Source organism: Cygnus atratus, chromosome 5 (genome assembly GCF_013377495.2).
Source record: "Cygnus atratus isolate AKBS03 ecotype Queensland, Australia chromosome 5, CAtr_DNAZoo_HiC_assembly, whole genome shotgun sequence".
In the NCBI taxonomy this organism is placed as follows: domain Eukaryota; kingdom Metazoa; phylum Chordata; class Aves; order Anseriformes; family Anatidae; genus Cygnus; species Cygnus atratus.
This window is the reverse complement of record NC_066366.1, coordinates 2740349-2884527: the sequence shown is the minus strand read 5'-3', so window position 1 is coordinate 2884527 and position 144179 is coordinate 2740349.

The window sequence follows — 144179 nt, the reverse complement described above, 5'->3', positions numbered from 1 at the left end:
TTCAAACTAATGGAAGTTTTGCCTACATATTTCTTCCCACACATGAAGGTCATCAAATGTTTGTGTGCCAAATGCTAGAACTGATGCCATCCTAATGAACTCTGAAAACATTTTCCTGTCAAAGCAAATAGAACAAGTTGACATCACTGATCCCGGCATCGACCAAAGAGGAAAAACAAACAAACCATCACTTCAAAAACCAGAGGGGTTTTTTTGTGCTCTGAGTTCAAGGATGTGAGTCCAGCGGTGCAATGACAAAGGGGAGCACGGTGCAGATGACAAAAGGGTTGCGCTCACGGCAGAGGCAGTTGGTCTTGAGCAAAAGAGATTGCCTCAGCATCGGGGGCAGAAGTGCCTGGGCACTGCCTCCTCTGGCCTTGGTACAGGAGATCCCTCACGCTGAGCAGTGCTGGATCATTACCTGGAACACATGCCACAGGCTAGGGCCTGAGCAGAGACTAAAACCTACCAGACCCTGACAGGAGTTGCAGACTGATTACACGCTTAAAATCAAGCCAGCAGGTCTCTACTGGGCTGCCGAGAAACTTTGTCTTTCCAGTTGGTGCTCCCCATTCCCATGGCCACCTCCTCCGTCTCCCAGGGGACCTCCCAAGCCACCCGCCCAAGGCAGCACAACCCATGGAGTGACAACCCTGCTGTGGCCAGACGCAAGCACGGGGGAAGTGTATCTTACAGCTACACTGCTAAATTGGGTTTCAGGAGATCCAGACTCATTTCTTCCTTCTGACACAGGATTCTCGCACGTCCCTTGGCAAATCTGAAATTGTTCCACCTGGGAAATAACTGTTCCTCCTCTTCTGCCTCTCCTGCTCGTTCAGATATTTGGGACAGGGTTCAGCTTGCTGTGCATGGTTTCTAGCAAAGAAGTGCCCAGTCACAGTCTTTCTAGGTAGCTCGGTGTTCAGTATACAACTAATCAGAGCTAATTTCACTACCCACACAGCAGAGGAAAAGACAGGTACTTTCTTCAGAGTACACAGGGGGTCCTGAAGCCTGGTGGAAGCAGGTAGGTGCTGAGTGCCAACGGATTTCCCAAACTCATGTCTCTCCCCAGCTGCCATGACCATTTTGTTAAGGAGATTTTTCACAGAAATTGCTACTGGACAGAGGTACCATTGAAAAGCACAGCACTAAAATTGGGAATAATGACAGAGGAACCAGAGCACAATTAAAATGATGAGGCATGCTTTGATGCTCCCTACATCAAATACATTTCCATTTTATTTACTGATTTAATTTCCAGTTCTCCCATGCTCGCCCTGTGCCATCACCCACGTTTTTTGAACTGGAAGGTATTACCTCAGCTCCCATTTCTCCAAAAGTCAGTTCTAATCTCAGTCACTCTCCAGCCCTGCAGTTTTCCTTCTCCTTGACAAGCCTGACCACTTAAATTTCTATCAGCTCAGACAACGTTTACCCACTCCCCTTTCTGTTCCTATCTCATTTCTTCCCCTTCCAGTTTTTGTGATGCCACAATACATCTATGCCAGCAGGCAGAGCATGCAGAAATAGCCATATAGATCCTGACTATGTTCAAGAAAGGGGAAAGGTTGAAGTGAATAACATCCCGCGTATGAATGATTCCCTTGCTCGCTATATTACAGTGAGCTGCGCTTTCATATCCTGTGATGGATGTGAGTTATGGGTCACTCCCTCAATTGTGAAAATAAATGTACGACACTCACCAATTGTTATACTGTGTATTACAAAATTCTATCACTTAAGATTTATGCACTGAGCAAACCAATCATACAGACAATACAGGTAAAGCACAACTGCTCTACTACCAATTTTTTCATTGACAGAGGCAGATGCAAAATCACCCGTAGCAATAAGGTGATGCTCCATTATCCAGAGGGGAACACTCTGTGGACAAAGACTTTATCATATCCATAGTTTGCCTTGGGTGCAGTGGACTTAGCATGTGTTAAGTGATGCATAAGTGATCTGCTGAACTGGCCTAATAGCACAAAACACTCCTGGCTCTATTTGCTTATAAATACATTTCAAGGCACTGACTGAAGTCTGTGATGCCCTAAATGGTCTGGGACCCAGTTACTTGAGAGATACCATCTCCCCTTATAAATCTTATGTGGTAATTCAGGCCCACCAGATTTTCTTGCTTTCATTTTCTAGGTGGATGGTGCCGTGTCTCCAACATAAGATGCACGAGCCTGGTGCCTGTCCTCATCAGCCTTTGTGCACAACAGTGCTTCAGAGGACTGTTTCAAGAAGAAGTACAAGCCTGGTCTCTTCCGTGTGACAAACATTAGCTAATCTCTTGAGCCATCTTTTACACCATGTTAGCAACAGAGGGCCTGGCCATGCCTGGCCATGTGCTCAGGAAAGCTGTTCAAGAAGCCTTTTTTCTCTTCCTATTACAACCACAGAACCAGTGCAAGGGCTGAAAAATCACACTCTGACATGCACCACCTGCCCAGGAGGTCTGAGCTCCTGGCATCCAGGTAAGATCACCAGGCTGGCAGCCCTTGCTGATCCCGGCTCCAGCAAGGTCCGCGTAAAACATGCACAGTGCCACCGGCACATCTTAGCTAATGAGAGCGGGTCCTGGCCAGTTGTACTTTATTTAAAAGTCTGTTTTCCATTTTAGGTTCATTTTAAGTGGCACAAGCTGCTGAAGCACTAGATGCCCTTATCTGCTTTCCTCAAGGGAAAGAGATACATAAAATACATAAGATTGCAGGTTTTTAAGATTAAATGTTATAAACACAGATTGAATTACATGCTTTTTATCCCTTTAAGGAACTCTTCTTGTTCACGGCATTCTGTTCCAGGTTTCCAAAATAATTTCTATTTACATTCCCATTTAGAAGCATTTAAAACACAGCAAAGAGAAGATGCATTTGTGGACATACCTGGGAACAGAAAGCTCTGGTCTGACTCCCAGCTACCTCCAAAACTCAGAAGGTAACAGGGAAAACACCCATCTTTTGGCTGACAAAAACCTTGGGAATCAAGCCACCCTTTCTTCGGTTACACGAGAAACAAAACAATTGGTGCTCCTGAGGAAGCCTGTTGGACATGAGAATAAAGCATGGCTCGCTGACAAACTGAAGCAAGAAAAGGGCTGTGCTGGATAGAGGAAGAGGGCAGCTGAGCCCTGCAGGGATGCCAGAGGGGTGCCCAGTGGTGGGGAGAAGTGCCCTCGGCATGGCCTTTAATCAAAGCCAAAAAACTGATGCTCAGGGAAAAGGGCAAGGAAACTGTTGCCTTAATCTCTCTGGCAGCACAGATGCCAGCAAAGACTGTCTGGTCACCTTCTTAGAGGGAGCCTGTCTTTTTGGTAAGGCTGCCCTGATGAAAAGGAAATGAGAGAGACAAATAGTCACCCGCACGCTAACAGCCTCAGTGAGTTGTTTTGCTGTTTGCTTTAGTTCACTTTTCTACACTGCCTTAAAAGGGTCAGCAACCTTCATCCCGAAGACCCTATTAGAGATGTAGCTTTGAGCAAAACATACAATTAACCCTTGGAACTCACTGTAGCAGGATATCATTGTGTATGAGAGAGATTTCCATTTTTTAAGAGGGATGGTATATAAACAGCTCTAAGAATGTACTCAAATATTATCACAGTATTTTTACTAGTGATAATTCATTGGTAACAGCCACTGTGTTTCGGGATATCAACAACAAACAAAACCAGGAACTAGTCACTGATTCTTCAGTCACCAAGTGGTAGCTGAATAAGATGGGCAAAACCAGTCAGATAAATCCAGCGTGCTTACAGTCTTCAGAAACAGCCGCTCCCAGAGCCAGGAATACAAGCTGCAGCAGGTGAATGGACCTCTGGCCTACTCCAGACATTGGCTTTTGTGTCCACCTCTGCTTCATGTCTGCTTACTTGCTAGATCCCACGTGATGGCCCTTCACAACCTTAGAAAGATTAACCAAAAGTACATAAAGCCCTGGCTGACCACAAAGGCTTAACAGAAAAGTTGGAAACAGTATACGTATAGAGAAGATTTCAAATGGAAAGTATCAGGAACCAACTGAAAACACTTTATTTCACTGCCCAGGAGACTCAAACGGCTTCTGCTAAGAACCGCCCAACTGACAAACCTGTGTGACAACGACATCCTTGCAGTGACTTCTGTCACATTCAGGAAAGACGTAAAGTCCCTGGGTCACAGGGACAGGGCAGCAGACAGGAGACACGAGACACCTGGAATGAGCTGACATTTGGAGTACTTTGAAGCCACAAGACTCACAACTCTCCTTCAAGACAGAGAAGGTGACATCCTTTGAAATGTGCTGGGCCACCTGGTTACAGCAGCAAGAGGGTGTGCTGAAGATCTGTGCAGACAGGATGCCACAAATTCTCCCATTCTGCCATCATTACCATCAAGAAGGAGCAAGAAAATGCATCTTTAGCCCTACTGGGTGAACTTATCAGACAGGCAGAAATTGGCATAATTGTACTTATTATGCTGTGTAACTAACTGACATCCCCAGGGCTCTGTCCTCAGCAGCATAACTCACCCTTGATCCTTCCTCATCCAGTTTGAAACAGGGAAGCCTTTGGATTTGATCTGAAGGACCTTCACGAGTTAAAAAATATACAGCTGTGGTTTCTGCTTTAACACCTCACTACACAAAACCAAAATGTCGTCACATGTAGTGGGGTGAAGGAAAAAAAACACAAACAAAAGCCCCTGCAGCCTTGTGAAACACAGAAAGGGAAACTATGCTGTGAGCTCTGACAGTAATAAAAACATAACTGAATTGATTCTAGAGAATTTATTGAACAAAATTTAGTTAGGGTCTTTTTGTTTGGTTTTGTTTTTAACGATTGCACACCACTTAATTTTTATGAGCTCGATGATGCCTTTAAGGCACATTCCAGCAGAGGGCTGAGGTGAAAAAGCCTCTCCAGGGAGGATGCAGCAGAAAAGAAAGCCTCTGGGACATGCTGGAGTGGCGCTAATCCGTTCTAGGCATGCGTTCGGCAGGAGCTACTTGCAGCTCTCAGGCTTCCCAGTAGAAAAGCCAATCTGCAGGCCCATGGCTAGGGATTTTCTACCTCCTTTGGCACACTGTGCCCAGGAGTGTGAGGGGGCTGATCCAAACCCTCCTTCAGGTTGCAGACCGCCGCAGACCTTTTCATGAACAAGTTATTTGAGTTGGGGGCTTTGTCTTGTCACCACCACTCCATCACCAAGACCTGGCCTTTCTCAGTAAGCACAGAGATCACACAGCTTGTGTATCCTAAGGCAGACAGGGCTGGCATGCTTGTTTTTAACAACTCTTAGAAGCCAGAGAATGTCACAACCCACAGCACCAACAATATTAAACTGAGGAAGGAGCTGCTCCTCTCACCTGCCCAACAGAGCAAGCCGTAACCGGGACCGAAGGTCCCCAAGCCCCTCTGCCCCTCTCCTGCCCCAGTGACAGAGACGAGAACGATGGCTAGCACAGGAATACTTGGGTAGGGGGTGACAGAGCAATGCTCCTCAGCCCCACAGCACTCAGCTCCTTACCCTGCTCCAGCTACTCTCCTTCCTGAAGCAGAGCTCTGCCTTTCCGGAGGCGATTCGCAACACCAAGCCCCAGGGCTACTGTATCCAAACCTCCCTCCAAGCAGGCACCACTCACAGCACTTCACTTTTCAAACGAGAAGGTTGTACGCTTCTCTAGCAGAAGAAGCTTTTAGTGCCAGGAGAAAACACTAGAAATGGAATAAACTATTGTCTATAATATTTGGGATCCTTGGAATAACTTAAAAGTAAATTCCATCAGGAGCTAAAACCATCCCGGTTCCTCAAGTGTGGCTTTCCTCCCAGCTGCTCGCCCCCATGCACAGAAGCTGTCACGCTGTGCGTTCGGACCATCTCTTCTTTCCTTTTGCCCCTCCTCTTCCCTCTCTTTTGGGTCTCAGTCAAGTACTGCATCACAGGGACGATTTGGAGAGGCAGAACGTGACCTCCGTGCAGGTCCATGGAAATTCAGATTGAGTTTAGGAACAAAAGACACTCCCCCACCTCCAAGAACCAGAAGGAAGACGAAATACCCACCGTTACTAGCACCTTGCACAAGTCCCACCACCCGGACCACCACCACAACCCCTGGAGCTGGCTGTCGCATGCCTCCTCTCCTGCCAACACAGAAGGAGCAGCGCCCGGCCGCCCTCGCCTCTTGTGCAGAGCTGGCCCCGAGGGTCCTGGGCGGTGGCATGGCGCTGCCACCCAGGAGGGCTCTTGCGAGGTGCGGGATAAAGGAACAGCGGGACCGATACTGTGTCTAATGCGGCACAAGGTTCCCTCAGCACGACGTGCCCCGGCTAATGAACGGCAGTGCCCCAAGTGCAAACAAGCTGGGAAAGGTTCTGTTTTCAAAGTGAGCGTATTGCACTTCAATGAAGATTTTTTCCCCCTAAAAAGTTTTAATATACACACTAAATTAAGCTTGAGAAAAGGGGACATTTCATCTTTAATCTATTTACTTCTGAATATTTAACATACAATTCTGGCACCAATCACCAGATTTAACTGGAAAATTACTCACTAATCTGTTTGCTTATTTGGAATAATTGGGTAGGCTGCCAGGGAAGAGGATTTCCTACCCTGTTTAATATCTCAGTTAGTAGTCCAATTTCAGCTTGGCGGCATAATTACTCTGACAGAGCTGTAGCCACAGGGCCTGTGAGTGGGGCTGCTTTTTAAACCGTAAATTATGGAGGATTAGCATTTATGAATTTTAAATCAGGGCTGTGGTAGGAGACACTAAAGCTGCTTAGAGCTTGCAAACCACTGCATTCAATCACCAGTCATTAACACATTCCTTCCCAGGACTTTCTGCAATCACGTTTAATAAAAAGGTATTTCTGATTTGCTTTAGAATATCACAGCTCTGTGTCTCCAGCCTAACACCAGGGATAAGGAGATCCACTTTCCAGGAAAAAAAGCATCACCATTTGAGCTGACCCTGATTTACCTCCTGAGTGAGATGTTACCGGGCTATCTCCTTTGCTTCATTCCTGCCGTTTCTCCTGCCAGATGGGGAACACGTGGTTTGATCCCTCCTATACTTAAACAATCACAGAAATTAGAAACTGCTGAAAATCAGAGCTGCAATGTGGCTGATCAGCAGAGATCTGAACTCTGCCATCCCCCTAGCTCAGGAGCTTTGACTTGTGAGCTCTCCACTGTTGTGTTTGCCTGTCAGGCTCACGATGAATCATTATGGGGTAAATCCTTCCTTTGAAGTAGGCATGTAACTTCTTTTAAGGCCAATGAGAGTTATGTACATGCACTGAGGGCAGAATATTTTATGCCCTGAAGAAGCAGCCTTAGAAAAAAAAAAAAAAAAAGAAAAAAAAACCTACCAAAAATCACACTGCTTTGAACTTTGGAGTTGCTCCACTCAGGAGTCTAAAGAGCTCTGAAGCCCTAAGACATGCATCCAAATGCAAATGCTGAGCCCTTCCTCCTCCTAAACATGTGCATCTCTCCCTCTGTGAGCCTACAATTCAGCAAGGTATTTAACTCAGTGCTTTGCGTGACTGTTTCAGACACCAAAGATACACATAAGAAACCCACAATTTGTATGCTGAGAGGGTTTTTGTATGTTATATTATACCTATATAAGTTAATAAAAATAGAGACCCTGTCTGCAAACCAGAACAAAGGAATGAATGAAACACAATAAGAAAAGCAGAAAAACGTGGCAAATTGGTCAGAGCAATACTTGATATAAAACCTTTCACTAAAACCTGAAGAGAACAGACGTTTCAAAAAGGAGCCTGCCTGACCTCCTCCCGCTGTATCCCCAGGTAATTCTCCCAGAAACCCAGAGGAGCTCTACGGCCTCAGGACCACCTGCAGGAAGGGACAGGAAGAAGTTCCCTGCCATTGCCTGCTGACAGGGATTTGTGGCCTCCCGAGTCACTCGGCGTTGACCTCTGACATCGGCAGGGTACCAGCCGATGATGCATCGCACTGCAGTCAACAGGGCTATTCACCAAACCAGCCCAATGACTTAAGATCCCCCGAGACCTCATTGAAAAGCACTGGAAATTAGGCACTTTGAAAAGACGTCACTTTTGAAAATACCTTTTAATCTCCTAAATTACTCATGCTTTTGAAAACTTTACTTATGCTAAGTACTCTGAGGGCCTCAGTCAGCAAAAGCTAAACCCAAAGACGCTAGGGAAGCACTCACACAGGAGCCCGCTCAGCTCTCCTCTCTCCTCTGTCCTCCTAGCAACAACACACAGCCCTTCTGAGAGCGCAGCTCTTGGCGACACCAGCCCCATGCCAAGAATTTGGCTGACAGTGGCAGGCCCCCCACCCCTAAGACTACTCAGACAGATGGATTTGCTTCCCTATTGCACCCAGACCGGCCTTTTTCTAGCTGACCTTCTTCCTCTAAGGGCTGAGTGGAGCCACCACCTCTCTGCCAAGCCACGAGGAAGCTGGCGGCACCTTCCTGCCACGGGAGGCACAGTCGGAGCGATCCTCCAACACTGCAAACTGCCCATGGCCCAGGCCCCACTGAACCATGAATGAGGTGGCAAGGCCTTGGTGTAGATGTGATGTCTGAGCCTGGGGCATATCAGGGAAGAAGAAGAAACACCGTCAGCCTCAGGAGCTTCAGCACGTCTCAGGACTCCCGTCGCCCCCTCGGGAACCGGAGCAGTGTCCAAGCCCTAAGTGCTGCTCTGTGCAGGTGAGATCAGAGCGCAGCCTGAGCCGCCTGCACCTTATCAGAAACACTTCTTCACACATGTCCATTCATATCAACTATCATGCTGTGGGAGGGGAACCAGGCATGAGACAAGGAACAGTGGGGGAACAAAAAGCCATTTCAGTAGCTTTACGTTGCTTGGAAAAGTACTGAACAGCAGGATATTCCTCAAAGGGCTGTTCAAGTTGGCTTTGGGAGTGTTACTGTGATCTACGCAAAGACAACATAAGGGCTACAACAGAGACCAGATTCAAAACCCTGACAGTCAAAGTCTGACAGGAAAAAAATAAACAATTTGGACTGAACTCCTACACAGCATCTCTAAGCAGCTTCAATTCCTTAGCATTTGGGCAAAGACCTAGGGCACATTCTTATTTCCCCTGTACTATATAATTGCCTCAAAATGTTGGCTGCAGCCAGAAGTTATATTTTAGTCCTCATAAATCAAAGGAAGAGGAATATCCTCTATATTCAGTGTTTATACTGCAATATTTCTAAATGCATCCAAATCCTTTCTCGTCCCACATGGTTTCTGTGGGGCTCTGAAAGTATCTCAAAACTTGCAAAAGAAGAGAACATTTTTCCCCCAAAGGCAAGAAGGAAGGAGGTTGCACCGTATATATAAGTGACTGATAAACCTTTGACTTAGAAATCTCTCCTTCAGTAGGCTTAATATGCTTCCTCTGCCTGAGAAATGTATAATGTATAAAGCAATCCTGCCTGCCTCCTCCTCAAAGCCACCTGAACAATCTCCTTTCATTGGCCATGGGGCTTTACATGCAGCTCCTCCATACAACCAGGTGGCTCAGCATATGGCCTTGCTTTTTTGCCACCGCAGGTAGAAGCCTTTTAGGTTTGTATAAATCTACAATTAAAAGGTTGGTTGCTGGCAAACAAGAGTCAACAGCATTTCCTCTGACACAGGAGAGATCCAGTATTGTTCTGGATTCCTTCCAAGTCTGTACAGAAATGGGATCTTTCTCCCCTTATGCCTTGATGGGGAAAATGGTCGATGAGATGCTGTGGACAAGAGCCCCTGAACTGGCTCATTTAAGAGCCTCACAGGTGGTTATACTGAGCAGTACATCAGTACTGCATCAGTACTGCATCAGTTACATCAGTAGCAAAACTGCAAAAATACTGCAGCATACATTGTTTAGCTGGGGAGAGAAGGCTGGAAGGTAAATAATATGGTGATGGCCACTAGCAACTAAATGTTCTTCAAGTGTTTCCTGAAGGAAAAAGAAAATTCTTTGCAGATGCTGCGTGAAGACTGGTAGCACGAGCTGCACTGAGTTCAATACTTGACAGACTGAAAACATGCATAACTTTACAGTTGTGCAAACTGTAACCTCTTGGCATTAGTGAGAAGGGAGCAGAGGTTTCAGCTTGCTGTTCTAAGGAAGGATGAATCCATTTAAGTCTTGTCTTCCCCATCCAGAGCCAAAGACCTCGATAGCCGTGGAAGGCAGGTTATATCCTTCTGCAGAAAACAGTTCCAAACAACCTTGTTCAGGGCACTGTAGTGCCACCAACTCTACAGGCCAAGTGCACCAGCCTGTCTAGTCCTGCTTCATGATACAATGAAATCAAGTGTTTCACATTTGCATATATCGTGGTTTTGGCCTTATGGCACATGGTGAAATGGCTGTCTCAAAATGATGCAGCATGCTGAACACTTTGACATAACCTTTCTCGTTCGTGTGTGAATTCCTCTTACTTCTGTGGAGCCAAGTACTTGATGAATGACAGCTGAGCCTATTTTCATTAGTGTTCAGGGGATGGTTAAAGAGTCAAGGCATGCAAGTCATTTCTCATGTACACCTTGATATACCTATATACTGTAGAGAGCATAATCCCATAAAGCCCAAGTTTGAAATAATTCTCTCGTTGGAAAACACAAGGGACACATCACTGAAAAATATATTGGCCAGGACTGTAGATCTGCAGAAATTCTGTGAGACAGGAGATCAATGGGCACGCCACCTAATCACACCCCAGGCAGCAAAAGCCTCAGCATTGTCCTGGAAGCAGTGGAGTCGCAGAAGTTTTGCTCTGGTTTGTCCCTCACTGTTACAGACAGAAAAAGGAAGGACAAAGGCCCTGTACGCCCTGGGAGGACACCCAAGATAAGTCAGAAGTGCACCATTCAGATACCTCACAGAGGGTCAAATCTCATATGTTCTTTATTTAAATGTTAAAATTCTTCAAGATACATTTGTCGTGCTATAAGAGGTCGAATGATTCCCTTTGCCTCCTGGTTTAAGTTGGGGAAAAACTAGTGAGGCAGGGAGGAGAAGGGGAACCAGCACAGTGAATCTCATATGGAGAATGATGCAGTATAAGGTTTGAGGTTCATTTCCCGTAAACGGCTTGGTGCACATAGGTAATAACGTGGTCTGTGTATGAAATTGGCAAGTTTTTACCATGTTCAGATGAAAAAACACTTCAGTTGCAAACGCAGTTTCCTCCTCATGTATCTCCTTGTACATAACGAAGACAGTCTCTCCCACAGGCGAGCTGAGAGAAACATCGAGTCTTTGTTCCTTTGCCAATATCTGCCAGATGGTACCAAGGCAGATATGCCTAGGCATCGGAATTACACTGCTGAGGGAAATGGCCCTAAGGAAAGCAGAGTATAGCAATAGGGTCTTTGGGACGCAGCCCACTCCAGCATCACCCCCTGAGTATCAGGAGCGATGGGATGGTCCCTGTGCTCTTCCTAAAGCTGCTGCCATTAGTGTGCACAACTGTGGTTTCTATCTGGTGTAGCTCCAAAAAGCCCCCTTAGCCTTCCAGGTTTCAAAATGCAGAAAGTTTGAAGAGTAAAACTCCAAGGCTGCAGATTAAAAATGATCTCAGATTAAAAATGATCTATTGTGCTGAATGGATCCCAAGTCAGATCCGCAGCCAGTGAGACTGACTGCAGTGCTGCTAGACTGATTTATGCTGCCTGAGGATCTGCTCCTCCACAGCTAGTGACATCTCAAGTTCCTTTTTAATAAGCAACAGGCCCTCTTATCATGGGAAATATGGAAGGAGAGATGTAAAAGCTTATAATGTGAAAATTGGTTATCATGTACTTTAAACTAGTTCCTGCTGTGCCCTTTGTTTTGGTATGAGTGTTTCATTTCATTACTCCGAGCTGTTTCACCATCTCTGGACTACGCTATGAAATACATTAATTATCTCATCAACTTTGGGGCAAAACCTTCAGTCCTTCTTAAAAACCATATTCACTAAAAACTGTCTTTGGGCTTTGTTAGGGATTCTGAGTGTGATGTGAGAGGACAGGACTAAAGCTACATTACAACACACTCCACTTAAAGTTTTGGTTCTCTTTGTGCTGCTTCAACATTAAAAAAAAACAAAACAAAACAAAACAAAACAGCTCAGTGTGGTTTTGCTTTTCTTTTTTTTTAATGTTTAAAATAAAAATTGTTCTCAGGTTCCCACCTCATATGTCAAAGTGTGAACCCATAAGAACTTTTCAAGGTTTAGTCATAAACTTCCAAAATAGAGGAGAACAGAATGGAAACGACAGGTAACTTTACTTATAGCCCTGCAAGAAGGTGCTATAGAAATATGGCAATGTCGGCATCCCGAATTAGCCTCTATATCAGATAAAAATGATCTACTACTTTTATTTCATAAATAAATCTTAATTAAGGTAGCATCTTCTCAAAGCATAATATAGAAGAAAGTAGGGAAAAAAAACCCTCCACGGTCTGTGTTTCCCACACTCCCACTTTGAATTTAGGATCGGGTTGGGGTCATTTTATAAAGAAAATAATGTTCCAGGCCCATCACAATTTGTGAAAGTCAGGTTAGAGTAAAAGCTAAATTCCCCACCGTCCTCACAAGATTTCTTGCCCTGTTCTTTTGTGAATACGCTAGAATGGGTGATGGATGGGAGGCTGCCCCTTTCTAGAGTTCTTGCTGTGTTTTGTGATAACTCATTATATTTCTTTCTTTACAAATAGCCCCATTAACGCTCCAGAATTGAACAGAATCATAAAGCTTGAAACATCCCACTCCCATTCCAGTAGAGCTAGAGGTATTGTTTCATGAATTACAGAGCTGCCAAAACCTGATTTATCCAAGCGAAGCCTTCAAAGCCAAGTCACAGATATTTATATATTTATTTAGGATTGTAAGAGAAAATACCTTTTACTGAGATAAGGATGATATAACCTAGCTACAGATTTATTTAAATTGAATTATATGTCTTTTATATTTCTTCAACAATATGGTTGATGGAAATGTTTTAGTCCACGTTGTTTTTGGTATTTTTTTTTCTTTTTTTTTTTTTTGACTGAAATAAAAATCTTATTAAACCATTTATAGAAAATTTACAAAACAGAAAAGAGTCAAGCTCTTTCAAAGTCTCGGTGGCCTCAATAAAACCTTATATATTCTGAGATTAGAAGCCACTCTTAGATGATTCTAAACAAGACTACTATAATCCTCTCTGTTATGGAGATATTTATTTTTGTTTGAAAAACTTCAAAGCAGGCCGTGACAGATAATCAAAATCAAAATTTGCATTCCAATGAGAGTTTCTTTTTGACAAAAAGAAAAAATAATTCTCACAGTTCTTCTGTAAAGGAGAACTGTGCTCAGTTACTTGAAGTTTTGGGGAGTTGAAGCGTGTGGTTTTTTTGCCTTTTTTGGTTTCTTTGTTCTAATATACATCCCATTCTTCAGTAAACTTTTGCCACTTTGAGGCAGAAATGCTGCACCAAAGCAAGAAACACATCATTAAACCTCAACCATTTCATTTTCCTTTAAAATCTTCGCCAGAATGAACCAAAGAGTCAGGGATCACTACCAACACACAGTCCTACAATGGCCTTCCTTGGTGGATACTACATGGAGACGTAATGGTTTCCTCGGGGAGCCAGGGTTAACTTCCAGTCTCAGCTAAAACTGCCAAGGAAGCATATGAGCCTATTCTTCTTCATGCGCCCAGTTCTATGAATATTTTTCCTGCTTGTGTTTGTGGCAGCAGTGGGGAGGCTCTGTCTGTGGGCCAGGACCTCAGCGTGGCAAACTCCTCGTCACAGAAAAGTACCTGATGCTCCAGAGACATTTGTGACCTCTCTTTAGGGGCTGCGGAAGACATCCTGTGCTTGCAGGCATGCATGCACACACACACACACATAGCATGTGCACACAGTGGGACTGGTGGGATGAATGAATGCCAAAACGGTGATACCGATCCCCTTCCCTATGCAAGGCCATTTCAGGAGTGCTGCTGAAGCACACGCACACATTACATATGGGATTGCTGAGATTTTGTCTACCTGTTAACAGCTTACAGAAGTGGAGAACGTGCAGACCCCTAATCACCGAGCTTCTTCAGTTACTTATTTAAACCACAAGTTAGGAAACTCTTTCTAAAGAACTTGGAAGTGGAACAAAGCTGCAGGAGGAAGGAAGAACAGCAGCACAGTAACCAGGGTGGTCTAGCAGCTCTACAGCTCTTTTGCCAAGAGCTCTGGAAAGGACCGGGCAGAAACGCCCTCAGGCTCCCACGTACTGTTGTGGTGGCTTCCTGTGACAGGAATCCACTTCGGCCCCTGAGAACAAGTGAGGTGCCAAGAAACTAGGTCCTCTCTGGCGGGACTCTTCAGCAGCAGAACGACTGCTCGCGTTTCTTTGGAACAGCCCAGAGAAGCAACCGCTGGGCACCAGCCCGCCAGCGCTGGGTGGCCGGGGAAGCCCGGTGCCAGGCATGGTGCTTGCTGGTGGGCGGCCTCGCAGAGCAGCCCCTGCTCTCCGCGCCCCTCCTGCACCGCGCAGCCCTCGCAGACTTGGGCAGTCTCGGGTAGGCAACGCCAGTCTGCACCTCCTTTGTTATGCAGATGAGATACTAAAACACTTCTTAGATCCTCTGAGGCAAAGGGGCTGACTACAAACTGCAAAATCCCATGCAGTGTGGCAGGCCATTCAGCTGCTCCAACCAATCCCTTTCCAGTTTGCTGGGATTATTTTTACATTTCCTTCCCAGGCAATACAGCGCGGCCCATGTTGCTTTTCCTGCAGTGTAGTACGATTGCTTTTTTAGCATGTCTTTTTTTTTTTAATTATTAATTGCTTTAATAGTGGTCATTCCACAACGAATACAAAGGAAACTTGAATAAAAAAATTGTGACTGCACATTGCACGGACTGCTTTGATATTCTGATCTCACCCCACTTAAGTACAGTTCTTGAATGTGAAGGACAGCGGTGTAAGTCAATCTCAGTTAAATGCTAGCTTTGCTCATTTAATGATGCAATGGGCACACTTGGCAGTGTTCACTAAAATCTTGTTTGATACCAATTAAGCCCTAAAAAAATCCATTAATAGTCTGAATGCTTCTCAAACTCACTCTGCAATTTATTTTGAAAAGACTCAAACTTAGATGAAACTGCAAAAATCTGCCAAAAATTCAGTGAAAAGGGGCTGATTTGGAACAAATGGTGGTTTTAATAACGATAAACCTCTGCATACCTTTAAAGTGTGCTCTAAATCTGTCTCTATCCTCTTTACACCTTCAACTTTATCCTGAATAAAGCATTAAGCACAATTTACTTCCTGGAAGTATCTCTTATAATTGAACCTTTCTTAAAGAGCTACTGAGCAAGAACAGTGAGATTTCAGAGCATGGATTCCCTTTCCTCAGGTACACCACCGCCATTTCAGACGTTCCATCTGGGGTCTATTCAGAAAGAGTATTTCCTCATCCCCCATGCTATCGTACTACCTCATTGATCAGCAAGCGCTCATTTCATGGCTTGCTGAAACATAATTTTTGAGGCCATTTACTCCTTTGGTAAGAAGGGCTGCTTGTTTTTGTCTTTTATGACAACAAGATTGCAATAACTAGACCCAAGCCTGCAGCCTGTCTTGGTTTATTTTAAGTTTTTTTGGGTTTTGTTTCCTAAACTTCCTCAGGTCCTAATTCCTGCTGAATAAGAGCACGCTTACATCTCACTTGCAAAAGTACACCACAAGAATGGCTTGAAAAAACAACCTACGCTAAAGCAGAGCCAGCATTTTTGCTGAGGGCTGACAGAGTACACCCTTGGGACAGCAGGACCCTGATGGCAAACATGACAGACATCAAGCAGAACAACAACCACTTTTGGGGAGCTGCCCTGACAAAGCTTCAAGTGGCACCAGGGTATCTATTATGACTGCTCCTCTATTTCTAAGCAAAATGATATCAAACACACAGAAAAGACAGCCAATAATGAGAAACTTGCAGCTGTTCTCAAAGAAAGAAAGACTTTTTTTATTGTACCCCAATCCAAAATACTTTAAACCAGTTTTATCAATAGCGATAAATCAGTATGATGATATGATGTCTCTTTAATCTTTTCTAAAACAAAATTTTTTGAACTTTTGAGCATGGCCTTCCCAAATGGGTTAGGTCTTCTAAGACAGCATCAAACCTTCTTTTCCTTGCTTCCCATGTCAGCCCGAATCCCAATAGTTATGAAGCATAAAAAAAAAGTTCAAAGTAAAATATAAATTACCATCCCCTTCAAACACAAGTAGAAGTCTTATTAAGTCTCTAGTGCTTGAATCACGTCCCATGTCTGTTCTTTAGACCTTTCTTCCTTTGTGAGGCATAAATGGACACATCTTATTGATTTTCTTTCAACCTGGATCACCTCGATCGCTGTGAATATGGCAGACAAATCCAACTCATTCTCCCGCAGGGAACGAGGAAGAATGCAGACGAGAAGCTGGGGAAAGTCTTCTCACAGTGGGATACCAGGAGTCATTACGCAAAAACCCAAGTCTAACTGCTTGTAATTCCAAGACCTTTTTCTTTTCAGCTCCTTCAAAAAAATTTTTTTTTTTCTTTTTTAACGCTGAGAGCTCTTTCTTAAAATTTTTATGAATACCATTTTGGCTACGGTATCAATTTCTAAGGGTGTTTTTGTTTAAAAAGAGAAGTATCAAATAGGCCAGCGATGGCTGCAAACCCTGATAAATACGTATAGTTAATGATGAATGAATGTAAACAGACACTGGCCAGAAAGAGAAAGTCAGAATCAGAGAAAGCATTGTTTGAAGCTTGACAAAAAAGCTAGTTAAAACTTTTTCCTTCTAACTTGGCTACACTTTGTATTTTTTTTCCTCATTTATAGACTTACTTTTCTAAGGACAATTGTATGAAATGAAAGGAAGTGTAAAAGTAGAAAGATTTTTGTGCCTTACACCAAACCACTTACTGTACATGAAAAAGGGATTTACTGAATCAATTTAGTTGTGTAGGGTTTTTTAAATCAAGTGAAAGATTTCAGTGAAGTGGAAAAAGGTGGCAAGAATGTGCAGCACCCCAAGCTTTGCTCCTAAAAGCAATAGAAAAGACACAATTGAAATGCAGTGGGACCTCTGTGGATGAATTAGATAGAATGTGTACAGACACTTTGCAGTGACAATCTGCTTCTGAAAGGGATATATTAAGTGCTAACTGCACCGAGGACGTAAATTGAAGACACGATATCCAAGGACTAATTTCAAAGCACTCCTTGTTAAATGAATTGCTGAAAGCGCAGGGTTTAAAAGACTTTGTTTTCTGTTAAAGGATTTGAACTACACCTACTATGAGCAGACTGCACCAGCAAACTAATGCTAACATAATAAACCCACCACTGTCTCATTACCATCCCCTCAGTTCATCACAACTGTAATGAGCTGGATTTCTCCAGTGGTTCTCAACACCCCATGCAAAGCATTCTGCCTGTGTTCAGTCTCTACCACACAAAATTAGCATCAATTTTACAGGGTAAAGGGAAAAGTCTAGATCACCAGTAGTTTAACCATATAAAACTCCAGAAAATGAGATCATCAGCAGCAGACTTTTAATGTTTTTTAATGAGACATTTAGATACCAGTAAATATATTTTCAGTTATTTAAAACTAGTTTTGAACAACGTAAAAACCGATCTCAGAAGACGCAGAAGGAATTTTAACTTTCTTGACATACAAGTTTTATATTGGCCTCTAGTTACCTCATTTCAGAAAGTAATTCTGATATCAATACGGATGGAGCTTGGGGGATATCTCGGTATAATTCTTCCCACAAATATCCATCCAAGTAAATGATGCTGTTAGTCAAAATTCACCCAGCAGGCTAACACCAAGCCCTGCATCACCTCTGTGCTCTCCATTTCTGTGAATACTCAATATATTCACTGATCAGAAGGTCCACAGGAATACTGAGGAAAAACAAAACACTGCAAACAGCACGCATAAATATTTCAATGGCAGATAGCATGTTGTCCATAGCATGGTACTTGAATACAGGAACCAGGGATCAGTATGAAGAACAGAAAAAGCACAGTTAGACAGGAGGCCACGTCTTCTGTATGTATGAAAACTATCAAATGAATGGCCTGTTCTGTAACTGAGAAACTTCCTCAAGAATCAAGACTATAGATGATTCTATAAGAAGAGTCAAAGGACCAGTGAGTGGGATCAAGCCCAGTAGCCACAGCACTAGCCAGAGATGCCCAGAGACACAGTCAGGCTTTCTTCCACCTCAGGCTTCTTGTATAACCTTGAGCACATCATTTATCTCTTCAGTACATCAAATCCTCTAGGTACAAATCAATATTGTAGGGCATTATTCAAATACTACAGTAGTGGGAATTACACAATAATCTAATATAGTAATTTCAAGATTGGCCGTTCAGAAGAATTTAGGCATATTTTCCCTGTTTTAATTTTTAATATAGACAGTAAAAGCAATGCATACAGCTCATAAGATCCAGCTACAGCACCTGGTAGAAGAATCCAGATGTTCCTTCTTCCAACAGCATCATTAAACATGAGGCTGATGTGAAATATTTATAATGAAGGTGAATCATAGCCCACAGAGGAAGAACCTAGGGCTGTACCTTCCGCTAGCATCAAGCACAAAAATGCAAATACACCGAACAAATAGTGCATTAACTTTCAAATCACACATTCTATGTTTCGCAGCGTAAGGCACTGTTTAGTCCTGATGCAGGTGACAGATGGTAGCAAGAGACCACCAGTTTGGAACAAAGCGTAAAGACCAAATTTCAGAGGAAACGCACCCAACGGCCCAGGATGTAAGAATCCAGGACTGCCAGTGACCTCACAGGTAAGGGAATCGCCTTCCTCCTTCCATAGCAAAGGGCATCGCAGAATCCCTTTCTCAGATCTACCTGTTCCATCTTAAAATTATTTTGGTCATTTGTGCCAATCACTCTCACTAAGGCTGTTCTGATGATTAAAGATCTCCTTATTTACAGACCATTATCTCCATGTTCAGTTCATACCTATTCATTCCTGAGCCAGCACTGACCCCTAATTTAAACTGCTCTTACCAAATCCCAGTGTCTGCCCTCAGCACTTTACAAAAAATACTGTCTTCCTCCAAGCTTTTGTTCTGCAGAGCTAAACAAGACAAGGTGTATGGTGTCCTTTTTACGGTTAGGCTCTGCATTTCTGTTGTCATCTTCACTGCCTCTCTGCATCTCTTCCATACCCAAGTAGTCCTTAAACACGGGCAACCACAACTGTACAGTTGCTGCATGCCTTACAAGGTGATTCAATACCTTCTTCATCTCTACCAGCAAGACTTCATCGTGTGCATCCAAGAGCCATTTCAGCCATTTCCACTGCCATATCATGTCGACAGTTCATAACCATTGACATCGTTGCCTCTAATTCTCAGCTCATATGCTTACAGCAGATATCTTATTATTAGTCCCAGGTTGGCAGCAGAGCAAGGCAGAGAATTTGCATGTGCTGACTGCCATTTCGGTTCTGCGTTTGGCTGACTCATTGCACTCCTGAAATCATTCAACAAGCTGAATTACCATCCCATCTACATACTCTCCAAGCCTTTCAACTTTTCTTAAAGAACAGTAATTCACACTTTCTGGTGCCCCAGTGAAATATAACTCTATCAGAAGCACCTTTATGAGAAAGTAATTAATACTGTTGCACATGATTCATAAACCCTCCATAAACAGAGACGAACGATTTCCACTTTCATAGGCAGATCTAAGTAGCACACCTGCCCAAGAGTAGAAATCCATACAAAACACCAACCCATTTTCCATGCTCTCATCATCCACGCTCAGAAACCAAAACTATTTAGAGGATGGACCACTGACTTGCACATTTCTGTAATCAAGTAGCATAAATCTCATTACCTAAGGAGAAGAAAATGTGTAAAGCCACCCGCATATTCACAAGCACATTCATGACAAAGAAACAAATGAACACCAATACCCAGTAGGTCCCCTAGAAGCTCTAAGAAATGTTTAAGACAATCTCTGTCCTCAAAAAAATACTTAGCAACTGTGACTAGACTTTAGAGCTGGGTCAAAATTTGCTGTCCTAAATTTTAAAAAGTGTCTACAGCCAGACGCGGAGTTAGTGTTAAATACATTCATCTGTTTTGTTGAATAAAGTGTAGCATTTAAATAAAATAAGAACTTCAGCTCCCCTTTCTGTATAAACTGTAATTTAAGAACTTAAAAAATGGAGACTGGATTGAAAATCTAGCAACTATTTAAAGCATACTATCAGACAGAGCTGTTGCCCAGAAAATTCCTTTAAACTACCCACTTTTTAAAAAAAATCTTGTACTTGATCAGCTGCAAAGTAAAAGAGCTGTTTAGCACAGAAGCTGGTATTGAAGAGTCCCAGGAGGCCAAGGAAATTGAAGAGACCTAGAATCCAGCCCTTCTGTTACAACAGAGGTGCATGGCGAGCAGAAATGTTAGCACTGCTCCCCTTTGGCTTTTCTATTGATACCTCCTTCTAGGCCTTTTGCATATATCTTTCCAGCAGCTATTTATTTGCTTGTAGTGGTACCTGCTCTGGTTCTTCTGCTTCCAGATCCAGTTCAAAAACACATTCTGGATCTCATGTCACTTTTTATCTCCATTAATACTGCTCCTTTTTCCTCTTATGCTTGACCTCAACCACGTTCACTGAAGCTGATGCAAAGACTCCAGTTGGCACCAGTTAGTACTGAAGCACACTCTGGAAATCTGGCCTTTGATAGGAAACAGTCACAGAACAGAGGAGATTGGAAGGCACCTCTGGAGACAGAGCAGTCTGCTCTGCTCAAAGCCGAGCCAACTACAGCACATTAGCCAGCGCTGTGTCCAGTCAGGTTTTAAGTATCTCCAAGGATGGAGACTCAACAAGCTCGCTGGGCAACCTGTGCTAGTGTGTTTGATCGCCCTCACAGTACAAAAGTTCCTACTTACGTGAAAATGGATTTTCCTGTATTTCTGTTTGTGCACTTTACTTCTTGTCCTGTCATTTTGCACCACTGCAAAGTCTTAATCATCCTCATGGCCCTTTGCTGAGCAAACCGCTAGGTCTGTTGGCTACTCATTGTTTCCTGCGCTTGAACTTAAAATTACTAAAAAAATCATCTGATTCATAATCAATCCTAACCTTGTATAAATGGGTCTAAAAGCAACACGAGGGAGCAGCAACAGGGCTTTTGCCTCTATTTACTTGTCCATTAAACTATCCGAGACTGGCTCAGACTGTGCTAATTTAGAAACTGAAAAATTATACAAGTCATCAACTGGCCCAACCATTAAAAAGTAACAACTATCAATACACACAGCCCGAGGATTTCAAGCACCAGCATTGTCTACAGTAACAAACTGATTATCTGTTTGGCTAACAGTGGTCCTGAAAGGGCTGATATGCAGTGAAACAAATTGCATTTTCAGAGAAGTAAGTGGTTCATTAAGCCAAATGCCAATTCCTTTCTTTCCTGGCTCTCATAAAAATTGTGTTAGGCATTATTAGTTATCACACACCTTTGCAATGCCCCACACACTGATGGACAGTGAAGATCTACAATCCATAATAGCAAATTGCTGTCACCTGCCTTCCAACCCTAAAAAAATCCCTTCTGGAAATCTGTTACTGTTCTTCAGGCATCTACTTAGTGCATCTCAGTGACATGAGACATGGGCAAGTTCTTATGCTCCAACTAAGAAAGTTGCTGCTCAGTTCAGAGAAGCAGAGTCAGAATCCACCTAACCTTACTTGAGAACCTGAATAAACCTATTAATGTAAGAACAGCTCATGCAGGACTTTTCAGCATAGACAGAGATACAGTGCCTCCCCCTCATGCACTCTTGTAAACTTCAAACTATAATCACTTAGCTAAACAGCTGTGAAGTAGATGCTTATGTAGAAGTTGGAGAAGAAAGACGGGTTCTAGTGAATAACTCTGTAACTGTGGCATGAACTGAGTACCGCCTTCAATGAAGTTGCACATGAGAAAGAGCCAATAAAAGCTGGCTGGAAAAATATTGATAAAAAATGGTCTGAATTTGCTAACTTATCACCACTGTACTATTTCACAAAATGGCATAATTTCAACAAACTTCTGGCTCCCACTTTCTCCCCAGCAGGAGGCCAGGACTTTGGGATGTGGAGCAAGACAGGGATGTGTGAAAACCTTGCAGGCGTCATTTGATATGGATGTTTCCAAGGGGTGCCATTGTTGCTTATATCCATCAGGCAGACAACTAAGGAGCCAGGAAAAGTACCATTTTCCCATCTTTCCATGAAGAATCTTGCAGAAGTAAGAGTATACAGAGTGGCTAGGTGCACTGTAAGCATGCTTAACACAATCAATACATCATTCCAAAGGCAGAATACAGATTATTTGGCTTCTGTATAGGTAAGCATGCAGTAAGGGAGGTGAAATAAGTATAGTTATCCCTTTTCTCTCTGTATATTTTAAAAACATTTAGTGATAACTGTAGCATCTTTACTCTTATTTTTGAGATTATCTTTCTTTTCTACCATTTCTCAACTTTTCTAGAGTCTCCACAAACAGATATTTTTCAAAATCTACTCTTTATCCCATTACCCAGCCTTGAAATTGCTACAGTACATGACTGTGTTGCTCGAATAATGGCAGCTTCTAATTACTTGCCCTTTATCCCAAAGCAAGGTGTGATACTTTGTCATAATGTTTGGTAAAGCCCAGGTATTTCCACATATAGAACACCACAATCCTCCCGATTTTATGATGAAACCAAGCCCTTTATCTGCATGGACTCTTTCCTGAAGGATTGTTATGAAACTACTGCATAACAGAAGTCCACTTCTACTTCTCTTCTATTCCAGTCAATATTTAATGAAATTCAGCAGCTTCCCAGCTCAGCTGGAACTTTATGAGCTACTTCAGATCTCTAAAGATATATGTATATACATATATGTAATTATATGCACCCTCCTGCCCATGGATGGTGCTATATTGAAGAGGGCAGTATTCATCAACTTCTGTCTTATTTTGGATGCCAAAGACTGAAAATACTCAGCTGAAGCTTGTGTGTGGATGATTCTTGGATCTTAACTCCCAGGAAACAGCAGATTGTATTACTGACCTCAGTATTAATTGTGTGTCCTGTACATTGATAGACTAGGAAAGGCAAATAAGATTTCCAACTCTTTATGTTTCTCTAGAGGGTGAAGGCAGACAGAATATAAAGGACATACAGTAGGCAGTTAATTTCAGTCTTAATGTCAATTTAATGTCACGTCTGTTCCTACCTATATCAAAACAAAATGATATTTTTAATACAATAATGGCAATGATAACTACCATAAAAAGTGTAACTACAACAGTATAAAATATTTTCAGGTATTCATTTTATAGCATTTATGGCTACCCATTTTTAATATGTCAATGAGATAAAATTCCCCCCCCCATCTATTTTGTTATTTCCCCAGTTCTAAAAATCTTTATTAATTAGGTTGTTTGGCTAAACAATACTCATTATATTCCTATTAGGAATAAAAGCCCTATATCTATAAGAAAAAATGAGTTGGAGTGATGTAGATCCTGGTGGATAAAGAAATGTCAAAACTGGTCATGCTTACGGAAAAAACAGAGGTCCTGCTCCCTGTCTTATACTCCAGTCTGCTTGGCCAAGGATAGCTATATCTCGATGGAATGGGCTATGTCAGGAAACATTATTTTTCTTTATCTTTCTACCATCTCTCTTATTATTGATCAATTCCATCTTGGATTTCAGAACTTCATCTGATTTCCACATTTAATTACTTCTAAAGTCATTTTGATGACTTAAATTTGTTAGTTCTCCAGAGTACAAACTATATCACCTGCTTGGAATTAATTATCAACTATCTTCCACTACCAAAAAAAAAAGGAAAAAGCAAGAAAAAGTCTACATTGTGTCTGTTTCATAAAAATAATTTTAACTTTTTTTTTCCTAGTTATAAGGAACCTCCAGTTCTAAAACCACTTAACTTCATATTATTTTCTCCTTGCAAGTAGGGATAGAAATCCCTAGACAAAAAAAAAAAAAGTGAATGTGTGAATGTGTAAAGTTTTAGACTGTGAAGTATTTTACAAACCTAAACAAAAGGTTAAAAATAATAATAATAATAAAAAGCTAACTTACAATAAATGATAAAACTGTTTTCTCTAGCATTTGAAAGAACGAACTGTATAAATTATTTGTGTGAAAACAGCAGCATTTCCGAATGTAAGGCATAGAGCCCTTTTAAAAAAAATCTAAAAATTAAACAAAAGAAGCCATTTTTTAAAAGAGATAGGGCTCAGTGGGATTTATTAATGCACATCTTTCAGAGATATTCTTACTTGCACAATGCAAGCAGTAGGTTAGCATGGACTTCCAAATTATATTTAATTGGACAATTATTCAAAGTGAAAAACCCAACACAGTAAACTAAGGAGGTCTTTAATAAACACCTTGTCTCTTCAAGAAAAAACAGGGAAGTCATTTCCTGACCCAAGAGGCACAATTTTGTCTTTGGTAAATTTATTCTAAAGTAATTGCCGACTCCAGGAGTAACAATTTTTTAAAGAGGAACATGGCGCTCTCAGGCAGAATAATAAATTGTTCTGTGCCCTGTATGACGGCCTAATCACATTACAAAGATGTACATGTAGTTGTCTGAGGCAAATAGAGGATGTACATCACCTGGTCTATGAACCCACTAAGACTCATTTAATGACATATAGTTTCTCCTCTCTCCAGATCAGGACTGAATTAGAGGGCAAAGACAAATGATAATTTATAGGCAGGCTTTATAGCTCTGCCTTCCTGTCCCCACTTCCCATTCCAAGATGACTTTCTACAGAAGGCCCCGACAGTCTCCTGAAGCTTTTCACTGCTCTGCCCTCTCCCAGCCAGTACTCCAACACAAGGAGCAGGCTCCGTGTTCATAGCGTTACCTTTGAAAAGCCGTAGTCTCCTCATGGAACCCAAACACCATGAAGCCCACTATGATCAATAGTGAATTAAAAGTACAAATCAGTACTTTAGATGTTAATGTTCCTTCACCTCAGCTGGAGGAGAGCTCTACCAGGACTACTACCCTGCCTTTCCTCTGACAAGACATTCCCTTCAGATACAATGTTGCTGCTACAAGACTTTGAGGCCTGGCCATATAAATGTGGAGGACAGACCACACCTCCACGAGTAGTTCGAATGCCTTCATTACTAGCACAGAAGTACCAGAAACCCCTGAAGAAATAGCTTCAGGAATAATCCCTGAACTCCACAAATGACAATAGTACTTTCTTGCATGCACAGTTTCACCAGGAAATTTCCAACTTCAAAGTCTTTTCTCCTTGTGAAGGTTATCCTAGACATTGGGGCAGGGATGCTAAATAAGTATGCTTCAGTGATTCCCCCCACCATTTCTGACTAAAAAGCTGGGACTCTACAGTGCAGATTACGATAAAAGATTTATTTGTGGGGAGTGGAAGATGGTGTCTTTAGTGAAGTTAATAAGTTGTTTTTCATTTTAGATGCTTTCATTACAAACACTGATAAATCTTAAGGCTAAGAGTGTATGTAAGAGTAATGAGGAGTTGAAGGGCTCCTCAGCTCTTCGGTGATTATCTCTCTCTTAGCGCATTACCATGGGACATCTGGCTTCCAAATTTGTGCCTCTCCTCCGCAGCTCTGAGGACCAGCCTACCAATTATACATTCGCATAGGTTGTAATAAATCAACAGCAGCCAAACTCTGACAAGGTGATGGCTGTTGACAGATAAAACCGATACGCATTGTCGTGCTGTTCTTCAAAAACAAACACATGCTTTTATCAGATTTTTTTTTCTTTTAATCAAAAAATTGCCTCTTTCAACATAGACTCACCTAATTTCACAGAGGACTTGTACTACACAAGGTTCCCCTATCTAAACCTGAGCTGCATGTAAAGCCAGGTTCTAAAACAGGCCACTCATTCACCCCCCACTGCAGTCAAGGAAAAAGCTGCTGTGCTGATCCCAGGCCAGCCCAGGCCCAAGGTTCCTTGACCTTTCACTCTGAGATGCACGTTTTGTACCCAATAAAGGACTGAGCCAAAAAATCCAAGGATACAGAAGACTTGGGTTTATTCATAAACCAGACTCAGGCTGGAAAATATATTTTCTTCAACAAAGGACAGGTACAGCAAGGACCTACCCAGCAAGCAGAGGTGTGTGGTGAGTGCAGCCCACTCCTCACCCCTGGGCTCTTGGAGGAGGCTGGCTGGCGGTGCTGGGTCCCTGAGAGCTGTGTGCCTGCTCTAAGCTAACGTCCCACACCAAAGGCAGATCAGCTCTAAAGGGGTGCTTATACAGGCAACGTGAGTGCTGTTCCCAAAGCGCCTCGCACTCTGCAGTGGTGACACTCAGATGTCAAAGAGCTCACCTACGCAAACCCCTCACGGCAGGTGGGAAGACTTCCACGGCCTTTTGTAAAACTGGTCACCCTCTTTGCAAAACCAGAATAAAGACCTTGTGCTGTCCCAGCCTGAAAATGTGATTTAATGACAAACTTCAATGCTTCCCTCCACAAAATGTGATTTAAGTGATAACCCTTTTGTGCCAGGGCTTTCCAACAGCTGTAAACTATGTGTGCTGTTACAAAGATTGGATCACCCCAGAAACATACGGGAAGCAAACGACTGTACTAATCCTGCTGGAATCTCTCAGCAGGTCCCATTCAAGGGAACAGGGTTTTATCCCAAAGCTTCTTAATTTATCCACTGTCTTATCCTCCCTTGAAGAGACCAGGACTATTTTCACACCAAATGCTGTGAAATACCTTGATCTCCAGAAAAGTCAAAGACCGAGAGATCATTTCTGGCAGTCCCCTTGTTAATGGGAACAATTCAGCACCATACGGCCCACCAAAAATACTTAATTCCATCAGAATTTCTTACACATCATGGAAAACGGCATCTATCAGATGTCTCTACAGGGCTTTGAAGCAAACACAGCCTTTTCTGGTGAGCTGACTGGACAGCAAGGTAGCATGTTACCCTCCAGCTCAGTTTTATTCTTTGACAATGTTATCTCTTAAAAAGAGCTCATCAGACATATGCTTTGAACCCTTTCTTATTGATTCCATCTCTTTCTTTTATCTTTCTAACTGTCTTTTCCACTCCATTCCCTCTAGTTAGCATCCTGCTTTGACCCTAGAACTGACAAGTCCCTCAGAAATAAAATAGGGCTATGCAAACTTACAGTTTAGGTATCTGTTCCCTTTCTGCTAAGGGAATATGATTCCCTTGACATACACGCTTCCCATTCTCATTCATAATTCTGAAAAAAAAAAAAAAAAGAAAAAAAAACGCATTAACTGGGGACAACCCAGACAGAAAATTAGTCTGCAATGTGACAAATGCCATTCACTGTTACTTATTCAATGTACAGAATAAGATACTGAAACTTCCAAGTGTGTTCTTGGCCACAACTTTTTACATCTTTTCCCATTTAAAGGTCAGTATGTGGAAATTATAGCCACTGCATGTTCTGGAGATGTTATGTAAACCAGTGTGTCCATCTTCTCAGTCTTCAGTCGTACTCTTTAAAAACCATACAGCCTAATAAAGGTGTGAGTTTTGTTTACAAAAGCTTCTTACAAATATGACTCCATAAGCAAATATGCTTGTAATTAATATGATTCTAGAAACTTATGCATTGTGGATTTTTAGCTATGAAACACATGCAGCAGAGCGAATAATATTAGAATAAGAATCTGAAATTTTCAAACAAGTCCAAGGAAATTATTCAGCCAACTCACATTGTAATTCAATGAGAATTAGGTAACTCATTCCCTTAGGTACTGTCAAATCTTAAAAAATGTAAACTGAAAAAGAGATTGAAGCCAAGTTCAACTAGATGGGGTACAAGAGGTCCCTGTGGGGAACTGCACTAAGGTAAGCACTCAGGGAACCTTCACTGACTTTGGTACAGAATTTAGTGCTCCTGATGTGAAAACTAGCGTAGAATGTCAGACAAAACTGAATGGTTCATTCAACTACTGCTGGTAAACTGGGGAACCTCAGAAGGGAGATAGCCTGAAAACTCTTAAATTGATATTAAAATTAAGTATCATTATTCAGTCAACAAAAAGAGACACTAGAAAATAAATTGCTGGGATATTATGGATTCCTTAAATTAAACTAAAACTGTTTGCAGCACTAGAATACAGAAAAGAATGACTTCTCCTGGGACACTAGGCTTAGGTTCCAGTAGCAGCAGCAAAGCCACGAAGTCATGAAACTACTTCCGTAACTTTCAGAACGGGTTCGCCATTGTAGTGGGTTTATGTGGCAAGGTTTTGGTAGCAGGGGGCCATAGGGGTGGCTTCTGTGAGAAGAATCTAGAAGCTGCCCCATGTTAGGTAAAGGCCCCACTGCTGACCAGAGCGGAGCCAATAAGCAATGTTGTTTGTGCCTCTGTGAGAGCATATTTAAGACAGGAAAAAAAACAAACAAAAAAAAAACACTGCACCACACAGCAGCTCAGAGTGAGAGGAGTGAGGAACAGCCTTGCAGGCACCAAGGTCAGTGAAGAAGAAGGGGGAAAGGTGCTCCAGGCGCTGGAGCAGAAGTCCCTGCGGCCTGTGGTGAGGACCATGGTGAAGCAGGCTGCCCCCCTGCAGCCCATGGAGTACCACAGTGGAGCAGGGTTCCACGCTGCAGCCCATGGAGAAGACCACGGTGGAGCAGGTGGACCTGCACTGATGGAGGCTGCGGCCTGTGGAGGACCCCTGCCGGAGCAGATTCCAGGCCAGACCTGTAGCCTGTGGAGAGGAGCCCACGCAGGAGCAGGTGACCTGGCAGGAGCTGCTGCCCGTGGGGGATCCAGGTTGGAGCAGTTCGCTCCTGAGGGATGGACCCCGTGGTACAGATCCATATCTGGAGCAGTTCTTGAAGAGCTGCTGCCTGTGGCAGCCCACGCCGGATCAGTTCAGCAAGGACTGCATCCCGTGGGAGGGACCCCACAGCACAGGGGACGAGAGTGACAGAGAAGGAGCGGCAGAGAAGAAGCGCTACAGACTGACCATAACCCCTGTTCCCCTGTTCCTTTGTGCCGCTGGGGGGGGAGGAGGTGGAAGAGAGTGGATGGGGGGGAAGGCACTTTTGGTTTCTTTCCTTTGTTTCTCACTTCTCTAGTTTCTTAGTAATAAGCAATAAATCTTACTATCTCCCTATGCTGAGTCTGTTTTGCCCATCATGATAATTACTGCATGATCTCCCCGTCCTTATCTCAACCCTTGAGCCCTTTTCATCATATTTTCTCGCCATTCCTCTTTGAGGAGGGGAAGTGAGAGAGTGGTTGTGGTGGCGCTCGGACGCCCACCCGAGTAAAACCACCACAGCCATTTGCCATTATTACCTCATCTGGACAAATGTAATCTTTAGGCAAGATATTCAAGAAAGGTGCTCCTCTAATGGCTACATGTTTTTCTAATTTGGGCCCGCATTTATTCATAGCTACTGCCATTACTAGTTTTTCTTCCTGCTTCCTTGATTTTAGTCACCAAAATCTTTATAGATTTTATTTTACTACGCTAAGCAAGCTGGATTCCATTATTACTTCCACCAAGAAAGGTTTTCCATTTCCCTGATCATGAGCAGGTTCCTCACTGCATCTCTACCTTCTGTTTTAAACAGAAATGCCCAGAACTACACACCTGGGACATGTACAATGACACACTTTCTTATCGTTACTGACAATGACCAGCCATGAATTGTTCACCTGGCTCAGTGGAATGGCATTAGAGGCTTATGTCTACACATGGACATTATTAATAACCAGGCACTCTTTTTAAGAGTGGGGTGTGAACCCCACGTTTCCAACTATTTTCCATCTGTGAGAAAAACATTCCTCATTGACCACTACTTTTCCAGTGCTCCTAGCAGGTTGTGATGCTCCTTATTTCCATTCCTAGACCATTCTTCATGAAACACTGAGATGTTTCACTGAGTGTGAAACTTTTCAGGATGTAAGACCCTGTACAAGTACAAAACAGTCACTCTTAATGTCTTAGAAATAATTAATATCAAAAGAAAGAATCATGCTGTATTAAACACTCCACATCTCAGTCTGAAAAATACTGCAAATGCTCTAGAAATGTTATCTTCTACTTGCAAATACAAAAATGTAAAGATATCCATGACAGTCCCTGTGAGCATATTACCGCTATCTTTACAAACTTTTTCTATAGTTTCTCTAAAACCAGTCCACAAAAATCCTACAAAATATATAATGCATATATCAGTATTTCCAGACATGGCTTAGAAGAAAGATCACCTCAAGGACTGTAACAGCTGTAAAAGGTAAATGTCAAGAATCCAAGTGTAAGGTAAAACTTTTACAACTACCGAAGGGAACCAGTGTCTCATCTACGGAATAATTTAAACACTATAGCTATGTCTGTGTGGTGCTTGGCAGAGCTCTAGCCCTGAGAGGGTACATTTGTTTGCAGCTAGCTTGGATATCCTTACAAAGTGGATACATGCAGTGCAGAAACCACACAGAAGCAGAAAGGCATCTTCTGAAAATACCTTCAATTCAGGAACATATATGTGCTGAAGGAGTTCTGGACCTGTGACTGAGAAAACTCTCTTCATCTGTTTGATTCTAGGTAAGTCACAAGGATTAGGACAAACCTGCAGGAGATCAGATTTTGAGCTTCTTAGTTGAATAAAATAAGTGAATGACCTAAACAGTGGCTACATTTTTGGGAAGCTCCACAAATTATCTTTAAAAAATGAAGAGATGAACATGCAGGAAAGGCAAAGTAGATGAGATCTGAGAAGAGAAAAAAAAAGTTTATGACAGCAGTTATGAGAAAACGTCAGTATTAGCAGGACTAGTAAAAGAACAAAGGACTGGGGAGGGACTGAAGAACTGGATGAAATGAGGTGGGAAGGTTAAAATTGGGAAGGGGAGCGGAGATGACAACCTCTAAGATCAAAGACAACTATGGATCTAGATTTTCATGTGCTCAGGAAACCAGACAGATTCACAAGGCTGAGGAGATCATATTACAGTTTTAGGACAGTGATGAACTGCCTGAGCTGGAATATAACAGTTCAGGAGGATTCCAAAGAAACTACGGTAACAGAATAGGATTGGTAAAATATATATATGTATATATGGAAAATATGGAATATGGATGAGTTTATGATTAGGGCTACTGGATCTGGCTCTTTCAATAACTTGATCAACTTCTTATTCCACCACGGATCCCTTGTATGACCTTCTTTAGCAAATTTATTTGACCTCACTTCATTGCATCCATTTCCTGTTCACAAAATGGAAGTAACATTTTCCTTTCTTTCTCCTCTTTTGAAGGCATAAGCTTTTCAGAGCAAGACTCTGGCCCTAATTATGTACGCGTACAGCTCCTAAAATAATGAGGTGCTCATCTTAGAAACAAGCAATGAACTAACTTACCAAAACCAAAGATACATTGTGATAAAAAAATATTTCCTTAGGGACAGTAGCTATTTAGATGGCATGCTGTATGACTGAGTCAGTGGCATAATGATGGTGGCAGACAGTAAGTAACAACACGTTCTCTCTCAAGAATAACCTGTTAAAAAGAGTCATGTACAAGAGGGGAAAGTCAATGCGATGAGTCATGACTTGTCTCGCCTACTACATTATCAAAGGTTATGCTACGCACAGCATGAAGGACGGTAGGAATTCCCTCGATATACAGTCAAAAGGAACAACTCCTGCTCCTGCTGCGAGCTCCGAGGTCTCCTCCATAGGTGTCACTCTAGTTGCTGATGGCCACAGATAATAACAAGTTAAGGTACAGGCTAACCAGGAAATGATACCACCTGCTACCCAATATAAATTACCAACCCCTCTGGGTATAATTACTCTTGTCAACATGTCACATGGCTATTATATTCACTCTTATGCAGAAACACAGTCCAGGAGCAGATTCTGCTGAAAGAATAGGCTTTGTGGCACTTCTATGTTTTCACCAGAAAAAAAACAATGAGTTTGTTCCTGAGATGGAAAAGAAATAGGGCAAAAATCCTGTAACACAGACCACAGAATCAGTCCCTCCGCTAGCAGTCTTAGCGACTGCACAGCTGGTTCCCCCTGGCTCCCCCAAAGCACGCACCTCTTCTCACTTCCAAAGACCAGGGCTTCCAAACTGTGATTCCCCAGGAGACACTAACACGCGTTATTACTCGATGCAATACCATCGCATCAAAACTCAGCAGACTTCTGCTCAGCCTGCAGCTGAAGTGACTTTCGCAGCACTTTTAGACACCTGTTTGTGAAACAAGCAGCTGTATCAGAGAGAGCTGAAGCATGAAAGTTCAGTGTTACTGCTGAAACAGCTCAGGTGTCTCTGAACTACCCCATGTTGTCTCCAGCCTAATGCTACACTTCTCGAGCAAGATTGCCTGCTATGCTGTCAGCAGTTCAGTCACTGCTGTTCTGTTTAAGTGCTTTAGAATGGAGTCTGACCCTTAAGGCACTCAGAAGGCCTCAAACAGTGAAGAAACTGAGCAAGACTTTTCCCATACTTAACTGTCTGTGGCTGAGCACACTGACCACCTGGTTACAACGGCCTCCTGGGTGCACTGACAGGGAAACTGCCCGGTTTTCTCCAAGTCCGGACTAGGTCTCTGCTTGAGTCTAGTAACTGTATGCTGGGGTATGAAGAACCTGATTTCTCCAGCTGCTCTCCAGCAGAGGTGGCATCAGAACCATTAGGCCATTCACCCCATAGTCAGCAACAAGGACAACCTGTGATGCAAATTCACTTATAAACAATTGAGATAATTTACCTTGATTTAAGTTTTAATTCACATTTGTCCTGTGCAGAACCACATATAAGGCCTAGAAACCATACTTCAACCAGAAAAAGGCTATTTACTGAATGATATGAACAGCACAATATGCCAGTGCCTGCCAAGGGTCTCTCTCGAAGATTGCTTATGATTATAAAGGTAAATTATTTGCTTGTGTAAAATAATAATTAGAAAAAGTAAAGGTCATTCATCCAGATATAAACCTGGCTGCAAAAAATCATCAGCATACAGAGTTAGCAGGCATATTCACTGCTTTATAAACAGCAGTCTGGGATAACATTATATAGTTTGCAATCTGTATTTGTTCTATGTGAATCATAGCTTTGCATAATTTTATCACATTCCTGCCAGGCAAAAGCAAACATTAAAAGAAATATTAGAAGCCAGCCAGTTAAATATCCTAGAAGAAGAAAAAATCCTGCAAGTATCTCCATTTTAATGACTGATGAACATTATTTTATTGGTGTGATTGGGTAGCTTTTATGTATATTTTTCACAGTATCACTTTAAAATAATTTCTAATATGTGATTAGTTTATTTTGATTGGTCTGACATTGTTACATTGCACTAAAGCATTGATACAATAGCTTGGACTTTTTATATATCACATGATTGATTAGGTGCAGATAAAGTATTACTTCAAGAGACCTGACCTTCAGTGAATCATCTGAGATGAAGAGAATTTAAATGCTGTATCACTTACACTCAGCACCAGAAAATGTTACAGAAAAAAAGTAAAAAAAAAATAAAAAAACACTTACTGAAAATTTCTGCTATGATTAAGAACATTTTCCAGTAACATTCTTCCTCTCTATTTCCCCTGCTGGAAACATTCCTCATCCCCAAACCCTGCTGCAAGAGCAAGCATGTGCTACAAAAGCCATCCAGCGCTTCCCCAGAGGCGCAGAGAAGCACCTTCTGCACCCTTCCATTTCACCTACAGCCCACGAGAGCTCTTTCCAGGAACGTGGGGCTCCCCGGGCTGGCTGTGAGGGTTCAGCCCATACCGCACCTCGTGCTGTGGCTTCCAAGTGAAGCCCTCCCACTGCACCAGAGGCACCGCTGGCCCCTCTCACCCCTGCCTGGCCCGCGCCCCCCGAAGCCCCGCTGCCCCCCGAGGCTCTGCACCTCTGCTCCCCACACGCCCTGCTGGCTGCAGCTCAGGGCAAGCTTCGTGGTCGAAGGAAAACCCCTGCCACAGCTGAGCACTGCCCGCCCCTTCCTCCTCGGTGTGCAGTCTGTAACTTCATCTCCCCTGCTCCATCACCCAGGGGACAGCGGGAGAGAAGGAAGGAGCGACTGGTAGTCATGGCTTAGCCAACTCCGCAGGTTTCTTTTGCCACTAGTTCTCTCCCACATACTGAAAAATCCCAAACTCCCACTCAAGCCTCTATCTAAAGGCTCTGCAATATCCATGAGAGAGAAACCGGGCACAGAGATGGGAGCAGGAAGCTTAGACATATTTCCTCACACCCACTGCTTTGCTCTAAATATACCGGAATTTAAGCCTGTCCCCAGTAAAAAAAAGGATTTGTCCTAGGAAACGGCTACCCGACTCTCCCCCAACTTAATCCTTGTTAGGCTTTCCTTCAAAAAGAAAAAAGTAAGAGGAAAGAAAGCACTGCATAGAGCTAACCATTTGGCAAAATTAGTTTGCTACTTTCAAGAATTTTTCTGTGAACCATTTACCTGAAAGCGTGTCAGAGCAGGCATCAAAGGCGGCCGTGGCATTGGCGGAGCACACGCTGCGCACCCTGTCACTTACTGTGATTGAAAGGACAGTGTGTTTTCAAACAGCTCTACTTGTGTGAAGTGTCATCAGATCTGACTGCTTAATCCCGATTAAAGAGAAAAAAAAAAGGGGGAAAAAAAGGGTTGTTCCACTCAGAGGTGAGACTACACTGATGACATTGTCCAAGAGTAATTTGATGGAGCCAGTGGCTAATCACAGCAGCCACCAGTGACTAGATTAGTGACAGGGTGCATCTCGGAGTCATCGCCATAGTGAACATACAGCTCAGGCAAGGAGCAAAACGAAGGAGAGGTGGTTTAGAAGTTGCATCTAGCAACAAGCAAGACGTGCCAGGAGGATTTGTGTTCTGCGGATTGTTTTCCCTTTCCCACAGGATGCTACAAAAATTCACGATTCAGCGCTATCAGAGGAGCCTGAACCAAAAAGGAAATGGTATTTTACACAGCATCTTTAAAAAATGCTCTTGTCCTTCACGAGAACCCTGCTAAATCCCAGTAAAAATAAAATAAAATAAAATAAAAATAATCAAACTCAAAAGAAAAAATCAGGAAACCATGGAAGCTGTTGCTTAAGATATTTAAATTGATGTAAGAAAAAATACAATATATACCGCAAGGAATACTTTAGGGTTGGCAGGGGGGTTGAACTAAAATATTAGACAAGCTATTTTTCTGTTTATGATTTAACCTAAGGCTATTACTACTTCTACCAATTAGGGCCGAAGTACTGATCACTGCACAAAGTCACTTAAAAGTAACATCAGACTCTCGGTAGCGCCACGAAAACAGCGTTCTGCCTATGTGTGATAAGAAGGCATTTAAATTTACTCATTTACACAAGTTCATCTGTTTAGGACCTAACCAGCAAACGTATGGCATCTTGATAATTCATCACGTTAAGGAGAGTGTGACTCCAGCAGACTTTGTTCTATTCCACTGCATGTTATCTCCCTGTGCATTCCCAGGGCTATGCTATAAAAGATTGCAAGGTGACAGAATATGTTCATACAGCCTCTAAGTGCTACTTTGCAGGATGCATTGTAGTCTGTTACCCTGAGGCACTAAAGTGTTTAATGATGTTGCTGTATGTCGTTGGTTAGTATTCTCTAAGTGGATCTTATAGGAAAGTATTCTAAATTATAAATTGAGAAGCTAAGTTAATATTAGTGAAGAGACAATGCTAAAAGAGGCTGCTTTTGCAGGTCTCTACACAGGTGGGCACAGCCTCAAAGTTTACCAGAACCCCTCTGACCAGCAGTCAGGTCTGTAAACCTTAAAATGATCTGGCCCTGCTGCTGTCCAGCCCAGACAGGCAAGACTGGAAGAGTATCATGTCTCCTGACGTTTGCCTTCTGCTCTTACCTGTAGCCAAATACAAATGGACAAAAGAAAGCTTAGCTTTTTTTTTTTTGTATATATATACAATTTGCTTTCCAGGGCTGTCATATAAGTGAGATATCAGACATCATAACTATTCAGTTAACCAGCATTTTTATTAAGTATCTATTAATTTCTATTTGCCACGTTCTCTAATGGCCACAGTAATTTCCTTGCTTCCAGCTATTATTTGTCTCGTACTTCTCTGCATATGCACGCCTGTGTGTTAGAGAGACAGAGGAGGGGAAATAGAGGGAGGGAAAGAAGGAAAGGGAAGGAGGGAAGAAAAAGGTGGCTGGAAAGTGGGGGGTCACAATAAAAGTGGAAACGGAGCTGCAGAATTATAGGCACAGTTCACAGTGACACCTAGAGTCAATCCTGCCTAATACTTTCCCACTGCAAGTCCTTGTTACCACTCTGTCTCTGTCACCCCCATCTCTCTCAAAAAGCTTTGTTTATAGCTTTAACTGATGTTTCTGTGCTTAGGCTCTACCTCTGACTTAATGTAAAATGAAAAATTAAAAATAATTAAAAAAAACACAAACCCAAAGACATTCTGTTCAGCAAAAACATTACAGCTGTTTTCAATAAGGCTAGAAAAATCTGGAGAGATTGCCAGCACAAACCACTTAAAACAAAATGGAACATTTTGGAGATCTGGAGAAGAAACATGGGAATTCAGCACTGAGATAACCCTGAAGCAGACAAAGAATTTTTTACTTTCCCCATAAAAAGTCCTCTTACTTTAGCTGTATGCAGTCTTTTCCATGTACCATCCGCATGTATGTACATCACACATACGAGCCCTCAAGAGGCCAGCTGTTGAAGCTGATGGCCTCCCTACATGTGGGCACCTGGAGCCGTGCATGGCAGGCAGCAGGGCTCCTCGGCGTGCCCAGAGCACATCCCATGTCCTCACCTCTGCTCTCCTTCCTCCTGGCACTGGTGATCCGATCAGAGGTGCACGTGAAGTAGGCTATGGAGCTAATCTATCTTGATTCTGCTATTTCCCATTTTAAAGTTCAGCTTTCAAACTAACAATTCCTTAAATATTTGTGTGCAAATATACATGATGCAAAATCCTTGCGTGGCAGCATGAAGCCCAGAAATAAACCTGCTGGGAATATTCTTGATCATGACTGAGAAAAAAATGGAAGCAGTGATGTTCAAGACATTATTCAGAGCTATAAGAGTACAATCAAATATAAACATAAGTGACAGCAAGTAATTCGATCAACTGTTCTGACCACTGAGATGTTATTCAGGCCTTAGTGTCTAAAGAAAGGCAGTATCTTTTGTCCCTTTGACTTTGAGTATGTCTGATTAAATGAAAGAAATTCATCTAATTAAGATATCCAGAGGACCATATTCAGCTTTTTGTGATTTATTGCAGAATTTTAAAAGTTAACTTTGTTTTACTGTGACTTTTATATATTAAAATTCAGGACCATCAGCACAGACTTTATCCATGCATATTTCAAACTCTGGAAGAGATCAGGTTTGAATTAGTGCTGATGTGTGGACATTGTTCATCATTAACACGCTGTATATGTGCCCAGAAGAAAGGTCAAGGGATCCTGAAATATAAAAAAAACCTCCCAATCGACACCTGCTACAGAATAACGATGTTGTGCCAAGCCAAGTCTAGATACCTGCTTGTGAAACGGGTGACTGGGAGAAAGAGGAGGTGGATGAGGGGGCAACTTTATATAATGCACTTGCCAACATTTGGTTGGTCGTTTTTTTTGAAAGTTGTACCAAGTAGGATGGATATAACTTGAAAAGGACAACATGTTGGGTGCGATGTTGAAAAAGAAATAGGTAATGGAATATCCAGAATCTGCCAGGGTATAAAATGTCATTTTGCATGGATAGTGTGAACATTTCATTTCATAACTTGAACTCCACAATAAAGGAGAAATGAATACAAATGTTAGTAGAAAATATGATTTTTTTTTTTTCAAATCTACATGTTTTCCCTATAAATAAGTGATATTTAAACAAACCCAACCTTTGAGTTGAATGAAATCTCAGGGAAAAATCACATGGTAAGCTTACTTTCCTAAGAATCTCTTACAATGTGTGGTAAGCTTACTTTCCTAAGAATCTCTTACAATGTGTCTAGTCTCGGCCTCCAAATCTGCAAGTTAAGCCTTCTAGACTTGCTTATCTTTAATTATATGCTGTTATTCCATCAAGTGGCATTTAAAGTCTCACTAGATAGTTGCTGTTAGGAGGAGAAGCTCACGCTAACAGACACTGTTCAGTGCAAACTTGCTTTTTTAAACAAAATTTATAAAAGGTCTCTCCCTGAATCGCAGACGTAAGAACAGGCCATTTCCAGCTCAGCACTTCCAGAGCTCCAAAAGAGCTCTGTACCTCTGCTTCCTCCAGACCATACATACGGTTGCCCTCCTCTCCTCCATAGGCACATTCTTCTTCCTTCCTTCCTATGTCTAAGGCACAGACACATACAGCTGCCAACACCTCGTGCCTCATCTGCTGCATTTGATGTCTGCTTCCGAGAATGCAGTCAGAGTGCCATAGGTGGGCACTTACCCTGAGGTGGCTACCTCCTGTGGCATGTACTCCAAAAAAACTGTTACTGCTTTTCATAGCAGCAATGGTTAGCAGTCTTAAGCATTTATATTTTCTAGAATAAGCAACCCTTTCTGATCATCTAGGTGAATCCCCTCCCTTTTTTCCAAAAAGAGAAGCAACTGAATGCAAGTGCTTTTAAAAGCTGGCATCTACATCTGAACAGTGTTACCAACACCAGCCCAAATCACTATCCAGTTCTGTGATGGAAACACACAGTTTAAAAATCCCTGCACCTTACCTGCCCAGCCAAGCTGAAAGGTATTGAGCTATCAATCTCTGATCAGATGAACAGTGACAACGTCCTTATTACTTGCATATGACATTGAGGTCCCCAAAGAATGCCACTATCAGTTGTGACAGCCCCAGACAATAAGAGTTTATTTGGAGGAAAAAAATAAATCTAAAAATGAATAGTTTGTGTGGCCCCATAAAAATTTCATTTATATAGCCATTACACAGCATCTCTTTTTGTAAGCCGAACACAGTGCATGTCAACAGGAATACTGCACGAACTAGAAGGCAGACAAACACCATCCTTCAGAACAGGACATCTGGTGGAGCAGCAGTATGCAGCCAACCACTGCAAAGTTGCACACTTCTCATTTCTCCTGCCAATTCACTGCTTACAAACTGCACACAGTAACCCTAACACAGTGGCCCCAGGCAGCACAGCCTCCATTGCAATGTCACCACTGGCCAAAGCCTCCTGCTGCCTTCCCTCTCGGTACACAGGATCATCAGAGGCAGTGGGAAGGTGGGGCAGAGCTCCACGCCCTCCCTGGACCTCTACGTGACTTCACAATGCCATCCGCTTGCTTTAGAGCTTGCTGTGGCCTCCCACTGCCCAAATTAGAGAGCATGGAAAAAGAAGAGAGTGAGACGGTGGTAATTTGGAGCCTCTGTCCTCAGCCACGCCAACTGTACTGTATTTAGGGACGCGTGAACAGAACATAGCTAAAGAACGCTTCTGTTTTAGATCTGACTTCAAGCAAACTTTCCAAAGTAATCAAGTAATGCATCTCATAGCATCAACAAACTTTAATTTTCTGTTCAGATTCATACCAATTCTATTTTCAATCTTCTTTCAACTGCTTCCTTACCTTCCACCTCCAAGTACTTCCCTCAATGATCACATCCAAAAACATCAAAGGAAGCACCTAGGGACCTGTACCCTCTGAGTTGTCTGTAATAAGGGACATAACGGGTCTTTCTGGACTGCACCCAGAAAAGATGATGTTGAGGGCCATGGAGATCTAAGAGTATAAAAAACGTGTATGTTTACTGCGTTGCATGCCATCACAAAGCCCTACTGGACACTCCGAGACCATTCACAGGTACTAAATGAGGACCTAAATACTTGAGTTTATCTTACAGACTATAACAACGTACCATCAGCAGATTATTTTCACTTCTTCTATTATACCTCTAGCAGACAAAGAGAGTTGGGCTCTCAGGCTGTCTCTCTTTCATATAAACTTCATGTTCGTAAGTTTTAAACACTTGCAGTTAATGTTTCTAGCTTGGGAAGCTCATTGAAACAGCTTTCCCATTTTTGTGCAACAGTGAAATGTCAGGAAAGGTAGAGCATCAAAAGTTATCCCCCAGTCTCTAACCCTGTTATAAGGGGGTACAGTTCAACTGGACACCCTTTGATTTTTGACCAATTAAATCATAAACCTGCAGGAATTCAAAAATTCAAAACTGGCAGATGTGAGATCTTGGGAGAGCATGCTGTTCAGGTGAACACTCTGAGCACAGGTTTACTTCTTTCCCTTTGAAGTAGGCTGTCATCCATTTGGATAGAAAATGAAGTGTGAAATACAGAAGCTTTACAACATGTAATGACTGCAACAGTTTAGTTAAAGCTGATTTTCAGAAGGCAAGAGCTGAGTTTCAAATTAAATTCCTTATCAGCGGCCACCATGACAGAGCGCATATTTAGGAAATTATTTACTCCAACATGACATAATTAATTGTAATATGTTCTTTAGCCTCTGCGTGGCATTCTAGGCAGTGGACAAATAACACAAAGTTGGAACTCAAACCGTGTGGAAGCCTATCAATTCAAGTATGTTGCTCTGGGCATTCACTTAACAGGTTTCTGATGAGAGAAAAAACAGACTCGATCCAACATTCAGAATTTTCTAAATTTTGGTAACAAATTCATTTATTGTTCTTTGACTGGTTTAAAGAATGACTGAAAGGGTTTTGTTTTGTTTGTTTGTCTTTAAGTCTGTTTCCTCTCAAAATAAAGCAATGATATTGTAACATCCATGGCATTTTGACATTCTTGCTAAAGCTCCATGGTCTTGCTAAAGACATAATGAATTTTGTGCATGTTTATGTATGTGTATACTTCACTATTGCCCTCTAGAACCTGCCCAGAGAGACTGAGAATTTACATGAATTTCTGGGAAAAGGAAAAAGTCCTTCAGCTCCGCTTGCAGATATTGCAAGTCTACCACACACCACAACAGGAAGGGTAACTACCAGTGAAACTCGAGTCTCCCCAGCACAGCTGTAGTGTTTGGGTTCATCCACAATTGCAATTAACCTTCAGAATGATGAGATATAATGTGAAGCTTTTCAGCAATGAACACTCAACCCAAGTAAAGGCTGAGAACCTCCTCGCACCACTTGGGCAGCCTCCCTGCAGAAACCTGCCACATTGCTTTACAGTTCCCAGGGGATCCCACAGGCTTCGCTCACAGGAGAGAACTGTAAAAAAGCGTTCCCATTACACCCAGACAGATGTTGAAAGCTTTGTGGTGGAAAGGAAGAGTACTCAATTCAACAGAAACTGTGAGGTCTGGGTCACCCACATCAGAGTATTGCAAGGATGTGGAAGCTCAGTGTCTAAGAAGCAGTTATTTAGTACTGGTGAAGAAGATTCATTCTCTTTTGCCACCCATCTAAAAGATTAATCAGATCAATCATGGCACATTTCTTTACAGAATTCTATAACTAAAGTGCTATAGACATTAGCAACATTTCAATCTCCTGTCTCTGATCCTGAAAACATCATCTGCTAGGGGTTTTGGCAACATTTAAGGAAAATCAAGCTGCTTAAAAAAAAAAAAAAAACATTTCAGGAGATACCAGTGTCAATCTTTACATTTGCTCTCCCTACTTCTTTGCAAAAATTTACATAGAGTCAAAAATACAGAAAATTGGCATGGTTTGTGGCACTCTATAAACCTCATTCAAGACTCAAAAGCAAGCAGGGAGAGAAGGTTATTGAGCACTGCAGTGATAAACAGATCTCCTGCTTTCACTAAAGATATTTGAAGAAGCTACATGTCAAACCATTACTGCACTACCACGGAATATCCATATGGGATTAAAGTAGAGAAAAAAAAGCATGATTTTATTAAAAAGTGCAGAGAGCGGCCTCGCATTACTGTTAGCACTAGTGGTTCTGAAGAAAAGCTCTTTAAATTCAGATTATTTCTCATTTGCATTTGCCGTTACTGGGATTTTTCCTACAAGGTCCAGTTAAGAAAAATATTTATTTTCTGCAAGGCAAATTTATCAAAAATTCAAATAAACTCTTTGATGCATTTTCTGCATAAACTAATCATGAATAAACATAATCCTGTTGCTCTAAGAACAGATGCCATCCTGTAACTCCCTGCCCCCAACAGTTCTGCTCCCCAGTCATGAAGGAGAAGGAAATTGTTTGGCCAAGTTTACAGAATGAACCATAAATCATAGACATCTTTGCCAAAGCAAACTCATGTTTCTTTTATGAAACAATTGCTCCTAAAAGAATTTATATTCATCTTTATATATATATATATATATATATATATATGCATTTTTTATAAAATGCATAAGGAAAGGAGAACATACTGTTCTGTTTCTCCTTTAGAAATGCTTGATATTTTTCAGTTCTGGTTGAGAAAGCAAACATTTGCATTTTCACGTGGCTTTCTGAGACTGGTTGCATGGACAGAGATGCAGTGTTTTGAGGGATTTGAAGTACATTAAAATTGCTTTGGAATATTTGAGTCACCATTATTCAAAAAAGTACAATTTGAAACTAGAAAACCTTAGGGATTTTTGTTCAAGTCAGATGCTGGAAATATGAATGAAGAAAGACTCGTGCATCTTCATGTACAGAGTAAATTTCAAAGCTGGATGCTTTCTCAGGAGTTTTTTTTTTTTTTTTTTAAAAAGAAATCCTCCAAACTCTATGAAGAATACAAAGAGAGCCCAGTTGTTGCAGAAGTACACATGCAGCTGTGCTCTCTGACAGGTTAAGGGCACCTCCCTCTCTTCCCAGAGGGTATACCAGCTTTCAGAGAAAAATCTGACCTGAAAGGATCATCATGAGCCAGTGCTGCTCCAAGAAAGGCGCAGCAGGACAGGGGCAGCTCTGCTGAGCACGGGGACACTGCGGGGCGGAGAAGGCTCCACACTTGTCTGCATTGCTCCATCACATCTCCTGCTCACCCAGTAGGGCACGCTGCTCCCCGAGCTGCTTTCAGCAGCAGCGCTAGTGAAAACTTCGCACTGGCCTGAGGCTTTGGCTAGAGGAACAGGATACACGTCTGAAGTAGAGGCATATTTTCACTGCTATATGATCTGACACAGCCAGTCATCTCGATGCAGCTTTCTAGCCCTCTAGCCGAGCTCAGTGGTGCTCTGGCTCCACTGCTCACATCTAGAACATGTCATTCAAACTGTCTCAGTTCACAGGAGGCTGAGTGCTTAGATCTGTCCAGTGCGCTGGAGTGGGATCTGCCCTCAAGGATCAACAGGAATACTTTTCTAGGGTACATGGAGGGGTCCAAGCCTGTGATGCTGTTTTATTTCCTTTGAGGCCGGCCCCCTACTTTGACACAGCTCTTCTGCTTTTATTCTTAAAGAGCTTCTTGTCACCCAACTGATCCAATCTGGGCCTCTAGTTGCTGGGATGGACAAAGTGGGACGAGACCTTGCTGCTCCTCCATGTCCACCACTCTCGTGTCAATAAACATGGCCACCTGTGGCAGGGTGAGAGCTGATCTTCCCTTCCCACTCAACACTTTGTCCCCTGCCGTGCTGAAGATTAAGGTTTTTTCCCCAGCCACGATAACTTCAAAGTTCTTCACATCTCATCTCTTTTCTGAAACTTGCTTTGCTCCCCTCTTCTGCATTGTACCTCTGGTTCCCCTCTAACCAGTTCCTGTGTTTTCCTACCTCAACACGCTTGTGGCCCTCTCTCATCCTTTCTTGTCCTTTCATTTTATATAACTGACAAATCACAGTCCATAATAAGAGCCCCAGCATGCTAAGTTCTGTGCCAACACCTTGAAAAAGCCATCCCTGTTGCGAACAGTGCAACGCTTTTGCTTGGTTGTCCTTACCCTTTTTATCCTATGCAGCAACACATCCTTACAGCTACCTACCACCTCCCACTCATTAGGATTAAAATCTCTCCTACAGCAAGAACACATTTCAGTTCCATCAGGTATTAAAACCAAGTGCGTTGTTGCAGTCTGTGTCCTTTCTGCAAAGCAACAGAATTTATGACAATGACAACACAAGAGCCTAATGCCAAAGATCTGAGATCACTTCTATTTTGCTTTGCACTTCTTTAACGCACTCCAAATGAAAGGCGCTATTTATTACACATTTTCGCTTAATTGCTGTTTTCAGATGAGACAATGGCCACTGGAAATGATAACTTTTGGCAGGAAAAAGTCACATTATTTCCTGATAAGGCTGGATATAATGTGTGTCATTCAGAAGATGAGCAATTTCTTCCATTCAGAGTTTTTCATCTGCTTGTTTGTCATACAAAGTATATCCATTACCTGATTAAATAACTCATGGCCCCATAAATCGTTAAGCATGTGTACGGTACATTATTCAGTGATCTGCAAACTGTTACAATACACTAAAGCTTTTTGCAAAGTTAAAAAACACCACCACCACAAAAGCTTTGTTCGCCAAACACTGTGCCAGTGACCTCTCTCTCTAGTTTCCATGGCATGTTTGTTCAGTTAAATGCTCAAAACATTTTTAAATGCTATATTCAACCCCTGCAAAGTCAAACTGATGCATGACAATCCATCAGTCAGATAACAGAAGGCACATTCTGATTCCAGAATTATTGTTGTCTGATTCTAAATGACAAGAAATGAAACAAAAAGGGAACAGAGCTTGATTTTCCAAAGCAAAATTAAGCCCAAAGAATGATAAGAGAAAAATTCTTTAGACTGAGATCCTACAGAAATATGAAATTTAACAGGATGGGAATGTATGCAACAAGACAATTGCATTGTCATACATATAACCTTTGTTCAAATAATAGCATGTATAGCTATAGCTAAAAGCACATCTAACTGAAGACTCCCCAAAACTGAAATTAGGGAATTGTTTTCTGACTATTAATCAAGGATGTGTTTAAGCCATTAGGTCTAAATGCAACCTCTTTCCCCAGGGTCCAACTCAAATCTAAAGATTAAGTATGTAGTGATGAAATGTTTCAGTTATCTCCATTCACAGCACTTATTACTAATTAAAATGTATAATTTGGAAAAAAAAATCAAGTTGTTATACAGCCTGCTTTATATTAAGCCTTTGTTAGCACTGTTAGTCAGCATAAGTTAGTAGTAAAAAATGCAACCTAAAATAGCTACTGACCAGTTAAAAAGAAATCTTCCGATTTGCTTGAAATGAATGAAATAGAAGTATGAAACATCACTGCTGAAGCATTGTGCTAACTCAGATAGGTAAACAGGATGACAACACACCTCTCTCTCTCTTCCTTTCCCCTCCAATCTCCAGACTGGCATTTGGGTGCACTGTCTAGTGGAAAGGACAATGCCATCCAGGCAAGCATTCTGCAGGTCTCACCAGGCTCTTTGGAAGCTCTTGCCTCCCAGAGTCTCAGGTCTCCCAGTCTGATTCATGTCCCCTGGTGACAGTGAAAAATGAAAGACCACACTCACTCATGGCCTCAAAAGTAGCAAACAAGTCCAAGGAAAGCTCTGAAAAACCTTGACAGAGACTTTGAACCATATTCTGCCTTCAACAAAGAGCGAATCAGTGGTGAGTAAAGCAGTAAGAAGAGTCCTGGCTGCGGGCTGCTAGCCACCTGGGACACGTTGAACAAACTACATATCCTGGACATGACCAAGAATCTAACTCAGCAGGACTGGGCATGACCTCTGGGCACCCAATCCCAGTAGGAGTGGAGTCAACATGAAGAAGCGACACATTTGGGGAATCCAGAGGAACGCTTTACTTGGGATGTGAGGGTAAGGTAGCGCTCACAAAAAGCTGTTGGAAAATCAAAAGGACATAGGAGAAAATGTTCTTTAAAAATAGATATAAGCACGGGAAGCAATTGTGATTTCACCGTTTGCTTCTTGATGGGTGAACATTTCAAGATTAAAAGTAACTAAAGATATGCGATTTTGAACAATCGTGCTGCAATCCTCATGAGGACTTGACACCTATGCAAATGTTCTCCAGTTTAAGTTAGGTTGGAAAGAGTACAGTGCAAGAACCTGTCCTTTGATTTCTGAACTTTCTTTTGTGATTCAAGCTGGAAAAAGGAGTTGTGGGGGAAGCAAATTTGAGATGTGTTACTTTCCAAATCATTTCCCTATAAACGTTAGAAAAAAACGTTAGGTTCCACTCACCCTCAGTGATCAACCCAACAGCTCACTTGTCACTCCAGACTGCCAGCTCCCTGCCACCTAGACACATGCCTTCTTACTTGCCTTTTTCTCTAATCCAACGGCAAAGTTAAAGCAGCTCCTCTTCAGCACCATGGAATTTCACCATTTCACGTGTTTGTCTGACCTCTGCCTTACAGCACTTCCCACAGCATTTTCTCCCTGCCAACAGCAGCAATATTAAAGTTCCTCTACTTGTTTCTCCTCCTCCTTCCTCTTTCTCCTCCACACCTCTCTCCAGGATCTTGTTCTGCTGTAGGAGCTGTAAAGAATTATTCAGTTGTTATTGGGTCAACACACTGGGGAAGGAAGGGAAAACAGTCAAACTCACTGATTTGTCTAGTCAAAGACATAAGCTAAGGTGTTATTCTCAATTCTTTTCTTTAGTCAGAAGGCCTTATCCTGGCAAATACACGTGCAGAGCAACAGAACGAGTGCTGTTCATGCATGAACATCTTTTAATACACCTAAGCGGCACGACAGCAAGCAACAAAACACAAAAGAAACTCTTGCACTAACTTCACGGAAAACATAGCTTTTAGGAGAAAGCGCTGCCTGTGTGCATGGATAACGGTGCCCAGCAGTTGTGCAATAGAAGCAACTAGTAGTAGAACTGAGAAAGCCCGTCAGGATTTGGAAAAGGCACATACACAGTGCTCCTCCACGAGGGCCTGTTCTAATGGCTAGACCCCAACGTATTTGTGCACCATAGTGAATTTCCTATAGGCAATGATCTCCTGCCTGTTGAGACAGACATCAGCTCATTTCTGCAAAGGGCTACCCCAGCAGCTCTTTTTGCAATGGAATTAGCCAATTTTTTGTTGCAGTGAAATTAGCCAATTCCCAAGGCAGGCTGCCATTGCAGCTACTGTTCAGTATCTAATTGCTGCCATGCTTTTACCCATAGGAAAATCTGTTCTGTGCAAAGAACCTTTACACACTTCAACCACGAAAGCCGGCATCTAAATCCAGATCCAATTCTAAAAGGAAAATAAAGGAGAATCACATTGAAATGCCCAATTGTCACATTTGTTTCTAAGGCTAAACAAAACTTTTGTTTTCAAAAATCCCTATCTGTCTACTACTTCTGAGTTGTAGCAGTTATCCAATGCAATAAAGGAAACACATCATGATAAAAAGTCTGCAGGCTGCTCACCTGCTACACACAGACCTTATCCCTCTGTGTACTTTCAGGCTTACTACTTTTTCTAAAACGATATAACCTGAAAGGCTCTCCTTTTGAATTGAAATTAGGAAGCGATAGCCCCAAATCATCTATATCTACGTCATCAAGGATGATTATCAGAGCACCTGGATGCCCTTTACGTAACGTAACCCAAATCAAAATCACACAAAACAGTCCGTGTCCCTCCCAGCTATTGAGGCAGCTATAGAAGTACCCTGAAAAGGGTAGCCAGGATACCGATTGCCAAGTGAAATTCCTGCGCCTGCCGTTAGTGGAAGACTTGAACAAAGAGGTGCATTTAACACAGCTTCCTAAACTTTGCCAGATTCAGGCTCAGACAGATTTCTGGCAGGAGTGCGGCCCGAGCCAGGAGCCTGGTGCTGAGAATGACCTGCCCCCTCGTTCCCACGAGCTCCTCCCTTGGGACAGACACGGGAGAGGTGAAATCCAGCCATTAGCTGGGGAGCGGAGCGTGGGGCGAGAGCAACCCTCGCACCCGGGGCCAGCAACAGCCAGGCTCTTTGCACTGAACAACAAACCTCATGGAAAACCCCACAGGATTTAAAGAGCGACACCACAAATTGGGGTCTAGGATGCATTTGGCTCCCACAAACAGTCTTCCAAGGTCTGCGTAATTTAATAAAGAAGGGTGGCCTCTCAGTACAACTGTTTTATCCTGTCCCGTGGAGCTCTAACAGAGGCACAGTTCTGGTTTACATTTTTGGGAAGATTTTGAAACCTTATACAAAAGACATTACTGTTTTTTTCAGCGGCTTGGGGCTTTGCCAAGGAAATCAAGTTTCTGCCGGCAGAATGCTGCCCGTTCCTAGTGAGGGAAAGGTGGCGCTGGTCCTCAGCCGTGGGGCCCCGCTTTGGTGCCGAACCTGCATGATCACTGCTAGCTCACATCGAGGCTGTACAATCACAGCTTTGACTTACAAGTGCCAGACTTTGTGTAAATCAAAATGTGGGGAAAGCATGCTTTTAATCTCTTTATCAGTTCCTTAAAACCCTATTTTAATGCAATCCTTGCTCACAAACTGTATGACCTGTACAAGTAACCTCGTATACGTTAGTTACATTGAAAAATGACTAAGATCCAGTTTTATCCTGATTTCATACAACCAATCAAATTCGTGAAATTTCAGCCAAAGATTCAAATAAAATCATCACAAAATAAAAAAGAAACCCCAAAACAGATGGAAAAGACACAGTTGCTGCTTGATCCACAGGCAGCACATATCCTGTAACTCGGATGACACATTGCAAGTCCAAGTACATTGCACACAGCTCCTGTAGAGCTGTTTCAGCTTTGCGCACACTTGCAAAGAAATGGATGATGCAATCCTAAATTACCTCGCTGGAGTGTGTTAGTTATACTGATTTTCAACAACTTGTAGCCAATGAAACTCACACCTCCACTACAGCACAGAACCACATTCTGCTGGGCATTTTCCAGTGATGAATGTTTTAAAAGATCATTAAGAAAAAAAACAAACAATGGTATATTTTAATTTTTAATAAATATGCAAAAGGTTTAGATACAACACTTTCTAATTTCTGAATAAAATTGCAAAATGGAAATACTACACCCCAGGACTTCAACACCAATGGTTATAAGATACGTAATTTCTGAAAACATTATTTTGCAGCAAGTTTTCTTTCCTTTTTTATTTTTAATTTTATTTTGAAGAAAATAAAAGTCTAAATGGATTCAGTGAAAAAAAATCACAATAGTATTTTGCAAACTTCCTGAAGTAGAAACATCTCTTCTCCTGTAAGCAAATTCTGAAATGTCTGTAAAGGTATACAAGACATTCCTGATTGGCTTTTCAGCTCTATTTACAGAAGAACAAAAACCAGGAAAATTTGGGTAACATCTAATCCACAGGGCTGACATGAATGCTGCATGATGCAAGTAACATTTTACCAGACAGTACGTAAGGATACTCTAGCATGTCTTGGTCACCCTAATAAGTGACTGCAGTGCATTACAACTGTGGGATGGCTGCTTGTGGTGTGCTGCGCCTCCAAGCTGCCTGTTATCTACTGGGACTCTGCCGGGACCGCAAGGGTACCGCAAACCCCGACTCTCAGGTAGGACTTTACTGCCACAGCTGAGGCACAGCCAGGTGTCACACCCCCGCTGCCCTGATATTTAGGCACCTATGGATACACACACCATTGGGAAGGCAGAGTTTCAGAGATCAAGCAAACCTGGTGAATTTGGGCAGTTTGGTAACCATACAGAACTGTCACATTCATTTCAGTCCATAAACTTCTTACTAAGGATTGTCAATCTAAGAAATGAACATGGCTAAACGGGTTGGTTTTTCGTGCCCAATTTTTCACAAATATTTAAATTTGCAAAACTGCTAATGTTTTGGCTTATTTTTTTAAAGGAAGAAAGGAAGTAGTTATTAGCAGCAAAAGAAGCTGTGGGTAACAAAATAAGTTTACACTCCAATTTAGTGTGTGTTCTCTGACAATTCAGGCTACTACAGTCACATTTTCATGGACTAGTACTTTTAAAGGGGTTTAGATTACATGAAACGCATGATATATGTTAAAAAATATATATTTTAAATAATACCATAATGTTTAGGTTAGCTCAGTTCTAATATTTGAGGGGGTGAGCAAAACTTAAAGCATCTAACTAAAAAACAGATGCTCCATATTTCTGCAAAACTATATTATCTTTTCACATTAAAATTTATTCTTGTGGTTTCTTCCCAAGATTTTTAAATTCTGTAAGGTTTTCAATTTTTTTTACTGCCAAAAGCCCATGAAACTAGAGGTCAGAAATGACATTACTGAGTACAAACGTTTGTGGGATTAATCTTCAGGAAACAATTATTCACTTTCACAAAACTGGAAGACAGACATTTGTTAGAAAGAAAATAAGCTTTTACCAATGAAAAATTTCCAACTGGCATAGCAGAAAACATGACAAAAGATAAGCTAAACTAACTGCTTTGCTTTTTTGCAAAATCTAGATAAACACAATTCGACACAAATTTATCTTGTAGGATCTGTGATTCTCAATTGTAATGCAGCACAAGAAACATCCTGGTAATTGTCAACTTGAGAAGCTTCAGCACATTATATGTAAACATGCTGAGGTCACGTTTACGGCTAATGTAAACCAGCACAAATGTAAAACCACAGTATATCGAATTCAGTGCGTACATAAAACATGAAATAGATGTGCCAACGTACAGCATCTGAAATCTGTTCCTTGAACTTCATGTATATTCCATAAAACACAGATTATATCCAATTTTCTGTACAATGTCATACTTCGTACTTTACAAGCAATGCACAGCCAGCACTGGCAGGCTGAGATCTCGCTAGAGCCGCTGGACCCCACGCGGGCAGGAGCAAAGGCTGGCAGCACGGTGCCATGCCAGACCCAAGCTGGCTGCCCTTTGCGTGCGCTCGATCCCAGCCGAGTCTTAGCCAAACCGCGCTGCACTCCCCCAGCACTGCACTCGTATGCTGTTCTTAAAAACTTCTTCTGTGCTGTATAGGTCTTGGCTGCCGTAAATGCCATCTCACAAACATACACCCGACCTTCTCCCTTCACAAGGATTAACTGCAAGAACTATCCTGCCTAATTTTGCAGTGCAATCCTAGTTAAAACAGCAGTAACCGCTTCCATTCAGACATACGCCTTGATATGCCTGAAACCGCCTGCTTAGACCTCTATGCCATAATCAGATATATGAAGCCAATATTTTGAGAAGTAGTAGGAACCAGTCTGCTAGCAAAGGGGATAAATGAAGGGATATGCAGAACCTGTCAAACAGCACACGCTCCTCTAGAAGCATATAAAAGATTTCTTATTTACTTGAATAAGATGCAACAATTCTAGGGAGTTAAAACGAAAACTCAGAGCAACATTTTTAAAGAGACCCACGCCCAATTCTTCACTGTTTGCCTTTTCTCTTTTTCTGAGAATACCACTGAAACTCGAGATGAGACGTTTAACTTCAAGTCCTTTGCCTGAAACAAAACTAAGAAAGCCTCAATGGTCTCTCAGTTCCTCCTGCTGGCATTACGTTACCGTCCGCACACAGCTCCACACTCATTGTGGGAGGGATTGGGGCACCCCTAGAAACTCTGCCACCATGGGCAGCGTGCAGCAGCCAGCCAGTGGACAGGGGACCCTGCCCCGAGCCCCCTGAGGGACACGCTTCCTTCCCAGGGCTGTGCCAGCACAGGCATGTCTGCTGGACAAGCGGGACACGGACGCCAGGAGAGTTTGGTTTTGCTGCAGCACAGAATGGGATCAGACCTGAATTCCTGGAAGTTCTGGCAGGTTTGGAAAAGTTTCCCCCCAGAAGCCACACAAAAACCAACTAAATGTTGTCATTCACTACAAAAGAACAAAAGGGCAAGCTTGTATCACCATTTCTTTTGATTTTTAATATTCCACATCAAAAGAAAATATTTTGGCATATCTGTTTTACATATTTCCATTCCTGAAATAAAACATCTGCTTAACACATTAATCATATTCTACTGGGGACAAATTCTGCTTTCGCAGATACCCACACAATTCTGGTGAAGTTAGTGATGAGAAATGTTAGAAAAATTGGACACACTTCCCAGGATTCTCTTTCTGAGCTGCTTCTCTTGTGTTTTCCCAGCCTCTGCTGCTCTTTTTTTTTTTTTTTTGCTCTCTCTTATATAACTCTTTGTCCCAGTTTAAATTCCATCTGCTGCATTTATCGAGACGGCTGTTACCTGTGATACAAGGCACCACCTGCCTTAGCTTTCATTTAGTGGCCTTTATGAACTCCTTGCTGCTTGCCTTCTTCTCCAAGTTCATTTGGATTTGGGAAGTAGCACAGACATTTGGCCAGATTCGCAGTAAGCGAACCCACCATGCTTACAGTTCTGTGCCTGTGACTGCACGATGGTACTTTAACTTACCTGAGATAACAACTCTACTAAATGTGTTTCATTTTTTATCAAACTTGGGCTTTTTTAATATGAAATATAAAACATTGATATTCCTATTACATCCCACGAGGGAAAAGAAACACCATTTGCTATAATCAGGGGAAATGTTTTATTGCCTCAGACATGCATTTATCTCCCTCACAAACAGAAGTCATAAAAAGAACATACAACTGGTTAAATGTTACTTGATGTACCTTAGGTCCCAACTGGTTTGCTTTAGGTCCTGCAGTGTCTTGTGGAATTAAATCCAGGCATGAACACAGGTTAATGCTTTTTCTTTCCTTTTAGCAGAACCCTGTCAGCCTGGCCCACACCCCAAGAGCTTTCACTTCAGACTAACCTGCAAGCAGCACTGTGGGTCTCTCCTTTACTTCTCCTTCCCAACGCTCCACCAATTCACCACTGACTAATTAATTATAAACCTCTGTTCTTAAAGCTCTTATATAAATCGCTGTCCTTGTTGCCTTCCTGCCGATCTATTCAGTGATCACACTTACTTAAATCATATAAGAAAGCCTGGTCTGTCCCTTTCATCTGAAAGGCTGTTAAGGAGGCCCAAATTCTAAAGCTTTTTGTAACGAACTGTTCTTTCTTGAAGACAGTTTACCATCAAGCTTCCTTCCAGGTCTCATGAAGGGCTACGCTGCACAAACCTAGCTGGCAGTTGTCAGAAGAGAAGGCTAGTCCTTTCCTGAATGGAAAGAAGAATAGACTCGTCTTTTCGCTTTCTCCGTCGTACTATCAAGGCACAACTGGAGCTCCTACAGCAATAGGTATTTTCCTTTGCTCAGATTCATTGTTGGAAGCTCACTGGTATTCTAAGTTCCTAATTCTAAACCCACTTCTCTCTTTTTTAAAGCCTGCACGTTATTTGTGTCTAAAGGACCTTCTTTGTAAAGGCTACAATTTTCAGAAACTCGATTCTACTTTCTTCCAGGGCCTTCTGTCTTCCTCTCCTCCTCGTCTCCACAGCAATGATCTCTTAAAAATTCTCTCATGTGTGCTGCTATTCAAAAATAAAATCAGGTATTTGATCTTTTCTGTCAAGACTTCCATCTCGTTCTGTTTCCCTGTATTCTGCCGCACATTCCACCGCGTGTCACACGGTTAGCTGAACAGCCACTGTTTAACAGCATATATCGAACGTACCGGAACAAATAAACATATTCAACACAATGCTTCATTCTGAAATCTGACATGAAACATAATCAATTTGTGAACTAGAATACTTCCAAGCTTTTCAAATCTAACTTGAAATTCCATACTGAAAAAGATGGGCTGAAATCGTAATGACAAAGCTAAAATTTATGAACTTAAAACAAAAACAAAAAAAAAAAAAAACAACTTTTACAACAGCCATTGCTTATCAGTCAGGAAACATAGGTTTTCAAGACTCAGATTTTAAGTTGTCCTCTGTGCCAAAGACTGCTTTTAGAGACTTAAACATAGACATTGTCGCTTGTCCCTTTGAAGCAAAAGGTTTGCGTCCCCTTCAGCTAAAATACATGCTGTCCAGAGTTTTTCATGCTCAAGGTCCATGACTCAAACTCTACTGCAGCTCATCTAATATCCAGGCTTGAACAATATAAGCTCTAGCTCATGAAGAGCTGTTCCAGTAAGTGTGATTGATGGACAACGTAAGACAATTTTCATCTTGATCTCAGAATCCAAGAAAGCAAGTTTGCATGCAAGTTTTGCTTAGAATATATGATGCAATAAATTGATCTTGTCTTAGCTGACAGAATAAATGATTTGTGTATCACTGTTTTTTAAATGATCTTCCTCCCAATATGGGGTGCTTTTTTGTTGTTGTTTTGGGAGGATTTTTTTAAAGGAGAAATTTACCTGAAATTTTGGAGGGCAGTGAATAATAAATGTACCAGCCTCTGCTCAGACGCACCTGAGCATTCTGGATTTCCAACTGCAAACCCATTTAACAGATTTATGGATTCCCTAATGCACTTTTGTCATTGCTATAACTTCAGGCCTATGACATTTTGGATGCACGGGAATGCCAATTCTGCAAAAATTCACACAGCTTATTCACACAACAATAACAGTTGACATTTTCAGCGACATGTGATCCGGTTTAACTGTGACTTAAGGTTGAAAGTCAGCAAATCATTCCTTCATTCCTTTCTTCTTTTTGTCCCTCTTCCTTGATGTTAGGCTATCTTTGTTTTAATGATAGATCTGTATTTACAATTTAACTGAAAAGTATTAACTTTGGATATCTGGACCCAAGCACGTCCCTACTATTCACCAATCAGCTACCAAAAAGCTACTAGAGGCTTATGCACGAGTTTTGGATCAGATTTCTACATCTCCAGTTCCAAGGAGAATTCATGAAGGAAATCAGAATTAGACAAGTTCACCAGTCTAAAGAAACAGCTCAGAAAATAAATTATTTTTTTTTATATTTTTAAGCATCACTCATCTCTCTTCAACTATGTAAGACTTTGGCCTGTAAAAAGCATTTAAGTATGCCCTCTACAAAGTACTTTTTGCCATTCACACTCAGGTGTTTGTAAAATCTAACCTCTATTCATCTGTCACCATTTTGCAACAATTCCTGTTGCAGGGGAGCATTGAGAACATTTAAGTTGCCTACTGGAATTCTGACACCTCACGAGCATTTAACATGTCATTTGAAGAACACTAAAATGCATTTGCAGAAATGCACCGAGAGTTTAAGGCAGTGGGGAAGCAGAAAAGATACAAACAAGTTTTTTCCTACCTCTGCCTTTGAAAATTCTACTTCTGGGAAGTACACTTTAAAAGAATAGCTACAGCTTCTATCCCCTGCCCTCCCAATTAGGAGAACGAACAAGATTTCATGGCTCTATAGCATGCTTTCTGGGCTTGCTATGTACTACCCCCATTAGTTGTTTGCTGGGGGAAATAAAATTAGAAATGTTTTATTATGATTTCCAAATTACTGTGTAACAAATGCTTCAATAATCCTTACAATGCAAAAAAAAAAGTCTGTTTTGCCCAACAAGCAACTGACAGCTTTCTAATGCAGTTACATTAAAGTGCTTTCCTGAGTGTGCGAGGCACTTTTTAACTAGCTCCTTGGGGCATTGTTAGATATCATTGCTTACAGCCACTGAGAGAGCCACTGTGCTGTAATAGCGCTTCCCACTTTCTCCTGATCAGTCAAATACAAGAGGTGACTTTAAACACAAGAAAAAGCCTCCGCAGCCAAGGATACCAGACACGAAACTGTCTCTTTACATACAGTGGGGAGCCCAGAATGAAAACACAGCCTTCTGGAAAAAGATGGCTTTCAGAGCACTAGAAGGAAATAAAGAACAGCTTCTATGGGTGCCTCTTCTTAGGTTAGTCATTTGCATGTGTGCAGAGCCATTCTGAAAGGGGAAAATAGTAGTTTCTTATTTTCTGCATAAAACATACAGTAGTCTACTAAATGAGTAGACTGGAAGTAAATCTCAGTCATCTTCACTGAAGGAATGAACACATTTAATCTAAGCATGAAAAATTAGGAATTAGAGAGGAAAGAGAATGTATATTTTTGAAGTAAAGAGATTACTAAAATACTTTATTAGATACTTATTTAAGAAGCTAACTGTCAAAAATTCTACAGCCCTTCCAAGTCAGACTTTGTGGAGATCAGATTCAGAAGGTATTAAGTTACCATCTACAGTAAAAGGCACACAAACTGTTCTTGTTGAATAAATCCTTGATAGCTATCAAAAATTGCATCCAAAGTTCAGAAGCTTCTTTGCAAGAAATCATCAGCTCAGCACTGTCAGCTGTTATTGCCCAGTACACTGTGAGACTGCTAATAAAGCAAACATGAAATCTCAACCAGTGGGGCTATCTTCAGGTCAGATGAGACACTGCTTCCTAGACACAGCTAAGACATAAGACTAACCAAACCTAGCCAAAAGCATTCCAAAGCTATATGACTCCCAAAGCATTATTTCAGAAAAGGAGTGTAGGGGTTCACTCTCTCCTTATCCCTCTTTAGCAGATCCTGAAGTTTTCCATCCTGTCCTTGGGGATCTGCAGGCAAAGCCTGGGCAACCTCTCCACAAGTGCTCTTTAATACCCACGTCTGAAGGCCTCCTGCCAGTGATACAAGGGATGTTGTCAACACTAGTTCCATATGCAGGGTTTTGCTGTTGTTTTTTCTTTAATTCCTCAAAGTCAGAACAATTGACCTATACTGGGCAAAGTTACAAAGATAAATATGAACCCTTCCCCAGCATTCAGCCCTCATAAAAATACAGGACAAGAGAAGATATTCCAGATACCAGCTACAACAGCGCGTGGTAGCACAAAAGCAAAATATTAGTCAGTTTTGGAGAATGAGACTGATATGATTACGATGCAATTGAGTTTTCCGCAATGGAGATAGATGACCATTTACTTTCTTCATTTATCCACCCACATCTGCACTTTTACATTTCAAGAAGTTGAAACTCTTGCATCATCCCATTTATCTAAGGGATCAAAGGAAACAGACAACCCACATGGAAAAAAACATGGCCCTGGGATATATGTTGAGCAGTTTTTCAGTAAATCTTATTTATTTCCTCTGAGTCTTCAATATCTAAAGCTTTTATGTATTCATTATCAGCAACATGTCGAGTAGTGTGATAACTTGACAAGGTTCTATTGAAGCAGCTTAGTGGGACATACGGTACTTACGCTGCCTGATAAGAAAACATTCAGAAAGGTCACATCCTCTGTTGTATTCCCTATCTCTCTGGGCAGCAGCAGTTAAGGTTGTTTTTGAAAACCAAAGTTTCAAAGTAGTCCTGGTAAAAGTGAGTGAAATGCAGTTTGGTTGCATTAGCACACTATCAGTTACTATTGCTATTTATAACACTTCCTCAAAACTAAATATTAAAATAAAAATCCTTGCCAGAAAGTAAACCAAGGAAAAGAAAATGGGTGGCTGGTCAGCTCAGCGTAACTGTTAGCTCAGGGCTATAATCCCACTGAGTCCTGGAAGAGGAGATGGGTCCCCCATTGCCTGCTCACCGTGATCCCCCACACCAACTCACGTAGCAGGTCAGACACAGTTTAGAATAACACGGACCAAAACAGGCATCCCGACTGGGCTGACTCGCCTTATACAGATAGCAAGGAAAAACACTATTCTGAAAGTCTTGTGATGTTTGAGGCCCACAGAGCTTGTTCTGTGCCACTCACTTTGCAGGAGGCAGCCAGAAGTCAGGAAAGGGTATGTGGTTGGATTTCACTGAAATCAGGAGACTTTCTACTGCCTGAGCACGTAGCGACTGGGGCCAGCTCAGGGCAAAGACGACAAGCAGCAATGCTCAAGCCCTCCATGTGCCTCAGAACTGGCTGTTTACAAAAAGCTGCTCTGCTGCCATCCTTGTCGCACTTTCTCCTTCCTTACCTGCAGTTTCTATGACTGCAAGGCAAAGTTGGCCAAACCAAAGAAATTCTTGCTACTCGGGTAAATAGCCCAGCTACCTCTGTCACGATAACACCACCAGTTAAAAATAAGCTGCTCAGACCTACTGCTCTCCTTTGAGTGTATACTCTATATATGATGTATGATATTACCAGGAATGTACTCAGTTTGCTGCGTAGCTTAAAGCATATATGCTTAGTTACAAAATCTTTATATGTAGATCCACTATAAATACTAAAAAGAACTTTAAAAGACACTTTCTTTAGCTTGCAGTTTCCAGCAGTGAAAAGCTACCTATATTTTCCAACACGTCACACTGCTTATTTCATTGAACAACTTGAGCTGATTAGGTCATCTATATGGTTACCTCCCTCAGTCATGTATTTTACCTCATGCATGCAGAACTCCTTTAAGTGACTTTTACATGCAGAAAATTATAAATGTCATTATTGGATGTTATTAAATAAAACAATTCCTTTTGATGAACTAAAAACAATGGTCTGACCATCGATCTGGATGCCACCAGCAAAATAGTGAAGTCAGTAATAGGAGTGGAAAAAAAAATCAACATTATTAGACAAATTAGAGAACCACCATTTACATGAACACCTGCTCATACTTAAATATTTTGAAAGACAATCAGTTTAAATGCTGGTAGGTACCACAACTCAGTTTGTTACAGCTCAAATACACTTGTTTTTCCCCCCTTGCTCAGAATGCTGCTGGGATCAGAATCAGCAGATCAAGGAGCTGCTGTCAACTGCTCTGCCCAAGGGAGGATTTTTCTTGTGATGTGATGAGGGGCTGCACATGAAAAAGTGAGAGGAGTGGAGGGGTGAGTACTCATAATGACCATTTCTCTAATTCTGACTGAAAAATCAGCCATACCATTGATTCTTGGTATATTTTCGTTAAGTCTCACTTAAAGACAAAAGCCTAATAATTCCTCCAGTTGACAACTCTCATACATAAAACTAAAGTTGACTCTCTAATTCAGTCAGTGAATGGCAGCAGATTCAGGATGGAGGATGAAACGCTCACTGCCCTTAACTTGTGATGTCAAGCCCTCTGCGGCCACCACGTATGAGAAGTTAATCAGAGGTACCATCTCAGGTACCATGGCAGGCTTCTGCTGGCACTCAGAAGCTGCTAGACACCAAGGCGCAGCTCCACATGAGCCATAACCGAAGACAGAATGCCACTGTGCACAGCAGGGGTGCAGGAGCAGGTAGGAGAATTCTCCTGTATCTTAGTGGCAAATAATGATTTTATCAGATCAGAGTGCAAAGTCTAGCTCAAGGTGAAGCTGATATCATGCTTCTTTTGAAGATAAAAGGAAAGGAAACTGGCTTTGCCTTTGTACCCGTCTCTCTTTACAGCATCTCAACAGCATGCCTAGGACTTTAAGAATGGGCAGATTCTGACTTGGCCTGAAATCTTGTGCTAGGGCTCGCTTCAGGTTAAGACTTAAACTCTTTGGCTTTTCAGAAACTTCATCTGTGGTCTTATGCCTTTTTTTTTTTTTTGAATAGAAATTAGTAATAGGCAATTAAGATCCTTATAGCAAGGGTGTTACAAGTGTAGACATGGCTCTAATTCAATTATCAACGGCCTCTGCATGTTGCAGTATTCATATTGGGGAAAACAAAAAAACAGGTAAGCTACCCTTTCATTGATAACATATAATTTTATCATTTGCAGAATGTCTGTACACAACCAAAGACTTATTTTAACCTTTAGCATCTGAGCAGCTATTTCCACAGGACACATGCTTATTTATCCTGTATTCTCTCTCTTGCTTAGCAAGATACTGACTTGCTTGAAACCTTTCCTAGGGAAAAAAAAAAGGAGGGGTCAGAGAATAACGTCCTAACTTGTAGTACTAAGACGTTAATTTGAGATTGAAACTGTTAATAAACTATATCAAAGACAGTTTTAATCACACGAGAAAGTCTAATTAAATTAAAAGGTTTTCACAGGGAGTGTTTTTGACCTGTTTGTTCGAAGTTAAGACTAGCGATTGAAGTTTCACTGCAGGGATTCCAGGATGTGAAAGCTTTGGGATTCCCCTCTGGCCACCTTTGATCCTTACTAGATTCCCTGCCTTGTGCAAAAACATCATAGAGGGAGATCTCCAACCTCCTGGCCTTAACGCATCTTTAGTGCGAAGCTGCTCTGCTGCCCAGTTCACAAAAGCAGCCTAGAGCAGAAGGTGTGGTGCGCAGGAACAGGCAGCTGCAGCCACAGACAGAGGCTGCTAGCACCTTTGTGACTTCTGCATATGCTGGGAGATGCTAGCTGTCAGCTCATGCTCCTGCTGTGGTGCAGAAAACTCCCAGAGAGGAATTACGATTTACTGCACTTAGAGACAAAAAACGTATCAGCTTTTGCATCACGAGCTGCTCTCCTCCTCCAGAATTTCCCATTTAGAGCAATGATCCTTAACATTCCTTCCCAGTCGCAGATCCTCAGACTGACTGCTGACACTTGGTGTAGTTCCATCAGCAACCTCTCCCAGACCCCAACAAGCCAGAGAGTAACTAGTAAAGGCCACTCAGCAAGGGAGGGTCTCTCACATACCTGCCCTTCCCTGCCATCTAGATCCCTGCTACTCTTTCTGTGCATCTCAGCTCACCCACGCACCAGAATGAGACTTTTTTTTTTAAGCGTCTTTAGGCGATTATTTAACATTCAGAGATGTATTTGTTCACAGCTACAAGACAATTTTTTTAGAGACATTAAATTCTCCATTAGTTGACCTAGTGGACCATAGCTTCGAGGTGCTTTAAACTGGGAATGACATGGGAGGGAGCTGACGACCAAACTGATGACCAAATGAGGAAGAAGAGGACAGGGATGGCAAGCAAAGCATGTGGAGTGGTGTGGAGAGGAGGGACCTTGCAACCAACAAGACAGGGCTGATAGGGGCCTACGTCACATAAACAAGGAAGAAGAGGGCAGCATTATGGGGGAAGCGGTCACTTTCACTTGGAAATCAGCACAACGGGGTGGCTCTCTCAAGTGTCTGTTAACACTAACACAAGCAGCATGAGAAACAAAGGGAATAATTAGAGGTCTGTGTAGTTACAAGGCTGCAGTCTCCTTGGGATCAGGATAGCTCCCCTGATGGGAGCCCTGAGATGGACAGGTACAGGCTCCTTCAGAAGGACAGGCTGGAAGGGTGAGGAGGAGTTGTCCTTTATGCAAGAGAGCAACAGGAATGCATGGAGCTCTGTCCCAAATTTTACCTTGAGTTCCTGAGCAGAGTTCTCAGAAGGTGTAAATCAGCCTTGCTTCACTCATCCCAGTGTTTCCACTGAAACCTTTACATCAAGGGACAAACCCTAAAGCCCAGTCAGCCACCTTCTTCAGAGTTACGGCTCCTTCTCTGGAGCACAGCTGTCACAGTGTGTTTGTACAGCAGCTGGTGTACCCAGGCTATGACCTTGATTGACTAGGATCCCTACGATATTAGAAACAAGAACTGCTAGGTGGCTGCAGAAATAACATTATTCCATCTAAGCTTACGAATAATTTAGGGAATAATTTAGCCTGCTAGAAATTAGTTCAAATATGGAATTCTAAAACAGCAGAGTGGGGTCTCCCCATGACTACCATCATGTGCTGCAGTCACACATGCGCTGTAAACATGTTTTTACATAATATCTGTCTCCTGAGTTCCAGCCAGAGAAACAAAAGAGCCCCAAGACAGAGCTAGGTGGTGAGGAGAGCACCATCCAAGTCCCTGTGCAAAAAAGACAGAATTGTAAAGCAAACCTCACTCGTTCTTGGAGATAAGCTCCTACACATAGGTGCAAGCAGGGGCCCTTTAATGTGCATTTCTGTGTGTATTTGAGCTTTTATAGGGTGTACCTCAAGGAATACAAAACATGAAGTTTTCTGAACACGTGAATTAAGAACCCCAGGGAGCAGTAGCAATATCGATTCGACACAGTATGCTGTTCGGTACAGAAGAGTACAGGAGATAATCATCAAGGATAGCTGCTTTCAAACGCGCATGAAACCCCAGGGTAGGACCTTTCATCACCTATTAGCAAAGCTGGTAGTGCTCAAACAATTGACTCATTCATTTTAAAATGACTTTAAAATAATTATGACAAACATAGAAGGGGCTGAACACCTTCATCTTGACCAACTGCAATGCAGGCCCTGGAAGATGCTGTTTGATAGAATCAGGTCGATCCTCAGTTTATAAAAACAGAACAGCCAAAAAATTTTTTGTTTGTTTTGGAGTCAGTAAAGGCTGTTGCATTTTGAGTATGAAGGAAAGGTTTCTTTTTTGTCTGTTTCTAAAGCAAGAACTAAATTAGACACAAAGTCTTCAGACGAATTAAAATAAATGAGTCTAGCTCAACCTTATCAGACCTATGTTATAAATCAGTCTGCTCCTCCTTTTCAAAAGCTAAGGAAATGATTTCTGATGAATGGTCTTGAGTTTGATAGATTTCTGATAGCATGCAACTGTCAGGCCATTTTAAGTGTATGTTTTACACATATCTTTCCGGGGGAGGAAGAGTGAAACAAGTGTGTGATAGAAACCTGAAGAAAGAAAGGCTGATGATGGGCTAAATGGAGGAAATAAGGCAAATTATTTGAATTTTTATCTTTAAACCATCTTTCAACAGGACCACGCTAATGTTGCATTTTTACATTATTCAGAAATATACAGACATGAGGTGTTCACTTTAAAAACTGTTTGGGAACCTTATGCAGAAAACTTCATTTAAAAACTGTTCATAAGAAATTACAAGCATGTGAAAACAAAAGCTTGGCAGCGTAGCCCCAGAAAACCTCAACCCCAGCATCCATTTTCCAGAGAAGTCAAAATATCACACTTAATTCCACGCACTCCTGACACATTGCACAAAAATCTGGTTGTCTTTGAAAGAATAATCACCATTTACATGAAAGACTTTTTCAAAAAGTTCTCCTCGCTCTGCAGTACTTATTGCAGAATTCAGTATAAAGATAGGATTGGTAAATTCCTCCAGAAACCTTCCAAGAAAAGATGTGGAAAGCACACTGATGTAGTCATGTGAATCTTCGTGACCCACACTAACAGGAAATCACAGTTAATTTTCAAGCAGAATCCTGTAAGGATTCCATACGATTACTAAACAAGACCGAGTGCCCAGTCTACTTTTAAAAACTGAATTAGATAAGCCAAAAAGCAGTGAGAAAAATTCCTCCTAGGCTTCCATATCTCCTCACATATGGATCGATAGAGCATTCATGAGTCCAGCCCTGTGTGATAGCAAGGATCTGAGCAGTCTACATTATTACTGTTCTGTAGTTCATTTAATGCTGCAACTATAGCTCATTTAATGCTGTGCTGGCTTCTCTTGCATTTTCCTCATATAAAAGTTAAGTATCCACTAGAAAAATGAATCATCTAAACTCCAGGTAAAAGCTATCACAGTATGAAAGTAGAGATCATGCTGTGAAAATGATATCAAATGTTATATAAAAAGAGCTATCCTATTGAAAGTGTTTGTGGTTTGTAGTTTACCTCCTGTTAGCGGCTCTCTCTCTGTATTGATTTCAAATACCTGTTCAGAAAGCTAAACTCAGAATTTTTGTAAAGTATTTGAAGTGCAGCCCATTAGCATCTTTTTGTAAGCAGAAAAACAATATATATTAGACACATGTACGCACAAACTACATTAGAAGAATGTTAAGGTTGCAAAGCAAAGCTCTTGGAAGTTTTAAGATGCCATAATTAAGATCCAATCTTAATTCTGCCCCCACCCCCTGCATGTTCATTATGATATGCTGCTGGACTGCACCACCTCCTCCCCCAAGTAATCCCAATATCATTCATCCCAAACTAATATTCCAGACCTGGCCTGAGCAGTGAAGGAGATTGCCTGCCCACCCCATCTCCATTTGCTCTTTGCAGAGACCAGGAAATATGAGGTAAGCAAGGCAAGGGACTAAGCTGGGGGTGAACAGTCACAGGATTAACCCTAATCTGCAAGGGCAGAACTCAAGAGTCGGTCTTCAACATTGGTTCCCGTGAAAACTCAGGCAAGTCGTTTGCATTAACCTTCTCATAGCAGTCATTACTGGTAGCATCTTCACTTTGTGTCCTAAGAAAGAACACCCAAGAAAGAGCTCCAGATCTCAGAAGACTGCACTCACCAGCTGCAGCCTGGGGTCAGGCTGCAGCTCTGCACACACTGCATGACTTGCACCATGGAGAACTGGGAAAGCATCACGCTGCTGCTACCTCAGACTCAAACACCCTGCGTTCGCATTTCCCACACGTGGCAACAGAAGAGCCTTATCGCTCACCTCAGAGCAAGTGTGTTTTGAAAGTAAGTGTTACTGTTTGAAAAGCAGTTAGCAATGAAGAATGCACAAGGAAATTAGTAATTCAGTGCTCAGTCTCGAGCAGCATACAGTAAAGCAACCCTGGGACTACCTGAGTCACAGTGAGCATAAAAACTTAAAGCTGTGCTCATTCAGCAAATATCTTCCACTTAGTGCACAGAATGATGCAGGGGTCCACAGGAAAAAGCAGTGTGTGACCATGTCATGTAATTAGCGACAGTATCAAAACGTATACACACAAGGGGGCCCGATTAAGGCTTCATGGACAGCCTTTTCTATTATTTTAACTTTTGAGCACTTGGTTACACTGTAAGGTTCATGTTTTTGTACCCTTCAATCTGCAATTTGACAGATTGTTAAAAATACAAAATGGGAGAGAAAAAGAAAGCCAGGAAAGATGCACTATATGGAACATCACTGACACCAAAACACAGGGCACGTGGTAGGCACAAGAGCAGCCTGTGCACAAAGCAGGCTGAAGGGAGGCCTGAGGGGCACACGGGTCTCCCTGCTGGCAGACAAGGAGCACCAGGTACCACAGATTTGGGCTTTCCTTTTCAGGTCTGGGGAAGAATCAGCTTTGGTCCCCACCTGCCACTTGCCATCACAAATGCTTCTCTCAAGTTCTTCCCTACTCACAGTCCTTGTCCTACACCAATCTCTTTGCACGTGCAACCCTGACTCTTCCAGTTCTCCCAGTCCAGGTTCTCCACCTTTCTTCTTTCTGCTTCCTGCCCCAACCCATATCCACACTGACTCCTAGGTGCCAGTCCCAACCTAGTCCTCTTACAGCTCCTCAATTCTACAATTAAGTAGATTTTCCTCTCCTTCTCAGTCTGAGTGACAGTAAAGAGAACCCCAAGGCCCTCAGAGCACCTCCTTGCCGTCAGCCTTGCCATCTCGTGCTGCGCTCGGAGCACAGAGCTGAGCACCCAGCCCCAGCGCCCCCAGAAGCACGCTGCACCGCACTGGGTGGGCACGCGCCTCAGCTTCCTACACTTGATTCCACAATAGCCTGAAAATCTGTGATAAGTAATCCTCAGTGAGATTTGCTCAACCCCTGCAATGCTGTGCTCTGTGTGTGCTGTACAGACAATAATTTCAAGGAATTTAGCTACTACCAACTCTTCACTGATCGAGTGAAAAAAAAAGATTTTTTTCACTCTTCTCCCTAATGGATTTTCACTGGACTAGCAAAAGACAATGATCCCACATAGTTTTCAGACTGAGCCTAAAAACCAGTGTGATGGAGCTTATCAAACAGATACAAGAACACACAAGATGTATTTTGCCTTCTTTTCTTCCTGGAAAGAATAAAACTTTTTCCCCCTTCTAAATTTTCAAACAGGCAGAAGTAGATGATGCAGGCATCCAGAATAGAAAGTTCCAGCAAATATAATGCTGAAATTATTTAATGAAAATGATAAAAATCTAAGAAACTGCAGGTGAAGTTTTAAAACAGATCATTTAGAACCAACACTAAGCATTATACTATTGGCTTATGTTAATTCTATCTATAAAAAGGAGGAAAAAAAAACAGATACGGGCCTTTATAGACCTAAGTACGAAAAAACTAACACCTAAGCTAGGCACCAAGAACCCCTGCCTGGCCTGCCTCAGGCCAGGCCCGAGATTCTCCACCTCCTTTCAGTACAGAGGTCAGAGGTGAATACCGCAGCTTACAGAAGTCGAAGCACTTCTTCAGCTTGCACAGGAAGACATCTTTGGGTTTCTCAGCAGCAATGAACACAGGACCAGAGCAGTCAGTAGATCAGCAGTAAAGAGCAGAGCCCTGGCAGAAGCCCCCCCATGGCCTCCTGGCACAGAAAGGGCCGGCCCTGCACCGGGCTGCAGCTGGGCCCACGAGAAGCCAGGAGGCAGCAGGCCCAACATGGCTGTATGGTGCCAGGCAGGTGGAAGGAGATCTCCACAAAGAGGAACACGGATTCATGAGAGGCAACAGGCTGCTGCCAACAGTTAGAGAGCTGTGTGAGCAGAGAATCCACTTGCACAGCTGCTGGAGTATGCTATGGTGACAGGACACCATAATTAACAGTGTTGACTAATATAAGGATCTAAACCAGATGAACATTGACTAATATAAGGATCTAAACCAAATGAACAATTCTTTTTGTGAGGAAACAGACCTTATGCTTCCAAACAAGCAGCTAAAAACACTGATGTGGTCTTCACCCAATCAAAGAAACACGGAAGTGACAACTAAAGACTAGGAATTTTCTGTATGTCAAACACATTCCCATTCACTTCTACAATTTATTTCCAAGACTTGTGTGCACCTTTTCCCTGTGTATCCGCTCCTCCATCCCTCCTACCCAGCAAGGTCCTGTAGCTAGCCAAGGAAGCTATTCCCAAGGGCCAGCTGCCCACTGCTCTGGGAGGCTGTGACCCAGAAAGCAACCAACATGGTTACACAAACAGACCTTGAAGCTGTAACTCCCCCTTACCTTCCTGCCTTACACTACGGCAGAGCCAAGTGCTTAAATGCAAGGCAAAAGGTTATTCACTTCACTACAGTAACTTACAGAGCCTCCATGATGCCCAAATATTTTATACATCTGACAGCATTCTGAACCTTTTTGTTCATCTGTCTTCCAGGCCGGTAAGAGCAACATTGATACTGGATCTATGCATTACAGAGGGCAATAACACACCCTTCTCTGTCACTCTCAAAACATAAAGCACAGTCATCCAAGCCCAGTGTCAAGGCAAGAGATCCAGCATGGCTGGAACTCAGCCCTCGTAATAACAGGGTGAAACAACCTGGAAGCTGTCCCCAAATCCAGCTGTTGCGAGAGCAGGCTGTTCTTCTAACAGCAGCATGGAGCTTTCTTCACTTTGCTACCTGCACAGCCAGTGGACCGAAAGGGTTTACTTCAAAAATGGTGCTTGTTTCCGCTCATGATGCATTCAGCAGTTTCTTGCAACATCCGCTACACTGGCTACATCTCAGAGCTATCTTGAAAATTGCACTGATGCAAAAAAACATTATCTGTCACGTGCCATTTCTGAGGGTCAGCATGCTTCAGCAGATCTACGCTCATCTACTGATTCCATACTATAATACGATACCTGATGCCTTTCACTATGTGCCAAAGAGCTATTGAACTTGGAGCTACTCTCTCCATGACCATCCCTGAAGTCATGCTAAATGCATCTCTTACCAAAACCAGTGAGGTGTGCAGGTAGAGCACTCTAACAGGTAGCCTTCATCACTGCAACAGACCCTATCTCTTGCCTAGAATAGGCATGGAAAAGCTACGTATTTATTGTATTTACGGAGAAGTGGGGTATTACCAGAAACTGCATTTATCTAGTGGAGGGGATGGGAAAGAAGAAAAGCCTTAATTTCATGTATTTTGAGGACCTTTAGAAACATCTCATTCAGATTCATTGAAAAGAAGAAAGAGTAATAGGCAAAGAGACACGTAGGCCTGGTTCAAAGCACCAAGTCAATCAGCAATGCAAATACATTGCACAGCTACCACAACACTGGAGATTGTGATCATCACCTCTTCTCAGGAAGAAGTTAAAGGAATGTCTCCATCTACCACAGTCAGAAGGAAGAATATGTAAGAGCTGAGCCTATCTCAACGTTAAGGATGAAATTAAACTGGCCTATTTCATTAGAAACTCAGTTCTTTGTGTACAGTTCTAAACAGAAAATTTAGGGATGTGAATCTAGCTATTTATCATGGGATCTTTGATTAGTCATGCAGTAAGCTAGCTTAATGCTTTGTGATTTCCATACGCATTAGCCCATGACAAGGCATTCAAGTCATGACTCCACTTAGTCAAAGAACATCTGCAGCACATGTGAACAGACATAAATGCAAAACACACACTCTCTCCTCATTGCCATGTCAGGATATTTTAAAGAGGGGTAGGTGGGAACACAAGGAGAGTTCATGAAACACTTTGCTGAACATATTCCCCAGTTTTGAGATGGAACTTGGCTGCAGTGCACAAAGGAGTATGTTTTCCTGTAATTACACAGGGCTCCAATAATACCAGATCATTTATAAAAGACCTAACTGGAATTACTAGATAGTTCATTGAAACTATTGTCTCTTCAAAGCTATTGTAGCACAATCTTCCACTGATTAATTGCACAAAGCAAGACTTTTGACTTCTAAGATCTTTCCCGACCATTCCCCTACAGTATTGCCATCAGTTCCACAAGATGCTAGCAATTTAGCTCATGAAAGGTGGTGAAGTTAAAAGCTTCTTTCATCAAGACAGTTCTATTAAAATTAAGTCATGGGGTTTCCAAACATTTAGAAAAAATCTCAATAGAGCTTTGTAATCTTTTCAAATACTAGAAGGTCACTTATGTTTTCAAGGCCGTTTAGCAAGGTCAGGTTGTAATGAGCTGCAACTACTTTATTTGTTATTTGTGGCTCTGAGGGATTAATTGTCCCCACTCTGTCTCATCCACAATCTAAGGCCGAATTGTCAAAATGATCCATGGCTTTCGTCCCCAGGCCCATGGTTTCATTATTAAGGTGCGTTCTAATCGATAGTAGCATTTTTAACATTTTGCCCCTTACGTTTTATCAATCCTTATTATCTAATGACCAATACTGAACTGGCACAAGGTTTTTCAGAAACACACTGACAGATTACAACAGGCAGTCACATGCATTTGTAATTAGACTTCATTACCATTATAAGTGCTGAATGGGAGCAGAATAGAAACGCAGAAGGAATGCACCCAGTTCAGAGCTCATCCCATTTCTTAGAGGCCCTGCACAAGTCTAAGTCTTAATTTAAAAAAAAAAAGACAAACATTTCAGATCTTTTTCATGCTTGTATATTCAATTTACTCCACTCCAGTGGCCCAAGTGATATCAGAAGCTTTGAAGACTGACTATCTAGAAGCTACAAAGTTTTGTTTTGATAAAAAAACTCATTGCAAAACAAAGCACATGATTACATTCAGCATTCTTAGATTTGCTTATTTGAACTACTTTGATTCCATCTCACAGTTTAATCTGTTCTCATGTTGATGATGTAAATACAAACATGAATTTTCTTTTCCCCTGGAAACTGGAACTATGGCCGATAGTTCCCTTATCTAAAGTCACTACTGGTTTAGAAAGAAAGCTGAGGGGACAGATCCTCAGATGGTGTAAACTGGCTCAGTTCCACTGAAGTCAATGGAAATCTACTAATTTACATGTGTGAACATCTGGCCCAACAGTGGTCATTAACAGAATATTGCCCAAGAGGAACGTTTTCCAGGCTAGAGAAAAGCTGAAATTAGTTATTTTAAATTCCATAGCATTCATTTTCCCTCTTTTTCTGTGAGAAGGGAGTTCTGGGCTGCCTGATGAAATGGCTTGCTCTGGCCTGATTCAGAGAATCTTGCCACCTTTCCAGTCTGCCCTTGTCAAAGCAAGCAGTTTCTGTCTCCGGATGGCATGTTAAAACTGCCAGCTACACACAAACACATGCATGAAATGGAACAAAGTGAGACAAACTCAGTGCATACAATGATTTAGGACTACAGCTAAACACAGTAACATCCATGTATTTGTTCACACTATATAAAGAGAAGAAAAAACACCATCACAATATTAAGTCCAAACTGAATTTTCAAAACCAAGTCTGAACGAAGTCCTGATTTGTGAATTCTGTAAATATAAAGTTATTTCTGCCTCCAATTAGCTCAAAATTTTATTTATCAAGCCTTCAAATTTGGCATTTTTGTGAGAACCTGGTCTGCATACCTACGATCCTTATGATTTTTTTTTCAATCATATTTCCATTTTCCAAAGTACTTCTAGAGCTGGTTGGGAAGAAAACCTCCTGAACAAACTTAGTCTGTAGACACCTGAAATAGAGGAATGGCTGGCATGACTCTCTTGATCTCAGCTGAGACTTAGCGATGAATTCTAATATTGGTATCTTAAATGCAGTTGCTTCTTTGCTGATCACTGCAGGCAAGAAAGAAGTGTTATGAAGACTTGAATGATGTACTTTGACATCTCATTTCCTATCACAAATTAGCACTACTAAAAAAAAAAACTAAAAAACTTCCACCAGTATTTTTTCCACAATAGTGCATAAATAACTGGCTCAGACAGTCCATTTCCAAGGCCCAGAAATGTTTTCTTTAAAACAAGGGACTGACTGCAAAGGGAGACATTTCTGCTGTGCCAATTCTGACTTTAAGAAGATACTGCAATTTTATGAAGTTTTGTTCTTAAAATGTTGTTTACACTACTTGTGGCTATGGGCTCATTTTCTCAAGTCCGACCTGAAACATTCTGTACACAGCATAACAGTCACGATTATGACTATATTCTTAAACTTTTTGAAACATGCAGTGAGGTCCTACAGAAAGTTTTTGTTAAAGGACTGATAACTTGGGCTTCTCCTGACTTGTGCCTGCTGAAGAACCACCCCTCACGCACACACACCCCTCCAAATGAAGTGCCTAATATCTTACCTCCTCAGCTTTGTCAGATTGATCATTTTCCTGGAGAATGCATTAATCCTGTTAGCTTCTCACCATTATTCTCAAAGAAGTCCAAAAAGGCAGTAATAGTCTTAACGCTTGTGTAGTGTAAGCAAGCTTTTCCACTTTAGTCCACAGGCCATAGTGAAGGTAAAATGCTTTTCTCTAATCTTGAGAGACTTATCCCAGTTTTCACTGTCATTAAAGGTGATGTTTCTATTTCAAAGTCTCACCTGTCTACAGATTGCAAATAGTAACTGCCACAGAAACACAGGGAAACACAGGAAAGCTTGCCCCTCACAAGATTAATATATTTGGTTTTATTCAGTTTTGCTCATCTTTCTGATGAAGGATTTACCCCATTAAGAAGGTTGTGCATTATAAGAAATACATTTATTAACAGAAATCAGAGCCAGACTTTACCTTAGTTGTTTGCCTATGTGGTCAAAACCTGCCTTATAATAGCGATATTATCACATACATATATTAAAGTCAAGCCTTTAGCAGTTCTCAAAGCTCTTACACAGAGGAGGCTGCCTTCTGCTCTTGATCTCTTTGAGGCCACTCATTTTCAATGGAGAGAGATGATAGGAGTGAGGAACAGACTTCAGAGATTATTTTTGCAGACCTAACACAGGGTTAATTCAAAAGTAAATGCAGATGAAGCAGCCCACTGCATGGAGATGGTTCTGATAAACATTTTTACTACTGCACAACTTCCTCATTGAAGTCCAGGACCTCCTTCGTTGACGTGGTTGTACACACAAGACCAATTAGCAACATGCTCTTAACTCCAGGCAGTCAAAATTACCTCATTTCTGAATTGTTCAGAGAAGGATGCAGAGTATTATACAACATACCTGCTTAAATCTGAATTATAGAAAGGTTTATTGCCGTTGTTTAGAGATCCTAACACTATTGCTGAAGTAGGCACATGAATCCAATTCAGAGAATGAAGCCTGCCTTCCCTGTGCATTTTCCTACTGAAGTATAAACAGCCAAATTCATGGCTACATTCCTCCATAAAAGAGTATTTGGGGATGGTAGGTAATATTGGGCAATGTTTAAATAAGGAGGGACTTAATTTGAGGACATACAAGCAAGTCTGTGCAAACCTGAATTTTCCGGAGTTGGTAAAAGTTTGGTAAAAGCTCTCTCCATATGCTCGGTTGGATTTGTGTTTGGATTTTTTTTTTTTTAAAACGAAATCCCCTGCTATATACAAGATGCTTGGGCAATCTATGTTCTCTTTTAAATATTCCTCAAACTATGAATAAAAAAATGGATGGAGGAAGGAGACAAGCATGTTGAACCATTGAGCCACTTTGGCCCATCTGTGACTGTCAGAAGATTCAGAACAGTCTAACTGAAAACATCAGCTTGGGTATAAGTTCACTGAACCAGTATGACCTCAAGCACAAAGTTCTGATTATTATATGCATGGCAGGTTCTCTGAGCAACAGAAAATACACAAAAAGTCATAGATACTACTGGGACTTTTTCCTTCCTCCTACATCTGGGGATTTCTGGCAGTAGTAAAAAGCCCTCCTGCTCCTGTTATGTTCAAGTTGTTTTGTACTTGCGGTAGTTGAGCATGAAAACTATTCTGTGACCTAAAAGACTGAAAATATTATATCACACCATAGCTGAATAATCAGCTATTGGCTATTTCCTTTTTAAGGAAGAGTACTTCTGATCATTCTTGTTTACCTAATTTGCAGACTACACACAATCATAACATTTCTTTAAATCTTTTTGTAACATTACATCCTTCCTGGATTTACTCCATTAATACCCAGTGTTACATACGACAACAAAAAGGATTCATTTACATATCCCTCTTAAAAAAAAAAATGCAGTGTGTTTTCTAAAACATGGTAAGGATTTCAGTGATGTAACTAGCTAGGTGTTCACCTTCACAGATGTTCTCCAAGAGCAGCATTCTTTGCCAGCCTTTTAAAAAAAAAAACTTTTTCTCCCATTCCACTATGCTTACCAGGCTAACAAGGAAGCAACCATCTACTTTGCAATACAACAAATGGGGAGAGGAAATTTGGACAACACATACCAGACAGTTTTCAGCTTTTGCAGAAGTTACACAGCCACTTTAACACTGCGCAGAATAAAATATTAAGATTCCATGGGGAAAAAAAACAGATTAGTCTTCTTCCATTTAGAATAAAACCAATTACCACCAATAAAACTAAAAAGGAAAATGAAGACCTAAAATCAGCATTGGGAACATTCTGCTTGGGGACCCCCGGAACTTCTCAGTCAGACCTTCTCAATTCACTCCAGAAAGAGCCCCACAGAAGTACCCCTGAGGGAGGTGTTATTCAGCACTGGTACAGCTGACAGAGCCTGTCCTTATCAGGACATGTTGAGATTCATCTAACCTAGCTTTAGACATCAAAAGGTTAGGCGTTTAATTCTGAATTTGTCACTGTACGTTTTTCTACAGTCAACGGAGAGAAACAGGCATCTCCAGGGGGCAATTCATCTGACCTGCCTATTTCAGGCTAAGATGAATCACTCTCTGAAGGTGCTCATTTTTCCTCAATTGACTGAGGAGCGAATGTAGGGTGACTTCCCCACATTTAGACATCTACATTTATGATACTGTGGTGAAGACACCTGAATTCCACCCACCATTTTTGGAGCTCAAACCAATATATTTGGCAAACCAGCAGTGTTAAGTATCCACTCTGTAAAACTCAAATTTTCACACCAAACTACCAAGTTACATTTCTGTTGACTTTCACAGTCCTAGCACTTACAAGACTACTGCTTTTGTTTTAATTATTTGCAGATCCAAGCCAGTAGGTCCCCACAATAAAAAAATGAAACGACAAAAATGAGTGTAACTGTCTGTTGAAGTATTAATGTTTTTGTTTGTTCTCTCCTGTTCAGAGCTGACTTCCACAGGATAACTTCCTGAAACCACCAGTGAAGCGCTTTCAGTGCATACACTTCTATTATTATAAAGCATGACGAGCATATCTTTCATCAGTAACTGCATTTTGTCCCCCGACAGTCCCACTAACTTCTTCTCAGACATGTCTATTGATAAGGAATTTTAATTTTTAGTTTTAAGCCTTTGTAACTTCATAGCAACATACAAATTAATTACAGGATATGCTACCGAAAGAAGCAGTTCCATGCATATCCCTTTCATAACAGAAGTCTTCCAGCTACATATTTTTCCAGTGGGATAAGGTGATGTTAGACATTCAGGAAAGTCCTTTCAATTATTATTTTTGGACAGATGATCCATTAGAGCAACACCCACCATTAGCACTGTACTCACAGATATACTCTATACCTTAAGGCTAGATGAGCCCTCAGATAGAATCTAATCCATGATCCATCAGCATTTAACTTAAATGACAGTCCTATATGTTTTCCCTTTAATGACAAACTCTTACCATATGTCTTCTTTCACCGACGTACAATGTATTCCCATCTCTCTCTCGTCAAGTCTGAACGAACAATGTTATTTCTGTAATACATAAATACAGTGTTAAGTATTAGATTGCCACCTTGTTTATTTTAAGCATGCTTTGGGTGTTTTTTCTTGTTATAAAAAAGTCACAGCTAATAAAATAACTTTGAACAATAATCAAAATGACATACAAAAAACAAGAGGGAAACCAAGATGAAAAAAATGCTACTGAAGAGATCTTATTTATGAACTTGTTCATTTTTAATATATCACAACTATCATCACTAAATAAAAAAAATTTGCCACATGACCAGCTAAAACAATCAAAAAAATCAGTTTCATTCAACTCTATCCATTTATTTCAGTCTGCCTAACCACAATTTCACTCTATACAGCGTTGGTACAGAACAATCTGCTCAAAAAGGCGCCTCCAGCAGTCAGTCAAGTTATTAGTATCTGATTACTGATCTTCTTGCAGTTACCCTGTTGCAGACTCTCCTTTCCTGCTTGTGTGAATGCAGAACGCGAACCCCATCCCACATAAAGCTGTGAGTAATGCCAGCTCTGAAACTGGAGCCGTCATCTACCGATGTCCTATTCACTTCCTGAATTTTAGCAGATTTTAAACACTGCTGTGCTTAACTACATGCAATCATGCTACGCTTAAGTGTATTTTTAGGGAAGCTCTCTGCCAATGATTCATAACTGTCCCACATAGCAATGCATTTAACCAGAAGCTTAGCTTCAAACCCATGGCTGATCTCAAATGGGAATGGCAGGGTGTTTTTCTCATAAGCATAGCAAGTACTCCACATGCGGATCTAAAGTGCAAACTGCTAGCAATTTATTTCCCAAACAAGTGTTTTATTTACATGGCTGCAGAGTTGCCGTGAGGAATCACAAGGACTACACACCGAAGTTAGGAGACAGGACAAAACCAAGCTCCTCATTTACCAGGACACCGAAAACACCAACAATTACCTAAGAGGCTGAGCTGTCATGCACCGCTCCACAGCGCACCAAGGTGGTCAGAGACCCCCAAGGACCAAACACAGCAGCCTGGGGCTGTCAAGGGGGCACCTGCACTACGCTGAGCATCAGACTCTGGCTGTTCTCAAAGGGTCCCTCTTCATGTCACGCTAAGGTCTGAAAAACTTATACCTGAAGGTTTAAAATGGTTTGAACTCTCATAGTTCTTGAAAGAGTGCTTGAACACAAATTTTGATTCCTCATTGTATCTTACTGCCAACCTCATTTTAGGAAGCCTCATCTCAAAGAGCCAACAGGAACAGAGGCAGAAGCAGACAGCTTTGGCCCAGCAAGGGCCCTTCAGAAGCAGCCAGCCAGCACAAGCATCCAGATGACAGTTACAAGGCTGTAACCATACAGCCCACAATAAACAGTAGTAGAAAGGAAGCATATATGGATTTAAATGGCCTAATTAAAGTTAACAACTGAACTTGACAAAACCACTCCTTTGTCTGAAGGTCTCTCATTCCTCTGTGTTCCCAAATCTCACAGCTCTGTTCTTTTTCTAGGTATCACTCTCTGTACACTGTCAAGTGTTTTTCTTAAGGAAAGAGCAAGTATTTTGTTCATGGCATTATAGATTAATTTAGGACTGATTCCCCTTCACAATTTCTGTACAGAAGTAGCTAGTGGTCTACATATTTCAATTTTAAAAATTCATTGGTTTTGTGTTATACACAGCAAAAAATACAGAACATGTTTCTGTAGGATGAGGGCAACATGTAAGAAAGGCTTTTCAAATGCAGTAAAAATAAGAATAATTCTGCCTGTATGTGGAGACCTTCAAGTCATGTTTCACAGCAGGACAAGCTTTTATTACTAAGACAAAGTCCTGAGAACAGATTTATAAGGGGCATGGTGGCACTGATTAGAAATCCTTATGAATGCCCACAGAGTACAATATAAAGGCATTGAATGAGTCCGGAAAATTAATCACAGCCACTGGGAAATGTTTACCTCCATGCTACTGGCCACTGGTGAAAGCCAGTCAAGTTTTAGGAGCAGGTACCTAGTTTTTAAATATACCCCATAAAGCTCTTAGCTTTTGGTTACTAAAGAGAAAGAAAGAGACAGTAGCCACCCCAGTATACACACTCTATCAATCACAGCACTTGGAGACCTGACCCTCACAGTAAAATAAAATGCCTTGATACAAAATTAATAGCAAGACAGAGAAAATACTGTCCGAAAATGGGCATTGGGAGGTACTGGCACAAATGAGCTAAAAATCTGTTAAATTTCTAAAAGAAAGGTCAAAAGCAATCTTGTCCCCCCAGAACCCACCCACCCTCTGTCCAAATTGCTTTCATGGTGGCAATACCTGAACAAAAACTAAAGACCTGGAGCAAAATTTGACCCCACTGAGGTCAATAACAGGATCCCCACTGAACTTGCTGGAGACAGAATTTCACTTGCAGAGTAAAATATCTTAAATCAAGTTTTGGTCCCCCTTGATCAAGTATGCTTATACAGTGGTGACTGCAGGACACCTGAACTGACACATTCTGTGCCATGATTTTCCTGCGCACGCTTAGGAAAGCAAAGGCAGTTTGCAATCTAAAACCAAGATCTGCAAGAACTTCCCTATTAAAAAGGCACTCCTCGCAGGAATTAATATTACCCTCAGTCTGGAAGCTGTTCCCAAATGAAGAGGAAAAGACCAGCTAAGAATGTGAATCGTTTTGGAAACATCAACTAACACAATGTTAAAATAAACATCGCTTATCTTCTAGTGCGAGCTTGCACTTTTGTTTAACTTGCAGATTAGCTAGTTCTAATTCATTTTAGGATGGAACACACTCTTCTAATTAATGCATGATCTGAAATACATGTCTTTACCAGCATGTTGGACAAGCCAACCAGAAGTGTTTATGAACACAACTGTGCCTGTGAACATTCACATTGGACTGGAATGACCATAACAGCAACAGTGCTTCTTCCCTGGCCAAAGTGTTTCACAGTGGCAACCAGTCCAGCTGATCAGTAGTCACACCCAGCTATCAAAGTCAGCAGCAATTAGTAACATTCAGCCCCTAAAAGCTATGAGAAGGATCACATTTTGAAAAAGATCATTTATGACTATGGTTAGGAAAAAACTGAAAAAAAAGTGTTTATATCTAAACTAGTTTGCACTAAACGAGAAATCAACTCGCATCATTAAACATCTTCCATGGTCCAAAAGTATCAAACATTACTCAACATTATGGGCAGCCTTACATGATCTCATAAAGAACAAAGCAAAAGAAAAAGGGCAGAACTCATTCATATAATCCCTTATATATTGTATTGCTGCCCAGAGCTCATCGCATCCCTCTGATACAAGACTTTTCTATACTTTGTGCTCCACTGAATGATTTTCAGCCGCATGGAATGTTATTAAAGTTTCACACGGTATGAGTATATGCAGAACAACGCTTTTTCCACACAAATATATTCACTTGCATTCCTCAGCAGAATAACATTATTCTGGACAATCAGCTCTAGAACCTTGTTCCACAGACTACAGGAAACACTTAACAGCAGAGAAGCAAAACCTCCTTACAATTCATATAGCACAAGTGTTAATTGTGCAATGTTGCAAGAGGTAAAAAAAAAAAAAAAAAGAAAGGAGTCACCCTGTCACTTAAGCCTTCAATTTACTTTCTTAAGGATGAAGCACTTCGCCTTACTTTTTAGTGTGCGCAACTAGAAATAATTTTAGTGTCCTCATGTATGGAAATCCCAAAATAAAAAAATCCCATGTCAAATGCCAAAATAAAAAAAATCATTCAGTAAACATAAACCTAAGGTGTTCAGATACTTGGAACAGACTGCAAATGGGAAATATACGAAACACTTGAGAAACACTTCCAAAAAACCTCTATATTCTGCAGCCTTGAATGGGAGCAGACAAGAGATGGCTTGAAGCCTTTTCTGTAGGTACACAATTCTACATCTAGAGTAGAAAATAGCTGTGATCACTGCTTCCCTCTTCCATAACAAGAGGACCTGGCAACCCCAGGAGCGGACCAAGCCAGCACCACTGACTATTAGCAGCTGAAAGAAACCACCACTGCCTTTTTCAAAGACAGGCTGTTAACCAGCTTCAATGCTTTTCAGGCAGCCTACCTGGTTTATTTGCAGCTTTAATACACTGGTGGCTACTTATGCAAAAAAAGGGGAAAACTAATTAAATTTGTTTATGTATGTTATCGTGTGGAGCACTCATTTCCAGACATCACGCTATGAATCATTAAGTAACTGCTAAATTGGTCTCCGGGGATAGATGATGCCTCGGCATTGGGCAGGCCCCCATCCCGCCAAAGCCAGGTGTGCTCCGCAGCAAGCAGGCATTCAAACCGCTTTAAAGGCCATGGGCTGGGGATGCAGCCAGGTCTCACACTGCGCAGGAGTGCTAGGAAATCATGAAAACAGTGACAGCCCTCCTGTCAGAGTTACTCCTCTGTTTGATTAATGAGGGCATTTGAAAGACAATTAGCCAGAGCAGGTTTGGCTGCAACTAGCTTATCAATCAGGCACCCTCTATTCAAAGCACTAGTGCCTTCTTTTGTTTTTCTGTTGCAAAAGAATTGTATCAGTGATGCACAAACAACCAGGGACCTTCAGGTGGTATTTAAAAAGAAGGGAGCAGAATGTAGCAAACCACAGCTGAAATCGTAAATAAATAAATAATTCAACTGCGACTTCCACGTCACTGGATTTTTAGCTTGTGCATGGTGAATTCAAGGCTGCCCGACTACATCAAACACTTTCAAGTTTTGGCTAAGTTTTCAACAGCAAAGAAACCCAAGTATGTATGATCATATCTGTAATGAAAAAAATATTCCTTCATTGGAAAGCCTACTGTGGACCCTACTCTCTAAGCCTCAACATGTTTCAAGCACATATTGCTTCAATTTAAAGAAATGCATTTGTTGCAATAACTGGTCGGGTTGATTTATCTATTAGTGATGCATCCTTACCGCTTTTCAACTACCAGCCTGGGTGGAATGCAGGAAAGCAGCAACTTTTCTTAGACAGCTGCTCTCCCATGAACACTTTCACTGTTTTGCTTTAGCTGAGAACTTTGCCTCCACTGGGACAGACCTTGGCCCCATATAAGTGATCAGCAATAGGGAATGGACTATTTAAACCATGTCAGAGCTTTTCCTGAAGATCTGCATTTCCATCAGAACAATTTTCACGAAACTAAGAAAATGATGACTTTTTTTACCTGTGAATAAGTAGAGCTGAATTACTGACTAATGTACTTAAATTGCTCAGGCACTAGATCTGAATAAATCCATGCTTGAAAGAGTGAGTCTGAAGCATGATGTACCACTTTTCCTTTCAGTTTACAGTTAATTTTCCCTGGTAATACCAGATCAGAAGCATTTTTAATGCATGACTAGTATAGTACTAAGTGGATATATCTGCAATGCTAGGAGGCTATTTTTTTTCTTTTTAAGCATTGCTATAATCTGTTTTAGAGGTGAGCTCACAAAATAGCTACATCATGTGTGTTTGACTACTGAGCTAATAAAGAGGCAAATTAATCTCTGATTAGATTAGCTGGAGTACAAAGACAGAGGGAGCTTCATCATAGCCAAAAAACTCCTCCATGTTGGAAGTGTATGCTAGTCCAATAGACACAGAGAGAGAACTGTAATTGTTTTTAAAACTCTGGAGCAATTCCCCTGAGACCTCACAGCTTGGCAGGTTAACCCTGTGACAAGCTGCTTTTGTGAAGATCTCCAGCCACCCCAGTAACCCTAGCAGTGGCACCCACAAGGGGAACACTACTGTAAGCTTGCCACTAGCAGTTTACCCCCTGGCCCTGATCCAGGATCCACTGCAGAGAGCCAAAGACTGTTTCAGTGGATTTTAAATTGGTCCCCATGCTCCTCTAAATTAGAAAGGTGGTAATGAAGTACAGGGAGATGCCAATCAAAAAATAAAGACAACCTAAGAAGGTGGTGGGTATCCAGTGAGCCCCCATGACCTTAATCAGAATGAACATTTTCTCATGTGTCTTTGGCTGGAATTGTAAACAAAACCAGACAGAGGCCTACATGGTGTGGCATGGCTCAGCTCTGGGCCAGGTTCTTGAACCTCACACACCATGTGGGCCCTCATCCACACAGCTTATTGGAAAACCTCTGGCCAGTGCAACCCCCTCACCCACACCTGGGCATCATCTGGGATGAGAGCTAGTTGGCATCAACAACATCACACCATAAACATGATAGCAGCAAAGCCCTACGAACATTTGCAGTGCTGTATTCGAGTCCGTGCCTGGCCTTGCTTAGTCTACTAGTGCAGACAGAGCTATTATATTCTACTTTAACTGGATTCAGGACATGCTAACAGGCTCCTTGCAAGACAGTCGTAAATGCTATGACACTGCTTTGGCGACAAAGTGGAAGTGCTGGGATAAATGCAGGCTATAACCTGCACTATTAGCTTGTGATCATTTCAGGGTAGGGGAGATCAAGTGGACAGAAATAGGTCCACTATTTTTATACGGATTAATACAAACTGCCAGCTTCCTCTGAATAACAAAAGGTTAGAAGGACCCTGGGCAACTGACAGAGACTTTGGGTTTTGTCATCACCTCTAAGAGAACAATTGCCTCTTCCTCCTCTTATTCATCAGTCAGAAAGCATCCGGCCACTTTGCTTTCTCAGCAGTTTGATGAAGCAATGGCACGAACAAGAACAAATATACTTGGGAAATGTAGTAGTATTTCAAATTTGAGGTTGATAGATGGTTAAAAAAAATGTAGGGCACTTCACAAAAGTAGACCCTTCTGTTTCCCATCAGCAATCCCCATCTCCAACCACTGCCATTTACTTAACTGAAAATGCCTTTTGTGCCAAACAAGCGGAGATGTTTATTAAGCAGAGATGATTAGATCGCAGGTTATGTGGATTTAGATCGTGCTACCTACTTCTCTATGATGTCCACAGTAGGTTTTTATAAAGTATTCTGCCTCAGAGGCAGAAACCCAAGTCAAATTTTAAAGAAAATGTCAACAGTTATAGTGAAGAAACACCTTGCCCTTAGCTTCCAAAAAGATCAGATTGCTTTCCAGACAATTGCAGAAGTTTTTTCCTCCCTACAAGCCCCGACATTGCTCCCCTACTGGCTCACCCCTTTAGAGTGCTCTTAGGGAGGCCAGTTTCAAATCCAGGGGCAGTTTGGTGAAGAGCACCAAGTTTTACAGCATGTCCTGCTATCTGGAGCAAAGAACCTGGCCAGCCAGCAGAAGAGAAATGGTGCCTCTCCAAATATGCCAAAAAGGATGCAAGAGCCACACAAAATGTGGGCTTTTCCCAGGATAAAAAAAAAAGTGAGGGAGGGTTGTAGCAATGACTGAAGAAATTTATTCTTTCACTGTCTATTTATTTGAACCTCTGGCTGAGGTGTAGTAGTTTAATTGACTTTCATAAATCAAAAAAATAAATATATAATTTCAACCCTGATCACAAGGTATATAAAAATGACCTTGGATCCTTCTTCCTTGTGAAGAGTTGGAGAAATGCTATCTGTCTAGGACAGATGGTTTTCACCTGGGCAAAAGTGACAGAATATGCATCTTCGCTGACATTTCATTAACTACAATTTAGAAATTCTTCCTTAGCCTTATGCATTTTTTTAAATGCAAGTAAAGTTTACCTTGCTAATTGGTTCACTAAGTAGCACATCATTGTTATTAAAAGGAGAAATGAAAACTTGCTGACCTAACATCCATGGCTATGATTATTCTTGTCAATTACTTTACATTTGGAAAGCCAAACAAATGTTGTATATAAAAACTAAATACTGCATTTGGCATAACTTCAAATTAGCTGTCTCACCGTGCTTATAGCAAGCAAATTAAGTGTCCTGAATAAGCATTAATCATCTTAATAGGCTAATTATTGTCAGTTAGCTATCAAATTACTTAGCTACTACACCTTGCAAAGAATTTGGGAAAAGAGTGTTAGTAAGAAGATTCTGGCTACCTAAAAGCAAAAACCAAATATTAGAAGTTTTAAACAGTAAACATTTTTTTAAAACAAATAAGTACTTATTTTGACTAGTTTGAACATTATTCTGGTTTTCTAACATATACACTTATTTCTCTGGTTTTCTAACATATACACTTATTTCTCTGTACATTACATTTAATCCCAAACCATTTTTGTATTAAGATATCTTTGCATCTATGTTATTTAAAAAGCCTCGGTGAGGTTTAAAACGCTATTTATGTTAATAAACAGCTAATCTTTGTCTCCCTTAGCTAGGCAGATGGCTACCACAGTACTTACAGATAGCAAGGAAGTTAAATGTTTTACACAGAACTAAATGTTTTAGAAGGGGTAAAGTACACATGAATGGAGAACCACTACTTGGAGCCAGTATGTTAGGACCTCAGAGTGTATATTTAATAAAGGAGTGATGCATTCTTGAATGTAAATGGATATCCAATGCGTACAAGGAACTGAAGCGCTTACATGAATACACAAAAGCCAATACATTCAGAATTAAGTCTTAAGCATTTAAAAGTCTCCTTAAAACAAATGTGCAGTCAGCTTTCAAGACGAAAGTCTGGTATTTTTCTTCTGAGAGAAGGTTTCTCCCAGACGATTCACTTTTATCCACCCCCCTCATACCACATTTGTCTCATTTACTCAGAGGTTTCCCTAAGGTGTTCACTGCTGCAGAATTCTTACACTGTTGTTAATGTGTTCACCATCACAGTGCCTCCAAGACTGGGAAGACACATTAGCCTTATTTACAAATGGGAACCCAACACACAGTGTGATTTCTACAGTGTCCCAGAGGAAATCTACCTCAAGAGTAGAGACCAGAATCTCATCTCCCTGACCACAATGGGATGCTCCAGGAGGTTAAAAACAGCTCTAAGTTGCACAGAAAACTTGCACAAAACCAGTAACAACTCCAGGACACCCAAGTCTTCCTTTACTGCCTCAACCACAAGACCATTTTGGGGCAGTATTTATGCACTTGTACTTTTCTTTCAAATAGCGTGTGTACCTCATTTTTTTCTGCTTCATAACATTCTGTCAATAACACAGAGTTAAAGGGGCATGAAATACAATATCAAAGACAGGATGCCTCCACAGATAATACTAGGAAGAGAACAGTTAGCAAGGTATTGATTGGCAACCTCTTAGTTACTCCTAGGAGGTAAGAGCGTACCAGCCCACCACTGCCAGGTAAGCATCCAGGGATCCCACAGGCCTTTCTGAGCACACCGTCTCCCTAGGAACTCCAGTTTAGCACTCCTTCTGCTGCAACCTCAGCATCTTTTAAGGCAATGACTGTTTCACAAGACACAGTTACCCTTTCTGTTTAAACTTGCCTCCTTTGTACAAGCTTATAACTGGGTGCATCAAAACACATATTACAAGAAGGCGAAGTCTGTATGATATGAAGTGGTAAAAACCTAAGGACGTCCTCTCCCATAATTTACCACCAACCGTTGCTCACACATGTTCTTGGCCATATTTGTCATGCTTGCTGTCCAGCCACTGAGGATGACATTGAACACTGCCAGAAACAATCCCAACAGAATACCCTTGGAAGCATCCGATGCAATGAGGGCTCTCTGAGATCTGCTCTCCAGCATCTGTCAGTGAGCCCATTTTCAGTTTCCTTGTTTCATACTGCAGCAACAATGCAAAGTGCTAGCATCCCTCTTAATCCAGACACAGCATCCAAAGTTCTTTGAAGCCTAAATACTCAATGTGTACACCATCCATTCATTAGATTCATAATTGCATGAAGAAACTGAAAGCTTCCCTGACAAGGTCTTTTCATCATAAAACTATGCTGACAGCCATAAAGCAAGCTCCCATTATGCAATTCTTTGTCTGCTGAATTCACTACCAACTTTTCCATTAGCTTACCTGCATTAATTGCAAGTTGACTCGTCTATACAAGTCAAAACCATTCTGCTTACAGTTCTGAACACCAGCACAATATCATCACTCCATGGTTTACAATAAGTGCAAAATCACATACTTCAACAAACAGGTAAACCAGAGATCAGCTCAGCCAAGTCCTTTAGGACTCTTGCAGTGAGGTCATTTTAGAAAAGTTTTTAATGATTTTTTTTAGTTCAAGACTAATTAAACTACTAATTGAAGTTGTTCATTGCATTGACATGGCATTTGGGCACAATACCATGTTTCTTTCAAAACATAGCATAAGTATTTGGAGGTTTTTTTCAACCTTAATGATTCTATGATTCTATTTATTTGATCTTATCTGGTGGGTTTTTTTGGTTGGTTGTGTTTTTTTTTTTTTTTCCTCCAGTATAAACAATCTTGAAGTTTCCATCTGTTAAAGGATCTATACAGTTCTTGGGGCTCAGGGGATTTTTTCTTTGGGTCTCTAAATAAGCTAGAAAACCTATTGTCCTGGATACTGTCGGCAGGATCCCTCATGTCTTAGTTTTCCTCTTCAGTTTTTATACTTCATTACTTCTAGTTTATGAGAACTTAAATAGAGATATCAATAGACGGATAAGGGTATATATAGCTTAACTGATTTATTCCAAGGCTGCCTTCTATTTCTCTCTGATACAGAACAGAAATTCTGGCTTTTTCAGTCTCTGATACTCTTAAAATAACTCTCAATTTTCATTCCCATTTTTCTGCTTGCATTTTTCAATTTCCACTGCTTCTCAATGTAGCTTTGCCATTCTCCCCAGACTAAGATATTCCAGTTTAGAGCAGCCTGCCAAGAAAGTAAGATTTACAGCTTAGATGCATCTACTTTATCCCTTTATGGGAAGACAGCATTTCAACTTCGAGCTCTGCTACGCGCCACCTGATGAGCACATAATCTTGGCATTAACAATGAGATCAGGATACCTCTGAGCACTGGTATTCTGTAACCTCAGGTACACTACCAGCTTCAGCCAGGCTGAGGTTTAGAGAACATCAACATTCAAACATCAAGTCACCACCAACAGTGGCAAATGACCTACCTAACTGCCTAGACTAATGAGACCACAGAGGCATTCTTCCATGATAATATTACTCTTTTTTTGCCTTGCAGTTTACTACTACTATGAGTTTGCCTAGTGATAATGGACTAGAGAGGAAGGAGATGTGACTTAAAAGAAAAAAGGTGTTTAGGAAGGAAAGGAAATAAATTTGCTTACCTGAAGGCCTTAAAGCAAATCTTCCAGATGAGGATCCTATTTTCATTTGTTAATATAACTCTGTAAATAATTCTCTTTTGAACAAGTTTATGTCAGAAGACACTCAAGAAAAATACAACTGAGGGCTAACCTTGCTCCCTCACTCACCCACACAGGCACACACAATTTTTGATAATAAAATATTTTTAGTTCATTTTAGATCAAAAGTCAGTCACTGCTGAATGTCTATGCTAAAATACATATTGCAAAAGCCCTGTAAGAAATGAGTAGGTTTACAGTGTCATTGCTGCTGAAATGAATGTGAAATTGAATGTAGTGTGTAGTTTCAGAGACTTTCTGCAGGGAAAAGAAATAGAACCAAGAGAACTATGGAATATTTTGTCATAAAGAAGTTGCCCCTTTGTCTTGAGTAGCTGTGTGTACTCATGAAATCGCCTGGACATGGCAAATACTAGTACTTGAAGTGATCAAATACTTCTACCCTAAAGACAAGGCTTCCCTATTGCAAATTATGTTGAACTACAGAGAATCCACTAGATAACAACTGAACAAATCCCAAGTCCATCCTGCTCACGCACCTCAGCATGATCCTTTTTATCTTCTCACAAGAAATAAGTTTAAGTAATTATATAAATTAAACCATCTCTTTTGATAAATTTATCATTATATTACCTTTTTTAAAAATCCATTCTGAATGCACAAAATGGATTTATGAAGGGTTAAGGAATATTTTGCAATAGCTGTTAGAAACTATTACAATTCGAAGGACATAATCTTCTTGCTGCTCCAGTAGAACTTGATCTCAATAGGAGGAATGATGTAAGATGATGTGGGAAAATACGGAAAACAAATATCAATAAAGCATCAATTTGATAAAATCTCCAGAATAACTTTTCCCATCATCTTAAGTATCAGGAATCTCAACAGTAGTTTTCCCACTTGTTGAACTGGTCAGATAAAGTCATGTAAGACCTGACTGGGTTTTTGAAATATCAATGCAACCACACAGTTATAGGCAGTACCTAAAATAGAACTGTAACACCAAGCCATTTAATAAGATATTTTTTAATTCCTCAGTTAATTCCTCAGCTATTATGCACTGGAAGAATTGCTGCATACTTGGGCAAAGTACATTGATAAGATGGACATATCCACTGATCAATGATTTGTTGAGTATTATGTGTGTTCAGGTAGTGAAATAGACTCCAGCTGTGCTTAGTAGCTCCTGGGTGATATAAAATAGTAAGTATTCATTATGACCTTTAGTCAGCAGCTTAATGGTAATACTAATGGACCTGCAATAAAATTTAGCTGACATACTGCTTAAGAATATTCGTAGACTATTTTGTGGCATTAAGTTGGCATATGTAACTACATTTACGCTCTAGATTAAATAACAAGTTTTCAATTATGAATAAATTTTACAGCTAAAAGAATTTTGATAGGTTTTGACGTGACAAAAATACCTGGTCACAAAGAACACTTTCTAGTTAAACACTAGCATTTGAATTTTAGCAAATAGGGCTCACATTCTCAGATACTGAAGCTTAGCATGAATCTTACTGTTTGTGTAAATGGCAGCCCATGAGGAAGCTTGGTTTTTACAGACTCAGCCTGATACAACCAACACCACAAATGCGCTACCCATCACAACAGAGGCAAGGTGGTCAGGCTGCTGTGTTCAGTCTTACCAAACAACCTTCCAGAAGAACCCAACCTTTTGTAACAGCAAGATTTCTTCATCGCAATTGCCCACATCTGTGGTGCCATTTAGCAGAGACTTCGTTATCCACTGAGACCCCGCAGTCTGACCCTGACATCTTCATCTCAGCCACCTTTGCTTCTCTTCGGATTTTACCAAACAACTGAGTGGCGTCTTCTCAGAATGCCATGTGCATACCGTCACAGACTGATAGAAGAACTTACTAAAACTTGCTTTAACTACAAGTATTATAGGTCTGGCCTTCTTCAATTGCTACCTCTCTTTGTCACCATGACCTTTAAAATCTTAGATTTTCTCATTATTTGCTCCCACCTCTCTCTCAAATATATTCTACATATGCTCCAGTAATTTGTGTTACGCATTCTTGGGTTTGGATCACCTCCATATTTGCCACCCTGCTTAACCCCACAGTTAAAAAAAATCTCAAACACTCTTCTAAAGATGTTCAGTTCTCTGTCCCAGCTTCTGGGTAGCATATGAAAGAGCCTTGCTTCTGTTACACTGAAGTTCAGAGATTTCTGGTTCTGAGTTGGATATTTCTGTAAAGTGACAGACGTGGACTGATCTGGTACGGATGCACCTACCCACCTAAAGACCAGAGTTAAAGAGATTTTTTACAGCTTCAGGATAGCTTTCTGCAGAGAAGCCGAATAAATTATTGAAATTGCAGTCTCTACATAACCATAGATATGAAAGCAACAATAATTTACTTTTAGACAGCTGAGTGGAAAGTACATTTTCTTCCAACTTCCTACTTTACCCTAGGATTTTATGTCTCCATACAGTACAAAACCCTATTCATTATTTCCAAATTTTCACATAGGTCTTTCTTGTAATGTTTTATCTGCATATTATTATTTTAGGGACACATCTCTTTCAGAATAAGTTCACGCGTCTGTTATCCTTCTAGCAGCATCCTCCATTCTTCCTTCTGGTATCACAGCCTACATCAGCCCTACGTTAAATCTAAACTAAGGCAAGCACCCAGCAAGTGCTGCTTTATTTTTATACTATATAATACAAATACATCTTTTTCTCCTACAAAACTCCATTTAGGAAGTGTTTGGAAAGACCTGATCAATCTAATTTGGATACAACTCCCAGTTTCACACTCCTGCGCTTGCCCTTCTGAGCATTCAGCAGTGTACCTGTCTGCTGTGATTCTGGCTTGTCTTCTACACACATTTGCACTAACAAAGTGTAATTTTTAAGGGCTTACATTCACAAACATCCCAATAAAGCTACTGACACCAGTTTTATCCTTTAAGTTCCTGGTGCTACTGTTTATTCATGTACAAGACAAATGTAGTTGGGGGCATGAATCCATATTATTTGCGCATATTGAAATGCTAAAGTAGATCTTATTGGAAGGGATTTAAAGAAAAGGGTAGTCACAAAAACATTGACTTGGGGGCTGCAAGAGAATGATACTGAAAGACAAAGTTCTTGCTACCGTATTGCCTATGAAACCAGAACAAGCCAATGCATCCAGCTAATAAAAAGAATAAAATTTTCCAGGAAGGATCTTTTTAAAGTGTTGAAAACGGGCTTAACTTTGTTCCCACACAAGTCTTACCACTGACTTCAATAGCAATAAAGCTAGGCTAATATCAAGTCCTTTTTAAAATTCTGTCTGTTGTATCCCAGCTTTAACTACAAAATCACTGCAGAAATGATGGGTTGTTGAGGCACTATCACAACTCCTGGGATATGCAGCTGAACATTATTTCCCCTCAGAGACTGAGGGAGATGGTAGTAGAAGGCAACTTGCAAAAGCAAGATCACAGGGGTACTAACAGCTCAGATGGGCCAGGAGACAGGGTAAACACAACCACAGTACCAGCTTCCTCCTTACTTCCCCCTACAGGGCATTTCACTTTCCCTGGGATAGGAGAGACTGAAGCAGTCCCATACCAGCCACCCACTTACCAACAAAATACCAGGCTCTTATGACAAATTTATGTCCTTTTTGCAAGCAGAAGGCATGCTACACATACTACTATAATGCAGTTTGTTTTGTGCCACGTGACAGAGATAGATAGTAATAAACAATATTGTCTCCATAGCTGTCATAGGGAGCGAGGACTGTAGTTTCCAAATCCCAGCCTACAAAGTAAAGGTTGCATCTACTGTACAGTTCTCAGAAGCTCTGGCATAACCTAGAAATACCCAAGCCAGCAGTAGAAGCAGCAAGTTCATTCCAGCAGCATAAACTCAACTGAATTTGGTGAGAAATGACTGCCATCATACACATACCCAAACAAGAGAGTCTGTGTAGAGAGCGTGCATTTCCATTAACGACACACAGATGTCTCTTACCCATGATACACACAGTGGGAGCTGTGGAAGGAAAGATGCTCTCAAACTTCACTGATGCTAGAAAAGCCCCATCTCCAGGAAGCATCACGCAGGATATATCTCACAGGTAACACTATACATTATACAAGCTGCTGCTTAGAGGATCATGATACAAATTTTTGCTATTTTATTTCTCCTCCAAATAACATGTATCAGAATGCAGGTTGGTTCTATAGGTGACTGGTTAGCCAGCACACTGCAGAGGCTAAGCACAAGCCTGACTGTAACCTTGCTCCTCTGTACAACCTTCTCAGCACAGGCCAGATGGGGTTTTGCCTTCCTGTGGCGGTATGCAAAGCTGGGAAGCAGACCATAAGCATCTATGTCTCTGATAAGCACCTGTAATAATACAGATGCATTCCTGTGAAAACAAGGCTATGTGCAGGGTCCATGCTAAACACAACAGTGCCTACCGTCTCTGCTAAGAGTAAATTACTCAGCTCACACACTTCCCACCACAGTTTCTTTTGAGAAACGGCCACGTACAGTATTGCTTTGAATTGTTTTCTCTTTTTCCAGATCAGCTGCTAGAAACTCACCCATTTTCCATGCTTTCAAAGTTTTCTTCTTCTGCAAAGCGAAGGCATTATCATCTAGTCTTTAAACTAATTAACTATCCCTTTTAGCTATAATTTCTCTTCATATAAAACATTTGTAAAAGGTCTGTTTTTCCCCATGCCCTCTTTTCTCTCTTTTGGCTCTTCATTATGACCATGCCTAATTGTGATGAGCTGTCCACCATTTACTCTACAGGATTGTATAGAGCTTTGTAATGTGCCTGCCACTGATGTATTTACAATTGGAAGCAGTTAACTCTTTAGTCCTGCTTCCTTGTTCAAAACAATGAACCTCATGAAGGAACTAGCACTTAGCCCCAATTAAAGATTTTTAAAAGTCTCTATTTTAAGCCTGAGTACTCCAAATTACGCATTTGTCAAAGGCCTGGTCACAGCTCCAAATGGAGAGAGGGAAAACCTACAGAGGAGAAGAATAAGACTATCACATCAGTTAGGGTGAAAGTTCTTCTCAATCAGCATCTTAACCATGTAATCAGTATGGGATCTGTTAAGTCTGCCTTGTCCATACAAGCCTGCTGTTCCCTCTTTGTCAGCACTGCTATCAAACACTAAATTCACTGATATTCATGATTTCTTTCCTGAAGAGAATCTAACTCAGTGGTTAAAACGGAAGGGGTGGTATGATACAAATATGAAACCACCTCTTCTTTCTGCCTTAGGAATTCTAGCATTTATGCATCATGGAAGTTTCTCAGAGTGGCTCTTGACATAAACCCAGCATAATACATTAATACATCAGGAGAAATGACTCTCTTCTACTTCTCTTTCCAGTTAAGACACCACACCCAAGAGCCATTAGCAGTTTCCCCAGTTCCAAGAGTATTTTCCCCAGCATACAGCAAATCTAAATGCTAGCTCCTTCCCACTCCAATTTCAGGGAAAACTCCCTCAAAATTATATGAGAGAGTTTTAAGACCCCATATATTTGAATATTTTTATTATTTTCTTATAAACAACGTGGATCTCCATAGTTCACATCTATGGACAAACATGAATTAATGGTTATACCTCTTGATCAGCTTTCCACTGAACACTGATCATAACATGATGAATGATTCTCTTCCTAAAGAAAACAGAACATTTGACAAATGCTGCATATGTGAATGGACAGACACCCTTCTGAGCAAAACTGTCCATATGTTAGTCACTTGATATTGACTGTATGTCAAAAACAGACCCATTTAGAACTTCTGTGCAGTGCTGACAAACCATGTCATTGAATGTCTTCTTGTCTTACACATTTTCTTTCTGCTAAGGATCTCTTTGCAGGTTGAAGGAACATAGCTTCAGAATACAATTACATAATGGGCAACTAATAGCTACACTAAGCAAAGGCAGAAAGAAGAAAAGGTCACAATTTACACCTATAAAGATGAAATTGTAATGAAATCTTCTGATGTATGGAAGAATTATGGAAGAACTGCTGAAAAACTGAAGCTTTATTTTGGATCCAAGTCATATCAGGTAAGTTGAGGCAGCATAGCCACACACCTTTGCCACAGATCACATTCCCTCAAAAAAGAGGAATTAAACGCAATCACACAATGCTTGTTTTGTAACACTTGGAGATTAAGTTATTAAAGCAATATTTATAGTGGTGCTTACTTTAAGAAGTAGATCGCACATATTTTTATACAAAAAATACCTCACTTCCAGCTGGATTCCTGGATTTTGGTCTTTAAGCTGTATAAAACTGCTAAATTACAGTCACTGTAAAGTTACATGCCATAAAAGCTCTTTTTTTTCTTTTTTAATAAAAAAATGTAGTACTCTCCCCAGTTTGATCACAGTGTTTGCATGCTGCCTGTCCAGGACCTGACTTGCACATGGGTAAAAGCAACGGACAGAAAAACAGAACAGCACGCGAACTGAACATCAAACTACACTTATCTCCATTCCCCTGAAGGAACCAGGAGAACACTAACACAGCATATCTGAAGCTCAAGCACTTCTAAAAAAAAAAAAAAAAAAGAGGAATTACTTTAAAATAAGAGATACTACATGAGGCTAGCCTCTTCCTTTTACACTTCCCCCTTAACTTATTTGTTTATTCTGTTGTAACTGCTGTCAATAGCGTCAGGAACTAAGGTGACAGAATTATTCCTGCATGTCAGCATAACCTGCTGTCCTGGGAATTAAAACCAAAAGCAACAAGGACCAAAAAACATCTAAGTTTTGTTACCCTAGCAGCTTTCATAAGGGAGCACCCCAGGCAGAATGACTTCCTAACACAATGACTCTGCTACGTTTATTGCATTCCCACCTCTGTTTACCCACCTGAGGAAGGTCCACACAAAACAAGAGCTTGTCTACAACCACAGACTGCAGCAGTTCCTCTTTCACTGTTCCTCACAGTAGGTAAAACATTCAGTAAACACCATACCAAGTGCAAGAAGTGTTGTTCAAATTTTAAGACTAATCATGAAGGTTTATCTGCTCAGAGAAGTGGTCTAAGATACCTCTTTCCTCCTTCTCTAATTTATTCCGACAACTCTGAACACCAGACCACTTGCTCACTAACCATAATTAGGCCCCAATTATCCCCACTCATCCCTTTGCACTCCCTAGAACCACTTACATGTTCAATCAAGGAGTTGACACAACCACCCACCAGCAGAAAGCCAAGCCTCTTGGCTATAAAATTAACCCTTCATTCTTGGATACTAAACTCTCAAGCAGCATTTAATATACAAGTAACCATTGCACATGGTTTGCATCAAACCTACCAAAACCCACAAGCCCTTAGAAGTTAACTCTCCTTGAAGATACACCATACACATGTAATAGCTGCCAGCTTCTTCCTTATCAGAAGCCAACCCCCAGACAAGTTATAGCCCTTAAAAGAAAAAGGGAAAAAGCTAACTTCTATCTTCACATAAACTTTCCAACCTACAGAAGAGGTACAGTGGACTCCCAAGCCCTGACTGCATAGCTATTCCAAGGCCAACAAACCTTTTACAGCAGACAACAAACCCCTTCCTTCCTACTGCAATTCCTACCCCCCAGGAAATCAACTTTTATCCAGCACGCAGGCAGGCTGTGCCCCTGTGCTCAATTATTGACCAGCTTGATCAGATTTCTCAGCTGTTAGGAATAACTGATAAGAGTAGCACATCAGCTGTTCTCCAGCTTTCAAGGGAGAGCTGTGTATTTTCTATATTCTCTTTTTGAAGGGCAAGAGGGCACAGTTTCTGGGTTTGAATCCTTCGAGTTCTCTATTTCTTCCTCTTCCTTATTCCATTTAGGAGAAATGGATACTGGAAACTATTCTAACCTGAACAGTGTCCTGGGAGAAAACATACAACGCAGCCATGCCATTTGGCACTTGCAAAGCAAACAAAAAACCAAACCCTTAATTTTCAGCCAGGGAAATAGGTTTTCTTCTAGCCTACAGAAAAGCAATATATTTCCAGTTTTTAGGTTTTAGAGACAGTCTGCGCTAAACAAAAGGGTGGATTTTGTTTTGAAAATAGCTGTTGTTCTTCATTTGTATAAATGAATAAATACCCCTCTTTTTAGAGCACAGCATGCTCTATGTGAGCAGGCTGAGGTATTGACCACAGTGCAATAGTGCCTGGCGAAGCAGTGCTCACAGAAAAGAGGAGCAGAATGCGCACCTATAGGAAATTGTCTGCATCAAATTCATTTCACATTAAAATTTTTATGAATAATATTTTCATAACCCCCTTGGTTTCCAATATGTTCCAATTATGGTTGTGACAGCCCAAGAAAACTGAACTTTTCTACACAATTCTCACTAATATGGCCTGCTACTTGGTCTTATTGTTATTAGAATAATTTGCTCCCAAGTTCTGAAATGAACTCTGTACCCAAGTAATTAAAGCTCTTAAAGTTTCTAGTCCTTTGTTTAAAGAATTCGTCCTTGTGCTCTCTATGCCCCATCAGCTACCTAATTAGCAGAGCCTTTGCGTGATTAAAAATTCTCACAGAGATTCTGCTGGATATTTGCCTCTCTTAATGAGTGTTTGTGGACAGCTGGGAGCGGGAGCTGGTTCCCTCCTCCCAGGACCTCCAATGAATTCTGCAGACCTCTGTCAGGGCCCAGGAGTGAAAGCTGTCATTTTAGTAATGTGGATAAAAATTGGTCAAAAGCACTGTGGTCCTTGAGGAATGAAAGGCCTTGAAATATAAATGAAGATGAATATTCATATTTGGTTCAATAAGTGCCAACTATTAATATACATGTCTGTCAGTAAGAAAAGTCAGAACTTATTCAATTGTGCCTGGCATAATTTGGCTCCTAATTCACAATTATCCTCCTATTCTTTGCATTACTTTGCAGTTAATTTTTTTCAGCTAAAAACTTGCAGGAAAATGAAAGCATCGCTATTTCCACAAAAATAAGTAATCTTTTCTGTCCTTCTATTAAAAATCACCTGTGGCTTTTTCACACACGATTCTGACTGTCTTGCTCTGATTTTTCATATCTTGTTCTCTTTCAATATCAACTTTCAAAATGGCCCATCATATATTTCATACTCTGTAATTATACCAACTTTCTTTATAGAAATTCTCATGAGATTCCATATCCCCCTCCACTTTATTTCCAACCCAGTTCTAATTTCATATCTGTTATGATTTTTAAGGATTTCTCAGTTTTCAAGGACTGTAACATTAAATTGAAATAAGGTGGTTTTGTGGGGGGGTTGTTTTTTTGTTCTGCTGGTGGTGAGGTGTTTTGCTTGTTTGGTTGGTCTGTTTTTAAAGTGTGGTATGTCTGTTTTTGGGAGGAACGTCTGAAGACACTGAAGAAATGTTGTCATGTTTTTATTATTAGCAATAGACTGTTGATTTCTGAAATGGAAGACCAGGATTACGGAAAAATCCTAGAAGTATTCAAACTAGGCAATCCAGCTTCACAGGAAAGTGATCTCTTATTCAGTGACATTTGCGAAATTAGAGCTAAGTAATTTTCCTAATCAATATATTCCCATTTATCACTTTGCCCAAAGCCCATGTGCACAGGAACCAACATACATATTAGACACTGCTGAAATCACTTAGTTCTTAGAAGAATAAAAAGTACCGGAGGAAACATGGCAAAGTGGGATTATCGCTTGGTTTATGAAATTAAGATGATCTGATCAAACCAAAACCTTCTGTATATGAGGAGCTATATAGATCAAATGCAAACAAACTGAAATATATTTGGAGGGGGAATGTTGGGAGGAAGCAGTGAGGACGGCATTCATTTGTTTCTTTTACCATGGTATTACAGATCACCTTACCGAAAAAGAAGCCTAGAGATAAAACTACCACAAAACCTGCTACGTCACCAAAAGGTTACAGAGAGGCCACACACTGATTTAATTCAGCTTTACACAGGAAATCTAACAGGACCAGATCCTGCAGAGACATGCTTTGCTGAACGACAGAGGAACGTTTATTGTTTTAAACTTTACTTGGTCAGGTTCCTGCTGACTTGTAATGGGAGTTTGCCTGAGTAAGGCATAGGTAGGAATCAGAGAGGCTATAGCCTAAGGAACAGCACCTTCAGAGAAGGCTGTGAAACACCAGATTCATCATGGAACGAAACCAGCACGTAAGAGGAGAAAAGAGGTCCTGGGTGTTCTGACACAAGCAACCAAATTCTTCTCTCATTTATAATGGTCCCAGCCCATTAGCTTCAAGGTGGAACGTCTGGGAAGCCTGAAAGTTAAACAGCTCTCTATTCAAAGCCGTCCAGCTAGCAAACTTTGCTTCCAGACCATTCCTGCCTACATTTCATAAGGCTTATTTTTGTTTGTGTCAGTAGAATATTCTTATTCACTCTGCCTTCTAGATGCAGATTTGTTTCAGCAGAGACTGGTGATCAGCTGTTTTCACTGGCTGTTTGAAAAATGGCAGAAGTAAGTTAGGACAGGTGTGGGTGCACATTAGCAAGGCAATTAGGTTTGGAAATATTAATTTATCATTTGTAATAAGGTCGTGGATTATAGATCTATATCCATGATATACCTATTATCTCAGAGGTTCCAGTTCAGAGGATCCAAAACAAATCAAGGGGAAGTTTTTTTTTTTTTTTTTTTTAAAGCGTTTTGGTTTGCATGTTTTCAGACCACCTGTCAAAAGCTAAACTTTTCTAGGATTGGAATTTAAAAGCCGTGACTCTACCTCTGTTGCATGATATTCCAAATAGAAGCCATAGGACAGACACAAGTTCTAAATTCACCTAGAGTGAACTGAATTATTGTGAACATTTTAGGCTTGCAATTAAAAATTACTGCAGGTCCACAAACTCTGTATTTATGTGCACTTGTTTGTCCAACTTGCATAGTGCTCATAAGTCATGAGCCCACCTGCAACAACAACATGCATTTTTTTAGAATCCTTCTGAGGTTATTGGACTTTCTGGGGATTTAATATCCAATCTATATTAGGAAAAGGTGCTATTTGCATTGCTACTACTATTGGTCAATTTTACCCCCAATATAATGAACATAAAAAAAGGGAAAAAAGGTAAGCTGAGAAAATAACAGAAAAAAAAAAATGCAAGCCGCCCCCACCGTTTTCTGTGATTTCATGTAGCACATTACCAGAAAGTACCCTGAACACAGTAATTGCCATAGCAGCAGACCAAAGGTCAACTAATTCTGTCTCATTTGCAGAAATTAGCAGTATACAGCTGCTTTAGAAGACTGTTCAATAGTCACATGTGCAACTACCAAATAATCCACCCCTTCTTCATTTCCACAACTTATCGTGCCCACAATAGGGGAGTAGTCTGTATTATTTAAAAATACATGTATCCTCCTGTGATAATACAGAAGCCAATAGAGAAGATAATAAATTACTCAGCTAAGTGAAAAGTATGAAAGGAATGTAACCTATTAACTTAATGTTTGGCAAAGGCTCCGCTGAAGAGGTAGGGCTGGCACGGCATGCCAGGGTATGGAGCCCTGGCTCTACCAAGCTGAGGTGAACTCTGAAGGCAGGAAGCCTCACCAAGGGCAGCCTCCTCCTGTTCTCCACGGGGCAGGCAATGGCTGCAAAAGCACCCCAGCTGCATACTCTGAACACACCTGAGCATTGAGGGATATAGGCAGCAAAAGCAGGGAAGAAAAGTTCAAGAGGGCTACAAGAGTCAGCCAAGTGCCAAGGATTATGGAGGCATTCAGCCCCTCTGCGCTGCTCTATGCATTTGGATATGGAGGGTACCACAAGATTTTAATAAAGAACAGTGCTCATATTTAAAATATTTGCAAAGCAATTATCATTCATTCTGCACATTGAGAAGTTAATCTTTAGAAGTTGATCTGTTCATTTACCTTGCTTTTAAAGTAAGCTTTTTTGTTATAGAGGTACAGTGAAAGAAGTCAAGGGAAAAAAAAAAAGTGTTTGATTTTTTTCTTAAAGATTTTTTTTTTCAAAACTATTCTGAACACAGCAGTATTAGGTTCAGAAATTGTGTCATCAGCCACACGTGCTACAGTAGATGAAAGTCCTGTCTCACATCAGTATGGATATCTTGGGGGGATCATTATAGGAAATGTGCACAGAAGAAATCTCTTAAGGAGGGATTTGAATTGAGACAGGGAGATCATTTGACATACCAAGCATTGGGGGAACATGGGAGACTGTGAGATTGAGAACAAGGGAAGGATAAACAGGAGGTAGGCTTCTTTCACATAATAAAACCATCACACGTAGGAAAGAGACTATCTGTGACTAGATACCGTCACAAAAATGCACTGAAATTGGCCATAACTGCAAAGTCAATAAAATGCTCCTAATCTTTCAATAAACAATTTATTTTTAAAAGTTATTTTGGAGCTATTGAAGCTCCTGGGGTGGGGAAGTAAATGCATTTTAAATGTGCTGTACAGTATGCAGTATCACAGGTCTAAGTTTCGTTTTATCAGATGCATGGTTTAGTCATTTGAACTCCAGATTAGAAGCCAAAATTCCTCCACTCTAACACCAACTCCTTTTCTGGCTTTCAACAAATCATTTAAGGTCAGATTCCAATAGCTCGCCTCATGCAGGAGGACAGGTACTATGCAGTACAACAGAGGAAAGCAAGTTTGCCCTTCAAATCAGCTGGCTTCTGTAACTAGTGTAAAATATTCACTTAGTTTCTTGCAAGGCAGTTACCAGAATGAATTAGTGTAGTTAACATTTGGAAAGAGCTTTGGATATGAAGAACACTAAATAGGGCTGGACAAAGGTTTGGGCTAAAAAAGGACCTTTCCAGTTTTAAGATAAAAGTCCCTCAGAAAACAGGTGCAATCAAAATTGCTTTGCAAACATGCTACTTTTCTGAATTTTCCTATCATTTTCTGTACTTCCTCCATATAGAACGACTACAAAGGGAGGAACAAAGAGTGAAAGAATAATGGCAAAACTATCAATATTTTCAGGTGTCAAATCCCCCTAAACAGTTATGGCATTTAAATACAATCTTTCATTAGGCATTTGCTTTTAAACATGCTGCACAATACGCTGGGCTCAAGTAGTTACTCAGACTGGAAATCATCCCAAGAACACAGCATTACAAGTTCTCATTTGCTAGCTTGAACCCATCTCTGTCACTTTAATGTCTCAGCACCAGATAGGAGGGCTTGGGGAGGTCATTCTAGCAACTGACTGTTTCATCAATTATTACTAAGCCATTTAAAAGATGCTGTGACACCTGCATATATTGTCATTACACAACCAGCTTAAAACAAAGCTCACTGCCTAACCTGGAGGTAGCATTGTACCAGGCAGAAATCTTCACTCAATTTTCAATATCGGCCTCTTGCTTTGGAGGTGACTTCAGCCTAATTTTAAAGGGACTGCACACTTCATTAAAACACTTTACTTCCTCCTCACTGCATTCTGTACTAACCCCTTCTGAGAGGCCTAGCACAAGACTTTGTGAGGTAAAGGCACCAATGCAAACCAAAATACATTTATCCAAGCAAGATGCTTTTAGAAGAAAAATGAAGATATGTTATCAGGACTGGCATTATAAGCCACTTCCACGAGAGAAGTGAACTAACCTAGATTTGTATTCATTTGCAACAGCCAACCATACTGCTACAGCACATTCTGCTGCTATTTGATTGAAAGCTGTGAAGCTGTCTAAGTCCTGAGGAGGTGCCAAAAAAATCCAAGATGTTAGGAAGTCTCTTCCCCAGGTGACAGAAGGCCCACCACTGAACACAAAAAATGAAGATGAACAGATTTGCAGTTTATGAGGTCAAAGTGTCAGATGCAAGGTGGCTATCAAGAAGCAAACCCAAGACAACAGCTCCAGCTCAGAGAGTCAGTTCAGAGCAGCTGATGTATATGTACTCCTGTGCATACATAAGTGCCTGCAAAAAAGGACCTAAAGGCACCAGTGAAACACATTCGAGCTTATCCTTTGCAGCACATTTATATTTCTTGGTAGCTTTGAAGAGAGACCAGGGTAAACCTGTGATCTATATCCTGAAACGACACCCAAGACATTCCATTTACGTAGCTATTAAAATTAGAGGCCAAATCATAAACGTGCTCAGAGAGCACCCATCCGACAGCGCAGCTCAGCAGCATTCGGAGACATGCCCACAGCTGGTTGCCTCGGCTGTGTAAGCACATAGTAACGCTGCGAGTACCAAGGGTGGTCCCTGGATTGCAGCCTGCCTTCATAGCTTGCAGAAACAAGCTCAGGTACCCAGGGAATATTGAAAAAAGTTACACTGGAAACATCAGGGAAAGTTAACACACTAACTCTTGTTGACGTTACCAAGGGACTCTTCAAGTACTCCTTTCTGTCTTGAATCACAGCTTCTGCCTTTAACCATGCAGAAAGGAGACGAGCGGTGACCTAATTACTACGAATTCTGCCATTACTGCCCTGCTAGTGTCCCAGACCTGGGAAAGAAGATACTGTTTCTTATCCTACCCCTCCACTTGCTGCACTTGATGACCTCTGAAGAGTTCATTTCTGAAAACAAGTAGAATTTACTGTGGTGGGTAATGTGCTTTATTCTAGGGTTTAACAGATGCCCTTCAAGTTTGCCATCTGATTTGTAGCATAGAAAAGTTCTGTGGAATACTTCCTTTCCCTCCCCTTTGCCTGTGTTAGCTGAGCTGCCTTTGCAGCCTATGTCAGCCTGGAATCCCGTACGCACACACATGGTACATACCAAAGAATATTTCCCAGCACAGCCCCAGTTTTCTTCACAGATGTCCAAAAATCGTACACGAGGAGCCAGACTCCAACTTTATGCTTGTATTACATTATGTTTTATATTACTTTAGTATCAGTAACTTTTTGTTATGCAGATTGAAGATTTTAATAAGCAATTCCAGCTTTCTCTGTTTCTTGGGTATGGCAAGCAATATCTCATTGTTTCATTTGTCATTTAACTTGTTTCTGAACCGACCTAATACTTGCCTCATTTCTTTGGATGCAGTAGAGAAACGGTTCCCTAATGCTAAGGCCAACATTTAAACACGCAGCTATTGCAAACAATGTGTTTGATTCTCAGAAAAAAAAGTTACACCCAAATCCTTTCCAATTCCTGCAGGACTGGAATCCCAAACTCTGCAAACCCAACCCATTTCTTCTGCTCTTCTACTTGCAATATCAAAACAAAACGATCCTTGATCACATAATGACTGTAGCTTTACAGCTTCACACTAATCTCATTCTTAGCTACAGGTCAATGCACTGTTACACGTTCCTAGATATAGGAATGGGTTTTGTTACAACACTGATTTCTAGATTTCCCCAAAATTTCCAATCGTAAGAAGTTCACCTCAAATCTAGGATTTTTGGCTTGACAAAAGATTTCAGTGGGGGTAGAGGGCAGAAATAAAGAGGAGCAGTTCAGGAAAACATATAAAATAGTGACGAAATTGGTGTCTCATGTGCCAAAAGCTCCCACCTCATCAACTACTGTATACAGGCAAGCAGCTCCCCAGAGACACTTTTCCAGAGACACGGACTATAACAATACATGTGTACATGTATCAAACTTATTATTGTGCCTCCTTCTCTAATTATTTTTACAATAAGAATCGGTTTAAATATCTTGCTCTCCTTGAAAACATGTTGTGAAACATGTATAAAGGGGAAATAAGAAGGAAGCTGGAGCCTGTTTTTTTTTTTTTTTTTTTTTTTTTTAAGAACAAGGTCACATCTCAGCAACTGAAAAGTAGCAGAGCTCCTTTCATCAAGTTTTTAACTAGAAAAATAGTATGCCCATTTCTTTGTAATACACCTCTGGGCTTTTTTATTATGACTTCATTTCCCCTTGTAATATTGGAACGTCTCTATAATTGTAAAAGTGTAATAGAATCTAATAGAATTTCATTTGGAACTCTGAATGGTCTATGCCATCTCTGCTCATTTTGAGTAAAATAATGATTTTTAATGTCCACACATGGCTTCCCATGACCTTATTCAATCTTTGGGTTGATCAGGAAATATATTGATTCAATTACATACTGATGACAAATGAACTAAAAGAAAGAGGAAAAAAAGGTCAGCATATATTTGAAAATGTAAATCTTAGCAATGTCTTTTGGGTTTGCCCAAAAAAAAAAAAGTCATTTCAAAATGCCATTTGTGGCTAATAGTGTGGAGTTCCAGTTCCTATCTGTGAGCAGCAAAGAAATCATTAAAGTGTAAGAAGCATACTCCCCCTCCTTTTGTCATTACAAAATCCTCTTTCCTTCAGAGGTTTGCATGGAGTGACCTCCTTTGGCTCAAAGACCCTTTTCCCCCTCACTATGGAAAGAGTTCATAAATACACCATGCATTAAACTAATTTTTATTCTCTTCTTTTTTCTTTGTCTTCTTGCCATTTTGTTTTCCCTGTAAAACAATTACGAGTGCAAACATTTCATTATCACTCCTTCCTACCCGCACTGCTTTCACTATCATCACACCTTTATCCCCTCATCTTCAATCTCAGTCATATAAAGTGACAAATGGGACAGCATGCACCAGTGGAGTTATTTTCAGTTTAATAAGCTGTAAGTGTCCATTTGTAGTGTTGCAGTACTTGATGGCACCTTGCACTAAAACCCTTTTAAATCTAGACTGCAACTTTACCTCTGCTTTGTGAATCTGGGCTGTGAACCTTAGAAACAAAACATTTAATTGCTCTGAAGCAGTAAGACGTGAATAGAAATAAAAAGCAGTCCCCAGGTGAAGCACTCACTGCGTCATTAGCTTACTTAGTCATGTGGATTTCACAAGGTACGTGCGCACCCACGGCTTTGGATTAGCTGTCTGGCTAGTCTTATTAACTTTTCTTTTAAGACCAAACCATGGGTCTGTGACAAAGCATCCAGCTGACAGCTAGCCAGCCTGACTTCCCAATTTTCACCCAAGCTGACAGGCCTGATTTTTCTCCCCAACATGAAAAGCCATTCTGCCCCAAACAGTTCAGACCAGGGGATGTGGTCAAGCCCCTGACCCAACACTGTGGGTCCCCTCCACATCTGACAATAGCTTTGCAGAGCCTCAAGTTTTTTTTGCTATGAAAATTGTACTCAACAGGAAGGACAACAGGACCATCATCTATCTTCATGTAGTTCACTGAAGAGCTTTTAGCAGAGAAAATGCAGTAACTTTTATCCTGCCCTGAGACTGCAGCAGAAGGGTATGCCCCTCTGCGAGCCTTCTGTGAGCCCCCTTGAATCAGCCTCAAGCCTTTGGTGAAGGGAACAGCAGAACATGGTACTGACCCATCATCTCATCCATGAAGTATTAGCCACACTATCTCTTTCTGCAGACAAATCTTGCTTTTTAAATATTTCCTGGTGTATCATCAGGATACACACAAATACTTTCAGACAGAAAAAAATAAAATATATATATATATGACCACATAGCTGAGCATCTAAAAGGAAGAAAAAAAAACAAAACACAACAGGATATGGGCACTCCACTAAAACCACATCAGAAACAAGATTTTGTCCAAAGCAGTGTATTTTGTTAATGCAAATTTTTAGAAAACTATATGCACTAGAAAAGATCAATCAGGCATTGATTTTAAAATGGAAAAAACGTACATGGAGAGAAGTGGCTGCTTTCTAGAGATTAGTGTTGCAAAATAAATTCAAATGTGTCACAACAAGATTTCTCAGCAATTTTTTTTCAGACTTAGTCCAGGACAAAAACAGATACAGTTTTCAGGATCTAATCAGCTTTAGAACTGATTAGCACCACATAACATGAAAGAAGCTGACTTTGTAAGTTTAAATCACTTTTTTTTTTCCCACAATTTTTATTCACATACTCTAAGGGAAAAGGGTTAAAACAAACAAACAAACAAAAATGTTTCCCAATCTTTGCTTATTTAGGGCAGAATTACCATGGGAAACATTTAGATGGCTAGGCTGTTTTGCCGTTACCATTCAGTGGAAAAATACAGTTCATTCACAATAATCTCTTGAAAATGCAGGCATGCAATAACACCTTCAATCTGCAGCATTTTTTTGATTGAATGAAACACTGTTGGAGGATTAGTTTTCCTACAGCAGAGGGCTGCTTTATGCTACTAGTCTTTGGAGTGCTGACTTTGGAGTACTAGAGTCCCTACAGCCTTTTAGGACAAACTTGTCAGTCTCCTGGGAAATGAACATAAATTAAGCATCTTATTTTCTGCAAAGAGCAAGGATGGCACAATACAAAAAGAGTTTAAAAAATATTACCATTTGCTTCAGTGCCACATATTGGATAATGACATATTGGATAGTTCCATGAAAGCTCTGAAAAATAAAGTTAAAGATCTAATCCCAGACCTCTGTGTGTGGCGAAATTCAGAACGAGTCCATCCTTCTGGGCTAGGTATTGCAATAAAATGGTACAGCATGTGACATCTCTGAATGTGATTAAATTCCTTCAGCTACTCAGTGAAGCTAAGGCAAGCAAACACAGCATTCTTAAATACACCTTTTTTTCTAATAATTCTTTTGCTTTTCAAAATCAATTAAATACTACTCTTAGTCTAGCCATAAAAATTCTGCAAAATCTTTAAACATTCAAAGTATGACAAAGACAAGCCATTCCGATTTAAACATTTTGTATGTAACTTTATAGTAATCAGCATGACACAGCAAATGTGCAGTTACATTGAAGTCTAGCAGAATATTGCAGATGCACGTAAGACTAACCAAGCTTCTTCATGAGTCAGCCACCATAATGAACTGTGTCCTGTCCTACTTCTCAGCAAACATTTAATGGCAAAGTGTGATAGTGAGGTCTCATATTACCATGACCTCATTAATTTCACAAAACAGACTACAGTATATTTGCTAGCATACTCTGAAGTATTGTAAATAATTTAAGCTAAACTACACTTGTCAAACAAATGACTAAATTACAGCTTGTGATGCATAATCCTAGATTTTTCACTCTGGTCGTGCTTCCTAGCTTGCTAATTGCCCAAACAAAATAAATCTGCCTGCTGGACTGTTTTTACACCTGCCTACCCTGAGAGCAGTACTCCTGAGCTGATGCCTTGTTGCACTTAGGTAGCCTTGTATACCACAAGGTCCAGATGAAAACTATATTAAAGCCCTTGGGTTGTTTAGCTCAGGTGAGGCTTGAGCAGGTTGACCTATGGTGGAGGTCAGTTTTCCACATGCAAGGAGGCCATCCAAGCTCTCAGAAGCCAGCCTGGGGTCAGCACTGGGAAGACGAGTTGGAGAGAGAACAAGGAGACCCTTTTCCTGAAGTACTAATACATCTAAAAGAAATACTAATATACTAATAAGGTGACAGTGGCATACAATAAGCTTTCACTGTGGCACCCTTGTGCTGTTTAAGGCGTGCTCCACAATGCTTTGTAATTGTGGTGCTAGAACATAACAAACAAAAAGTGATAAGCAAGATAAGGGGAGGTGCCAGTATCATAGTTTCTAAAGCGTCTCTATAGCCAAAGCACTCGATATTCTCCATTGCCACGTTCTTACCTGCCATATTAAATTACAAAGATATTTAGAGGAAGTTGCAGTGGTCTTGACCTATCTTTGATAACTTGATCATTCATTTTAGGCACACAGGAACCCACACGTAGCCTACAGATGTATCTTAGTAATGAAGGGTGAATGAAAGAACTTGTTTGCAGTGTCACTCAGGGTACAGACTGAAAATGTCTTAAATTAACATCATTTAGAAGAATTGAAACTATAGGTTATTAAATATCAACTTTGTGCCAGCAAAATTAAAGACACTAATTTATTTTTACAACACTTTGAAGTATTATATGGCATTTTATTTCTTGATAACCTTTCAATGTCTAACCCCATTTAATTTACATACGTAGTTACAAGCTCATTAACAGCTCATTAGAAACACCAGGAAAAACATGCAACAATAACAAATCCAGTGTAGCAGAGAGGACCAAATATCTATTTGGGAAATTATACAGAAATTCCTGCTTCCAAATGACAAATCTACGGTGTTTTGCCAGCATTAGGCCTGCAGGGCTCACAATTATTACATGAAAATAGTAAAAATAACTCAATTTCTATTGCTGACTCTTCTCATTTTTATTTAGACAATACTAGAGGGCAATACACTGAGAGATGAGCACATGACACAAGGCAGGGAAGACACAACGGAAGATAAATATTGCCACAGGTAGAGTGCTGCATTAAACATGTTGCAACCTGGTTGTGCACTGAGGAGGATCTCCAGTTCACCACAAGTAAGCTTTTCTGAAATGTTATTCCTTTTTAATTTTTAAATCATCTGCTTTGTTTATCACTAAAAGCAAACGTGCATAACCTCTGCTCACAGACGTCACGAGAATGGACATGCCAGGTCAGAACACAGCCTACATCACCCAGCAAGCTTCATCAGTGGAGAGGGGCGCACTTGAGAGCAGCGTTGAGAGACATCTTGCTTGGGGTGTTCCTGGTGGCAAACACCAAGAGACTTTCCATGCTGGATTACAGAGTGTCCAGAGTGTCATGTTGACTAGTGACGGACCTTTCTTTCATGAAACTCTTTAGTGCTTGGCACAGAGTCTCCATTTATATAATGAAAATAAGCGTGCTGCTTTCATAAAGCACCATTAGGCTTCAGAGGAATCCTAAAGATGAGTATTTCCAGGAAACAGTGCACATTGGAAGTGGAATATAGCAGCACAAATCTCATCGATAATCTCTGATAACATAGCAGACTAGTGACACCCAAAGAGTTGATTGAAGGGAAACTGAAGGTACATAGGTCACAGAGCCCACATGAGAAACTTCCACATTAGAAAATGAAGCATACATTTCCAACAGAGACGTCTATTTCCAAATGCCAGACCCCATCGGGTTCTCTGAACCCTCTCAATTCACCTCCTAAAGTACTCTGTTAAGAATGGTGTACACTTTAAATCTTTTCTTCCTGAAAGAGATTTGTCTCTTGCTCCTTCCAATCTCGGCATAATCCTTCAGCTTGCCCTCCCGTACCATCTCATGGCTTTCCTTTCTGTTATACCAAGGTCATATACCAATACATTCCATAGTTTTGTTCCTGCTGCCCAGCCCTCCCTTCTCCCACTGTACCCTAATCTTGGAAGAGTAAATAGTTTTTACTCATCTATTTTGTCATTCCCAAATCTTTCCTTCTACATTATTTCTGATTTAAACAATCATTGCTTCAAATCTAGATTGTCCAGAATGCTATTGATAGAATCATAGAATGGCTCAGGTTGGAAGGGACCTTAAAGATCACCCAGTTCCAACCCCCCTGCCATAGGCAGGGATGCCACCCACTAGATCAGGTTGCTCAGGGCCTCATCCAAGCTGGTCTTGAACACCTCCACAACCTCTCTGGGCAACCTGTTCCAGTGCCTCACCACCCTCTGAGTGAAGAATTTCTTCCTAATGTCTAATCTAAATCTCCCCTCTTTTAGTTTAAAACCATTCCCCCTTGTCCTCTCATTATCTGATTAAACAAAGAGTCACTCTCCATCTTTTTTATGTCCCCTTTAAGTACCGAAAAGTTGCAATGAGGTCACCCCAGAGCCTTCTCTTCTATAGGCTGAACAAGCCCCAGCTCTCAGCCTTTCTACATAGGAGAGGTGCTCCATCCCCTTGTTCATTTCGTGGCCCTCCTCTGGACCCATTCTAACAGATCAACATCCTTCTTGTGCTGGGGGCTCCAGACCTGGACGCAGCACTCCAAGTGGGGCCTCACAAGTGCAGAGTAGAGGGGGACAATCACCTCCCTTCCCCGCTGGCCACTCCTCTGTTGATGCAGCCCAGGACACAGTTGGCCTTCCGGGCTGCAAGCACACACTGCTGGCTCATGTCGAGCTTTTCATCCAGCAGAACCCCCAAGTCCTACTCTGCAGGGCTCCTCTCAATGAGTTCTTCTCCCAGTCTGTCCTCGTGTCTGTGATTGCCCCTACCCAGGTGCACCTTGCACTTGGACTTGTTGAACATCACTAGGTTCATGTGGGCCCAATTCTCAAGCTTGTCCAGGTCCCTTTGGATGGCACCCCTTCCTTCTGTTGCATCAACCGCACCACTCAGGTTGGTGTCATCTGCAGAATTGTTGCAGGTGCACTCGATCCCACTGTCTACGTCATTGATAAAGATACTTAACAGTACTGGTCCCAGGATAGACCCCTGAAGGACACCACTCATCACCAGCCTCTGCTTGGGCAAAGAGCCATTGACCACCACTCTCTGAGTGCAGCCTTCAAGCCAATTCCTTATCCACTGAATGGTCCACCCACCAAATCCATCCCTCTCCAATTTGGAGACCAGGACATCAGGTGGGACCGTGTCAAAGGCCTTACAGAAGTTCAGGTAGATGACATTGGTTGGTCTTCCCTTGTCAGCTGATGCAGTCACTGTCAACTGATGCAGTCACTATACGACACCTTATGACAAGGTGTCACCTTATGATAAGGTACTCTAAGATAGACTCTCACATGTGCCTTTCTCCTCCTTGGTATTATTTCCCCATTTCCACATGATCCTGTTTAAAGTTTAAATAACTTCTAGCTATCACCACCTTCTGTGGTGGGCAACCAAAGCACCTTCTTAAAACTTTGCCAGATAAAAACATCTCACATTTCTTTCCCTGCCTCCATAGTGTCCTGTATCCTTTCTACTCTACACGTTAGGCTTCTTCCTCAGTTTCAGTAATGTGAGAAATACACTTGAGAACAATTTCTAAAATCCCAATCTGACAGACCCACCTATAGAATATGAGTATGTTCCCACTTCTCAGGAAAGTCACAGCACCAAGTTATTTGGGCAACTGAACTAAGCAACCACAGCCCTATTGGGGTGTAAATGCATGCATGGTTATGCGTGACTCATGGCCATCTTGCTCCTCCTGGCTTCAGCCGCATTTCCCACCTTCCCCTGCTCAGGTCAGCTTGCCGCCTCCCGCAGACAGAGGTGTGTCTGTTGCCACTTACTTCTTCGGCCACCTGCCAACTCTGCAGCCGTTTCGTTTACAAGGAGCACCGGAGCGAGGCAGCCTGATCCGGAGAGTCCCAAGCTGCCGAGCGCTCAGAGAGGCCTTCCCTCCCCGTGCCCTTCCCTCCTCAAGGCAGCCCTGTCCGCCCCGCGCACCGCCGGCTGACAGGCGCACGCCGGGCCCCGCGCTCTTCTCGGCGGCTGACAGGCCCGGGGCGCTGCTGCCACCTGCTGCCGGCCGGCCTCCCTCCGGCGCCGCTCCCGTCCTCTTGCCTCCCTTCCCTCCCTGCCGCCCCGAGCCGCTGCTCGCCCCGCCGTAACTGCTCCCGCAAGGCCACTCAGAACGCGCGGCCCCCAGACGTAGGCCGCGAGCGAGCGGTGGGCGCTGCGCGGTGCGTGCAGGAATTCATGGCCGAGTTACCAGAGAACGACGAGTGTAGAAGGGTTACTGAGTCTGCAGAAAGATTGCTTTGCAAATGGATAGCATTAGCTGAGAAGTACCGAACATGAGATTCGGAGGGAAATGCAGTTAGGCCTACCCAATCTGTAGCCAGGGGACTTACTCCCTTGCGCAGTGTCAATGAGCATCCCTGGCCAGTACAACCACGTTTATTAATGTGCAGCTGTTCGTTCACTGAGGGCTTCTAATTTCAAGTTAGTCTAGAAGTCTACACCTACACTTAACACAATTGCAGTTCCAAGCTTAAATTTGCAATAAAACTCAGGAGAGCAGGAAGGCTTTTTAATTTTAAGGTCACTTACTTTTAAGCAACAGAGAACAAATTAAACTAGAAGATAACTGCCTCTCTATGAATTCTCCCACTACCTTAACAATTAAGGTGTTTCTTACAAATTTGTATAATTAAGAGGCATCTTAACCAAGCTGTAAACACTGAAAAGTTTTAATAGAAGCTATGCACCATTATTTAACCAGCTACCACTCTATGCTCATTGCTTACCCACTCTAAATCCTCTTCTTCTACATGTTAAGATGTATCTCATCCTAAAAACCTAATAATACTACCAGTAGCTTTTCTAGTACTAGTACTGCTTTTCCATCAGCTTCCAGTGGATCATACCCAAGGCCTTAATGACATCTCTACACCTCTTCTGCCCTAGTCTGTCAAATGCTAAAATATTAAAAACTCATCTTACAAACAAACACAACTTTTCTGTTTCTTCTTTACAGCAGAAGAAAAAAAAAAAAAGATTGGCTCCCATGGCCAATTAATGAAAGAACAATTTTAGGTTCTGGCAAATGGGTAAGTCTATGCTGTAGCAGAGGATGACAATGTGTTGTGATAAAAGAGAAGAATATGAATAAACTGGAAAGTTAAGCGCATGCTATAATGTAAGAGAGCAGGCTGATGACTATGGTGATCTTGCAGTTCTGCACTGAAATAATCATGAGTGTGGGGAAGTCTCCAAATTACCTCTGCATGAAGCAATTCACCGCAGTATGCTCCCACACAGGACTTCCCAAGCATCCCATGATCAAAACACACAATTCTGTGGGCAGGTGTAACTTTTGGTATGGAAGTTTCCTCCATGGTTTTGCATAGCTAACCTCATCTATACACTTAAATATATCTGGTATTCTTGGAAGCCTCTACAATCCACATCGTTTTACCCAAGACAACAAAGGCTTAAATCATTTATTCTATCAACTCATATTTTTTTCAACTTCAGCAATTGCTATCATTTGAGCATTTAAATCGCAAGTTTAAGTGAAGCACCCTCTCAGCTACCAAGCAAGACACTTCTGACACCTTGAAACAACATCAGCGAGAAACCTAAACTGGCCATGGCTCTTTCCTTGGATCAGAACGGCCCCAGATCATTACAGTGTGGAGCTCTTGTAGATTTGCATCAGTTTAAAATCACAGCTGAACTCAGAACAGAAAGGAAGAAAAGTTAGTGACAGCGAGTTACCTCCAAAATTATACTGTACCCACCAAACAGAGTGTGTCTGTTCTCTGGGTAAATTTAGGATCATTTCTTCTATACGCTACCATAAAGTAGAAGGTGAGGGGGAAAAAAAAAAAAAGTGATTTCAGACATAGTACTGAGGGGAATCCTTTGAACTGGCCTGGCACAGATTCACACTCAGTACTTGCCCAACCGAAGTCACATTGGAGGACTGCGTTCCCGTTACACAATATACACAGTGACCATTGCTCAGTGCTATCCAGCAGAAGGCAGCTAAAAATGTGCCACACCACAGGAGAGAATACAGAGCAGAATAGGCTAGAGTCCTGAGGAATAGAGAGATTTAGCACAACAGAGATAAGAAATGACTAAACTAGTTGCACAGGCATAAGAGATCTTCATAGTTTTCATCTTCTATAGAAAAGCATTTGAAAATAGGAAGTATGCAGATGTCAGTGCTTGGAAAATAAAAGCCTCCCTTTTAAGATCATTGATCTGAAGTGCATACAGAAATAAGATACGTAATGAGGATCAGATAGGTACTGAACTCAGTCCTTGTTCCCTATTGCATATTTGTTAGATTCCTTTTTATTACTTTTTAATTCATTATTGTAAGTGTAATCTCAGTCAAGTCAAATCACTTCATTAATTAAAAGGGATTGAAAAGGTCCTTAGCTACTGGATTCCACGAAGGCCCAAAAGCTCAGGCCTGTTTAGAGGAGGTCATATTTCATTTGCTGCCGATGTCAAACCAGTACCCGTCAGGCCTTTGCCAGGCCCCAGAGACGAGCCAATCAATGTCTGCTCACTAAAGCCCCTCGCATGAATCCATTTAAGCAATGTGGATGCTTCCTGTCGAAAAAAGAAATGGTCTCTTGGTATCTCTGATAGAAATTAGCCATGAATTAAAAGAGAAGCACAGTTGTTTTGGAAGGAAGCCAGAACCAGAATTAATAGGCCATCTGAGCCTCTTGAGTGTTGAATCCCATTTGTTAGCAATTCTTTATGAAAGGCTTCCCCTCCCTCCACCGGTTCTGACCAAACCCTGTACATTGTCTCCTGAAACTAAAATCATTCAGTTAAATCTTAACCAGCTGGAAAAATATTAAACATACTGACTTTACTTGGCATAATTTTAGAATCTTGCTTGATATTTGTACTACAGTAACCCATTTGCCCTTCATTTCTTTTCAAATATACATTTCCTCATGACTCACCATCTCCCCATACTTAGATGAAGCAGGATCACTGACACAGATGGATTTGCGCTAGACATGAGTTTGGCTTAATATAATTTCAGTAATTTTGGCAAAATCTTGTGAAGGCTTTCACTATATATTTATTGACTGTTATCCTGTGTGGATGGAACAGTCTATCTTGTTGCCAATCCTCCTAGCCTCAAAAGCTTTTCATATAAATTTAGTGGCACTGAAATTAAAGAACTTTTAGAGATCTCATCTTGAAATGCTCTAGACTCCCAGTTTTACAATGGACAATTTAGTTCAAGTCTAAGTTTCCAAAATTAGTCAAATTTTGTCCAACTTTTGGTGTCTAAACATAGCAGCTAGGTTTATTTTTCCACATCATGGCTTCAGGCTCTGTTGCCTAAATATCTAATTACCAAAAAGTTAAGGTTCTCTAGAGAAATAGGTGTTCAGTTCTCAGAAAAACTGGTGCAGACTTCTGGTGCAGGATGTCTCAAAAATCCTACTCCTAATAGTTGTGCTGCTTAGTCCTTTAAACAAAATGTATGATTTGGTAGCTCCAGTGGTGGGCCTCAGTATCCAGAATAAATAAATAAATAAATAAATGTTCTCTTCGGTCTCTCTGTTTCTTTCAGTTTTGCTATATTCACACAAGGTAGGATATTTCTCTTTCAGACTGTAATGTTTACCATGGTCTGCCTTTATTCTATTTGTGTAATCCCTGGAACAGTAACACATTAATCCAGGTTGATTGTTTGTATGCTTGGGCTATGCAAATCAATCATTATTATTTCTAATACTTATAAGCATAGAATCAGGAATGTGATTAGTTTTAGAATCATCAGCTAGCTCAAATGGTCTCACTTGGAGGTAGTGAATACTTGGAGCATTAAGTGTTTTTTTAATCACTTTTTCAGAACATGTTGATTTTTGGTTAAACATGACCTTTACTGGCTTCACTCCTGCAGACAAGTAGGCAGGTCTACAGCTTATTCTGTCTTGCAAATTCATACACCCCACGAACTTGCAGGACAGAAGACGTTATTTGTGTAATTTATTTTTTAATGCCACTGGGAAGAATTTTCTGGTTTCTTTGAACAGAAGCAGTCAAGTGATTATTTGGCTACCTCATGACTTCTCATTCGTTCTCATTTTCAAAGGCTTTTTTTTTAATTGATTATATTTTGAAGAACAAATAGCAGAATTCTAACAAATGTCTCTGCCAGTCTTAATTCTATATAATTGCAGTATCATTTCATCATTTAGTAAGTCTTGGCAAAAGTACTCCACACATTAGAGCACACAGAAGAATCTTGTAAACAACTAGCCTGCCAGGCATCAAATCTAATTCATTTTCACTTGATTTGCATTGTCTGATTTCATTAACAACCAGAAGATACCCAGTCCACCATATAAATGCTCTTCTTCCTCTCTGAAGGAGGCCTCGTTATTTCTATGATCTGTTCATGTTTGTCACAAAAAAAAAAGCACATGACAATTTACTACACATTTATGAAGAAAAAAATAGTCTCCAACTATTTTTTTTCAAGCTAAGCTATTTCAAATCAGTTTAATTATGACTGTAGAACATGTCTATGGACACAGTCCCATCAAAAAGGTCAAAAATAAGTCATCTTTTTGAAGCATCTTTTCCTAGTGTAAATGGAGCATCATGAAGACAACGCTTCCACATATTGACAAGGATCAGGCTTCCTACTAGAGAGGTGCCCTGTGCCTGTCTGTGTTTAAGAGGCATTTGGATAACACTCTTAATGATGTGTTGTAACTTTGGGTCAGACATGAAGTAGTCTGTAAGTTGGACTCTATGACCTTTGTAGATCCCTTCCAATTGAAACTATTTTGTTCTATTCTTTACATGGCCAAAGTGGCAAACAAGAACATTTAGAAAGTCCTGAAGTTTGCACTAACTTCATTTCTTGCACACAACAAAAATAAACAAACACTGGCCTTCTCCAATGCCTCTTCGAGGTCACTGACATCTCTTCAAAGATGCACTGACTGCTCTTATCTTGGGGAGAGGACTGGGCCAGACCTTTTTAAGGATCAAGTTGACACAGGTTAGGTAATGAAAATGTGGGGGGGGAAGAATACCACAGCAAAGGACTCCCACCAAATATCACACCAGCTTGGTCAATGCCTATTCCTCACCCTCACCCAGAAGAGGAAGAAAGGCAAAGTGCACTCTGTACAGCCACACCAGTACACCCAGACAGTCACAAGGAGTTCTTAAAACAGGTAAATGGAGGAACTGGCTCGCACTTGGATTAAAGTGATTTAATCAGTTATTTCCCAGAGCTCACCTAGAGGCGAATTAAGGAACCTACAGCAAAACAAAGTGAACCACAAAGGTTTCACGACCATTTTTCCAACATAAGACCGAGGAACAAAAAAGAAGAAATAAAGATTTGTCTGGTTACAAATTATACATAGCCTAGAATTCAGACCAGCTTTTAGGAATTCCAAATCCCAGCTCTCCTGCATCCTGGTTTGTCTCCATCACATGCTTGGTGGCCCTTATCCACACAGCTCAGTGAGACAATGGCACACACAGTACACACATCCACAATCTCTATAAAACACCTTGTTCTGACCAGCTGCTTTGGTTTGCTTCTGTGAACCCTGAGCCATGTCACAAGAAACCACCTATTCTGCCTGCTCAGTGTGCAGCCACAGTCCTAGCACCACGTTCCAGCCTGACAGCTCTCCATAGCCTTCAAAATCCAGTAAAGTTGTGCTAGCCCAGTACAGTTGGTCAGCTTTCGCTGTTCATTATCTTACAGTCTCAAGCTAATTCTTTTCAAAGAGCTATTTTTGGATTTGCTGTTCTTTCCTTCCTCTCAAGAGAATTCAAAGGAATTAATGGATTTGAAAAGGTGTTGATGCTATTAATATGGCTATTATTTCCAGTGTGGCTCTGACAATAGCATAGATCATTGTTGCAGAAAAGTATGAACCAAGCAACATTGTTTTAAAGACATCAAGAATACCAAACTGGCTTAGAAGTCACACCAAGCCCTGCCTTTCAGGAGTGTTTACAGAATACATGTGTAGCAAAGAAACATAGGATACTTACTACATTTCTATATCAAAAGTAAAGCAGGATGCATGCCAGAAACAAATATCACTTGTAAATGGACACAAGTGTTATGCAAAGTAAAAATATTTTGTGACACAAGCCAGCAGAAACAACAGCCTGCCTTCAGTTGGATATAATCCTCTGGAAGGCAAGTAGCATACAAGATGCATGTAGCAAGTTACTGAGATGGGGTATTTGAAGTATTTTGATTTTAAGCCACTATTATTTCAGCCAAATACAGAGCAAATCAGAAAGCACACAAGCTAAGCCAGAAATGGACTGAAGAATACTCCCAAAGTCTACAGGGACTCCTCAGATTTCAGTTTTGTATCTTTTACAGGTACAAAGAGTAGAAATATTTTCTCATCTTTTTCAGAAGTAGAATTCAGGAAGATACAGAGCAGTCTCAGCTTCCTTAGCCAAATCAAAGGCATCCCCAGAAAAGGCTTTTTGGCTTTTTGTACTTTCAGCAAAGCTTAAACATTAGAACCTTCAGTTGGATCCTATCTTTCCTGGCAATTTATGCTATGCTGAGGACAAAGCAGAAGAGTCTCTCCAGCAACTGAATCTTTGCATATGTACTTTAGAGTTGGTAAACTGTGCTATTTGTCAGATCCATCTTACACTGTAAGTGCAGACAGGACTTCAGAACTTTTATTGCCATCAGGCTAGGCTACAGCATAAGAGCAAACATCGTAGATACAGCTGTATACTAGTTCAGTGAAGGACCTTTATAACACACTGGGAAGTCATAAAATAAATTTATTCTATTTGCAATAAGCAGCACAACACTTCCCCTATTTCCAGACAAGCAGTTCTGGAAGCAGGGGGTCAAATAAAGTTTCCAAACACTTTTATCCTGCGCATCTAGCGGATCACATGCCAAATAAATTTCTCCTATGATTTATAAGTACTCTTGTGTTTAAGGACTCTTCAGTATGTGATGAGCGTTGCACAGCAGCCTGCGTGCTTGTTAGGGCACCAGCAATGTCTATTTTCATGAAATTTGTATTAACTTAATGTTTTGAGACCACTGTGCTTCTAACTAACCAGTTAATTCAAAAGTTGTTGGCTGGAGATGAGGAATGAGAAGACTGATGCATAGAAAAGACCATATCCACAAGGAAAAAAGTTCCCAGGGATTGCTTCTCTAGGAAGCCAGTGAGACTGCCATCCTTGTCCTGCTAACTACTTTCTGAACACCTCTCAGTTTTATATCTTTAAAAAGTGTGGCACATACCCTGTCATCTTTCTGTGGCTTGGGGTTTAACACATTGACTTCAACAGTCTGTCAGCCCCATCCAAACACAGAGTTTCATCAGCTGCAAACAAGAGATGAAATCTTCAGAGGGAGAGTCACTATTTGCTATTCCAAGTAGCATGGTGGAAGCAATGTCAGATAAAGACATACCCAGGCAGGACTTCTCAAATTTCCTTTGAATGTCTCTTTTTCTCTGTGTTACTGCACTTTATGATGTCCTATGCTAAGGAAACCTGCCTGTGGTATGATTGTCATGTAAGAAAGTCTCCTACCACATGGCATTTATAGCCACTATAAGGTCCCCTTATACTTCCAGGGCAGTTGAACGGGCATGTGTAATACATAAAAAGTGTAAGCCCTTCATTAATATGGCAGTCCATGACAGTTGAAGCCTAAGATTCTTGATTTGCTTTGGGCACTTTTACCATTGCAGCCAGGCTGAGGTCCCAGTTCAGCAAGGCACCAGGCCTTACATACGAAAACTCTTTTCCACCCCTTTTCAGCAAAGCACTTACACTAGCTCTTTCCATCCCTTCAGAGTGCCAAAACTGCAAATGCTTCCTGTTCAGGTGCCAAAAACACTAACTTCCCCACATCATCACCTAAGATGCTGTTCAGGTTCATTGGGAAACCAAAATAGTTCCAGTGAACAGCTAAAAAGCAATTTTTCTTCTCATTAGATTCCTTTCCCCCCCCTCCTTCTCCTTATGTTTCTTTGTTTCTTTCTCCTTCATGCTATAGCAAACTTTGGCAGCAGTGCAGAATGCTGATGAGACACACACTCACTGGGTGAAATCCCAACAGCTCTTTTGGCCAATACCTGGCACGAACTGCCTCCTCTCTGAGGGCTAATGGGGTTTGCTTATCAGGCTGTCTTGAAAAACTGTAGTGCTTCATTATGACTGAAAGTCTCGCAAGTTTTACAAAACTAACACCACATTAACAACAAAGTCCAGCACCTCCTTCAGCTTTCCTAGCATTAAGGCACCAAGGTAGCTTTTCCTTTCAGAATACAAAAAATCTAATAGAAGTATTTTTATATCACCTCTTAAAACAAGATTAACAGCAGATATATGAAGTCCCTCTTCATTTACTTTGTCATTGTTTTCTTTCTAAAATTTGCTGGTCATGAGTAAAGTTATCACAAAAAGCAATTATACAGTCTTTGTGACATTGTATTACCAATGTCTGTCAGTCCTGACTTGTCACAGTCCTTGGAGTGCCCTGAATAAGGCCTGTCGCTCATGGCCTCCTGTCCACAGGGAAAAGATATCCATCAGCACCCAGACTGAAGACTTGAAAAGCATTTGGAAGAAGCTATTTATCTGATCTTTAATTGTGAAGGACTAATTCCAAAACATCTGAGGCTTCCTTAGGTCCGAAAATTTACAGTTTTCCAAACCCACTCCTGCTATTTCTCAAAACCAAGACTCAAGGTAAAAGACTCTGTGATGCACCTGAACGAACAGTTCAGAAAGCATTTGACTTCAATTTTAGCAGATTGCATTTTTATGCTGCCCAGTGTCCAAGTCTTATTTGAAAGAGGAAAAATTCAGAACCATTATCAAATAGGGTTTTCTAGAGGTACCATTGACTACGTGAAGTTGAAGGTTGGAATGTGGGAAAACGGACAGCTTCTATCTAATCTTTTCTCATCTCTTACCTACCCATTTTAAATACAATTTCAGAAAGAAAAATAACTGAGAAAAAATTTGAAGGTGATTTCCAGAAACAAAAAGTTAGATCCCATTTGCACATCCAAAAAAAGGTTTCTAACCCATTCTTCTTGATACCCCATTCATTTCTTTGCTATCTGGAGCAAGTCCCAGACTACTCCTGCCATGGGAAAGGTTCTTGCGGCTGTGAGCTTGGATCAGGTTGTTTTCACTATTTTCCTCCATTAAACTAATGGAGCACAGTGGTTTAATGTAGGGAACTATGAACAGCAGAACGTGCTACATCCTCCAGTCACCTCATTTTATGAAGTTTAGTCAGGAACTGTATCAGAGACATTTTTAATTAAAAAGGTCACAAAAGGATCTTTTTTACCTTGAAAAAGATGTGTTCGCAACTTTAACTGAACTGAAAGGTTTTAATTTCATTAGGGCTTTAAAGTTGTTGGTTTTTTTCCTCCAAACATAACTAGCAGCCTTTGTCCTACACATCAATACAGCTATTTGCATAAAGTATTGATTAGAAGTCATTATAATCACAAAATGTTAATTACACCAATTAATTTCCAATCTGTTTGTACCTTAAGCTTGTTTGCCTTAAGCACAAAAGGTTAAAGCAAGAATGAACCAGTCTTGGCTTTCTCTCTGGGGACAACTTCTGATACACTGAGGACTTTCACCCTATTAATAGCAAATTCTCTGCATGACCAAGCTTATTCCTCACTTTGTTCCATATCTCACCCTACTATTTTCACGTATCACACATGGATAGCAAACCCTTAGCCTCCTCACCACCAAGCAGGTTCCGTACAGTCATAATTAGTTTGGGGTTTTGTAGATAATGGAGAACAAGAAAATGTTCTAAGGTGGCCCAGCTATCAGGTGTAGGAAGTGTTTCTGTGGGACAGATACTAACTCAGAGTGCTGAGCACCTCTGAAATCAGATCCTGCAGTGTTACTGATCTGATCATACTCCACTCTTTCCCTTCTACAGAAAATTTAATCAGTTTGTAGGCACATGTTGGTTCCTGCAACATCACAGGTTCTGCTCCCAATGATGGCACTGTCATATTCACTCCAAATACTTCAACCCAATCCCATCACATCATTTAAAAATTTTATAAGGGTGTTAGCAGCCCTCTTCCTCTTACTTCCATCAAAAAGCAAAATGCTTGTCATGTGGGCACAGATGCAAGTCCACTTTCCCATTCCTTTACTTGAGCCATCAGTTAAAAGTGATTATCTTTTTAATAAACATTTATTGGATCAAAATATCTGGTCTGTCATATTTAAGGAAATATTATAAAGCTCTGCTTAAAAGGATGTTACTGACTCAAATGAAAACAGTAAGGTGATAAAAACTTATATTTAATCCTGATTCCTGCAGTGCCTGGTTTGGAATGGTAATATCTCCAGATGTTTAAAGATTTTGCCACTACTTGAAGAAGAAAGTCACTTCAACGTAATGCGGAGGCAGCCTACGAGCCCTATCAAACATAAGGGGAGATCACCTCACGAAGGACAACATTCCTGTATCAGGATTGCAGAATTCAGAATACAAAAACTTTCACTGAACACACTTTTTCTCCACCAAAAACAGAGAGAGTTTTTTATCAACTGCATGCAGCTTACCACTGTTTTAGCAAGATTCATTAGTAATCCCTCAATCCTATTTTACATTTACCTCAGGTGTTAGATGTCTGCACAGGTAAGTCTCCTCTATTATTCGGTATGAGAAGCTGCAAAGTTCAGGGGAAACCGATAAAATGAAACAACCACTGAAGATATTCTAAGATACTGAGATAGACAGAGAGCTTACCTAAACTCAGACTGAGCTCCTCTGACTTCCTAGATATTAGTCAAATATGGAAAATACTTTCTTGAGACATAGTCCTGGATCTTAATATTCCCTTCTGAGGTTATTAGAGCACTTAGCTTTACTGAGGAATAGTTTGGACTTTGTACTTGCATAACTCAAAAGTCATAGATCAAATACCTGTCGAAGTCATTACATAAACACACATGTAAGAGTTCATGCAACAAAAAAAAGGTAGTGAAAAAGGAAAGACAACAATAGAATACCCTCTAGCTAACATAGTCGATGCAACCAGAAAAAAAGTCTCTGGAGTTTTCAAGTATCTGATTAGACCTAATTGAGTGCATAAACCTTTGCACTTGTATCCATTCCCTTTCAGAACTCTAGGGTTCCAGCTGCAGGCCCAGTCAAAAGGGGAAAAGCAAGTGAATACAACAGACACCCACAGCCTAAAGCTGGGGCTGTGTTAACTGCTCTCTACCTCCTCTCTTTGAAAAGGAATGGCAGCAGCCAGTGAGAGCCTTGAAGCCACAAATCAGTGGCACCGAGGCACCAGCAGAGCAGTGAGAACTCAGGCTCGAAATGCACACTTCTGGCCCTTCACTCATCCATAGGGGCTGAAGACTTACTTGGACAGGAATGAAACATACATACTGAAGGGTTTTGTCCTGTTACATTCCCTCGTTTCTGTGGGAAGAGATGATCTGCATAAGGAGCACCCAAACCACCAGACTATTAATGTCTTCTCAACACTGGAAATCATGACCATCCATCAGGGGATTATCAAAGACAGGTTTACGAACAAGTCACACTACAGACCTAATATCATTTATGAGTTAGGGAAGACATATGGATGTTTCATGCAGGTCAGACAAAAAGAGCATACGATTTCCTGTCATGATCATTTATGAGGTTCTGACCTTAATGTAACCACTCTTTACAGTGCCTGTGACTTGTTTTCTTTGGTAATTCTTGTGAATTAGCTTTTTTGCTTAGCTGTCTGAACTAATTTTTATCACATATAAAAGCCTTTTTCATGAAGTAACAGAACAGCTTTGCTTCCTACCTTTAAAAATTTCTTTTTCCCTGTGTATTGATACAATTTCATAGTGAGGACAACTTTACATAAACTATTTTCCACTCCACTGAATATTATGTCGCTCTACATGAATATATTTCTTGGTTGATGCTAAGGCAAAATATTGCTGTAAATGCTGTATTTTCATAAATGCTATTCTTTGACTTTTTAATAGATTCATTCTATGCATAGTATCAATACCAAGTGTTACTGATGGACTTGTATTAAGCTGCCAGCATAATTTCCTCTGTTATCCCCAGAGCCTTCACCTGTGAGGCAAAGGGAAAAAGAGATCACTAGCTCTTCTGTATTTCAAGGCAGTGAATTGATCAAGATGGAGAGAGAAGCTCCAATGATTTGAAAAACTCCAGTCAGTAACACAGTGACAGAAAAAGGAAATTTGAAACTCAAAAGTAGAAAATTGGAAGCTGGGAGACCAAAAAAAAGAAAAAAGAAAAAAGAAAAGGCAAAAAAGCCCCTGAAATAACAACAGAACAGAATAGCCAAATTCAGAGCTAACTATGGATGTGGGTGTGTAAGTTAAATAGTGATAAGTGAATGCTAGGTCCAGCAAAAGTATAGCAACTACAGGTTTCTGAGAGCATATGGCCTACGAGAAATCCATATGATCGTAAAGCTAGCAACGCAAGGGATGAAAGACAGCATGACTTTCCCAAATTTAGACTCATCTTAAGTATTATTTGGCTCACTTTGAGACGTACATTTTGTTCTCTTTTACATTAGCTTAAATCTAAATTTTGAGTAATTGACTCCAGAGTTATATTCTTCTAAAGGAGACAAAAGATCAGTGCTGCCTAGACTTGTTTCTGGAAAAGGCCCAAGAACACTAGCAATAGCTACATATTTTATTCTAGCTCTCCAGCAAGTTGGGAGCCATTAACCAAAGTGCATTAAATCCAAATGCAGTGACTTTGATTCTTCATTAACATACCTAAAACCAGTTCTTCCTTGGCCTTCTTAAATTTGTGATTACTGACATGTTCTTGTCTGAATATATCCATTTTGACCTGACTATCTATATACCTCATGAGTATACCTTCTAGACCTTTTGAGTTACCTCAGCCTTTTTAGGGTTTCTGAAACATCATACTAAATTCAATCCACTTTTATAAATATATCCATTATTACAGAAGACTGAACTTCTGAGATGCCAGTTTTTGTCAGTTTCTGGAAATAAAAAAAAATCCATAAAACTGTATTTTTAAGCTATGCTATAATTGTTCCAAGCCACTACCAAATATGAGATAGCAAAGCACACATATACTGCCTTTAATCACCTAGCCTGTAAGATTGTATAATAAATGCAAACGGAGGATAGGTTCAGAGACAGTTCTGTCCAACTTCCTATTTACCCACCAAAATCGTCACCTTTTAAAGGCAGTGCCAAAACAGTTCTGCTGATACAACCTCATAGAAGTAGCAACGACCTTGGGAAGAGATGTTAGTGAATTCCTGTTCCATTTTGCTACTAATTTCATTCAGAACAAGAAGGGTGTAAAATACATACCTTTGTAGGAGAGTTCTGCAACAAGACTTTGTATCCACAGAGACTGCAAAGGCAACAGATTCTTGCATATTTGAGTTACTGTTAAATTCAAGTCTTCCAAAACGCATAGTTGAAATACCAGGGAATTCAGAACTTCAGCTACTTTTAGCCGGTGTTGCTCAATGGTTCATACAGGTCAACTGAAAACGTGGCCCTCTCTGGGGTTGGTAGCCAGGTGTATATATAGAATAGATGAAGTTGTCACAAAGCAGCCAAATGCATTTGATCGCACCTATTCCTGAAATTGCAATCTCTTGTAGTTTATTTTGCAGTTGGTCACCACAGAAAACAGATGACCTTTCAGGAAGAGGTCTTTATCCACCATCTTTAAGACAACTTTCAAGACATGGAGTATAGGAAACAAGTTTGTGTAATGACAGCATTAATTGCAGCAGTATAATGTTGGGGCGAGAGACAATTCAGAAGAACCAATAAGATACCTTACTAAAGCCTTCCACACGTGAAGTTTGGGACACAGCTGTTTCTCAACCTTTGCTTTTTAATGCTCCACCTCAAAAAAAAAAAAAAAAAAAAGAAAACAGTGAAGGGAAACACATTCACATAAAGTATTCATTTCAGCTTTGGAAGACCAAACAGGAAATCCGTAGGAAGGGATGCAGCTTAGAGGACTGCCCATTGAGGCGTAAGTCAATTTGCATAACATTACCTTTAATGTTGTGTTATTTTATTTCTTAAGCAATATTTGATTCTTTCATTTATGAAACAGATGGTAGCTCTGAGGTGTTTGCTGACAGGGTGTTCAGTTTGAAAGTTCCCTCATGGCAACCAGTATGGCTGCTGAATTGGCCTGAAATGGAGGAGAAGGGGAGTCATTAGCAGTACCTATGCATACCAATTAGGTAGTTCCTGGCACAGAGGCAATGTATCATCACCTTGACTTAGCACACAGAAAATTTCAGCTTCTACAGTTTAAGGTCTCCATCATCTCACTTCATATCATCTAGTGCTGAAATCTTTATACCTAAAATTAATACCGGAGCTGCAGAGATTCTGAACAACCTGCTGACCAATGAACATATTTTTATGTCACTTTTAAAGCTATTACTCCAGGAACACTGTGTAGCTGTACAGGCTATGGGCTTCTCTGCTGTGGAGCACAAATTGTGACTAGGACTTCAGAGTCATTGCCAATAATCAGCTGAGCATGAATCCTAAACACAATGATGCTGCCAAAGGGCTAATCTGATCCTCAAGTGCTTGAAGAAGGGGAATACCAAGATGAAATCAAGAATTTCCCTTAGCTTTGCATTAGGGTGATTAGTATTGGAATACAGAATTTAATTTTAATATCCACAGTCCAGAAAGGCAATTAATAAATTAGAGATGAGAAAAGCCTCAAGAATAATGAAAAAATGGAGGAGATTATATATATATATATATATATATATATATATATATATATATTAATCATCACTCATGCAGCTGAATCTGAGGATTCAGGCAAGAGGAGATTAAAATTGTTGTCTATAGGGACATAAATGAAGAAGAAATTCTGGTAACAAATGTCTCAAAGGCAAAAGAAAGTGTCTGGCAACTAAAACCAAACATCGGTAGAAAAATACTAGAAATGAATCCTATTTGAGAGTTACTTTTTACTTATTAACAACCAGATATTGGACCTGATCAGCAGCTTTGGGGGTTTCTTCCTCACTACCAATTTTTAAGCATCTTTTCTAAAAGGACTGTGAAAAATGTAATCAAGTTCCAATGGAAATAAATTCAAGCTATCCTCTTCACACAATAATAGATTTGTATTTAGTGGTCCTCTTCTCTCTTCAAAACAAAAATATTCCATTCAAAAATAAAGCATAATCCTAATACATCCATTTCTTTCTGCCATATCCAGGTGTTCCCTTTCAACGGATTTACACTACTTTTTCTGTACATATTTTTTAGCCTAAAACTTTTTGGGACACTGTTCTCACATCACTATTGAAGTCACCATTCCTTCCCAGTTATCCTGATGCTGGTATGACATCTGTGAAGTGATTGATAATGAAACATTATCAAATGTGAAACACTGAGTGAATTCCAATAGCTGGAATATTTAAGAGTTATTTGCTCAATCTATTGGCAAATTTATATTTGACAGAATTTTGTCAAGTCAAATGAATACAAAATTATTTCAGAGGCTCTTTTCAGGACAGAACTGCACATCACAAAACCATATTTAGTTCAGTATGTCTCCATAATTTCACAGAAGAGCTTCTATTTCTCCAGCTAGAAACAAAAGCAGTAAGTACTTCCTGTAAGAATATACATAAGCATACGTTATTCATAGTAAAACCATTCCTAGAAAATAACTAGTTCTGGTTGCTTGTTGTATAATATAACTTTTGCAAAAGCGGTAATAATTTTCCTGTACAGTGGGGTTCTAGATGAGATGAGATTCTACCTTTACCTTGCATATAAACGTCTTTGGATCCTTCTTTCGTCCTGTTCACATAATGCCTGCTGGTATCCATTTGCCTTAGTTTTACTGCAGCCACATAGTGAGCTGATCTTTTCAATGTAGAAAAATCTTTTTTCTCCTTCACCTCACTATTTTATAGTTCTTCAACACTGGTACCTTCGGCAAAACGGAGATGCTTTATCCAAATAATTGATTGCACACACTTTAACTTGCTACTGTATTACTATATACCACAAATGGAAAATTACTTCAGAAAAACAGAGAGCCAAGTTTTCAAACATTGGCTTTCATTTTCTTGCACATGCAATTATTTGCTGGCACAATCTATCACACGCAGATGGCTAAATATATGATTTTATCTCACTAAAATTTACAGAAGCACATTAGATGCAAGGCTGAAACTGTAGTTCTAAAGGCTTAACCTGAGCCTCAAAAACTGGTACACTTAGTTTAGTATATTATGACTTAGCAGTATGAGACATGTCATACACAGAAGTTTGTAATCCTCAAGCTCACAAAAGGATGCATTATTGTTGTAATGTCAATCTTCAATGCAGAGAATCCTTTGTCATCTCAAGATCCTTTCATTTTCCCCTTTTTGATGCTCTTGACTATTAAAAAGTCTTATAAGCTGAGAGCCCTCAGTTAATCAGAGGAAAAAATCAGGATAAAGTTCTCTTTCTCTCTTTTTCCATTCTGCATCCAAAATTACCATACATGCTTCTGGCACAAGGGTGGACTCTCGTCTCTACTGCCTGTCTCTGTTGCTGGAGATGGAAATGAAGCTGCTCTGCCATTAGGATGGGCTGCATGAGGTGGAGGATGTGTGACCGAGGGACGTTTAATTCACACAGTGCCACTGCTGAAGACTAAGACCAGTTCTCAGAGCCAAGGCCCTACAATGCAGCTGCTGCTCTTGGATACCTTTGTCCTGCGTCTCCACTTAATGCCTTAGCTGGCCCAACGTGGACAGAGTTGTACAACATATCACTCTTCCCTCAACAGCTTGGACAGCAAGTTCAACAGGACAAGAGGACTGACATACTATGCTGCAGCACTAACCATTAATTTTAATAACATAAAAATTCTAAGGACTAATTTTTAAGATCTGATATACAGCCCCCTTAAAGGAATGAAAATAAAGTCATCCAGTGTCCACAACAGCTACTCAAGGGGTTCAGGTGGTTTTTGTTGTTGGTGGTGGTTTGTTTTTGCTCATCTGTTTTGCTGAACATCAAGGAGCAATGGAGCCAAGTTTTCTAAAAGCCCATAACCAACAATAATCTCAGTAACTCAATCAAAAACTTTCTTATAAGCCCATGTTCATTACTTTATCAAAGTATGCACCTTAGGCTTCTCCTTTGTAAAATCTACAGAGCTGCTTTGCCATAACTAACTGTTTTATATTTATTTGCTACATTTTTTGTGGCCATCTTTAGACTAATGAGGTAAAAAATAAGACAGGATCAAAATTATTTCAAATTAACAAAATATCAAATCCTTTTGTGAGGAATATTTTGTAGACACTTATTAAATTTATTGGTGAAATCCAGTTAATCTAATTTCAGCAGAAGAGATGAGTTTTAAAGCCTGTCTTTTCTTCCCTTAGAATAATTTTATTTAGTAGGCAACAACATAGAAAGGAATCTGAGAAGAGAGGATGCCCATGCAGTTAAATGGAATAGCACTACACCCTTGTGTTCAGCCTAAATTAGCTAAGAGCAAATATAGCACAAAAAAAGATGTGTCTAGCTGAGTTGCCTGTCTTAGCTCTGATCAACGGTGGATGAAAAAAGGAGAATGTAAAATGAGGGAAAGAATATTTGTGAGGTACTTCAGTCTTGAGCCATTACATCTCCCTAAATTTTCTGAGCCAAAAATGGTTCTTTTTATCCTTTAGTTCTAGATGGATTTTTTGATTCATGGATTTGCTGAATCACTTGGAAACCTTGTAAACTTCACCATGAACAACACCCTGCAGCAGGGAGTAGGAGCTTGCCTACATGTTTAGGAAAAATAAAAATTAAAAAAAAAAATGTGATGCTCCTTAATTCTTGCACTGGAAGGAACAGATGGGGAAGGTGCATAAAGAAGAGTGTTAACATCCAGTCATTGTCATTAGGTTCTCTCTCTCTCTCCCCATTTAATTAAGGCAAAGAAAAGAGTCAAACAATAACAACTTGTAATTGAAGAAGCACAAAATACCTCCAACCTTCCATAGCCATACATGAGACTCTGTATTTTGACACAGCTGTATTTGGGGGGCAAACAGTACTCCTAGGTTCCACAGTTAGACTCTTGGTGTTTCTGGACTGTAAAAATCAAACTTAAATATTATGGGCACTTGTAAACAACTATTCTTGCCACATTTGCCCTAAGTAAGATTACCTATAGTACTTATCTGCTTTGTGAGGAAGCCTGCAATGTAAGTAATCGTAAAGTGAGTTGGAAATATGACCTCCATCAATCTACAGTACATACAAATGCTTAATTTAATTTTCCATCAATTTCCAAATGAATGAGGCCCATTGTATTGAAAAATAAAAACAGCTTGGCCTTTGACTTTCTTTGAGATTACTCTTCCACATTAATGTCCTCAACAGTTGCAAGCTTTAGAAGAATTAGATGAAAAGCATTCAGGGAACACAGATGATATCCATTTGATCTTTACACATTTCCACCCACACTTACGGCTGACAACACAGAGAAGCATTTAAAACTACACATTCAAACATCAGCACAATATGCCTCAAGGAGAACAGAAGGCATTGGTGGTAAAACCTTATTGAGATGTATTTTCAAACAAAAAGAAGAACATACACAAAGATCAAAACCTCACTTCCAGGGTGTGCAGCCTTCATAATACATTGGTAGCCTTGTCTCTTCTGCAAAGAAGTTTTTCATATTTAGCATTCCTGAAGAGACTCATTTAATTAAACTCACAGATTGAACGAGGCTGTTCACTACAACCTGAATTTCATTTTGTTTTGCATCCATTGTCAACGAGCATAAATTGTAGAGCTATTAAAGACAGTCAAAGTTTCACAGTGCTTACGCAAAGCAAAACAGAGTTTAACTACGCACATATTGACACTGCAATCAGCCAGGGCATATGATTGGAGCACAGTCATATATGCTAGTCTTAATCAAGCTAATTTAATCAACAGAAGGGAAGACACATTAGATCAGGCTTAATGGAAGCTTAGGGTAAGCAGTAAGGCAGAGGGGTATTTGGTAAGCCTGTAGAGCTCACGTCGCTGCTGTCCATACCTCTCACAAGTAGTGGTTGTCAGAGAGAGAGCTGCAATTCCTCAGTCCTTAGGGAGGACTTGGGCTCTACACAGACTACGTAGACAGTTGGGGGTCAGGAAGGATTGGGCTAAGTGCTATCAGCTGGCAGGATGTGCTTGCTGATCAGATTGGGAAGACCATGTTCAATGCTCAGCTACCAATATATGCCTTACATCAGAGCAAATGAGATGATGCAAGAGTCAGGTGTTTGGCTCAGCCTTAGAGCCCTCACTCCAGGAATTTCCACCTGGCCAGGTGTCAGATTTAATCCCTTTTTGTCCATCAGGTTGTGCAAAGCATGTCATTACATTCAATTTTTATTCCATGCAGACAAAGTGCACCACATTTACTCAAGAGATACAGGAGAAAAAAAGCCCACATGTTAAGAGGCTGATAAATGGAACGGATGCATCTTCAGCAGCAGCAGCATCTGGAACATTACTATTTTAATATTTACTTTGTCTAAAGTGTTTTATTTAAAAAGCGTAATTCTTTCTCACTTCTAGAAAAAAGCAACATGATGTAGCAAATCATTTTTACAGATTCATCACTAAGCATGTACTTCAGAATAGTAAATGACATTCAGAAATGAGTCTGGCCCCAGTGGTGGTCAACAGCAGATGAGAGGGTAACAGATTCTACCTATAATGTCACAACATGAAATGGAAAAGTGAATACACGTGAAAAACTAGAAGGTGTCAGTGAGAGCATCCAGAGCCTTCCATTGTTGCCATGCTAAGAAGAAGAAATACTGCAGGCTGCAAAGCTCTTGAACTTTCAGTTCCAAAGTTAAACTCAAAGTTTAGAGAATCTAATAGAAATCTTTCGTCTCATGGAAAATGAACCAAATTCCAGCACAAGGAAACAAACAAAACAAGTCAGCTCTCCCAGATGAAAGCATTTGGCTCGGCCTTGGGAATTTGGCAGCCAAAGCCTCAGCCCAGTCAATTTATTCAGCTCTGACTTTAGACTCATTTGCAGACTCTTATTGTCTTCCACTGCCCATGATTCCTCTGCTTAGAAGTAACTAGTAACACCATTAAAATAACTTACAGAAAGCACTACGGTCAGGACAATATCAATGGACGTCTTTCTAACCTTTCCAGAACATACTAGGGGGCAGTGTGTCAAATTGCGACCAGAGAATAAAAATGGAAGAAATTCCACAAAGCCTTTCCATCCAAATTATTTCTCTAAGTGCATCAGCAGAGCTAGGAACTGCCTCAGATTTCATTGAGGAAATACAGCCAATCATTTTCCAGTATTTTTAAAGAAAAAAAATTAAAAGTACTTTCATTTCTTCGTCTAGTGTAAGTCATTCAGTTTTAGTTGCCTGCCTAGCTCTGAGATGTATAGTCCCATTCTGTACATCCTGAAGTTGTGTATAAGCCTACATACAATTACCCATTTTTGTACTCAGGCTCGCTTACTCCTCTACTATTTCCCACTGTTCTCAATAAAATTTCACTTTCTGCTGGATGGCACAAGCCTACCTATCATCAACACAGGATAGCACAGTTTTCACCAGACAATGACGTAGTTATACTGTGAAATCTCTTATTTGATTCTGAAACAGCACCAGGATGAAAACAAATGCCTTCCTATTCAATTTCATGAATTTAGGCCCTTCAAATACAAAAGCTTAAAAAACCTTTTTAGCAATCCCTCTGCTGTTTTAGTCTCTAGCTGTTCTTCATTCACTTTGGTGAGAAAGATACCTCAGTAAGCCTCCACTACTTTGCTGGTCGCGAGCTGGCTGCATTGCTGTAGTCACGGCAAACCAGTTCTCACAGTGCCGATCTCAAGCTTCCAGCAAAAGGTTTTTAGATCTAGAAAGCACCATTACTGCTGACCAGACCTCCTCAGATTCCCACCCTCACTAACTGCTTCCTTTTTCTTCTGCAAAGGAAGAACACATTTCAGAAAAAAAAAGGGTACTCTGTGACTGAGAACACCTGACAGAAAGGAGTTGAGCGTTAGCAACAGCTGTCACTTCCACCAGCACACGGTCTGGGGCATCTCCACATCAGGACAGAAAGAAGCTTTTGTCTGAAGACGTGGAACAGCAAATAACGTCAAAGGATCTCTGACCTGTGCAATCATTGCAGCAGAACACTAATAAGAGTTTATCACACTTTTAAGACTGCTATGCAGGAATGAAAAAACAAAAGACAGCAACAGCTACAAAAGCATTCAAAGGTTACAGATACATGATTTCTCATACTAACAGTGTGTGCTAATAGCTTATATCAGGATGACGGGGAAGAAACGGGGAAGAAACCTGACAAGCTTTGCAACTGGACCTGACCTCTAAAAGGACTGACCTCTAATTTTCACTATTCTGCTCCACTGGCAACGACAATAGTAAATATGTAATAATAAAATGGGAAGCAGGGGTGAGTTACAATTCCTCTGCCCACAATGTTCTTCCATCTTTACTTAATGTAGCCTCCTATTACATTAAGAAATCACCTACCCTTAATAAGGATAACTGAATCTTGTCTTGAGGAAATTTGTTTTCAAGTTACACCCAAAGTTTTGTGGGTAGAGGGAAATAACCACTCCACCACAGACCTTTCTCTGCCCTTGGAAATAAAAAGCCACAAAGCATGCTTCTGTTCCCAAGAGGTGGAGGATATCCTGCAACATCCTCTCATTCTATTCAAGGAGTCTCACAGACCACTGCTGAGTACAATCTCTTTTCTGCATCGGCAGTGACTGCATCTCACGTCAGGCAATTTTTGGATTTTTTTTCCATATAAAAATCCAGCAGAAGTCTGCAAAGGTGTTCTCCATCATTTTGCTAAAAACAGCAACCATATCTTTTTCACTGCAAAACTCTTCATTTAGAAAGAGAAAGTGGAAAGTACAGAGCCAAGTCAAATGAAATATGATGTAAATATTCTTCTTCCTAAGATTGAATAAGACTGAATTTATAATATCATCTTACAAAATGCAATTTATTTCTTAATGAGGCAAATGGAACGCTCCTAGTTTAGAAGTACATGGATGTATATAGTTACTCACGGTCTTACTTGTTTTTATTTAGTGTCTTTTTTCTGTACCTTTGCTTTGGCTAGGAAAACTCCAAAATGTTTTATACTGTTTTTTCCCCTCTTTTTTTTAGTCCCACTAAAGTAAAAGATGACAGGTAATAATATAATGTGTGGTAGAAGGAGAAATGCTGACAGACATTGTGTTACTTTGGTTCAATTAGGCTCTAATTACTTCTTCTCTTCAATTAGAAAATCACATGAACCAATTATGCCAGATAATGTGTGCTTATCCTATTCAAACTGCACAATGGGTAAGGTCTATTCACATTGATTATCTTCAATTTATGCTTTTAGCCTTTTTTTCCCCTTCTGTCTGCATGGCCCATTACAGTTTTAAAGTGGAAGCTCTTAAGCAGTTCACAGTATTATGATATCATTCATAACAATTGTTATGTTTTGATGGAAGAATAATTCTGATGCCTTGAATGCAGAGGAGAAAAATCTCTTTGGATTGAATGTATTCCAATTTTGCTATTTTGGTTAACAATATTCCCATGGTTTTTAAAATAAATATGATACAAGGTGGTCTGCCATTAATGGACAGAGCTGACTAAACAGTTGGTTCTATGGGAACAAAGACAGATTGCAAAACCAAACACATGCTATTGAATACAAGAACTGCTCACTCATTGTCAGCACAGAGGTATCAGTCCTAAAAGCCCCATCAGGCCTCACTCACGAATGCTTTGAAGAGCAGAGGGCAATCAGCAAAAGCAAAGTGACAAGTAGAAAAAACATATTTTCCTGCAAATGGGGGAAAAACACAATGTGAACCCAGTCCAATAGATCTGGATGAGCAAAAAATACTACGAACCAAACCTGAATACTAGAGGCAACTTGGAGAACTTCAGGATTTAAAGGATTCTACTGATAGAATGTTTTATTTATACTTGTGCTCAGTGGAGGAATTAACTCCTTAATGCTTTAAAGATTAAAATACAAAATACACCCTTTGCTGTGCAGCAGTCTCTAGAGATGGCCAAGCACGGATAAACATCAGCTAACTCCAAATGACACTAATTTTGGTAAATGGGAATCTTCCTCGCCTAGAAAACAAACCACTCACGCTCGCTTGCTCAAGTAGAATTTATAATCAGAGGAGTCGATTTCCTGGGGAACTGAGTAGATAAAACACACACACAAAAATCCAACAAGAGGCTCTCAAAACCAGTATTCTTTTTCCTTTCACTAGAAAACCAAAACAAAACAAAGAACCACAAAACCACCCCACCCTGAGTGCTCGGTCATGCTAGAAACGACTTCAGTGACCACCAGAACATGGTGATCTCTCCACAATACACAAGCTCCAGGGCAAGCCAATTCTTCTCCTGAGTCAAGAAAATCACCTCAGAGCCTCCCATTTTAAATGTGGAATGGATTATTTGCCATGTTCCTCATCTACTGCATGTTATGTGCCACTGCAATGCCCAGACACTCAGCATAGGGTCTAACTGCAATTCCTTTTAGTCACCTCCTGTCCATACCACTCTGAACAACTTCAGCAGACCTCTTCCTAATGTTTGGAGGACACATTAGCTTAAACTCTTTTTAGTCCATGACATCCTAGTTCAAAATTCACAAGAACTTTTTGATTTCTATTTTCTCAATTTGGACTTGATTTTTAAAGGACAATTCTTTTTTTTTTTTTCTTTTAGCAACCTTTCTTGCCCTAATGTTTAGTTACCCTAAACACTTTCCATCCTTTCTCAAACCTTTACACGCAGTCATTATGTATTGTCCCTGTGCTTCCAATATATTGTTATTGAGTGGCATATAGGCTGCATGCAAGGATTTAATTCCCTTGGCTGTCCTCCTTTTAGTTTCTTTTTAATGAGCTTCCTCATTTTCACATAAATCCTTTTTTTCAAAGGGAAGCACAAGTATAGTGGATTTATTGGTCTTTTTTGCTCCTGCAGGAATATTGCGGTTATGTATGTCATGGTGACTTTATCTAGTAGTTCTCCATACAAGATTTTGTACCAGTTCATAAAGGCTGCTCAAGTCCCAGTCAGGGGTGCAAGGCTGCTCAAGTCCCAGTCAGGTATTTCTCTGCGTGACATTCATGCAGTGCTTATGGGGAGAACTGAAATTCTCATTGCCAGTATATTTCCTGCCCTCAACAGTTCTCTGATCTACAGTAGAAAACAGTATTTGTTTTTATGTTACCATCTCTGAAAAAACAGTGAAATTTGAATATGGAGTCTACATCTTCGGAAAATGTTATTTTAACTGGTGAGGTGAAAGAAGAGAAGCTAGATGTTTATGTTTAAGTTTAACACTGACGTGTTTAACATAAGGGTCATCATTCCCTCCCGACGAGCACTGGAGAGGAGTCAGTAGGTCAAGGTTTCTGAGATAAGTGGGACAATCTAGCAGTATTTTTGCATACCCACAATGAGAGCCAGGAAAGTAGCTTAGTCTAGGCACTTAGATTCTTGATCTGTATAATAAGTGAGATGAATCCCATTCTAAAAGTTTTCAGTTCTGTTAACATTAAAGTGGGAATTAAAGAACCAAAGACTTTGTTAAACCAACTTGAGACGGTGCAGCTGTTAAGATATTTAGACAGGCTTTCAATTAAGTACATGTGCAATTATACCTCTGATATACGAGTATGACAAATATGAAAATACACAGGTACAAATTTGAATTCATTTTTACATGTGGCATTCGCGTATTACCTAAAAAGACGGCTGCTCAAGAACAGTAAAATCACACAGTGCATCATGAAATAAAATCGAGGCAGAAGCTAAAGCTGTCTGTCAAACTGTGATTACAAAGAACTCTTTATATTACATGATATAACAAATGCCATAACGGAAGTTCAAACATCACAGGGAAAATAGTTACCTACAGCAAGCACAATCATTTTTCAGTTAATTGTAACTAGGGGATGTAAACAACTACAGTATTTGAGAGACCCCCTCTTCTAAGTTGCTACAGCATTCTCTACACAGTTTTAGGTAAGACAAGCCTGTAATAGTAAAAAACAGAACAAAACAAAACTGTGGCTTGGCTAACAAGATTCTCTGTGATCAAAATGCTCTGTAGACCTCAGTGTTGGAACTTCCTCTCCTCCCTCCATCCCACGTTTTTGAAGGCCAAATCTAGGTCCCACTGAAGTCAAGGTCTCTCATTCACCTGCCTTCTCTGAGAACAGATGGGAAAGGAGCCAGATGAGAGAGAATTTTCTCACAAAATCTTCGCAGTGGCAGAAATTTAGAAAAAATATTAAATTATCATATGACAAAAAACTTCCAGTCCATCTTCCAGATCAAAGACCAGAACAAGTTTAAACAATGACTGAAGATTTTGGAAGCTGATATAAGCATAACACATTTCTCATCAGAATCTTCCTACCACCACTCAAAATTCAGTAAACTTCACAGTCTTTCTGAAGTTCAAAAACACTTTTTGAGTCAAAAAGTGACATAGAAACAGAAGTTAAATTTTTAAGATGCTTTTTGCACTCACAGAATCAAACAGATTTGTTTTTGAAGACTGGACTTCCATTTCTCAATGGCTCACACCTCTTGGTTTGAAGAACATTGAACATGGCAGCTCTTGCCAATTTGATCTGAGTGACTACAAAATTTTTAGAACTGTTTTCACAGACTCAGTCTGAATTGATACAATTGCCTCATCTCATTTTAATAAAAAAGATCAATTTCTGTAAATTGTGTTCCATGAGTCAGCTGGACAAACTCATTGTTTTTGTCTGAACTTGGACTCATTGGTTGGAGGGACTCATTGGTTGGACTCATCGGTTGGAGGGAAGGTAAGGAAGGTCGTTGTTTGTTTTAAATATGAAGGATGCTAAAACATGCAGACTTTTTTCCCTCATCTAATAAAAATAAACCACCAAGAAATAACAACTTACAGTTTCTGTCACTATACTGGCTTCTATACAAAATAAGAAATAACAGTACCAACAGTTCTGTAAGTAGATTACTGCTTTTTAAAAATAAATAAATAAATAAATAAATCCTTCTCTCTAATCCAAAGCACTGCATTAGTGGAGGGGTCATACAAGAAGCATTTCTGTTGAGTTCAGACATTCTCTTAGCTTAATATAATCAAAACTTCTCTCTGCATCTCTTCAGCAATATTATGTGCTCTCCAGTTGGTAAGAAAGAAAAAATAAAATTAGATTTTCCCTACACTTGCAATTATTTGAGCACAGGTACGCTACAGGAATAAAAACAAGGCCAAAGACATGAGGTAGCAATTCAGCAAAGTAGTAGTTTCCATGTATACAAAAAAAGGGAAGAAAACCCAGGTTTTAAAAGGTATGTGTGCAAATTCATTGTCTCTTGGGTATTCGTAACAGTTTAGTGTTACAGTGAAGTGAAACTCAGTTTACGAGCATGAAGCATTCTCATGGTTGGTTTAAACTATCGTAAATTGCATTGCATTTACCCCCTATAAATATGACTTAAAAAACAATTACAACCTATAAGTAAATGCTTTTACTTGAAGTGTTGCTTTTTATGGAAGACACTATATCTTTATCATTTGAATGCCTCAAAGTTTCTGAAATAGATTACAAGAAAGACAGAACTGAAATATTTTGCCCATTAAACAAATTCAAGTAAGACTCTTCCCATATATTACCTGTTCTTGATAATGGTACAAGAAGAACTTTTGCATACAAATGCAAACACACAGAGAAGTCAACAGGGATCAAATGGCATAGCAGGGAAGTAAACACTCAGAGGAAGCACAAGAGATAAGACTTAAAACTGTTTCCTACTTTTAAATATGAAAATTAAAGACTTTGGGTTTAAAATTACAACTTAACTGAAAACTTCATTATGCTAGAAAAATCAGCTTTGAAATGGATTATGTGAAATTAGTTTTAGCACTAAAATGAAAAGCAGGTTAAGGCAACTCAGCGGGAGAAAAATAGGATTCTTCTAGGTAGACAAACTCTGCAGTGATCATTTAATCTAATGAAGTAGCAGATTTGGTTTGGAGGATTTATGTTTAATAATTATAATTATGGAGCTGTATCTGTGATGAATACTCTGTGTTGTGAATACAATAGTATTGCATTTTTAAACTACAGTATAATTCGTGGGCATACTTTGATGATTTTTCTGGCAACTCGTCCATTTTATAAATCAGCAGGTTTGACAAGATGAGAAAAAAAAAGGTTTCCTTCTCCCTAGATTTATATATCCTCAGTTATATTCATTGTTAGTGCTGTTCTGAACAACTTATTGTTTGTGGCATGTGCTCTTTAGAACCTTTTAAATGTTTTCATGTGCCCTGCATATATCTCTTGCTTAAAAAAAAAAAAAAAAAAGTTTAAGAACAGCTTCAAAAATGAGGTACAGCCCAAAATAAGTCATAAGAATTGCCTCTATTTTCATATTTTTTTAAGTTTAAAACACTTGTATGTTCCTTATCTCTCACCTCAGACAGGTAAATGAAATACCAACATCTTACATCATGGGTCAAAAAAAAAAAAAAATGAGAAAGTGACTCACTCTTTTGACAGGCCAAATATTTTCCATCACCTCTCATAATCCTTCATGTTTCCCCTCAGTCTCTCTCACTGAGGGCATCTCACCATCCATTGTATCTGCTCTCCCAAGGACAAATGATGAAAAAGGATGCATGTACATCACTTTGTCAAACAGGCTTTGAGTACTAAGGCAAATTAACTATATGTTTACATGCTCTAAGACCATTTGATCTCTGTCTGTCCATTTCTGTAAATGTTAAGGGCTTCCCTCTTCTAGCCCCCTTCTCGAAGAAGGCTGTATTGGAAATAAACCAGTATAAACCTCCCTGTCTCCAAGGACAGGGTCCGATTTTTATATTCCCCAACTGCAAGGCAAAGGGAACAAAATCTAAAGGCCCTACTGGTGGTACCTTCCTTCCTTCCTATGCTCCTCCCAGGAACAGATGGGCTGCTCAGCTGGATTACTGTCCTTTGTGTCTCAATTATTCTCCTCTCTTACCTCTAAAAAGCAGCTGAAAGTTAAATATAGGGAAGAGGAAAAACACTGTTGGTAAAAGTTGAAAGGAAATGACACTCTCTTTCTTTCTTTCGTAATTATACCCATTCTAATGGATTAAAGCAGGTGCTATTGCAATATACCACTTATTTCCCTCTCAGGGTTCCCATCTAAAGTATTATTATTGGTGCCTTTCAAAAAAAAAAAACAACTTTTAATTCCTTAAATAACTTTTCAATTTCTGGGCATTTAGCCCAACGAGTCCTCACTGCTATTGTAATACAAGTAATAAATAATTATCTTCCCTCTTCACTGACTAAGAAAATGATTGCTCCCATTTCACATTAAGAAAAAAAAAAAAAGTGACTTTCCAGATTTCTGAGAAAGTCTCCTCAAGCCTGTCAAGTGCCAAAGCCACAAGATCTCTTCTTTTTAAGGTATCGGTTGACTCTCTTATTTCCTTCAGTAATTGGGCATGCCACAGAAGGAAGGCAGTCAGCACTAGAGAAAACGGGAAGATTTTCTGGAAGAGACTGTTCCTAGGTGCTCTCTGGCTGGGTTAGCATGCATGTGGAGGGCTTTTGTAAGTTTGCACATCCAATACCTGGAGCAGGGATACTTCATAACAAGAGAACAGAAAACTCTACAGTAGTACTCCATGCCAGGAAATCTGAAAGGCATTAGAGTAGGAGCACTGAGGGATGTTCCATGACACAAACTAACGCTACATGTCTAAGGTTCTTCATTATAGTAGTAGAGACAGGCACAGAGCAACCCAGACTTTCTTCCCTGTAAAACATCAGTCTAAAGTCAACTGCTAATTCCAATGATTCTTGGTATTTTAGCAGCTGCAAACTAGCACGAGAGAACTGGAGCCAGAAGATAATGCTAAGAAGCAGTTGTTAGTCTGTAGGTAAGGTTAAAATACCCTTATAATAACACCTTTCAAAGGCACTTAGTTTATAGAAACTCAAAGTACATTTAGAAAAAAAAAATTAAATGCATCAGACTTAGCACATAAAAAAAAAGGCAAGTCATTAAGTGCACTTTGGGTCCACCTCCTCAATGGAAAACAAGAGACTAACGATAACACCAATGTGACATATCCCACAGTGACAGAAAAGAACATGCTGGGAACAGCTTGTCTCAGCACATCACGTACAGTAGACAAGGTAACACTGCACACCATGTCCGTGCCTTTGGCCACATCTCTAGGAGCCAGCACACTCCAGAGGATCTGTACTTTTCTCCATTTGGCATTCAACATCCCTTACCTCTTGCAACCTGGCAGCTGCAATGCAAGCAGCAATACACCACTGTGCTAAAGCACTGCTCCAAGGCAGGACAGGAGAAAACTATTGCACACTCCCAGCCTGCTCCCGCGCAGTCATCGCCACTGCATCAGCAGCGTCCCCGTTCAGTCATGGTCTCAGTGGTACCACCAAACCCAGCAACTGACCAAGCACACTCCACCACAACCCTGACCTGCTCAGCCACCTCCCTCACAAACCAGATCTGAGAAAACAAAATTGTAGACACGTTATTTTGAGAAACAGCTTAATGGGTAATGGGAGTTACCAAGGGATGTGAATCAGACTTCATAACAAAGAGACATGTACCAATTTAAGTTCGAGTCCAATTCCCAGAATGACATTATCTGTGTAGTGTTAATTCTTTATTATTCAAAAGATTGCTAACTGTTCGTATCTGCACAAATGTGTTCATGCTTCATTCATTTCAAGTCAATAATAATGGATTCTTACTATTGATTATACATGAGCCTTTTTGTCCCATCATAATGAAATTTTAATGTTGATGGTCCCAAAACTATTATTTCAACCTAATAACAGTGAGACTTGACAATTACCTCGCTCTGCGAATTGCAGATAGAACTAATAAGGTCATCCTTAATAACTTTTTGTTTACCTGACATTTGGTAATTCTATAGTTATTATGTATTATTTTAAAGCCAGAGGAGTGTTTTGCAAAGAAATGTTGTCTCCCCGTGGAATAAAATATGATTCTGCCAGGTGGAAGCCTTTCTTGTGCCTGCTCCTTGACCCACAGTGCGGCGCTTGTTGCCATTACCTGAGCCCCACAGCCCGGGGGAGAAATGCACAGCTCCACAGCTGCAGTTCAAAAAGATAATTGCTAAAAGAAAGGGACAAGAATCTTTAAATCCTCAAAACAAAACAAATCCATAAAAGAAAACTTAATTTAAGAATCAGTAAGGATAGGCTAGCAACTGATGTGGTATTAGCTCGGTTCAGTGAACTGGAGTATGTTTTCACGCTGCCATACTTTCAGCATCACTGTGGGACTGCCCTCAGGAGGTTTCCCCACTTTCTGGCCTTCAGCAGCCCTGCCAGTCCTAGGATAAGAAGCACCCCGCAGCACCTCCATCTCCACCCTCCCATGGCCGAAGAGCAGTCCTTTTGGTTCCCACTACGCCGATCTCCACACCCTTACCTGGTGCTGCTCACTGCCCAGGCCATCTCCTCCCGCCATTTCTGCCATTTTGTTAGCAAGCAGCCACCGCTCCTCCAGCCCACAGCAGGAGACTGCCCTTCTCACAGCACCAGGGGTGAACCCTGTGACTGAACCCCCACCAAAGCAGAGAGCATGCTTTCCCTCCAAAACTGTGTTGTTTCCAACTTTTTTTTTTTTGAGAGCCCGAGAAGCACCCTCAGTCACAGGCACTAAGTGAGGCACTGGCTGCCCCTGAAGCGCTGACAGGCCCAGAGGCACTCTGTGGAACCTTATGGAGCAGGCAGCAGCTGAGGCAGGATGGGCTCCCCCCAGGTGGCTGAGGGAACACCCACCCAGCCCCCCAGACTGGACTTCCTCCCCCAAAAGGCAGATGGCGGAAAATGGGGGCTCTAGAGGCACACGTGGTAAGAGAAGAAGGTTTAAATTAAGAGAAACCAGCAGCGAGGAGACCACCACAAGGCTGCAGCAGCAGCTCCGAGTTGACAACATGGCTGCTGGCCTCTTCTGGACGAAAGAGCAGGAAGAGGAGCTGCAGCTGCGTGGGGCCCCCCAGTCCAGCCAGGCATGTAAGTACCATAAAAACGTGCAAATGAGATTCAGACTAGTGTTATTACAGTTAACACATGTAAAAGCATTGTCAGCTATGTGTATAAGCGCTGTCATGTATCTGAGCTTAAGTACCTTCCCAGGACTGGGTTCCCAAACACTGCAATACCACACACGTGCAATGCTGTGGTTTTGCTACAGAAGAAACACTTGTGGGTATGGACCTGTCTCTGCAGCCAGGAAAGACAAAGTGCTTAAGGGTCTTTCAATCTAGCAAAGAAGATTTACATGGAAAACAATGCTTGTTCTGGCCCCCGTGCTAGTGGCAGGTTGGCTAAATCTAGGAACGTGGCTATTAAATAAATAAATAAAAGTGATTTAGGCATGAAGATGGATCTTGGTAAGAAAGCTGACAAACCTTGCAAAGTACTTATGGGGGAATCCCAGATCCCACACATTTTCCAAGTAAATGGCCATACTTTTTCTTGCAGACAGCAATTCTGTTTTCACCAGGGTGCAGGCACAAACACCTGGCATTACCTTAGTGCTTGGGATCAGTGGGGCAGCAGGAATCAATATTGAAGCCTTTCAATAAATATCATTTCTGGAGCAGGAGACAGATCGAAAAAAATAAGCCATATTAATCATCAAAAAGATAACCCAGGGCTAATATTACTTTTTTTGGTCTTCCAGTCTCATACACACAGTTTTTTGGTTATCAAGCTTTTCTAGTATTTTAAGATCCCAAATATGACAGGGATACAAATGCTAGGAATAACTACTTGCACAACTGATAGAATCTGCTTTGATTACACTGTTCCCCAGACATACTAAAATAATTAGTCTGTTACATTCAGCCCAATATAGGCAATTTTACATGGTTAAAGAATGCATCTCAGTAGAGGAAAAACAGGCACCAGGAATCTGTACGTTGGCTTACTGAGGAGCAACACCTATGTCTACCGCTTCAGTATATGGCACTGGTTATGCAAATGGAAAAGCAAGATTTACATTTTCTTAAATTTATTATTTATTAATATATACTCTGAAACTCCTACCAAAGAACTTCTCAGCTTCTCAACTGTAAGTTTGCAGGAGCTACTTAGAACAGGGAAAGAACATCAACCCGTTATCATTATCTCTAATAGAAACCTACTTTATTTACTAATTAAAATATTCCTTTCCTTCAAAAATGATTATTTCCCACTCATTGGAAAATCAAAAATGTGTTTAGCTTTCCACAACAGAAATTTGAAGGTTTTTCCAGAGGAATAACCCGGATTTAGCATTAGCTTTGATTGTCTGACAAGCCCCAGTCCTGATACAGTAGTTGTAAAGTTGTGGCTGTTCAGGTACTAGCATTTCCCTTGCTGAAAAGGCAACACAGAAAATTTGCAGTCTTTCAGGCACAACAAAGGAAGATAAAATTACACATCTAATTCCCCAGAAAAGAAATCCATACGCATCTAACAAATAAAAGAAATTTGACTTGAATTTCAATTTGTTACTTTATTTTCTTTAACTCAGAGGAAGCTGTCCAAAGGTCTTTAATTTTCAGGCTTGCTAGAGCCTAATTTTTTTTGTTTACAAACTTGTTCATAGCTGTAGCATTCCTAAGACTGCCGGCAGGAATTTAAAAGCACTGTGATAAGATGCCATACTACTCAAAATTTCACAAAGTTTGTCTGGGAGAATTTTTAAAATTTTCAAAAAATTAAGAATTTGTCCTAAAAATGAGGTGAATGCTGATTTTTCCAGAGATGTAGCTGTTACATTTCTCAGTCTCTGATGTTGCTGCTGCAGATCAGTACTAGAAAGGTGAAAGGGCTGTGAAAGGTACACACAGCTTCCTACCTATAGAAATTAATGCTATATTTCTGATTTCCCCCACCCTTCCAACCCATATCTTCCTGTGCTTGTGCACAGCACAGGCATTGCCATTGCTGCTTGTGCTGCAGTCTGGAAAAGGAGGGAGAGGAAGCAGAAAGGTCTTCCAAAAAATGAACTCCAATCTCCCTAGTTTGCAAAGATAAGGATGCATGCTTTTTTATTTAACAAAACAACAACAATAACAAATGCATACAACATTCCATAGCAGAAATGTTTAATTTGTCATAAAACAGCATATCACTACTTCCCATAAGTACTACACCAATTTTCAGAAAGCAAGTTTCTTTACTTGTATTACATGGAGAATCTTGGATTAAAAAGCTGGAAGCAAAGGGTCTTGTAGTAAAACTCCCAACTGGAAACCTGCAAGTGATTTTGCACTGAACCTGGAGTAGTGTATGGGATAAATGAGTGAGGACCTGAGAAAACAGGGTCAAGAAGGGAAAATACACAAAAAAAGACCACTTCAGCTTTATCAAGAAAAGTGAGTTTTGTTGCCCTGTCCCAGGTGCAGGTCCCAGCACTTGCTCTTGTTAAACTTCATGTGGTTGGTGATCGCCCAGCTCTCCAATCCGTCCAGATCTCTCCGCAAGGCCTTTCCAGCCTCAACAGAGTCCACAACTCCTCCAAGTTTGGTGTCGTCAGCAAATTTGCTCAAAACACCTTCTAGTCCGATGTCCAAATTGTTTATAAAAACATTGAAGAGAATTGGCCCTAAAATGGAGCCTTGGGGGACCCCACTGGTGACTGTCCGCCAGCCAGATGTGGCCCCATTTACCACAACCCTTTGAGCCCTGCCCGTCAGCCAATTGCTCACCCATCGGATGATGTTTTTGTTTAGCTGTATGCTGGACATTTTGTCCAGTAGGATCCTATGGGAAACTGTGTCAAAACCTTTGCTGAAGTCCAAAAAGATCACATCAGCTGGTTTCCCTTGATCGACTAGATGGGTGATCTTATCATAAAAGGAAATCAAATTTGTTAGGCAGGACCTACCCCTCATGAACCCATGTTGGCTGGGACCAATGACTGCATTGTCCCCCAGGTGCGCTTCAATAACTTCAAGGATCCTCTTCTCCATAATTTTACCAGGCACTGACGTGAGACTGACAGGCCTGTAATTGCTAGGGTCTTCTTTCTTACCCTTCTTGAAAACTGGGACAACATTTGCCAGCTTCCAGTCTACTGGGACCTCTCCAGATTCCCAAGACCGTTGAAAAATAATTGAGAGAGGTCCCGCGATGACGTCAGCCAGCTCTTTAAGCACCCTGGGATGGATCCCATCCGGACCCATGGACTTGTATGGATCCAGGTGGAGCAGCAAATCCCGCACACATTCAGGGTCGGTAGGGAGTTTGTCATTCCCACCGTCATGGTCCTCCAGCTCAGGGCACCCTGGGTCCCAAAGCCCATAATCAGCGTTGAAGACGGAGGCGAAGAAGGCATTAAACATCTCTGCTTTGCCTATGTCCTTGTCCGTGAGGTGACCTTCCCCATCAACTAGCGGACCTATGTTTTCTTTGGTCCTCCTTTTTCTGTTCACATATCTAAAAAAAATCTTTTTATTGTCTCCGACAGACTTGACCAGCTTCAACTCTAATTGGGCTTTGGTCACACAAATTTTCTCCCTACAAACGCGAACAGTGTCCCTGTATTCTTCCATGTTGCCTGACCCTCCTTCCAGCAGCTGTACCTGTTTTCTTTTTTCGCCTAAGCTCCAGTAGAAGATCCCTGGTCATCCAGGCAAGCCTTCTGCCCCACCTGCCTGACTTCCGATATTTTGGAATTGCCTGATCCTGTGGTTTTAGGAGGCAGGGCTTAAAGACTGACCAGCACTGATGGACGCCAATGCCTTCAAAAGTAGTTTCCCAGGGGACCTTGCTGACTAGTTCCCTGAGCAGCCTGAAGTCTGCTTTCCCTATATCCAGGGCTGAAGTTTTGGTGGCAGTTTTCCTTCTTTCCAGTCTGTAATAGACTCCCACGACGACATCCCCTTTATTTGTTCGTCCCTTAATCCTTACCCAGAGGCTCTCAACTTTGGCATCACCAACTTGAAGTTCCACACAGTCCAGCCCCTGCTTCACATACATTGCCACCCCCCCCCACCTCACCTGCCCTGCCTGTGCCTCCTGAAGAGCCTGTAACCATCTATTGCAACACAGCAGCCACAGGACTTATCCCACCAGGTTTTGCTTATGCTGGTGATGTCATAGCTGTGGGACTGGGCTAAGACTTCTAGCTCATCTATTTTATTCCTCATACTGCGTGCGTTTATATAGAAGCACTTCAAATGCAGCTCCCTACACACAGCACCTTGTGGAGCAGACCGAAGGACCTCACTAGCACACAGACCCTCTGATTCTAGCACACCATCCCTTAGCTTATCACTGGCGTGCCTGCTTTTATCCCTTTCCCCCTTTGACTCTAGTTTAAAGCCCTATCTAGCCCCGCTAACTCCTGAGCAAAAATCCTTTTCCCCCTCTAATTTCCTTAAGGGGTCATGAGAGAAGTGCATAAAATTAGGGACT